The sequence below is a fragment of the Vidua chalybeata genome, chromosome 27 (genome assembly GCF_026979565.1).
Source record: "Vidua chalybeata isolate OUT-0048 chromosome 27, bVidCha1 merged haplotype, whole genome shotgun sequence".
Taxonomy (NCBI): domain Eukaryota; kingdom Metazoa; phylum Chordata; class Aves; order Passeriformes; family Viduidae; genus Vidua; species Vidua chalybeata.
In genome coordinates this window covers 430,460-555,900 of record NC_071556.1, presented here as the reverse complement: position 1 = coordinate 555,900, position 125,441 = coordinate 430,460, and the positions used below count along the sequence as shown (strand labels likewise).

General features: G+C 43.2%; 4 protein-coding genes across 12 annotated transcripts; 2 read left to right on the top strand and 2 right to left on the bottom strand.

Annotated features, from left to right (window-relative positions):
• The first annotated feature begins 15,870 nt into the window (after nucleotides 1-15,870).
• On the top strand, nucleotides 15,871-57,742 carry CERS4 (ceramide synthase 4). 5 transcript variants are annotated; one of them, XM_053966010.1, is made up of 12 exons: nucleotides 15,871-15,943; nucleotides 16,265-16,600; nucleotides 32,773-32,946; nucleotides 41,444-41,561; nucleotides 43,970-44,088; nucleotides 46,026-46,083; nucleotides 48,514-48,564; nucleotides 52,212-52,304; nucleotides 52,930-53,058; nucleotides 53,313-53,419; nucleotides 53,788-53,944; nucleotides 56,616-57,742. In XM_053966010.1, exons 3-12 carry the CDS (start codon nucleotides 32,774-32,776, stop codon nucleotides 56,805-56,807), a joined length of 1,197 nt encoding a protein of 398 aa, XP_053821985.1. In that variant the 5' UTR covers nucleotides 15,871-15,943; nucleotides 16,265-16,600; nucleotide 32,773; the 3' UTR covers nucleotides 56,808-57,742. The 5 variants fall into 5 exon arrangements, with proteins under 5 accessions (XP_053821985.1, XP_053821982.1, XP_053821983.1 ...); XM_053966007.1 differs by lacking the exon at nucleotides 16,265-16,600 and having other exon boundaries at nucleotides 15,902-15,943; XM_053966008.1 differs by lacking the exon at nucleotides 15,871-15,943 and having other exon boundaries at nucleotides 16,258-16,600.
• Nucleotides 57,743-76,582: 18,840 nt separating this feature from the next.
• LOC128800778 (kelch-like protein 24) lies at nucleotides 76,583-80,669 on the bottom strand. Its single transcript, XM_053966218.1, has 3 exons — nucleotides 79,748-80,669; nucleotides 78,597-79,008; nucleotides 76,583-78,374 (listed from the first exon to the last, which is right to left on the bottom strand). Exons 1-3 carry the CDS (start codon nucleotides 80,667-80,669, stop codon nucleotides 78,062-78,064), a joined length of 1,647 nt encoding a protein of 548 aa, XP_053822193.1. The 3' UTR covers nucleotides 76,583-78,061.
• A 1,846-nt stretch (nucleotides 80,670-82,515) lies between these two features.
• On the bottom strand, nucleotides 82,516-88,354 carry LSM7 (LSM7 homolog, U6 small nuclear RNA and mRNA degradation associated). Its single transcript, XM_053966232.1, has 4 exons — nucleotides 88,239-88,354; nucleotides 88,002-88,092; nucleotides 86,607-86,678; nucleotides 82,516-83,566 (listed from the first exon to the last, which is right to left on the bottom strand). Exons 1-4 carry the CDS (start codon nucleotides 88,278-88,280, stop codon nucleotides 83,424-83,426), a joined length of 348 nt encoding a protein of 115 aa, XP_053822207.1. The 5' UTR covers nucleotides 88,281-88,354; the 3' UTR covers nucleotides 82,516-83,423.
• Nucleotides 88,355-88,368: 14 nt separating this feature from the next.
• Nucleotides 88,369-120,719, top strand: SPPL2B (signal peptide peptidase like 2B). Of its 5 annotated transcripts, none has more exons than XM_053966227.1 (15): nucleotides 88,369-88,498; nucleotides 97,438-97,557; nucleotides 99,605-99,787; nucleotides 100,486-100,575; nucleotides 100,931-101,070; nucleotides 101,880-102,022; nucleotides 102,849-102,945; nucleotides 103,102-103,218; nucleotides 104,703-104,784; nucleotides 105,609-105,683; nucleotides 105,818-105,880; nucleotides 107,243-107,342; nucleotides 108,296-108,373; nucleotides 110,598-110,758; nucleotides 111,746-120,719. In XM_053966227.1, the coding sequence occupies exons 1-15, from the start codon at nucleotides 88,442-88,444 to the stop codon at nucleotides 112,031-112,033; spliced, it is 1,794 nt and encodes a 597-aa protein (XP_053822202.1). In that variant the 5' UTR covers nucleotides 88,369-88,441; the 3' UTR covers nucleotides 112,034-120,719. The 5 variants fall into 5 exon arrangements, with proteins under 5 accessions (XP_053822202.1, XP_053822201.1, XP_053822206.1 ...); XM_053966226.1 differs by having other exon boundaries at nucleotides 107,222-107,342; XM_053966231.1 differs by having other exon boundaries at nucleotides 110,598-110,826; nucleotides 111,746-111,834.
• The last annotated feature ends 4,722 nt before the right edge of the window (nucleotides 120,720-125,441 follow it).

Below are 125,441 nucleotides of genomic sequence, written 5' to 3'. Positions count from 1 at the left end.
GGCAGTGCTGTGCTTCAGCATCACACCAGACCCAGAAGTGGCATTTTAGCAGCTCTAGACACCCAAGAGCAAGGTCTGCAAGGAGAAATTGTACCAGAAGCACAGAGGGGACACTGTAAAAGAAATGATGAGTGCTCACAGTGGGTGACTCTGTTAAGGGACCATGAGGCCTTCAGCAGAGAGCCGTGTGAGGTAACCTACCTTCTGGCAGCTGAGGTTTGAGATATTGTTGAGAGGGTGCTTCAACCACTCAAGAGCACAGACTGCTCTCCACTGCTGCTCTTCCATGTGGCACAAATGACACAGAGCCAGAACCTCAGCAAAATCAAGAAAGATTACAAAGCCCTGGGGGTCCAAGTGAAAAATATTGGTGCCCAAGTAATCTTTTCCTTCATTTTACCTATAAGAGGAAAGGGCATAGGCAGAAATAGATGTATAATGCAAATAAATTTCTGGCTTTTTGGCTGGCGCCGTCATGGAGGTTTGACTTTTATGATAACAGGAATGTTCTTCAATGACTACAACCTGTTAGGGAGGGATGGGATCCACATGTCAAGAAGAGGCCAGGGAACTTGACAGCAGGCTGGACACATTGGACAGCAGGGCTTTAAACTAACCACTTGCGGGCGCTTCCACCATCATGTCAAGGAATAAGCTAGGACCCCCAGAGCAGTGGCAAATGTTCCTTTGTGGCCTCCCAAGATAAGTGCAGAAGGCCATCCATCTCAGGGGTGTATATGGCTGTTGTGTATCCTCTTGGACCTCTCCTGGGAAGGTTGCCTGCTCCATTACCTCTGAACTGCCTGCAGACCAAGCACACAGCATGGGGGAAAAATGGGAAGGATTAGACAGCTGCGTGTGGTGACAGGGCCGTGGTCCCATTGCAATTACAGAGGTGTGGTGGGATAGTTGGCATGAGGGGAATGCCGGTGTGGACAGCTACACACTAAGAAAGACAGGTCAGCAAGGTGAGGGGCTGGAGCTGCTCTTTACATGAGAGAGCAACTAGAATGGATCAAGCTGTGCCCAGGGATGGATGAAGACCAAGACAAGAGTTCATGAGTAAGCATTTAGGGACTGGCTATCATGGCCAGCAGGACTCAGGCAGTGACTGTCTCCCTGTGCTGGGCACTGCTGAGGCCTCACTTCAAATCCTGGAGTCAGTTTTGGGCCTCTCATGACAAGAAGGACATTGAGAGGCTGGAGCATTCCAGAGCTCTGGAAGGGTCTGGAGCACAAGTCTGATGAGAAGCAGCTGAGGAATCTCGAAGGATTCAGCCTGGAGAAAGGAGTCTTACAAAGGACCTTTGTGTTCTATGAAGGGTGGTTCACCTCATTGCAGCCTCACTTTTTGCAGCACCAGGAGACCCTAGATGAGAGGGTGAGAAAGAAGGGAAACATAGAGAAATACCCCAATGCTCCTGCCAGTGAAGGCAGGTCAGGGAAGATATATGGGCACAAGGAAGTATCTCCTCATCAGAGGTTGGGCTGCTGAGGAGGTACCTCATCCTTGTACCAATGGCCTTAACAGCAGCGACTTTAGTGGGTGGGAGAACAGACCAGGGGCTTAGAAGCAAAGAATTGCTTAAATTAGGAAGTACCTTTAAGATCACCAAGGCCACAAGTCCAGCTGTTAACCCAGCACTGTCCAGACCACCACTAAACTACATCCCCAAGTGGCATTTCGACACGTCTTTTAAATCCGTCCAGGGATGGTGATTTTGCCACTGCGCTGTGGAATCCTCTGAATCTTCCCCCCTCAGGGAAATTCTCAGAACATTGCCTTGGAGAGACTTACCATAGAGTTTACCCCACCTGGGCAGACAGAAAGGACTTCCTCATGGACTCTTGCTGACCCATCCTAGTTCCTTCCCCCATATGTCCCAACTTCCCCTGGTTTCTCCTTTCCCTGTTAGTTGTGGTACCCCTGGTGGCCAGCCCCATCTTCCCTGAAAGCCAATGCCCTCTGCCCTGCCCCTGTGCTCTCCCCTGCTTAAACCTTGTGCAGTCCACATGGTCTCGTCTTTTGTCCCTGTTTTCCCTTTGGCATGCTGAAATAAACCTCACTGGAACTGACCATACAAAAGGCCCTTCTGCCTCTCTTCGCTGAGCTGGCCGTAGTGAGTGTGGTGTGTGTGGACTTGACTGCTTTGCCTGAATGCTTACCCAGGCGGCTTTTCCACAGGAGATGCTTATTGGGGAGTAGGTATAGGTAGCAGCAACCACCATCTAAACCCCACGCTGCTACACTGCGCCAGTGCTCAATGCCTTTCAATTCTTTAGGCAAAGAAAAATTACTGTAGGACATGAGGCTTGCCCTGAGAATACCCCCTGCCTGGTCATGGTGTCTCTCCTGTCAGGTAACCTTGCTCTGGCTAAGGCATCTGCACTGCAGGGGATGGCAGGGAAGAGCCTGAATTGCCTCTCCCAACATGTTTTGGGTGGTACTTTCCTCTCCCTTCCTGCCCATGTCTCTGCTGCTTGGAGATGTCTCTGCCAGGAGCTGTTTCTGGTTCCTAGGACTCCTCCCTGTCCATGTTCACAGGCCCCTTCCCACCTGCTGAGTGCTCAGCGCTGCCGTGCAAAGACCTGCTGGCAGCAGCACACTGCCCAGGAACAGAGGTGTGTGCAGGGCCTGAGGAGCAGTGCAGCCAAGTCCTAATGAGAGTTGAGGTCTCGGTGCCTTCTCCAAATTGCAGTCTGCTGACTCAGGGAACCAAGAGGAGAAAACACAACACAACAGACTCCTTCCCTTTCATTCAACCCCTGCTTTGATATTCTTCTTCAAAACTGTCATCAGAAATGTCCTGAGGATGATGTGGAGCTGTGAACAGCCCTGGCCCATGTAGCACCCTCTCAACTGAAACAGGACTCTGCCCTTCCCAGCGCGGTTCCTTCCACCCCCAGCTTCTCCCCAGAACGCTCTGGGAAGCTCCCTGGCCTGGCTGAGCGCTGACCCTGGCATGCAGCAGAGTTCCTGCCCTGGCACACAGACCCTGCTCAGAAGGACAGCCCTGGGCACCCCTGGGTACACACCTAGATTCACACCCTGCCAGCCCAAGGTGCCACATTCTCCATCCCTTTTGGCCTCCCTGGCGATGTCCCGGGGCTCCAGGTCTGACAGCTCCTGAAGGGCAGCAGAGCCACCCTCAATAAATCGTCTTTTAGCTGACTGAAATAATCACCAATCATCTAAAGAGGAGAGAGAGACTGATTCTTGTCACCCTGATTTTTTAAGATTTTCTAAAACCTTCTGAGTTTACATTCTTGTAGAAAACTTTCTCACACAATTTTCTGTAAACAACCTATTTTGCATTCCTTCATAGAGGTGGAGAAATTTGATGTACTGGTAGTTTGTCCAGTGTCGTTGGAGAGGTGGCACATTCACCCTCCAATCCACTGGTGCCTTTTGAAAACTATAAATGTTGGAGTCAGAGGAAATAGTCTCTTCATCGTGACTATAGCTGTGGTGTGTCGTTTTTCCTTGTGTCCTCTGGTGACAGATTCTGAAAGCAGGTTTGTCCTACCAGAGATGGATGTCTGCAAAAGGTGTAAATATTTCCCTCTGGGTCTCTGGTATCCTTGACCCATAATAAAACAAGGACACACAGGCAGTGACAGGGATGTGGTGGTTGAATCCCGTGCAGGGCAGGGACTCAGCTGAAGCAGTGTGGGCATCTCATCCCCAGCTGGTAGCCTGGGGGATTAAGCAGGATTCAGTTTCCCCCATGCAACCCAGAGACCTGGAATGTGGATGGATGTCAAGACAAGTCACAACTTCCAGCCACTCCAGCCCAGGACCTCTCCTGCTGTGCTGCTGTAGTTCAGTACAGCACAGATCTGCCTGGCTGCTGGAACCCAGACTGGTGCCTTGTCCTGGACTGGCAGAGAGAGGAGGCCACTGGTGTAGGTACATATGTGACACTCTTCAGTCACAAGCACACATGTGTATGGATTCCCTGAATACTGACACAATTTGCTCTCTGGTATCCCTGCCCAGAATACATCTTGTCCTTTCCATTCACATATACATAGGACAGGGAGGTGACACAGATCATTAAGAAAACATTTAGCAGGAAGATGTAATACTGGACATCCTCTGCATCCTCTAATCATTGGCCTCTGGAGAGTCCATCAGTTGGTCTCCATCAGATGTGGTGCCATCAGGATGTCCATCACTCCAACTTCTTCAACAAGATTGAACAGGACAAATCCTCATCATGCAGTTCTCCCACATACTGATCATCTTCATCCATGTCTCCAAAGATGTAAACATATTGTCCAGAAATGAGAAGAAGCTCTCAAGAAGTTCAGGCAACTCATTGGGACCATCAAGAGGATCATAGCTGTATTGAGCTACAAATGCCCAAAGCTCTGCTGGTTACTTTCTCACAGCCTCCAGGAGAATAGGTTAGCCTGCTACAACCTGGAAGTGACAGAGTTGGATCTTTCTCTTTCCAGCCGTTCCAATTCCTGAAACAGTTGCTGACTGCTTTCATTTAGCTTCTCATACTGATCATTCAGTTTCAACCAGCCAGGCTTGAATCAACTGCAGGGTTGCAGTGGAGCAGCAGTGCTGCTCTAGGGTCCAGGACCACTCTTCCTCCAACTCAACCCGTAGTGCTTCCAGCTCCCACCTCCTCACCTCCTTCTCCACAAGGCTGCCCAGGGCTTGCTCCAGGCCCCAGCAGGACAAAGGGTGATTGCATGCAAGAGGCCCCCAGCCCCCCGAAACACCATATCGTGGTGTCAGCCACCAAGCTGGTGCCAAGGCCACCAACGATTGTGTTCTCTGGCTCTATGAGGGGTGCAGCCACTGCCACCCTTCCCCAGTGTGCACTGTGGCCTGTGGTGGGAGAATGTGGCTTTCTAGAAATGTTCTGGCCACAAGCTCTTAATGGACAGGTGGGGCAGTATGGCCTGAGATGGAATGTTCTGGCATTTAGCTCATAATGGAAGGGTCTTAGATGGTTTGTTGTGGCCCCTCTGCACACCAAAGAAGGGTACAGCATTTGACATGATAGTGTCAAAGAGAGATTGCTTCCAAGACATGCTCAAGACAACTCGGCCAACTGACCTCTTCTGTGCAAGTGAGTTTGCTGCTGGAAGAAACGAGACCCAAGTGCATGAAAGCATCAAATTTGCAACAAAATTGTGAAAACTCAGCTCATAACTATATCATTAAGGGGGTAGTAAATAACTTCACCTGCGCTATCTTTGATACAGGCCAGGTACCGTTGGCCTTCTTGGCCATCTGAGCACACCCCAGTTCATGTTTAGTTGCTGTCAACCAGCACCCTCAGGTCCAGAGGAAGCATTAAGTACTTCAGCCTCTTCCTCATCTTTTGTGGCAATTTTTTCTCACAACATGAAGGGATGGAGATTCTCCTTGGCCCTTGTCCTAGACTGCAAAGCAAGATGTATTCAATTGCCATCTGTTAGAGGTGTGGCAGTTATCTTCTCGTAATTGGGCAGTTTTTCTTTATCTCTTCCACAAACCAATCCTCCCTCCGTGGAGACACCTGCTGCTAATGGGCTATTGAATGTCCCTGCGTGACTGATGAAAGTTATTACAGCATCCCATTGTGAGATGCTCCGCCCAGAGGGAGGAGCCAAGCATTCCTACCTGGATATAATCTTGAGTTTCTGGAACACCAGCACGGCTTTTCCTGCACTGGATTTCCTAGAGGAACAGCTGCCTCTTCCACTGCAAGAAGACTACACCCTTTTCTACAGGATCACTGCTCCAACAGAACCACACCTGACGCTCCAGGAGGACTGCAGCCACAATTCCAACTGCACTGCTACCAACACCCTGACCCACAGGGTGTCAGGTTGTGTTCTGACTCTGTCCGTGTTGTTTTGGTTCACTGCATTGTTTATTTTATCTTTTTATTTTCTTCCCTAATAAAGAACTGTTATTCCTGCTCCCATATTTTTACCTTAGAGTCCCCCTTAATTTCAAATTTATAACAATTTGGAAGGAGGGGGTATGCATTTTTTTTTTTTTTTCTATTTCAGAGGAGGCTCCTGCCTTCCTTAGTGGACACCTGTCTTTCCAAACCAAGACACCCTCCTGATGTATCTATAGAAACACAGAAAACTATCCATTTATCTCTTACAACATGGGATAGATTAATTTCTAGCAATGCTTTGGCCCTTCTAACTTTCTCCCTGATTAACCTCCCAACATCCTCATAGTCCTCCTGAGTTCCCTACTCCTTTTTCCAGACAAAATGCTCTTTTCCTCCCTGAGTTCCAGCCAAATTTCTCTGTTTAGCCAGGCCAGTCTCCTCCTCACCAGCTCATCTTTCAGCACATGGGGACAGCCTGTTCTTGTGCCTTCCTGGACCCCTTCGCCTCTCAGGGCTGCTTCCCAAGGGACTCTCAATCAGTCTCCTAAACAGACCCAAGTCTGTTCTCCAGAAGTCCACAGTGGCAGTTCTGCTGTCCTCCTTCCTTATTTCTCCAGTATCAAAAACTCTGTCACTTCATCATCGCTGTGTCCAGAAGGCCTCAGCTGTCACATCCCCCACCAGTCCATCTCTGCTCACAAACAGCAAGTCCAGCAGGGCAGCTTCCCTGGTTGTCTCACTTTCCAGCTGTGTCAGGCAGTTCTCTTCCACACACTCCAGGAACCTCATAGACTGTTTTCTCTCCACTGTATTGTATTTCCAGCAGACATCTGGTAAATTGAAGTCCCACACAAGAACAAGGACCAGTGATTGTGGGGATTTTTCCAGCTGCTTATAGAATGTTTTGTCTACCTCTTCTTCCTGGCTGGTCAGCCTATGATGGTCAATGTTCCTCCCCCAGTTCTCAGCCATAAACCTATGCATTTAACCTTATCATTGGCATCATAAAGCTCAAGGCAGTCAAAACACTCACTCACACATAGGGTTACCCTAGAAGCTTGGTTTCTTCCTTGCCTGTCCCTTCTGAATCTGCAGCCACTCATTGCAGCACTCCAGTCATGTGAGTTATCCCACCGTGTATCTGTGATTGCAATGATGTCGTAGTTTTCTGTAGGATACAGAGCAATAATCATTAGAGTGGTTAATGTTATGAATAAGAAATTGTTTATTTCTTAAAGGTTATAGAGTGTTACCTAATGGCCTATTGTTGATCAATTGCCTGCTGTTCATCCCCTGTTAACTATCTGTTGTTCCTTCCCTGTTAATTACCTGTTGTTCATCCCGTTTGAAATCCCTCCCTGTCGGGTTGGGTCTCACCCCTGCTGCTTCCTAGAAAATGGCACCCGGGACTGTGAGGAGGAAGTGACATCAGAGGCAATATGCAAATGAAGAAACACACCAAATCCAGCACCGAAAAACCCCTAAAACAGCGAGCTACAATGGAATTGAAGGACCCAAACAACTGCAAAGGGTGAGCAACTAATTCTAGTGTCCGCGGGAACCTTTTTTAATCTCTCACTCCAACCTGCAGAGATGTTGGCTAGAATGAGGACCCAAAGCCACAACTCCAATTTCGTAATCCCACTGCTCCCATGAGGAAGGACTCCCCGGCTCTACCTGCATGTAAAGCGGACAAAACTGCATTCCTCCTCCTCCATGCCACTCCAGGAAGCAGCGGCGGCGTGCGTGTGACCCGTCGGGCCCCCACCCAACCTGGCATTTTAAAGGAGCACGATCTCCTGCCTGATCTCCTGCCCGTTCCTCTCAGTTAAGGCTTATGCTCACCAGAAGGCCCCATGGGAAAGGCACAGCCGCAGACTGGACGGGTGGGAGGCAGCTGGGAGTGAGAAGAGACTCAGCTGGAAGTGAGGTTGTGATTGGGACACATGGACACTGCATGAGCAGGAAGCTGATTGGCTGGAGGAAGCATGGACAGCGTATGAGCAGGAAGCTGATTGGATGGTAGGAGGCGTGGACAGCAGCATGGCAGCTGAGCCAGCCAATGGGTGCCTTTTTTCTGTTAAGTTCTGCTAAGTCTCAGTTTGGTTTCAATTATGTCAGGTTAAAACTAAAGGTATAAAAAGGGGCTGATTTCTACAATAAAGCAATCTCCTTTGGATGCATAAGGGGGTCTGTGTTGCTTTGTTCCCCACTGCTACAGTTTTCCAGCTGCACAATGGCTCCCAGAGTTAATTTTGTTCCCAGTGGCTGGTACATTGTTGTGGTTTTCTGATTCATGAAGAGAATAATGTTGATCACACACTGATTTCGTTGTTTCTCAGTTGTGCTCATCCCAAGTCAAGGACTTTTCAGTCTCTCATGCTCTGCCAGTGAGGAGCTGCACAAGAAGCTGGGGGGGAGCAGGGCTGGGAAAGCTGACCCAAACTGGCCAGCAGGATATTCCACACCACAGAACGTCCTGCCCAGTGTGTAAACAGGGGGCAGCTGCCCAGGAGAGGCTGATTGCTGCTCAAGAATGAGCTGGGCATTGGTCAGTGGATGGTGAGTGTTATGGACAAATTCAATTGGGGAGGCTAATTATAGATAAATCAATTAACAAGAATTTATTAAGCAAGCGGTATTAAGCAAAAAAACAGCGCTGGGCGGCCGGGGAGTCTCCACTCTGCCACGGTGCACCTTCCCCCTTTGACCTTTTTGTTTTTATAGTCCCCCCTTTTTTTTTTCGGTTGACGTATTTTCTCTCGATGTACTCTGCGCCGGTGCAATTGGTTGCTAGGGGGTCCTTTTTCTCTCTGCCCTTGGTGGTCATAGGGATGAAGGCTCCTTATCTTCTTTGCCGGTTGTCCTTGGCCTAAAAGTTAGCTTGTATATAGTTAGTTACACAGTCTTCTGTGCTTGCTGCATTTGCACAATTCTTAAGCAGAATACTTGTTGTTTATCAAACCACCCCCCCCTTTTTTTTTTCTCCTCTTTCTCTTCTCACAGTCTGAAATTCTCTATTCAGTTTAAATTCTTATTTTCTTTCAATGTTCGTTTTAATGAACAAAGACCTTTTTATTACAGTGAGCAACTGTATTTGGCTTCACTTTTTCCTCTTGCTTTTTATCCCTGTCTCCTTTTCACAACAATTATTAGTATTGGGTTTATTATTATTGGTGGGGTTCTTTTGTGGGTTTTTTTTATTGTTAAACTGTTCTTCTCTCAGCCCATGAGCTTTAACTTTTCTTTCTGATTCTTCCCACCAGAGGCAGGATGGAGGTGGGTGAGGAGCAGCTGTGTGGTATTTAGTTGCCAGCTGGAATTTAGCCATGACACATGCTCAGGGTCACAAAACAGATCCTTCCATATGTCCAAACATGGGTCTGATAGATTAGCAGGCATCAACAGGTCTGTGAGAGTGAGGCTAGAAACTGTGATGATTTGGCACAGCCTAGTTTTTAGTATTGGAGAAGAGCCACAAAAGTAGCTTCTCTGAGAAGCTGTTAGAAGCTTCACCATGTCCGACAGAGCCAGTCTCTGATGACTCTGAAGATGGACATGCTGCTGGCCCAACTCAAGAGGTTGGTAATGCTCTGTGGTGACATATTTGAGAAGGAAATCAAAATTATGCATGGGAAGCTTTTTCTGAGGGGTGGCAAGGCGCCGCTGCCAAGGGCGATCCTGGCACCGGGTGTGGCCATACAGCTACCACAGCCACCACAATTTTGGCACAGCCTGCTGCAAGCCTTGCCCGCCTGGCCACTCCTAGCCAGCTGTGCCATGGGCAGAAGGGCAGGGGTGGCGGCAGTTTCTCCTTCCCGGTGCCCTGTGCAAGGAGAGGCAGTGAATGGTGCCATTGCCACGGCAGCCACCACTGCCAGACAGTGGCAGGGCCGCATGGCTGGCAGCAGAAGCATGACAAGTGATTCCCCAATGTGGAACCTAGATGAGATCAACTTCTCAGCCCTGCAGGATCCTGCAGGAATCTTTGAATTCGTGGGATTTGTTGGCAGTGGTACTTATGAGCAGCAGGTTTTTATCTTCTAGTCAGAGAAAGAGGAAGAAGTGAAGACATGTGGAAAAAGACAACATGGTGGCACCAAGGTCAGTGGAAAGAAAAAAGGGGAGGAAGTGCTCCTAGTGTCGGAATCGAGATTTCTCTGCAAGCTGTCGTGAGAGAGGACTGTGGTGAAACAAACTGTTCCCTTGTAATGCATGAAATCCACAGCGGATGAGGAGATCTACTTGCAACCCATGAGAAAAGGTGCTCATGCTGGAGCTGGTGGATGCTAAAACAGCTGTGGTCTAGTGGGAGACCTGAACAAAGAGAGACGGCCCATGCTTCCAAACTAGAGAAGCCTAGCCTTAAAAGACTACATCCCATGGACTAGTGCATGACATGCAGTTTTGGGAAGACTCTTTTGCCTGTGGGAGGGGCTTATGTTACAGCAAGTTGGGCAGGACTGCTACTTGTGAAATTAGAACCACACTGAACCACATTCACTGAGACCTGTCTCCCACAGGAAAGACCCGCCAGTATAGCAGAAGAAAAAGACTCCTCTCCGTAAGCAAACTGTAGAAAGATCTCAAGTATGAACTGAAAAGCTTCTTTTACTCCTCATTATCCTCCTCTGACTTTGTTAATATTAAATTTACTTTATACCTTTAAGTTTGAGCCTGTTTTGCCCTTAGAGTGTTTTCTTCCAATTCTTAGCTCATGAGCCCTTCATTATGATTTTCATGCGTGCCTGATGTCTTAAGCAGTGTCAAACCACAATAGAGGTAAAGTCCTTTTTCTTGAGTGCCCCCAGTCTATAACAGCAAGGATTGCAAATGACACAGGATTTATGAGCTGAAACCTATGCTTTGAATTACATTTGAAAACAAGTTGGTAACCAGTACATTTTAAGACCATCTTCTCTCCTCTTCAAAGGGCCACACACTGCAACTGAATGTTGGCATAGCACATCCTGAAACAATTTACTATAGCTGTAGTAACTGCATTCCTGTTCCCATAAATTGGGCCACACAATTTAAAAAGTATGTGAAGGTTCTCGAATGAGTCCACAGGAGGGGAACCAAGCTGGTTGGGCTGGATGGCATGCCCTTGAGGAGCAGTTATGGGCTCTGGTCTTGTCTCCTTTGGGGCTGAGGGATGACACTGTTGCTCTCTGCAGCTTCCTGAGGAGGGGATATGGAGAGGGAAGTGCTGAGCTGGGATCCAGGCACAGCACTCCTGATAATGGTTCAAAGCCATTCCAGGGAAGGTTCAGACTGGACATGAGGGAGCATTTCCTTATGAAAAGGGTGGTCAAACCCTGGAATAGGCTTCCTTGAGAGGCAGTCAATGCCCCCAGCTTATTGAAGAGGCACTGGGACAATGGCCTTAAGAACAAACTTTAGCTTTTGGACAACCCTGAAGGGAGCAGGCAGGTGGATGAGATGGTTGTTGTAGGTCTCCTCCAACTGAAATATTCTAGTCTGTTCAGTTCCTAGGGCTGGCTGCAGGGGTGCAGGGTCCTATCTGTGCCATGGCAAGGTTTGGTGAAGCCCTGGCACTCTCTGGAGCAAGAGCCTCGGGGTGGGTATGAAAAAATGCAAACTGCAACACTTGGCCACCAACTCCTGAAGAGATGAGAGATGTGATGAGGACTCAGCAGCCAGTGTTCTGTTTGTGGTGTTACCTCAAGTAACACCACTTGCACACATTCATTTCAGTACTTCTGTATGAGTGTCAGAGAACCCGTGAATGAAATTCAAAAGCAAATGAATGGAAATTAAGTCAGTTTTGTTTCTAATAAAATCACCTATTCAGTATATCATCCTGAGTTTTGCTGCACTGGCTGTGCAAGGGAAGGGGAGGATGTTCTGACACTCCAGCAGGCTTGCTTGGGACACTTCACCCTCTTCAACAAAAATATCAGCAAGGGATCCTTAAGTGTCCAGTGACATGAGTCCTGAGGTCCTGACATTCACCCTGAAAATGGTGCTACAGGATGAAATCACAGCAGGTATGGGCAGAGCCAAGCAGCACAGAAAGGGCACTGGATTGCTTGCTGAAGTCACAGAGTCTAATATTAGCCACAGGTCAGATACTTTAGAAAGCCTTTCAAGAAGGACAGAGATTGTGGGACAGCTTTCCTGCCTGTAATCCCCTGGAGCAGCACACTGAATAGCAGGTCTTTGAGGCTTGTAACCCAAATCCTGCCAGGCTGCACAGAGAGTACAAATGGCTCTTGGATACTTCGGTCTGTACCTAAAATAGGAACAAAGCTGCTCCCATGTGCCTCCCCACAAAGCTGGGGGAGGGGCTCACACGGTATCTGAGAGTACCCATGGTGTCTGCATCTCTCCTATTTCTACTACACTCACAAAATTGTACCTTTCTCTCAAGATACTGAACTTTGGCACCTTCTAAGCCACCTTCTCTGCGCACCCAATGTTGTAAGGATATCCAAGGACAACCAATTCAGGCTGATAGATGGCAGGAAAAATGTGCAAGTAAGACAGTGCAGCAGCTGCCAGCAGCAGGAGCGGGTAAGTGAACTGCAATAAGCAGCGATGGGTATGGGATGTGGGACGTGCTGTCTCTGCACAGAGAATCTGAGGTCCCTCTGTGACCCTAAACATTAGGGTTCAGAAACCAAATGGCACAGTAAGAGCAGACACCAGTGTCAGAATATTGGGGTGGGGGTGCCAGCGGGAAAGACAGTAAGTGGAGCTGTGTCAATGGGCATCACCTGTCACTGCAGGATTTAGGACAGAGTCCAGGTAGCAAACAGCTGCTGAGAGACAGATAAGGGGACCTGATTTAGCCCAAACAAAAAATTCTGCATCAGGCTTGAACAAATGAAGAAACTAAATGGCACAGAATTCAGGATTATCTAAGTGGGAAAAAGGAAAGTACATACATGAAAATATCCATACAATTGTGTTAACAGTAAGCTGCATGTTATCTTCCTAGGGAATAGTATGATCAGCAGTAAAGGAATGTCTTGAGATGGTGAGATGGTGTTGACCCTCAAAGAGGAGCTGTTATTCCAGAAAATTCATAGAAGACATTGCTTTTACAGGACTAGCCATTGGTAAATGGAAAGAGACATAAAAGATTTTAGATTTTCCTAATAAAGAACGTTCTTTAAATCCCACCATCTTTGCATTTCAGGGTAACTAAGATGGCAGAGACCTGTTCAAAGCACTCCAAGCACACTCTCAAGGAGAGTACATAATTTATAAAGGTCCTGTGAGTAAAACTAAGCTCTTGCTGCTGTAATGTGCAGGCTTTGATGGCATTCACAGATTCAGGCTCTGCACCACTGGCTCATACATTCCATTATTGTTGTACAGTTTTTTTAATTGCTAGACTCCTTCTGCTTTAGTCATGTAAAACCCAATACCCCATTGGCCACAGCCAGTGCCAAAATGATGCCACATCTGGTGCCATGAGCAAGCAGATGTGGAGGCACCCAGGTGGAACTGGAATTTATAGCCTCTACAGAAAGAATCCACAGCAGACTTGGAACAGAGATACCTGCTTTCTGTGAGGACAGCGGGGATTTATTTTAATGACCTGGCTTAGCTGATGATATGAAGACTTTAAGACTACTCAGACTGTTAGTGTTGGGAGTGCTGGCATGAGAAATGTCACCAATTCAGAACATGAGTATTTCTAGAGAGGAGGTTTAGTGCAGTTAATCATGGTTAGGCTCCTCTTGAGAAGCATCAGTGATGTGTCAGCCATAGTATCTACTCCCTGACACTCTCATTGCCTGACCACAAACATATGCCTCTCCATGATCTACAGGAAAGTCAATTTCTGAGTTTGTCTGCTAGTGATAATTTCTTCAAAACTCCCAGCTTACCCTGCTCTGACAAAAAAAAAAAAAAAAAAGCTATAAAGTGATAATAGAAAGACATGTTCAAAAGGATAGTCCTGTTAGCAACAGCATCTTATCAAATTTCAGGTGTAAATAATAGCACGTTCTTCCATGAACTACCTGCGCAGTTCCAGTTAGACACTGTACCACAGCATCCTCTCTCCAGACCTGAGGAATTGTCCTGAAGACAAGCCTCCTCCTTTCTTCATAAACAGGATGTATTTCAAGAGTAGTTGAACAATTTCCATGAAAATGCTATGTCCTGATCTTGAGTTATAGTGGCTTTGGGATCCATCCTAGGATGGAGAGGTGCATGAATAAGACAGTAGGATTAAGTGTCATGAGAGTCACAACTCAGAAGTGACTTAAATGCAAGAATCCACACAAGGTGAGATTTGTTGATGGGCAGATGGACCAGTAAGGCTGCAGTGGCCAGCAGCTCTGCCCAGATCATGTGCCACAGCAGGCACAAGCATTCACTCACCATTGCCAGACCTAGGCACTCACTCTGGGAGTACCAGTGCTCAATTGCATTTGGAGTTTCATAGAATTACAGAATGGCTTGGGTTGGAAAGGACCTTTAAGTCCATCTCATTCCCACCCCTGCCATGGGCAGGGACACCTTCCATTATCCCAGGTAGCTCCAAGTCCCATCCAGGCTGGCCTTGAACACTTCCAGGGATGGGACAGCTACAGCTTTCCTGGGCAAAGTGTGCCAGACCTCACCATCCTCACAGGGAAGAATTTTTTTCCCAGTATCCCATCTAACCCTGCCCTCTGGCAGTGGGAAGCCATTCCCACTTGTCCAGTTCCTCCAGGCCCTTGCCCAAAGTCCCTCCCAAGCTCCCTTGGAGCCCCTTAAGGGACTAAAAGGGGCTCTGAGGTGTACCTGGAGCCTTCTCCAGCCTGAACTAATTTTGCTTACCTCAGGTCCTGCTGACTAGGAGGAACTTCATTTTCCCACTCGAGGGTGCTGTTCCCATTGGCAAAGGGAACACCCATCTGCTTTTCCAGTGCCCAGCATCACATCCCAGAGCTCACAGACAAAATGGCCATCAGGCTTGCTCAGAGCTTCATCTGGACTCACTGAACACGATTTCAGAGGGTAACATTCTCGTGTACTGTAACTAGAGGACTTGTTTGACCTCTGAACACATTTTCATCCTGTTCACAGTGGGCATCTGCTGGATAAATGATTACATTTTTATAAATCTGTGTATACTCATAAATATATTGTCATATAAATACTAACCCAGCAGGGGTTCAGCAGTCCATATTCTGAAATGGTAAGTGATTTTTAAGTACCTCATATCCTAATTGTTTCATGGAGTATTGAACAAACCTGATAGGTAAGAGACTGTGTGCCCATCTTTGTCCTTCAGACCCCTTTGGACGTCTCAAGGTACAGATCCCAAAAAAACTGGTATCTTTCATGGCTTGAAGGCAGCACTCTGCAGAGGGATTGAGTAGCAGTATTCAGCACTTGTAATTCTACACTCACCATGATTTATGATTATGGACTGCTGAGGCATGCAGGGTTAGCACTTCTGACCAAGGCTCTGCTCTGAGCTGTGCTCTGCTCACAGCTTTGCTGTGTGGAGGGTTGTGGTGCTGCTGTGGCTCTGTGTGCTGGGCACCCTCTGGTGAGGACACAGATGGGTCCTCCTGAGTGGGAGGACTTGGGTCACACCTCTGTAACTAAAAGAGTCACAGTGAACGCAAGGAAAATAAAAGGCAAACAACACATGAACACCTTCCTTTGCTCCAAGGGTCTTAGATGGTTTTGTTCCACCTATTGCACACACTGAAACAAGCAGACTTTTGCTTGTGGAGGGCCCAATCCCAATCTTTTGGAAGTCAGTGGGAGTTTTCATTCACATCAGTGGTCTTCGGATCAGCCCCAGAAAAACTGGCTTTATAAATATAGGCATTGCAGATCAAGCACTGTTTTAAGTTGGTTTCAGTGATACCACACGATGAGCCACTGGACGACCACCTGCTTGTAGGTGTACAGGGGTCCCCTGGGGCTCTGACATGGCCAGAATTTCCTGGCAGGATTGTAACTCCAGGGCCCCAGTACTTTGTGCAACTATGTCCTCTGATACGTGTGGCAACGTGGCTACTGTAACAGAGACTGCTTACAAGCCATCCCTTTGCCAGCTGCTGGATTGCACACTGCCTAGTGAGAATGGAGCAGGTGGACTCAAATGGGTAAGCAAGAAAACTATCAGCAAGTCTCTGTGTTTGTTTTAAAATTGTTCACATTTCTGTCTGCAAAGGTATTTATAACCATGTTCTTCATAACCGGGCTGACTACAGCTTTAGAAAAGTCTGGCAAGAAAGAGCTGATGGACAGCATTTCAGTGAGACAAGGGAAGAGCCTTAAGTGCTCCAAGAATGCATTATAGCACAGGAACAGCTAACAGGAGCTGTACTCCCAAGGCTTGAGAGCAAGAATGACGGAGTCGAATTTTTTTTGGCCTGCGTAACACGGGACAGAATAGATCATCTTAAGGGTGTTTTTTTTTCCAGCCTTGAAATCTACACAGCTGTACTGCGCTGATTCCAAAGCTGTGGCCCACAGAAGGAGCACTTTCTCCCTGTTTCGACTGAAATACTATGTATTACTTCAACCACTGTTTTCCGTGTAAAGAGCAGCTGCAGTTTCGCTGAAGGAGCCCCGGGTCCCCCGCGCCGAGATCTCCCCGCGAGGCCGCCCTGAACCGGGGCCCGTGCGGGCAGGGCAGGGCCGGGAGCGGAGCGGGGCAGTGCCGAGCCCGCCGCCGGCTGCTCCGCCCGGGCGCGCAGGGGCCGCTCGTGGGGCGCGGCGGAGCCCGGGCCGGCGCCGCCCGGCGCGGGAGGCCGGAGGTGAGCGGGCGGCTGGCGAGGGCCGGGGGAGCCGCGGGCCGGGCTGGGGGAGCCGCGGGGCTGGCGGGGCCGTGAGCGCGGCCGCGGGGCGCAGGCTCCGCTCAGCCTGCGGCGAGCACGGGAGCGTCGCTTTCGCCCCGTGGCACGAAAAACGATGGAACTGAGGGAAGATTTTCTTGCTGGCAATGAAAACTGTTTGCAGAGATAAGGACGGCAAAGCTGGGCAAGAAGCTGAGGTATTTGGTTTCTGATTTGAATTGTTTTTAGAAAGATTTATGTAATGATCAAAATTCAAGTAGGATAACGACAAAAAGCCAACCTAGCAAACCAACCAACCCTAATTTTAGACTGGAGTTGCCAAAAACTTCAAATCAGATACTTGACGGCAAATTCCACTTCTGGAATCGTTTCAAGCCAGACCAGCTGGTAGGTTTTAGGAGGTAATGGCAATGGGATAAGAATAAAGTTAGGTGTCAGGGTATGAAGTGTTTTTGGAGCAGACCAGTGTTAATTTGCAGTCTGACAGCTGAATTTTAGCTCACCAGATTGGAAAATGCATCTTTATCTATATAATTTTATCATAATTTAAAGGTAATTCCTTCTTTTGAAAGTGTAATATGGAACTCTGTGAGATAAGTTTTGTCAAAGTCAGACGGAAGGTGTGTGTGAGAGGACGCACGTGGTGAAGTTTGTCCTCAGAAGGAACCTACTTCTCCATCAGCCAACAGTGAGAACTGGGGTGAGGTGTGAAACTCAGCTGATGACTGATGAATCTACAAGCTCAGGTTATCAAGATAGCCATGAGGCTTGAAAATGCAGAGGAATTTTTTCTGTATTTCTGTTAAAAAAAAAAAAAAAGGCCAAAGCTTTTTTTTTTTTTTACCTGGGGGTTGTACACTGAAAGATAAGACTTTGTGAGATACTTGTGTTCAGAGCAGCAAAGAAGCTGCCAAAATGGAAAAGTGCATCTTATATTCAACCAAAAGAGCTTTTTACTGAGAATCAAATCTGCTGAGGCTTATTAGCTGTTAAAATCTATTGAAATTTGCATATAATTTTCTTAATCTAATTCCCATCTAATGTTAGAGTTAAGGAGACAGAGACTTCACAGCTTGACAACTGCTTCCAGACAGGAAGGAGAGTAAACACCTGAAATGAAAAATTACTATTGTCCTTTTCTTCTGTTATAGTCTACCAAAATCCACAGAAATTGGTTTATTTCTGCTGTCTCTCACACCACTAACTACAAGAGACTTGGCTCCTCTGTTCACATGTGGCAAAGATTAGATTCATGCTGCCAACCTTTCATGTTTGGCTTAAGGATTTCAGCTCTAATAAAAATAAAAAAAACTTCTCTGAGTTGGTGTCCTTTTTCCATGTTGTTGGACAGTGTCTGGGGAGACCCTGCATTGCCAAATGAGAGACAAGTGGTGCTTGAGGATGTCTCAGCTATCTGCTCTTGCTTCCCAAGTCTGTTTGGGGACACCAACCTGTCTGAACTCCAAAGGCCCACGGTTGTGTACTCGTGCAGGCATCCTCACAGGCTTCAAAGTTCAGTTTCCTGGTATATGCCTTTTTGTCAAAATAGAGTTGAAGAAAGCTTCTTTTTAAAGCTTCTCCTCGTGACGGAGCTTTTTTTCTTCACTTCCTGAGGTCACCAGATTGATGGAGCACATTTTCATTGTTTTTTTAACACCACTTACAGTTTCTGACGTCCTTTTGAATGCAGAACTTAAATGATGTCTGATCTGAAGGACAGCATGAGCTCTGGAGAGTCAACATCTTGACAACAGCCAATCTTTTATAAACCTGACAGTGTCCAATAAACACAAAAATAACTAAATTAGGCATTCCTGCAATTCATATTTTTTTCTGACAGGCAGCTAATGAGAATCCTTGATCATATTCATGAGCCCAAGAAGGCTCAAGAAGCAAAAAGGTGTCAGGAAAGTCCAATTGCTTTCTGTTCTTTGAGATACATAACAAGAAAAATGATACTGTTTTTCTAAATTTTTATTCTTTATTTTAGCTCTAGCTTTTATAATACTCTAGACTCTTCCCTGCAGAGCTTTTGGGGGAAATTGCTTTCAGGCTCAGAGAGTTATCCAAATTTTTCTTTTCTGACATGTTTATGGCAGAGAACAATACTTCACAGGGCAGGGAAGGAAGTGAAAGCCTCTGTAGATCACTTATTTTAGCATTATTCTAGGAAGTGGCTTATGTGGGCTCAATACACAAAAGTCAAACTGCAAAGCTGCTAATTCTGCTTGTGAAAAGTGATTATGGTAAAGGAGTGTTTAGTCAATACAGCTTCAGGTGACAAGGCTCCAGCCATCTGGGTGCACGCCTGAGCATGGTCTCATTTTGTTCCAAGGCAGTTCCAAGGTAGAAGTCCAGGGGACTTCTCTTTTTGGAGAGCACTGTGCACAGAACTACTACGTGAGTTGGGCTTGTGACCTGTGCTTGCAGCAGATCGAGGGACCTCACAGCTGAGCTGTAGCAGCTGGGTTGCCACCCGCCAAAGCCATGATGATTTGTCCAGACTTTGGAAGCAGTTGTTGTAAATGAAAGATCCCTCAGGGAATCTTTGGATCCTAATGCATAGCAAATTTCTCTGCAAGAGGGTAAAATGCAGCTAGAATGTTATTTTACACTACTTTTTCAGGTCTAAGATGAATAGGGGATAGTTCTATAAGTTTGCTACTCACTCCTGAGAGAAATAGGAGAAAAATGCAGGCATGGTGTTTGGTGTGATATGATGCAGAGGGTCCCTGCAGTTGTGTATGTACACCCAGAAATTGCTTGGGGCTGAATCTATCACATATTTAGGCTTAATTTTCTGGTTGGCTTTTGTTTTGTTTGTTTTGTTTTTTGTTTTATATGGTTTTTTTTTGTTTTTATAGGTTCCTTTTGCAGAGGCCAGTAAGGATTTGATGATATGAATTCAGATATTTCCAGCTATGATGTAGCAGATAGGCATTTGGAGCTCAGTAGAGGTACAGTTTCATTAGCTTGACCTGCATTTCTGTAGAGAGAGGTGCCACCTTTGCCGGGTCTGGGCCACTTGTCATTTCCCCTTACACCTTGCATTGAGCCTGCACATATGATTTTGAAGCCAGGAAGTGAATTGCACTGAGGAACTGGCATGGGGTAAAATCACCCCCAAGTAAAAACAAAAAAAGTTTGGTTTAAACCTGAATCTTTTTCTCAAGCTGGTTCTCTGTGAAGCCTCACAAATTCCTGGGTTGTGGCAGTGATGTGGGAGGGCTGGCCAGGAGCGGGTGGAGGCCAGGGTCCAGTCTTTGATGGCTCTGTTGGTTTACACTGGCTCTCAGTTGTAAGGAGCCTCTCTCAGCAGGGGAATCTTCATGCTGGAAAGAGCAGCAGTTTCATTTTAAGGACTGTAGCGGATCTCTCCACCCACTGATACAATCTTAAAAGTAGTACATCTGTTTCTTTTACCACTGTGGTCCTCCAGTCTTAGGCTTTGTTCAGGCGAAAGTAAACTTAGAAGAAAGAAGATTATGGAACATGAAAGAACTGACATGCACAAGTTAGAACAAAGTCCATCGTGATTTTCTGTACTGTAGGGTGTAAGTAACATGTACTTGTTCTTTGAAATGCTGAAAACTGAGTCATTATATCACAGCATTTTCTGAAAAATCACAAATTTGTTTAACAAATTTAGACTCATTGGATGTATCCAAATTTTACTATGACATAACAAGTCCACACTAAAATCCAGTGGGGGTGCAGCTGAACTGAGGGGCGTGCAGTTTTGAACTGACTCCACTTTAGCTGTGAATTTAGAGCCTGTTGATAAGAACAAAAATGTCATGAGATTTCTGGAGTCAGAATTGTTTATTATGCTCTGTGTTTTATATCCTGCTTGTATTTCTAATGTCTGTTCCAGATTTCTTCCCTGTAGGAAAAAAGCCATGCTTTCATGTAAAGGAAAAGCAGAAGTCAAAAGGCTTACTTAAAAATAGATTGCTCTTTCGGAGGCCAAAATCTTGTAATTATTTCTTACTAGTAAAATTAATTATCTTCATTTTAGTTAATATTAATTGAGTAATTGAACACTTCAGTGGAGTCTGTTGCAGGTGTGGAGTTTACACATTTCCAACACCTGCAGGTTCTGTTATAAAAGCTGCAGCTCATGGAGTCCCTAGACCTGGAGTACACCTGAGAGGCTGTAGGGGAACCTCTGCCAGGAGCTGGGGCAGGAGCTCCAGCCTCCTGCCCAGGAGCGTGGGCAGCCCTGGAATGCCCAGTGCAGGCTCTGGTTCTGGATGAGTTCCAGGAGCTGTTACTCAGCCCAGGCTGGGCCTGCTGTGAAGGGCTGAGGATGCAAAGCCTTGCTCTCCACTGGATGCATCCTGGCCACCTCAGCTGTTGGCAGAGCTTCTGTCCTTGTGCCTGCTCGTGGTGTGACTCAGTGCTCCTGGTCTCACATACTGACATGGCTGTGGGGTGTTTTCCACCTTATCTAGGTGTCTGCAAGTCTGTTCTATGCCCTTGGCCACCCTCCTCATTCAAATAAAGCTTTGCATTTTATTGTGGGTCTCTGCTATTTGCATGTATTCACCTTTAGTATATTTGTATTGAAGGTTTCATATTTAATTCTACTGGCACTCTATAGCAGGTTCCTCTTAAGTAAAAATAAAAAATGTCATCATTTTCCCAGTTTTGAAATTCCACTTAAGGCTGTTCTGTTGGGGGTTGTTTTTATAGCGTTGTCATCTTTGCTGATGAGTACGCCTCAGCAGGTTTGTCCAGAATTAAATAACAATGTCAATAACCCAGTGCATGTTCCCCACTCCTTTTCCAATATGCTTTAGTTTTAATTAATCCAGGAGTTGTATTTGGAAAAATAGGAAATACGTTCAAAGAGGACTGCAGTAATTCCATAAACTTTGAAACTGATTCACCTTTTACTGAAACTGGTTTCAATCAGAACTAGTGTCTTTGTTTTAAAAATAAAGAAAATTCTTCAAATATTTTTCTTTGTGAGTTTGCTGCACTGGTAGTCACAGGTTATGGCATATGCCTTCCAACACAACAAATGCCAAGGCTTTGAATCAAAACAGATTCAAAACAGGAAAAATAAAATGTGAAAGAGGTAAACTACAGGCTGTGTTCACATTTGTAATGAGCAGTGTTACTTTTATCCCTGAGGTACTATAAGAGCTTTTGGGACAACGGCTTCCCTGTTGTTCATCTGCCTGTCTTCATACATATTTGAAAGATCCTTCTGCAGGGTTTGAAAGATGAATTGTCAGAGTTTGTGTTTAATGTTTTCAAAGAAAAGATCAGAGGAATTTTTCTGTTTAGAGAGGATATTGAATTAAAAGCATGAAAGCAGAATTCCCCAAATAATAATTTCTGTGTGACTTTCCTTGTAAAGTTATTTGTGGTGAATTGAAGCAAGGAGAAAGTGACCCTCAGTATCGGTATTTTAAAAATAAACCCTGAGCTCAGCCAGCGTGAGTCAGGGCCGTGCCGCAGGAGCTGGAGGTGCTGATGGTGTGCTGGGGGATCCAGCTGGCCCAGGCCGGCACTGCCGCCTGCTCAGGGCTGGTCTTCACCCTCTGCGGCTGCTGCAGCCACGATGGCGTTGGCTCGGGCAGGGCAAAACAGCCGGCTGCAGTGAGGTAAATTAATGTCTCTTCTGCAGAGGAGTTGGCCCAGGGAGCAATAAATGGTGTGTCAGAGTTCTCTCTCAGATCCTTCAGCAAACACAGCAGAGCAGGAGGAGTCCAGCTTGAGGAGTGACTGTGCTCATCAGAAGGCCAAGAGGACCCCCAGGGCTGAGCAATCCCAATGAGCCCTGTCTGTGTCCAGCGGGATCACTCATTGAAAGGGTCCCACTGCACATGTAGTTAAGCCATCCCATAATGCCAGAATTGCTTGATAAATAGCACAGTGTGGTTGCAGCCTTCAAATCTTGACAAGGAACACACCATCCTATAGTGATTTGTTTATGTAATAGGTAAAGCTCCACTGGAGGCAGGTTCTCTTCATGTTAGGCACTTTCCAGCAGAGAAAATAGCACATTGCCTATGGAAATAACCATTCTGCTTTTTAGGCTGCTCCTATCACAGAGATTTTAAGTTGTCTGTGCTAAGGAAGAATAATTCATATTCATATTTGTTTTTCAATGAACATCATCATGTGACAGATTGCATTACTCATTAAGTAATAATGCTTGTGAAAAGTGACTCTCAATGCTTTTAATCTTGGAGAGAGGGAAATCTTTCTATCAGTTGCTATCTCAATGTTTTTGACATATTCTGCTTTTGCAGTAATGTTGGGAATGTAGATGTTCTCAGATAAGGTTTTAAGTTTTGCGTTTTGAAATGAAAAATCATGAAAGCATGTACTAGTTTTACAGGTAGGAGTATAATTTAAAAGAATCTTAATTTCAGCGTAATTATTTTTTTTCCCTAAGCTTTGGTACAGGTTGGGAAATTTGCAGGAATAAATACCTGGGAAACTGATGGAATTGTTGATACTGAAATTTAAAGCCAACTCATAGAAAGTAATTAAAGCCTGTGTGTTCCCTGCATAAGTGAGGAGTTGTGTGAAGTCATTCACTATGTGTGTAGGTGTACTACATTGTAATATGGGATGCCTCCCTCAGCTTCATGCAACAGATTAATCCCAAGTGATAGGTAAGCACGTTTCAAATCTATGTGGGCATTCAAGATGATCCAATTCCACTTTTCTGTTTGATCTTTGCAAGGTCTGTGGCAGAGCTTGCACAGATTGGTCCCTTAGGCCTCCTATTTAACACAGCAGGTTCTCTTGTTTTGACCCAACATCAGCTGTTCAGGAGTTCAGTGCTTCGCTGAGGGGGATGCTCAGAGGTGCTGGTGTGATGAATCAGAAAACTTGTCTGGGGAAATGACCTGGCTGGAGGAGAAAGAGGGATAAGAGTGTTTGATTCACTGTAGGAACTGACTGTATGAGTTAGGAGCAATGGTGATGCTTTGGGCTGCAGGGAAGTAGGAATTGTAGGTGAAACTATGGATGAAGAGCTTCTGAGGGCTGCACAGACTGTGGAACCCGGAGTGTGGCTGAAGGCAGAAGGACAGAAGAGGAGGAGCTGTCTTGAAAGGGACCAGAAGGGGTTGCCAAGGGTGATTCTTAGAGGATAGGTGAGGAGAGGGCCATCAGACCACAACAGTATAATTATTTAGGAATGTTTATGCTTCAAAAGGGCTGGAAAGTGAGGTAATGCACTGGAGAAGCATTGCACTGACCCATGAGCTCATAAGAAAGAGGCTTTATTGAGAGCTGTGTTGGTATTTTAATGTGACTCGAGTATGACTTGGAAGCTTGAACCTCCCACCTGCTTTTTGTTATTCTCAATTTTTAAGTTAGAATTAAACTTTTTGAGTCTTGGTATGTGTTTGTTGAGTAACAGGATTAGTGATAATCAGTTGAGTGATTTCAGTTGGTAGTAGAAAAAGTGTCAGAGGTATGTATTGTCATGAATTATCTGGACAAGTATTTTTTGCTTCTCCAGCACCTGAACATCCATGCCCATAAACTGGGTTGAAAGGCCAGAACTTGCCTTTGGAAGAGTTTCTCACAAGGTTTTTGCTGCCCAGGCTCAAAGTCTTGAGCCTTATTCAGTGTGTATTCTCACAGTGTGATTCCTTTTTGTGCCTTTCTTTTCCAAAATCTGTCAAAAGGCTTCTATTGGTGTATGAACTGCTTGTTGGTACAATCTTTGTGGATAAAAAGCATTTCTGATTAGAGGCTTTTTGGCAGTTTTTACTGTCTCTTAACTCAGATTGAAGGACATGATCTCATTAAGATTGCCTGACTCTTTCTTTGATACTGATAAATTTAGAGAAAGAACAGGTGAGCAGTTCTAGAAGTAATCTCCCTCTTGATTCTTTGAGTGATCTTCCAACCTGTCTTCTTAGCTCACTGTGGCCTGAGGCCAATAACTTGAATTTCTTCCTCAATTCTATCAAGTGATGTCAGACAGTGATGGCTGTTTCTACAGTGAGACTGGAGGAAATAGTAGATGTCAGGAGAAAGAATGAAGGAAAAAAATGCAAAGAAATTGATAAGTAGTTCATTTGGGGTTTATAGGTACCTCCTTCTTATATTTTCCATTTGCACTCTTGAGAAACACACATAGGTCTGGGACTGTGTGTTTTGTGGAGATGTTGTAGCTGGTGCTTTGAGTGCCTCAGTTGCTTTACTTGGATGTCAGTGGTGTCTGATGTTCTTGCTAAGCCTTAACATGGTCTGTAGCTTTCTGCACAGTGATGTGGCCAAACAATCAGCATGCAGTGTCCTGTGGTTTTTCAATTATTTTTTTTGTTTGTTTGTTTGTATAGTTAATGTTCAGTAGCAGAACATTGTTCCCAAGTGTCAGGACAACAAGGTTTATATTACCTCACTCTGCCCTTGGAAGGTATGTTACTTCATGTTGGCATGTAACAGGAATGTTATTTCTTTTAATAATTCAGCCATAGACCAGGTACCAGCCAAACAGCAAAGGTCTTCAGCTTTTGTCTCTGTTGCTTTTACCCTGATAATTTAATACAGTACTTTGTTTTTCAGACTAGTTTGATGAGTGCTGCAGTTCAGCCCAGGTTTTTTGCAGCATTAGTAGGGAAGTATCTCCAGGTTCTTGGAGGAAAAATATGGCACAAACAGCTGTGGTATTTCAAAATTTGAATCTACCTTCTTGGGTTTTTCTTAAGTTTCAGGAGAGGAGATTTGCGCTTCTTCAGGGATCTACTTGGCAGGAGTTCATGGGAGACTCTCCTGGCAGGTAAAGGTGCTGATCTTCCAGAACAGCCAGATCCAAGCACGTGTAGTCCATCACAACATGCAAGAAGGCAAATAAACATGGTCGGAGGCAAAGGAGCACGAGCATGGAAATATTGTTTGAGCTTAAACACAAGCAGGAAGCATCAGGAAGGTGGGAGTGGTATGAATGGCCACAAGCAATACAGAAATGTTGCCTGGGGAAAGAAGGATGCAGGTAGGAAAGCTAAAGCTCAGCTGGAGTGAGGGACGTGAAGAGCACCCACAGCAGCTTCTGAAAGTGCATTGGTAGCAAGAGGGAGGCTAAGAAAAATTTGGGCACAGTGCTTTTATCAACTACTGACCAAAGACATGGTGAAGCCAGAGGTATTGGGGGGCTTTTCCGGCCTTGTTTTTAGCTGAATAAACTAATGCTTGTTTTTCACTGGGCACAACCAGGAAGTTGTACTCATTCCCCTCAGTGAGGGATGATTGAATGAGAAGAGCTGTCTGATTTGCATTCTGACGTGGTGAGTGACATCAGCTGAAACCTGTGCTGTGGGTCATACCTGCAGTCCGCTCAGAGCCCGGCACTTGCAGGCAGAGCAGCCCAGCAAGGAAGGAGCTGGCAAGTGGAGCATAAGGTATGGGAGGTTAGTATGTAATTTATGCTGGGTAAGGAAGATGTTCTCTGCAGATCTAGGTAAAAAAGTTTGTCTATTTTGGAACTTTTATTTTCAGTTTCAAATGTTTGATTGGGCATTTTAGGGTTTTTCTGGAACAGAGGTCTCCCAAAAGATGGTGTACATGAAAATTTTTGCCTTTGAACAGAACAGCACATGACTTGGAAAATGAATTTATTCTTGTGTAAACAGCAGACATGAAATAATTTGGTAGGAAATGTCAGCTGGTAGATCTAAGTGAGGGGAACATCTGAAAGCTAGGGTGTTGAGGGTAACTGGACATTGGTGTAGAAACAAGGCTGCACAAATAATTTCAAATTTTCAATTATCTTCCAAAGAAGAGGATATGGAGAATGGAGTCTGGGTGAGGAGGGTCAGCCTGGAAAACATAGTGTTGCTGATTTTGAAGGTAAGGAAGTTGTGGTTTCATTTCTCTTGCTACTGGTGAGAGTTGAAACATCTTATTTCATGCAAAAAGAAATGGAGGTTCTGTCAGAAACTCTAATTTTAGGGAAAGGAGTGTGTAGAGTCACAAGAGAAAGAGATGAGAAGGCTGGGGAACTAGAGAAATAAGGCAGAATTAGTTGCAGGTAAAAAGAGATTGATACCAAAACCTGTGCATGTGATTGGAGATTCTGCATCAGTTATGGTCAGAGATACCAGGCTTGTAAAAATCTGCAAAAAAAGTTCAAAGAAATGGAAGTGTAGAGGGTGATGGGTTCTGTAGGAATGTTACTTTGACACGGTGAGGAAGCATGCTAGGAGAGCTAAGGTCAGTCAGTAGTTCATGGACTGGTACTATATGGAAAGGTTTAAATATTTTTTCATTACCATGGGAGGACCTTCTTAGGCATTTTTCTTAATTGATAAATTTTAGCTGAGTCCCTTGGACACATTGTCCATCAATGATTAAATTTGCATTATAAGAAAAACCTTAAAATGGTGAAGAACCAAGAGAAACATAGTTTAAAAGGGGATCTTAGTCAAGGGAAATGTTGTTTTGAATAAGGTGGTATCTGAAAGCAGGTATGACTCCAGGATGGGTAACAGAGATGAGGAAATGGAAATCAAAATCAAAACTGAAGTGAAATTTGAAAAGCTTAATGTATTCCCTTCAGGCAGGAGACTCTAGATAACTAATCTCTGTCTCAGTATGCTACATGTAATTAAGAATTTTGGAGCAAAAATTTTTTATCCATAAATTTTACCAAATCTTTAGTGATTTTTTTATCTATAAATTTTACCAAGTCTTTATATATATTACAAGAAATGCATAAAAGATTTTACAAAGAAAACAAACAAAAACCCCCAAACAAACAAACAAAAATACAAAAAAAAAAATTATCCTAGAACGATAATACTATAATACCAGCATTGTGATCATTAGTGTGAACGTTTAAAAAAAGAAAAATCCTTGGAGATGGACATTAAGATATTAAATATAATATGAGTGTTCAAAAGATAGCCTGTGCTATGTTAGTCAGAGCTTTATTTGTTATTTATTTCTGCCCAAAAGAGATGCAGTAATTGTCATGTCTAAACTAGTAACTTCTCTTTGGTAGCTCTAAAAAGTAGTTTTAGTTGAAGACATCAAGATTATGGGAAGTACCAAACAAGAAACTGCCTAGAAAAGCTATCAGGAGAGAATTTATTCATTGAGTTCTTGGCTAATTGATTTCTTAGTAAAATGAGTTAGAGGTTCAAATGCGTAACAGGCAATGGAAACTCAAATTTAGGCAATATGGACCAGAGTAGGGCAGGAACATAATGGCTCTTCCAGGTTGAAATAACAGGAACCTTTAGAACTATATGAAGGACTTTGTTTCTTGACCCCAGTTTCTCGGGAAGATAGGACAAGCCTCTCCATTTTGGTCTCCAGCATATCAAGACTGAAGAGACTGTTTTGTTTTCTTTAGCATTAACCCCATGGAAAAATAAAGCAACTTGACTCCAGAAGCAGCATAACTGCATCCTTGTGGTGGTGTGCTTCCACATCAACCAGTGATTTCCCCTGTGGCAGTGCTGTGCTGCAGGGGATAATTGCATCCTGGGAAAACTGGCCCTACCAGGAAGGCTGCTGCAGGAATCCCTGCACTGCTCTGGCAGCCAGGCCATTAACATGATGCTGCACTTAAACTAATAAGACTTGGCTGACCTAAATGGCTTGGCCCAGAGCCACTGCAGGGATGTTTGTACCTTTGGCATGGTTCACCCACAAACCTGTATAATCCACCAGCAGACAATGGACCATGTCTGCTACAAATGAACACTCAAAGGCCTCTGTAGCCAGTTCTTTCCAAGATGTGTAAGCTGTTTGTTTCATCTCCACCCTTATCTGCTATATTCACACATGTAAATTTACATGAATAGTTGTGTACCAATACAGTAATATTTTGCTTGGGAATGGAGTCTGTAAGTGAAGCAAGAGAGAGTAACTCTGAAGATGTAAGGAACAGTTAACATTGCCTGTGTAAATCTGCTTAGCCATTTTACCTGTGAGACAGGCAGTAACCTCTTTAGCTGGGTGCCCTGCTTCTTCTCAAACAGTTCTGCTTCCAAAGCGAAACCAAGCACAAACCTGGCCCTGCAGGGTTAAGTGCAGTGGTGTTCTGTGGCTCGGGGTGGGGAGCCCTGCTGTGCTGCTCTGCTGCAGGCACTGCGGATGCAGCAATTCCTGCTCTCCTTGGAGCAGCTCAGCAAGCCCAACAGCAGAAACCTTTGTAATGCTGAGGATTCAGATGAAACCACTATGTTCACAAAAACCAAAAAAAAAAAAAAAGCAAGACCAGGAAAGACAAGATTCAACAAAGTAAATACAGTGGATGGGGCCACTGGGCTGCAGAGTCCAGTTGCTTCAAGACCTGTGTCACCCCAAAGGAGCTCAGTGAACTCCACTTGGCTAGTCTCCTCTTGGTGCACTATGGGCTCAGGAAGTGCCGAAGCCTTGTCCCCCCTTACCCCATGGTTTAGCTGTGATACTTCTCTGGTTTTGATTTCATCCTTACATGTACCTTTCTACAACCAACCTAAAGCTGTTCTTTCAGCATTTACTATTTTGTTGGCTGTTTGTGAAGTCCTTATGTTGATCTGTCCAGTGTTTCCCACTGTTGTTTGTTATCTCTTTTCTTGCTGAGCTCTGTGTGAGGGGGTGTCTTCTCTGTTAGACCTTTGTTCAGAGCTGAAGGGCTTGGTTCTGCATGTTACAAAGCTACAGTGCAGAATAGATGCTGTGTGAGGTGTAAAGAACTTCTGAGAAAGAATTGGGCCCACTTACACTTTTCTGTGAGTGCTCAAAGGGCCTTTTAGACACACCATTGTCTTCAGCTTTCCAGCGGCCTTGACTTGAGAACTTGACCTGTATAAATTGCAAAAGATATATGTGTTGCTTCATGTAGTACCCTGTTCTGTATTTTTGCAATGTGTGAAGACTGCTGCAAAGATGAAGAAATATTCCATGAGGGTGATCCTGACTATCTGTATTTTGCACATGAGAGTCAATTATTACTGCCTATTTGCTTCCTTAGCACACTGAATCTATATATCCCCCTAAGCAAATTGGACATCTATTTTGTATTCTCCCGCAGAGTCCCCAGTGGAGTTCAGCTGCTGTTCTCTACCAAGTGTGGTTTTGTGTTGTTGCCAGATATATACAATTCTGGAGGGAGAATGTGGGATTGTGTAACTGCAAAGCTGGCTGTGATGTCAGCTTTCCCCAGCATGCCTTCTGTCTGCACAGTGGGAAAACCTACTGAAGAAATGTTTTTTGAAGAGCTGAGCCAAGGAGGAAGTCTAATTTCTCCCTGGAGTTCTCCTAGGTATTCCTAATGCTTTTCCCAACTAGAGCTGAGATTTTTAACTGCTGAGAAAGTTTACCAACATTTTGAGGTTGGTATGTTCAATGCCTGTAAAGTTCTTTGCAATTCAGGTAATTTTACCCTTTACTTGGGTTATCAGGCTGGTATCCTGTACTGTCTGAAGTGCACAAGATGTTTTGGTGTAGTGTCACCATGCTTCATGGTGACAGGATGTTGAATTCATCGTAGGCTAAGCACATATACAGTTTGCTTCTACATAAACATATTCTTCTTTAAAAATGTAGACTTTTATGGAGAAACCTGGGCTCACACAGTCTATAGGAAGTTTGGGGACATCCTGAAAAAATGGTTCACAGAGGCTTGCGGATTCAGCACAGCCATCCTGTCCCATGGGCACAGGGCTGTGTCACCCAAGTGGAGCTGTACTGGTGAGTAGCATGTTTACTGAGTAGTCTGAAAAGATTTTTCACCTTTCTGAAAAGCAGCTGTGTATGTGTGCTTCAGCTAGCTCTGTCACCAGTGAGCTGTCACCAACATCCATGGTCCTGGCTTGAGGTGTTTTTGCTGGAGCACTAAAGGCAAAGGAAGGGAACTGTCCTAAAGGATCCTACAGCCCTGCCAGTGGAACAGTGGTTGGTAGCAAATGTTCCCACCTCCAAACAGCCTTGTTGGGGACAGTTAGGTTATACTCTAGGCCCCTGAGAGCTGTAGAGACTTGAGATTTGGCAGGCAGTTCAAAAACTCTTGCATCCTGTAGTCAGGCTCTTAAAACAGGATTTGAAGAATCTATAAACCCTGGTTGTCTCCATTTTGTGTGCCAGTGTTTTTTTTCTCCTGGCATTGTCTGGAAGAAGAACTAGAAGAAGCAATGGAGAGCAGCCTTGAAGTGGCATCAAAACTGCAGTTTCCAGAGACCCAGAAGCTACACCAGAAAGAAAATACTGTTTATTATTGTCAACCTGAACTCTAGTAAAAGACCTGGATGTTCTTTTCAGTGCTAGTGAAGCCATACTTCCATTTCTTTTGGTTGCAGTTCTTCAGTATGTCAGGTTCTTGATTTTTAGGAGGATTTTTATGCTGTGGGTTTTACTATGAAAAGCTGAAATCAGGCAGTGCATGGTGGAGGAGAAGAATGCATTTCATAAGATGGTTTTTCTTTCTCTTTGGGGAAAAAGGGAAATGTTTTCCTGCTTTCTAGATATGATATATAAATGCTATATATGATATATGCTTTTCTACAAGTGATTAGAAAATTTGCATCCACTTTGCAATATGTCAATTGCCCATATATTTTTAATCATCTTTGACCTCAAACTGAATTGGATGTGCACATGCCAGGAGAAATTAGTCAAATTTGAAGAAATAGCATCCTGGTTTTCCCTGTTGTAGTCAGATCAAAAGACACATTGAGGGGAATAGTAAAGTCCAAATCAAGAAAAGATGTTACATTTCCTTCCAGTGCCTGAAGGGAGCCTGCAAGAGAGATGGAGAGATACTTTTTACAAGGGCTTGGAGGGACAGGACATGGAGGAATGCCTTCAAACTGAGAGACAGTAGATTTAGATTAGATATTAGGAAGAAATTCTTCCCCATGAGGGTGGTGAGGCCCTGGCACAGGGTGCTCAGAGCAGCTGTGGCTGCCCCTGGATCCCTAGAAATGTCCAAGGTGATGCTGGACAGGGCTTGGAGCAGCCCTGGACAGTGGAAGGTGTCCCTGCCCATGGCAGGGCATGGAGTGAGATTGAAGGTCCTGTCTAACCCAGCCCATTCTATGACTCCATGGCTGTGATTCAGAAAATATCCCTCAGACACCAAAATTGTAGAATGAGTTTAACAGAGAAATTGCATCAGAATTACAGATATCTTCAAAATAAAATGACTGATTAATTTTTGATTTGATAAGCAGTTCTTGCAGAAAACAGACCAGGCCTTGGGACTGTGCTTGAAGAGAAGCTTTATAATACTTGGGCCAGATTCTTAAATTGTATGCTTTTCCCCTAGTTTCCTCAGATGGCATCTCCTGTGCACTGTTCTGATTCTCTCAATGGGCATTTCATTCCCATTTCCTTCTTCTGTGCCTGCACAGAGTCTGTTTGACTTCAGAGCTTGTGTTTGGGATGTTGGTTGTTACCAGCTAAGAATGAGCAACGTGTATTGGAGGGCGGTGCAGCTCATATTTCTGTATGAGGTAGAGTTATCTAGAAACAGTACTTGTGTGTTGAATTGTCATATCAACATTCTGCTGTACATTTTGCTGCTAAATTCACTGATCATATATGTAGATTCCACAGTCAAGCATAGTCTTTAACATTACATTAAGAACCCAGCAAAAAATCTACCTAGCACAAAAATTCTTACCTGAAGTACCTTCCTTAATAATTCAAAGCAAAAAGCTGATTTTTTTTTTCTTTTATAAGGTGAAATCTCAGAATAATAAGTATAGTGCATACACACACACACAGAGAGAGAAAGAGAGAGATAGTGGAATTACAATCTGTAAATAGAAACAAATAAATACAAAAGATCAAAAACTGAAAACTAAGGATGTATATATAAAAAGTAGAGCAGACTTACCGCATCCCCACAATACCAAGCTATAGAGAGGAATCTGTGAACCTGAGAAGTTTGGCACTAATACCCTGTTGAATTTTGAGGCACTTTTCTCCATTTTACCCCTGTTTTGGTTGGGTGCCAGGAAGTCAGCATTTACCAAGCACACGATAAGGATGTGTGAACAGGTTATCAGTTCCTTGGGCAGTGCTGCATCCCACAGCTGCTCTGCTTCCAGAGCCAGGTGCCACCTCAGCAAGGGTGTAATCCTTCCTTGGCTGCACCAGCTTGTGCTGACAGGTTTTCTTGTGTTCAGGGCTCACTTTATTCTGGTCTCTCCTCCTTCCAGGATGGCTCGCTCTCTGTATGAGTGGCTGTGGCAGCACGAGTTCTGGCTGCCCCCAGGAATCACCTGGGAGGACATGCAAGAATCTGAAGACACTCATTACCCTCAACCTCGTGATCTCCTGCTCAGTATCCCTTTTGCTTTAATCTTGGTAGTCATTCGATGTGCCTTTGAAAGGTAAGTTATTTAATACTGTTTGTGGTTTCTTAGGTACAATGGGAGCAGTTTGGGTCCAAAAGCTGGCTTTATTTTCTGTGCCAATGCATGACTGAAGAGGTCCACAGAGACTCCATGTCACAAAGTCTGCTGACATAGATACATTTTTCAGCTCCTTCTTTTCAGCCCTGTGTACTGGCTACAGATGTGTGTTGAATGTAGAGCACAAACCTTATCCTTAGGGTCTATTGGCAAGCATTGTGACTTTGTACACATAAAACAGATCAGTGTAGGTGAGGTTTATGTGTGTGTTTTGCTGGTTTGTGTATGTTGCATGTTCTTTGCTGTTTCTAGATTGAGTGTGGCAGAAGTCATGTTAAGACTCAATCATACAGCTAAATCTCCTTTATCTTGAGTCCTGGGGATCTGGAGTATTGCATCTGATAGATAAACCTGAACAAGATGTATCAGATTGGGCTGAGCCCTGTGCCTCAGCATCAGCACTGCCTAGCACAGGGGGGTGTGTGGTACTGACCCCCAGGCGGGCTGGCAGTGCCACTGCTCTCCTCTGCTGGGGACAGACATTTGTAGCTGCTTCCTCTGACTTGAAGTTGCTACAGACCCCTCAGTGCTGGGCTGCCAGGATTTCTGCTCCTCTCATTCTGCTACCAGATTTGCTTTTGGGGCTGCTTTTTGCAAACTCTGTGATATCTTACTCCAGTGCTGGCACAAGAAGTTACTCTGACTCAAGGATCTTTCTGGCCAGAACCATTTGAATGTTCCACACATTACACTTCAGGACAGAAAATTTGGGCATTATGGCAAAAGTATAGTAAGAAATCAAGAAATCCTGCAGGTGTCACTAACTCTGAGTTTAATCATTAAAGTCCTGAACTGGTGCCACTGCTTTATGCAGTTTGGTCAGTAGTTAATGTGGTTGGTGACGCATAATTTGCTGGTGGAAAACTGAGATTTACTACAGCATTAACAGTTGTTAAGACTGCAGAGCAAGTCCCCTTCGTGATTTTGAATACACTTTAAAGTGTTTTTCAGTATATTCAAAACCCAGTATTCTTAGTAGCTCTCTGAAGAGGTAATCATTTGAAATCTTCGGTGGTTTAAAGCTTAGAAATAGGGGGGAAATGACATTTTAAAAAACATTTTATCTTTTTTTTTTTGAAAAGTGGCTGCGCAACAAAATGGAAATGGACTTTTCTGTAGACTAGAAAGATGTTTCTTCTGCAGATTCTCTGTGACACAAGGGTAGCTTGGAAAAACATATAGAAGTTGAAATTATTCAGAGCTCTCCTATAAGAATGTTTTTATCTAAAAATACTGGCTGTAAGTTGGGGTATTTTATTAAAACCAAATGTGTGAATAATTATTGAAATAATAATTTTAGGATGATACAAAATTGGAATTAAAATCTCCTCTTTGTAAACAATATGCTCAGTGTGCATTCCATAATTTCCATGTTTTTTTCCTGCACTTTCCTGGGGACATGGCCATCTTGGTTAGCTCTATTCATGTGGAAACTAAGGTGCTCTAGGCAGCCATTAAAACACAAGTGACTCACATTTCTTCCCTGCTGGTGCACGAGGCCTGGCTGGATTCCCCTCAGGTGGGCCCTGCTGGTCAGTGACACAGATGTGCTTCTGGTGTGGCATTGGAAATTGGGCCCTTCTGCCACTGACTGGCACTTGGCCAATTTATGGCTCCCCCATGCAAGACATGGCCAGGAAGGAGGAGCCAAACTCTTCCCTGTGGTGGCTCATGACAGGACACGAAGCAGTAGGCACAAACAGAAATGCATGATGCTTCATCTGCACTTACAAAAACTGTCTTCTTACTGTGATGGTGGTCAAACATTGGAAGAGTTTCCCCAGAGAAGGAAGGAGTCTGCATGGGCAGAGATACACGAAACCCAGCTGGACACAGCCCAGGCAGCCAGCTGGAGCAGCAGGGTTGGGCTGGGTGATCTCCAGAAGCCCCTTTCAGCATCTCTGATTCCGTGCTTCTGTGACTCTGTCCCTTTATTTGCCTACCTCCTGCCACACCACTCCCAGTCAATCTAAATATCTTTTTCATCTGCTTTTAGATGCTGATGGCCAAGTAAAAAGATTTTTTCTTTCCCATGCAAGCGCTGCTTCAGCTGGGAGCGTTTCCACAGGCCTGGTCCTACTCATTAATTTTAAAGCTGTTTTGATTCACAAACTTCATTAAATAAAAGCTGCACGTCACACCCTTAAAAAAGATAACATCACAAGCCCATTTTACAGGTCCAGGAAGCCTATAATCATAGCACTATTTTACCTATGCAAATTACAAGCCGGTGTTCTGAGCTGTATTCTTGTTTGTCCTAACTCTGCAGTAATTTATTTCAGCATGACTTTTTCTCATTCTGAATCATTACTGTTTCACATCCAGTTCATCCTGGAGAAGAAAGCTTCCTCTGGGAAGGTGAGGTGTGAATCCAGCCCTCAGTTTCTCCATTGCCTTATCTGTATCTTTAAACAGTGGCACTGGCCCAGTTTAAAATAATTTACACCAAGTTTGTGAATTGCAAAAGGAAATGCGTGTTTATTTCTCATTTTCTGTGTAGATAACCCTGACTGTATATCTTTGGACACCTGGTCTGCAGATTGAAATGAGTGGCTGTAACTAGTAGACAGATTTGGGTTTGGTGGCTGTAGCTTGCCCTCTGGCAATTTATTCGGCCCTCAGCCACCACCAGCTATTACTTGCAACTCTGCATTGGGTGCCAAGTTTTTCTCTCTCTAGATAGTTCCTGGTGGTGCCTGCTTTGGGATTTCAGAGATGTCATAATGTGTTCATATGATCAGAACTCCAGGTAAATAATAAGAGGCAGGGGAAGTCTGGAGGATTTTCTGCAATGTCTGCATCAGCTGCTGTGCTGGGACCAATTGTTTCATCCTTTTTTTAGGCATTAAACTTGTGAAAGGAAGGATTTTTCCTCTCCTTTGCACCAGCTGGCTGAACTGGGGAAAACTGAGACAGCAACATTCTTCTAAGAGCCAGCGATGTTGGGGATGAGGTGCTGGCTGTGGGAAGAGGACCTGCGGTGTCTGGGTGTGGCCTGGGAGAGCTGAGGAGGTTGTGGGTGCAGCCCTGGGGGAGAAGAAACAGCTCACAGGTTGTGAAGCAACTCCCCTGTGAGCTGGCTTGTGCTGAGGAAGGTGGGGAAAAGTGGATTCAGTGCTGGAGAGTAAAGAGCCCATTTCTGCTGCAGTGCTGGGCTATGCCACAGTAGTGAGGCAGGAACTGGGGGAAGCAATTAATGATGTCCTAAGAAAAGAGAGGACCTAGAACTTGGGAACCTCCCCTGTTCCTTTAATGTTTCCAGATTGCACTTGTGAGTAGGAGATATGTCCTGCAACCATAACTTGGAGCTTGATTTTACTTAGCAGGACTTTTCCCTGGACATAGTCCTGTAAGGATGTTGGCTTCTCTTCTAGTTATGTAATGTTTAAGACCATTTCTGTAAAAATCAAGTTCTTGGAAAGCTGTTATTCTGAAGGAATATTGCAAAGTGTTTCTTGCCTGTATGGTTAGTAAAATGTGGCAACTAAAGTCCTTTGAGAAACAGTAAAGCCATTGAAAATCATTCTTTATATATAATTTTTGATTTGTCTGATTTTGGACTTGTCCAGGGATTTTTGGGTGTTGATCAATTGAAAGGAATTGTCAGTGAATTTGAATCCACACAGCTCCCAGATTTCACTAGAAGAGGATTTTAGTCAGAAATACTGGGTCTCTTTGTGGGAGAGTGGTGCCAGGATGTTGAAGCGATACGCGGAATAAATAAATAGACTCCATAACCTGGGGTAGTTATGAAGTGGGTATGTATGTCAGCACCCAGCACAAGTGAGATAGCTCTCCAAAACTTGTGCCCCGAGCCTCAGTCTGACCCACACCTTTATTCCCAAAGCTGTTCCATATGCAATACATTGTACAACTTTACCATGCATATTCAATCCCTGGCCCCGCCTGTCCTCGCGTCTCATGCTAAGTAAGTCCACGCCCTTCTGGGCATGCGTGGTTTGCTGTGGTGGTCGCACAGGGGTCTCTTGGTGGGCCTGAGGCTGAAGGTTGTGGTCTTCCTCATGATTGAACTTTTGAACTTTTCCTCTCTGCGCTTGCGCTTTTGGTCCTTTGGTGCTTATCCGAGTACCTCTATCAGTCTTGATAAGCTTGGAGACAGAGGAGCTTCTTTATCTGGGTTCTTTGCCTCTTCTGGTATTGTTCTTTATGCAAGAAGCTTCAGAAATTTGCATTTTCCTATGCCCTTTGTACCAGGCAGAGGTTTCTTAAGTAAAAGGTTAAAATTCAATACATAACTCTACAAGCTAAATTATAAATGCTTAATTCATTTTGTTAACTTAACTCCAAAAATCTCTGTTTCAATGTGACTCATATGTTGTACATTTAAAGAAATGGACACTCTTGATCAGCCAGGAACGGATACTTGAACTCAAAACCAGAAGAATGAAAGGACACCAATTCTGAGTATTTTATTTAGAAATGTATATTTCTAAAGTTTATTTTGCATAGAGACTTTTGTTGTTGATAAATAATCAGGAAGGATCTGGAAACAGTTTCCTGTTAAGGTCTTACAGGCAGGGCTTGGTGCAAAGATGAGGGACACGTTGCAGCATTTAACTGAAAACAGACCTGACTCAGTTTGGACAGCAGCACTGCAGTGAATCCAGGCCTTGAATCAAATGGCACAGTCAGTTTAACTGGTGTGAAACATCTCCTGCAAGCAGGGGAAGGCAGAAACTATGCCAGGAGCAGTGATAGCCCTCTGCCAAAGAAAAGCAGGAGGCCAAAAGAGACTGTGCAGTTCAAAGAACAGAAGTTCAGATTGCTGCTGTCACTGGTTCTGCATTGCTTAGTACTTGAAGGTATTTGCAAGTGTCACCCTTTTAAATATTTTTTCTAAGAAATCCACCCCCAAAGTTATTTTTTTTCACCTCAGACTAGCTCTGAAAGCCTCTCCAGAAGGAGTGTAGCCCACTTTTGAAAGGTGTGAGCAGTTTAACCCCATTTATGATAAATCCACTTAGTTTCAACTTCAGGAGGTTTTGCACAAGACAGCTTGTTCTGTGATTACTCAATAAAGTGCCTTGGTGAGACCTCTGCCATGTAAAACATGGAGTGAGAGGTGCTCTCTGATGGAGGAGTAAGCTGGTGATGAGAATCATCTCCCTGACTGTGTCTGACTCTGAAAGGGGCACAGTTTAGTCCTCAGATTTACTCTTTTGTCGTGCAGAGAGCTGATAAAGTGCCATGATGAGGCTGTCCCTGCCACTGAGATGACATATCTGTGATGTTGAAATCAGTACAAGCATCATCCTTTTAGGGCTGTGCTTGGAACAGGACTTAACTGAGAACTGAGTCAGAGCATACAGCCAACATGTGCAAATGTCCCTTAGGAAGAATTTCAGGCCTTAGTTTCCCAATGATGTTCATAAAAGTAGGATTGGTTCCATAAATCATGGGTAAACTGAAAACCAACAACAAAGTAATTGTAACTGGTTACACCCTGTCTTCATCCACTGCAGCTGGCTTGTTTCTGTTACAGTGAGATTTTATGCCATGACCATAAGAAATCAGCAGGAAATATAGACAAGTCAGGGATTAAACAAAATTAAGAATTTTTTCAGGACACTTTTCCGTAAAATAAATTTGTTGGCAAGCTGCATTGACACCTGACATTGTCTTTGTTTAATGTATCTGGAAAATGTCATACATTTTAGTTCCCAATATGGCCTGATAAGAAGTGGCAATAAGATTGTTTTCAACAATAGAATTGATTGCATCTTCCTCTTCTACTCATGCCTGTTCTTTGAAAGACAAAGATCAGGCCCATTGTTTAATATAAGAACCAAGATCTAATGCAGAGCTTAAAGTAGATGTTTTCCCAACTTCAGTAGAGTTATGGATACTACTGCAATACTGTGTTACTGTTCTTAGCACAGGACCCGCTGGCCCAGTATCCCTCTTCTTAAAGCATTCACTCCATATAGAAAAAAGTCATTAGATGCACTTAAAACATTTCTTGAGAGCAGTCAGAGCCAAACCCCAGAATTCACAGTGATGGCTATATTCCTTTGCCACCCAGCAGCAGTGCCAGAGTGCTGCTAAATTTCACTGAAACTATCAATGCTTACCCGTGTTTTTGTGATCACTATGTGTCTTGTTGCCAGTGTTATAAATGAAAAATGATCCAGCCAAATTAAAAAAAAAATAAAAAGAATTTATTTTAGCAATAGAGATCTAACTTAGCCAGCCACAAGGAAAAAGACAGTGCCGAGCCCGGGATCGGCGCTGGGTGCAAGACACAGAGATCAGCCTCAGCAGAGGTTTCACTCTATGCTCCCACACCACCATCCTGGTACAAGCGATTTTTATAGGGAAAATTTTGCCTGAAGCCAGGATTTCGGCATTCAGTCCTTTGTTTCATTCAGAGTCCCATAAGTTGATGAGATTTCCTTCTCGGTGACAAGGCAGAACAATTCAAAGTCCGGTGTCGTTGAAACTCTTGATGAAATTTACGGGAGCACGGTATTCACATGTATCGGCCCGGGGGATGTTCCTGATGCCCATCTCGGGTCGTTCACGCGACGATCAGCGCCTGGGTGTCTCCTTATCGCCTCAGATAAGGCCCATGTCCTGGCGAGCCACATCCTTTTGCTTGTAAATCGGGTTGCAACACACACCTGGTTTTGCCTGAGAAGGGGGGCTTCCTAATGACAAAGGGTACATTCTAACAACTATTTAATATTATATACATATCATGACAAAAATGGCGCGAATTATACCTGTTACATATAACACCAGCAAGCACACTTAGCCCTGGCCCTTCTTTTATGGTAGAAATATGTAATTTTTGTTGGTCTTGGTACATCTTTGAATGTTCCTCTAGCCAGTGATGCCAAAGGAATTTCCCAGAGATAATGACAAAGAACAGTTGATACATAGGCAGGTGGGTTGGCTGTTCAAAAGAAAAGTGAGAGCTGTTATATGAGTGAGCAAAATGTGTACCCATTCTGTGGTTTAACAGAAGTTACAGCATTCCTTAGGTAGGGGGTCTTTTAATAAATTTTTTTTAATACTTGTTAATTAAATTAAGATATGAGTTATTGAAAAGAAAACTTCTAAAAGACCCATCTGGAGGATTCTGGACCTGAAATAGTCCCTAAAGAAATGCATATGGAGTATAAGCTCTATGACTAGCCAAAACCACAGGTAACCACACCAGATAATCACAGCCATAAATATATCCCATACCCTCTTGAAGTAGAACACCTTTAAACACCTACACAGTGAAATAGCTTTTGCAGCTTTTTTAAGCAAAGCGAAAGAAAAAAAAAATCTTCTTCTGTGTCCAAATCATTAGGGAGAACAGATCAGAGGACTTACCTGGACATCAGGAGTGACCAGGCAGAGCAGGTGTGGGGCTCAGCACTTGCTGCCTCTGCTTGGTGCTGTCAGCTCAAAGCAGCTTCAGCACCAGTTTGCAGTAACACAGAGACACTTCCCCAGTGGCACTATGTAAAAGGGAGTAATTAATAAGAAGAGCTAGTTCTCGAGAAATTAAAGGAAAATTCAGATGATTTGGATATTTTAAAAAAATTTTTTGACAGGTTTCCTCTTTGTGCTGTATTTATGCAAGATCTCACTTCACACCTTCGAAGAGGATGTTTCCTACTGCTGAGGTAGAGAAGAGAGCTGGTAGTAGAGGAGTTGACTTGTTGAGCACAGGAATTCTCTGAGCAGTTTTCCTTGGATAACATTTTTCTATTTATGTAGGGTTTTTTTTTGTTTGGTTTTTTTGTTTGTTTGTTTGTTTTGGTTTGTTTTGTTTTTGCTTTGTTTCATTGTGAAAGACTGAAGATGCACAGCTAGTGCAAACATCCATTCCTTGTGACAAGGTTTCTAGTTGCCACGTCCTTATTTCCTTATTTTGCAACTGTGTTTGATTTATATTAGGAAACATGGAGGTAAGTTACTCAGGAAAGACCAAATGGCTTCCTGATTCAGCAGGACATTTCTTCTGCATTAATAATACACCTCTGGCAGAGCCTCCCTCTTGATCCTGAGCCAAGGCCTTAGTTCAGGTGGATGCCATGTATGTTCCATGTTCTAGATGGAGCAGGGAACAATATTTAGGCCTTATCACCAATGTGGTGCTCCCCATCAGCTGCAAGGACGCCAGAGACACGTGACTAGTGATTCAGAAGCTGACAAAGGAGGATATCACATTTGCCAACCTCATGTAATTTTGAATATCACAGCACAGAGCTCAGAGCAGTAGGGTGCATGTCCAGCAGTTTCCATTGTACGTTTGTGATTTTACCTGCTCAACATGATACTCATGTTTAGATTCACATGAGGGAAGCAGCTGTTATGTACTGCATCATGTTTTAACAGTGCTGCAAAATCAGAAATCACTGTTCTATTTTTGGTTGACCCTTTATGTTCTCTTTTGCAGAGCCATAGCCCTGCCCCTCAGTACCAAACTGGGTGTGAGAGACAAACAGAGACCAAAAGCTCAGCCCAACCCCATGCTGGAAACATTCTATAGTACATGCTGCAAGAACCCTAAAGAGGTGAGTCCCTTCCTTCTTTGCTTTCCTGTAGATTTTGTGTCTTTAGCCAAAGAAAATCCCATTTGGAATCCTGAAGTTTAGCAATGCCATTAATATCTGGAAGCTCAAGAAAGGAAACACTGGTTACCTGAGAGCAGCGTGTCAGGAGGGTTCTCCTGCAATGCCATCAGCTCTGAGTTCTGCTTCTGAACACCTGGGAGGAAACTGCTCCCGAAAGGAACAGTGACAGCTCCTGACCCTGCTTACCCTGTACACAGCACAAGCTGCAGCACAGGGGGCTCTGCCTGAACATCAGTGACACCTTCTTACTGTGAGGGTGCCTAGGGAGGTTGGGAATTTATATCCTTAGGAAGACTCAAAGCTCTCTGGACATGGTTCTTGACACCTGTCTCTAGGAGGCTCTATTTGAGCAGAGCCCATTGGATGAGGTGATCTCCATAGTCCCTTCCAACTCCAGTCATTCTGTGATGGCTTCTTTTCATATACTGGCAAATCCTCTAAAAAATCAGCTGCCTTGAGCTCCCACATTGCTAGTCCTGCAGCTCAGCCAATGTGTCTTGCTTGGTCTCATAGGCCTAGACTGGGTCATTCTGTTGCCATGCAATCCATGAGTTTGAGATTGGCCTTGCAAGAAGCCAGAGTCTTGGCCATCATCACAGAGACTGTGAGGGGCTTCAGAAACCTGCAAACACAACTGGTGGGTAGGTTTCCCCTGAGGGATAAGAAAAGTGTTCTTCAAGAAATTGGCAAGATGACCCAGAGTTATAATGGCTGCTGCTGATGGGAAAAACCACTAGCAGGATTATGAATTGTCACGCAATATTAGAATTTAACCTGGTCAGTGAAGTCCCTGAGTGTGAACTCTGTGGTAGGAAAAGCAATCTGATTTTATTTCAGCTTGTTTTTGTAGACTTTCTCTTGGCCTCAAAGCAATAGCTGTAAACTCTTACAGAGGATGGGTGAGTAGGGTGCTCACCATGTGTTCCAGTTCCAAGGAACAATCCTACTCCAAACACATTGCTTCACCAAGGCTGTTGCAGCATAGTTTTGCTGCAGTGGGGCATGAGGAGCTACCTGATTCACTACCAGGTTAGAAATAAAGGAGAAGCTAAAATGAAAATGCAAGCATTGTTCTGGGTACTGCAGCCAGCCCATCTCTGCAGCAGTGGGAAGGAGTGTGCTGAGGGACACTTGTCAGTGTGGTTGACCTTCCTCTTGCCTTTCTGTCCCCAAAATCCAAACATTTCTCAGTATAACCGCTTCTACAGCAGAGATCTAACTCAAGACCTGGCTTTGCTAGCAGGTTTTTCCCACACCTGCACCCCTGTTGCACTGAAGTGGTACTTTTCTCCCAGCAGATCTGGAGTACTGGAACAGATCCTTACCATGAGACAGCAGTATAAAATAAAACAGGAACTGCTGCCTGGCTTTCTCCATTCACTGGGTACACCTCAGCCAGTCTACTGGCTCCATCCCCTCCCATGAGCTCTCAAACCACTGTTAGAGGCAGTTTTTACTTGTCCAGTACAATATGAGATTTTACAGTTCTTGGCAGCCATTTCCTGGGAGGAATTCCAAATGATGAAGCAACTGGAGAATGTAAATTAGCATCTCCATTTGTCTCCACCTCCAGAACAGGGCTCAAAAAACAGCGTATCTGAAATCAGCATATCTGAAAATTGGTAATCAATTTATTTTTGTACAGCACGCTCAAAGTATGTCAGCCACTCTCACATGATTATACCAATTCAGGTAAATGCATTCCATGAGAAACTATTGCTTTACTTAAAAAACAAGGTTACTCATGATGACACTTCCAAGTAGGAATATAAAACATGACAGACTCTTAACAGCCTAAGGACAAGAAGGAAGGTAATTGCAGGATTTCTGTGAGTTATATATTGAAGAATTACCCCTAACAGGTTTACCACAAGAGGAGAATATCCAGTAGGAAAATGTTGCCTCTGCTCATGACATCCACTGTGATACTGCGTCAGAATTGCTGAGAGGTGTGACAAGATTCATAAAATATTATTTAAGCTGCAATGATCTTTATTGGAGTGACAGATTGGAAGGATTTGGTCCTTGAGGACAGGGTAAGGCAGTGATTAGGCAGCAAACTCATGCGAGGAGACAAGACCAGTTTGAAACTGGGGAAGTTAACATAAAAAAAAATGAGAAGTTTCAACATTAGTATTTATAACCAATTGATTAGAGGTGAATGGAAAAATTTTCTGCTATCCAAGATCTTTACACTAGGAGTGGACAGCTTTCAGAAAGATGCCTTAGCCTGAACAGACTTAGGCTGGCCCGGGGCTCCAGCTGGGCTCTGTGGTGGGTCAGATGAGATACTGCCCTGTCTGACCTTTGAATCTGGATCTTAGCTTGCTGCCTCACCTGTTTTCCAGGGTGATCTGCTCAGTTTAGCCAAGCAATGTGACCTGCCAGTGAGGAAGGTGGAGAAGTGGTTCCGGCACCGGAGGAACATGGACCGGCCCAGCCTGTCCAAGAAGTTCAGCGAGGCCTGGTGAGCAGGAGCACAAGCCATGAACTCAGGTTTTCACCGGACCTGAGCTCCATCCCTACACAGAGATCTCAGCTCCCTGTTTGCCCTCCATCCCTATGCAGAGAGTATCTTGGTTCTTCCCTGACCCACTTGGCTCTGCTATAACTCTCTGCTGTTTCTCTGTTACAGAAACATTTATTTCTTTTCCCCCTTATTTTCAATCCCAAGTCTCCTTTTACTGCTGTACCTTTATTCCTTACTGGGCCCTTGTTTCTGACTTTTCCTGACTTTGTCACACTGGCATCCTGCTTTGACACACATTTGAACCTGAAAAACTCTCTACTCTCTACATCTTAGTGCTTTGCTGCTGCTTCAGTACCTACTAAAAAGGCATCCTTTCTGTTGCCTTTCCCATAGTTTCCCTTTCTGCATAGATTCCTTCTGCTGCACCTTTTCTGCAACTATTTTGCACACTGTTGCTTTCAAAAGCTACAGGCAGCAGGTTGGATTGGATTCTGCTGCCATTTGTCTTCAGCATCCTGAAAGTCATAAACCGGCACCCTTCCATGAGGGTGAGCATGGAAGTTTGTGAGCAAAGAGCAAAAAGTGCCTAGGAAACAGCTGTGTGGAAATCCTCCTTGTTATGTGGAGGCACAAAAATCTCAGGACAGACAGATCTGAATGTCAGTCCTGGCTCAGCTTTCCACAGAAAAGGAGAATTCTCCACAGGTTTGTTGGAACGCCTTATTTACAAGGGGCTGCTCTGCTATTTGTGTAAGGAATTGGGTTCCCCCAGGAAAGTCACATAAGCAAAAGAAATCATTAAATACCTGGAGTACTATTCATCTATCTAAAAGTGTGTATCTGTATCCATAAGATAGGCATCAACTTTGGGCTCATCAGCACGTGCTCCATTTAACACTCCACCTGTAATTCAAAACCCTTGCCTAAAAACCCTAATTCAAAAAGAAGAAAAGGATGTGTATTCTTTATTTATAATATTCCATATAGTTAAAAATATTTACAAAAACAGTGAATAAGGAGTTGTAAAGCAACAATTTTTATTCTGCCTCCATCTGGATGAAATATCAGCTCTCCCTGCACTCTGATAACTTGTAGTAAATAGTAATAGTAAGTAGGAAACAGTAAATCCTTTTCTGCCTCAGCCCCCTGAGGATAGTGTCCTTCCCCCTCTGTGGCCATGTGCAGTCTGTAGACAGAACATCTCTCTGATGGGATGTAGCAGCTTTACAGAGTTTATTTTTGTCTTGGAAGTCCTGGGGCTTTCATTGACAGGTTGAGTGTCTCAAAATGCAGTTATGTCTGAATTGTTATGGAGATTTTAGGAAATTAAAGGACTAGTTTAGACAGTTTTACTCCTTTTAATATTTCCTGTGGTTTGTTTATTAATAACTTGTTTATTCTGTTGGGCTGAAATTCCCCCCATTCCTTACTATGTGCGTGAATATTCAGGTGACCTGCCTCTGCCCACTGAACTGGGCAAAAAGTTTGTATGTACCTCTGTGTGGGTTTAATGTTGGAAAATAATTTCTGACTCCTCACTGCATCAAACATGACAGTAATTAGTTACTGTACATGATAACAAATATAGCAGGCTGGATCTCCCAAGGACTAGGAGAGAGATTGGCACTGTTTCACTTTTATAAATGCATCTGCTACTGCTGGGAAGCTTTGGGATTATTCTACTCAGGATTTTAGTCAGCAAGATTCTTGTGTCCTCTGCCATCTCTACAGCAAAGGAATTGCTCTTTGTGAAGCCTGTGAAATATGCTGATAAAATGCAAAGAGCTGATCCTGTTTTGGTCAAACCTTGAACATAGTAACATGTGTCTTTGCCGTAAAAGTGTTATTCTTTTAATTAGTGTGAGGATACACAGACTTGCAGCTCAGGCGTTAATGAATGGAATTCTCATGTCCTTTGTTTTGTTTGTTTGTAGCTGGAGATTTACATTTTACATCACTTCTTTCTTCACTGGACTCGCTGTCCTGTACGATGTGAGTACACACAGTCACCTGCTGTTCTACCCAGACAATGCCTGCAAGAATGGCAGAGTTGGTTGTCAAACATGCCTTTTCAGATCTTCTTCTAGAAGTTTTCCATGCAGGTTGGTGTGTATCCCCTGCATAGCACACTTAGGAGACCACAGACATACTGGACCATGCTTATTTTAAGGACTCCAGAACCAAGATGTTTCCTATTCCTCTGGCAAAGCAGAAGGCAGCTGGGATTGTATAAAAGTAAATTTCTGCAGGGTAGGAGATAGAACACTTACCTAAGCTGGAAGCTGCACTGCCTGTTTGTGTATTGTATCCAATATTTCTTTAAGGTAAATAAATTTGGCTTCCTTTGGAGCATGGATTGCAATTTAATAATTTTATCTGATAATTTTCTTTTCCTTACCCAGGGTGTGACTGGTTCAGGCTCATGCCTCAGCCTTTTCTCCAATTTGATAGTGAGTTCTCTTGATACAATTTGTACTGCCTCACCAGGCAGAAGTGGTAACAGGAGCCATGGGTATGCTCTTGTCCCTGAGCTGTGGTCACTGAGCTGGGACTAGGGCACTGGCCATCTGCTGCGTCTGTTTTCAAGGTTCCCCTGACTCTTTTGCTGTGTCTGGTTCCCTAGGTGAGCTTTGCAAAAGTCTTCTGGTAGGGTCTGATGAGTTAAGTGATGTAAAATGTGCACATCCCAAGGCAGCAGGCACAAACTCTCCTTGTAACCTCTCACTGTAACATGTGAAGGACTTCTAACTTACACAGACTTTCAAGTCAGATTTTAAGGTACTCAGAGTATGAGGATTAGATGATGAGGTAGCTGAGGAGTGAAGCTGTCTGAACCTGAGCTGCAGTGTTCTGTGGATCTGTACATCAAAACAGAAGACTGTTCTTTGAGACCAGCTATTGAAATTTGGTCTGGATGACCTGCTTAGCATTGTACAAGAGCCCTGTGGCAACAAAATCATATTCATCAGCATGCTGTCTGTCCATTATATGGATGAAATACCATTTTCACTTTTTGTGACCCATGTCTTTATTCAACACACATCTTACAATTTTCACAAAAAAAGGGGAGACAGCCATCCTACATCCTACATCCATCTAGAGAGCGCCTCTAGATCCTGTAGCAAATATGCTATTCTGTTACCTAAACTGTACTAAAATGACTACTTTAAAAAGAAGGACAAAGAACCAACATGACAGGCATATATACCTGTGAGATTTCCTGACTTTCACATGTTTACTTTGTAACCTGAGTAGCTTTTAAACATGGATTTGTTTTTGTGAAACCACCTTCTTTCTTTAGGAAAAAAGCAAATGTTTAAATTCTGCATTAGTAGTTTTGGACTGATAGCAAAAATCTCTGCCCGTAAAACAGCCTGTAACAAAGGAAAGTTATCTTCCAGTAGGCCGCCAGAAATCAGCTATATTTGCTGAGAACAGAGGAATGATGAAATTCAGGGATCTGGAGTTCCTTTCTAGTTTAGGTAAAGAGTATGCCATAGTTGTTTCATAGTTTTTGCTTTGTGCTTTCTGGTTCTATATCACACATCTCTCCTGGTTCTACACAAGTATTTGCTGTAAATTCTATTCCCAACCTCACTCCCAGTCAGCAGGGACTGTGTCTGTTCCAAATTACCACTGCACCTAAAACTACTGCCTCCTGCTTTGCCTCTGCATCGCCCACACACCAGCGGTGCTCAGTGGGAAGAAGAAATGCTGCCTTCTTGCCTCAGCTCTGATATCTGGAGCCCTGTAGAACCTAAAGAAAACTAGGTGCAAGGCATTGCTGTGTTCTGTGAGCTCTGACCCAGCCTGGGCACAGCTCCAGACAGAGCATGCTCAATGCAGGGAGGACCCTTGGGGACCTTAGTTGCCATGTTTCTATGAAGGTTTCAACACTGCCAAGTTCTAAACTAACAATTTTCTATTGAACAGAGTAGGATATTTTCAGAGGTTCATTACTTAACAAACTGCAGCATAACATTCACTGTTAAAGGAAAAACCACATACCTGACACACCAGTTTTCAGCCTTCTATCCACATTTAAGTGTCATTGTCTAAATCACAGATATTTCTATTTAAATACTTGTAAGATTATTTTTAAATGCTCAAAACATCACCACCACCTCAAGCTTGTAGAAGATGGCAAAAAGTTGGGAGAGGTCTTCTCTGAGCTATTTTATTTGGAACGGCTAAATAGTGTGTGAGATTCCAGGCAAATAGCCACAATTTGGAAATGTCACAAGCAGATGCAAGTCCTTGTAGTGGAAATGTCTTGGCAATTGGATTCTAGACAGTGAGACCAACTCTGCCTGTAATAAAATACAACAAAGTCTACAGTAGTAACAAACTAAAGGAATTAGACAACTGATAAGAAAAGAACTCCTCTGATATTCTCACGTACATGTTACATTTTTGTTGCAGAAGCCTTGGCTTTGGGACCACAGAGAGTGCTGGACAGGATATCCACAACAGGTGAGTCATACAAGAAAGAAAATTGCTGTTAGAAAATTGCTCTCATCTGGAGAGAACATCTTTGTACCTGGTATCATCTAATGCAAGAGAAGATGAATTGGCAGAGCACTTTGTCACTACCAAGAGAAAATGAAGACTTATGTTCCAGGGATTTTGTTTGACAGTCAAAGCTAGAGCAAGACCCCTTGACTGTGTGTGGAGGTTGCAAACCCATAAAGGGAAAAGTAATGCCCAATTCTAACAGTGTGAGGCAGAGGAAATGTAACGGGACAAATGACTGAAGAGTGAGGCAGTGCCTTAGAGGATGAGTCTCTGAACAATATTGCAAGAAGGCAAAAATTTTAGGGGCAAATCTGTAGTTCTTTGTAAAAATTAAACCATACAAACAAGTGGGGCTTGAATAGGAATGTAAGACTGCAAGGGTCACTCAGCTCCCTCTGTCTCCTGCTCTGTACACCTGTGGTACATGTCTTGTCAAAAACAGTGGGAGCCTCCATAATGGCACACTGTGATGGACTGACCCTGGCTGGCCACAGTGTGCCCACCAAGCCCATTTTTCTCTCCCCTCCTCAAATGGAAAGTGGGGAGAAAATATAGCAAAAGGCTCATGGGTTGAGATAAGGACAGGGAGAGAGCATCCCTGGTTACCATCACAGGTAAAACAGGCTTGACTTGGGGAAAAATTATTTTAATTTACTGTTAATCAAATAAGAGTTAGTTTAAGAAGAAATAAGCCCAAATCTTAAAAACACCTTCCCTTCCCTTCTTCCTGGGCTTAACCTCACCCCCACATTCTCCACCTCCTCCCCTGCAGTGGTGCAGCGAGATGTGGAATGGGGGTTGTGGTCAGTCCATTGCACCTTGTCTCTGCTGCTCCTTCTTCCTGCTCTGGTAGCAGGGTTCTCCGGTGGGAGACAGCTCTCCATGAACCTCTCCACTGTGGATCCTTTGCACAGGATGCAGTCTGTTAGGAATGGACTGCTCCATCGTGGGTCCACCACAGGTCCACAGGTGCTGCCAGGAGCTTGCCCCAGCACAGAGTCTCCACAGGCTCAGAGTTTCCTTAGGCCACATCCCCCCGCTCTAGTCAGGGGTCCTTCATGGACTGCAGGTGGATTTCTGCTCCCCGTGGACCTCTGTGGGCTGCAGGGGCACAGCCTGTATGACCATGACCTGCTGGGAATCTCTGCTCCAGCACCAGGAGCTCCTCCTCCTGTTGCACTGACCTGAGGGTCTACAGAGCCGTATCTCATAGTCTCACGCCTCTCTCCACACTCTTTCCCAGCAGTTTTTTCCATTCTTAAATACATTTCCTCAAGCCAATGCCACTATCATTCATGGAGCCAGCAGCAGATCCATCTTGGAGGTGTCTGGAGCTGGCTCTGTTGGACAGGGAGCAGCTTCTGGCATCTCACAGCAGCCGCCCCTGCCCCCACCCCGCTACCAAAACCCTTCCATGTAAATCCAACACACACCAATTTTCCAACATTTGTAACAACCAGAAAAGACCAAAACCAGGGCTGGTCATGTCCCACTGGCAAAGAGCAAGTCAAGGACAAACCTGTGTATTAGCAGGAACAACAAATGTATTAATTTACAATTTCTACTAAACAGACCATGTCCTGTGCTACAGACAATGACAAAAGAAACACCAGTTCTTCCAAATAGTCTGATCTTTGGGGGAAAAGAAATAGCTTCTGATCCAGACCTCCTGCTAGGATAACCTGGAGTGTGACCAGCACATACCAGCTAGGGAGATGTTCATATCCTCCCTGGAAGCCCCAGGGCATCCAGCTGTTCTTCCTCTTGTGGCCAGTTTCTGGTGCTACAAAGGAAAACAAAGTAAAATTTATGAAGGCCATAAATAACGAGTTGGTATTAGGGAGGACAATACTTCATGTTCCTTTGAAAATGGTTGCAAAGCCCCTTTAGTGATAGTAATTATTTATCAAATAGATTCAGGTTTAAGGAGGTCATGTAATGCAACAACAGCAAAAATTGCATGTTAAGTAACAAGATCTTGCTGAGTGGGTCTAAGCTTTCCGTTTCCCAGCTGTAAAAGCCCAGATAATTTACCCAAAAGAATGTGAATTACATTTCCTGCTGGGGTTGGATTTTTCCCCCCATTAGTTTGATTAAACTGGAAAATTTGTGACAGAGTGCAGAGTATCTGATGCGTCTTCAAGCCTAAAAAGGGAATGATTTATTCAGCTACTCCTTTTCCACCAAAATGAATTTGTTTATGTAGTTTTTAAAACTCTGTACTGTCTGCTCAGGAATCTGAATAATGCTGAAGAAATCCTAAAAATATTCATGATCTTCATGGTGGTTCCCTAAATGTTTGACTTGGTAAAGTTGAATTTCCCCTGCTGTTTGATTTAATCTTGGCACAGATGACATTTAGTAAGTGAGTGTGTTGTTCAGTTGAACTATTTCCCCCTGTAGCTGCAGGAGCTAGCTTTGTTGATTAGGTTGTAGTATTGGGTTTTCACTGCCTGTTTTTGGTAGCAGGAGGCTACAGAGGTGGCTTCTGTAGGAAGTTGCCAGAACCCTCCTCCATGTCCAGCAGAGGCAATCCCTGGTGGCTCCAAGTTGAACATGCCACTGGCCAAGGCTGGGCCAATTAGAAATAGCGGTAACACCTCTGTGATAACAGATTTAAAAAGAAAGAAAAAAAAAAAGTTATTGCACAGTTGTATTTGCAGCCAGAGAAGAGCAGGCTGAGAACATGGGAGAGGAACAACTCTGCAGACACCAAGGGCAGTGGAGAAGGAGGGGCAGGAGGTGCTCCAGGTGCAGGAGCTGAGGTTCCTGTGCAGGCTGTGCAGGGTGAAGCAGCTGTGCCCCTGCAGCCCATGTGGATCCACAGGGGATGCAGAGACCCACCTGCAACCCATGGAGGAGGAGCCCACACCAGAGTAGGGGGATGCCTGAGAGGAGGCTGTGGCCTTGTGGGAGACCCATGGAGAGAGGAGCCCTGCTCCCATGCTGGAGCAGCCTGTCCTTGAAGGAGTCACCCCATGAAAGAGTGACCCTCACTGCAGCAGTTTGGGAAGGACTGTTTTCCATGGGATGAACTTATGTTGTGCCAGTTCGCAGAGAGCTGTTTCCTGTGGGATAGACTCACACTGGAGAAATTCATGAAGAACTGTTTCCCATGGGAGGGAACCCCACAGTGCAGCAGGGGAACCATTCCTCTCCCTGAGCAGCAGGAGAAGCCATGGGTGCTGAACTGACCATAACCCCCATTCCCATCTCCTTGCATCACTGGGGTATGAGGTAGAGCTGGGAAGGAGGGAGGAGCAGGGGGAAAGGTGTTTCTAAGGGTTTATTTCACTTCTCACGATCGTGCTCTGATTTTGTTAGCAATTAACTTAATTCATATCTGTAATTAGAGTCTGTTTTGCCCAGGACTATATTTGATGAGTAATCTGTCCTGGTCCTTATCTCAGCTCATGAACCCTTTGTTATATTTTCTCCCCTCTGTCCAGCTGTGCATGGGAGTGACAGAGTGGCTTTGGTGGCTGCCTGGCATCCAGTCAGCATCAACCCACCATAGTTGTCTTTTGCCTTGGAAGGAATTTTCACTTGCAGCCCTTGCATTAATGTATCTGGTGGGTGTTTCCCTGTGTCTCCCTCTCCCACAGCCTCTCCAGCCCTCCCTGTTCTGGTACTACATGCTGGAGCTCTCCTTCTACTGGTCACTGGTCTTCACCTTGCCTTTTGACGTGAAGAGGAAGGTGAGTGGCAGTCTCAGGGGAGAATCAAGTACAAACAGGACACAAGCTGAACACTTAGGAGAGTGATCTCTAAGAGCATGTGTACAGTGCTAGTCAAGGTTTTGTGGCACTCTCTCCTTGCTCATTCACAGGAATTTTCATTCCCAGTCATTGGCTTTCTCTACTCTGGGAAGTGGAGAACACCACCCCTGATATAGAAAGGTACAAAGTACTGCAGAGTTCTCAATCCAAACTTAAAATCCAAATATAAAAATTGCTCTTCTGTCATTCTTCTAGGCTGCACTGATCATAGAGACAGGAAAAGAGGTGGTTCTCTGCCAGTAAAGATGCTTGTGTTCCTGGTGCCAGTGTCCCAACAGACATCAGGCCATGACTGGTGGGAGGAAAGAATGTTCTTTGTTGTGAGATCCTCAGTTTACACCACGAGCTCTTCATTCCTGGGTCTCTTGGTTGCCTACATTTCTAGAATGCATTTGGAAAAATTATTACATGGGCAAGACTTGGTAGTGGGAGGTTTCTTAAGCACTAGGTAGAGAGATATCATTGCTACCTGCAGGAGCCATGCTTGGACTGAGGCAGGAGGTGCATTATGTATTTTATGCTCTGCTGTTCCTCTTCTCATCAGGATTTCAAGGAGCAGATAGTCCATCATGCTGCAACCATCTTCCTGATCAGTTTTTCATACTGTGCCAACTACATCCGCATTGGGACACTGGTGATGGTGATTCATGATGCTTCTGATTGCTTCCTAGAGGTGAGCCAGGCAGAGCCTAATCAGCAGTGGTGCTCTTCAGTCACAGAATGTCCTTCTATCTAACACAGGCCAAACACTGGGGTATTCCACAGATCCTTCTGCTGCTCTGCTGACCCAGCAAAGGGTGCCCAGCTGAGAGCTGGGCAGAGCTGTGGTTACCTGCATGCAGGTTGTGTCATACCTGTCTCATTAACCCCCTGGAATGCGTGCAGATGCTGTCTTGGCTGCTGTATAATTGTTATTTCTCCTTCCAGCCAACTAAGATATTCAATTACATGAAGTGGAAAAAAACTTGTGACAGCCTCTTTATGATCTTCTCAGCTGTTTTCCTGATCAGCCGCCTGGTCATTTACCCCTACACGTGAGTCTGCTGCAGTGAGGGACATAGAAAAGCTGCTTTCTGAGAGACAGGACAATCACCTGGGTGCTGCAGCCTTTGTTTTTTGTCCTGGAGCATGTGTTCCTCCCCTTTGCACATGGGTGCCACATGGCTGTTGCACTTGCCTTGGGGGTAAACAAGGCTGCTCTTTGGGTTCATGGAGCAGTCCTGGAGCCCTGGGCCAGTGGCTCCATCCCGTGTACACTATCAGTGTACACCTGATAGCTGGGATAGGTAAAGATGGAAGCGGCTGATCTGAAACGTCCTCTGTGACTACAAATTTCTGGGGCTTAATTGTGGCCCTGTTAACAACAAGCTTTCTCTGCACTGCAATCCCCTCTCTTTTCCAGAGTGCTTTATAACACCTACTATTACTCCATGGAGATATTCCAGCCCTTCTTTGGATATTACTTTGTGAATGTTCTCCTGATAATTCTGCAGCTGCTCCATGTCTTCTGGTCCTGCCTAATTATTCACATGGTCTGCAAGTTCATCCTCCAGGGCACGGTATGCATCAGTTTGTGCTATCCTTTACATCACATGGGGAGGGAGGGTCCACCTAGACTGCTTGAGAATACAGGGGTCCATCTGGCATGGATTCCTTATTGTTCTATTGAAATTATACATGTATGTTTCCAACAGTGAGATGGAAGGAAATGCAGTTATATTAGGGAAAGTTGACCAAAAAATTTTTATTAATCACTACAATATTGGGTCCACTTCTGATGCTTGTATTCAACAAAAGTATGGATTGGACTCCAGGAGAGATGTCTGTGAACAAAACCAGTGACATCTGAGTAAAAATCCCAACACTTTGTGCAGTGTGATTTGCATTTGTAACAAGACTAAGAAATCAAGGAAGAGGAAATTGTCATGATTGGTGAGATCAGTGCAGAAGTGTTTCCCTTACTGTAGAGAATTTTTTATTACAATTGTGTTACGGTGCTGTAGATTCCACACAGTAGGTATTTCTGTCTCAAGCAGCTGCCTGGGCTCTTCCTCCAGCAGTGGAGGGCAACAGGCGTGCCCAAATTATGATCCATTCCATACTTCACCTGGCAGTGCTGCTCAACAGGCACAGAGCAACCAGAGATGAGTATCTGAGCTCCAGCTGTATAAACTGAAATGGAATGCATCCCACATCCCACTCTTTCTGGCCTGTAGTATTTGCTGCAAGACCAAAGTGCTGCTCAGCATGAAATTCTTCCCAAAATCAAAGCCATGACTGGCCACATGCCAAGGATGCAGTCCAAAGGTGACCAGTCAGTGCCTAGTGGGAACTGACCTCAGAGCCCAGGCTGATTTGTTTTATTAGTATCCAACTGAGGAATTTTGTCTTACAGGAACTGAGAGCAAGCATTAAAGGCTCCTCTTTATCCTGATTGTTCCCATTTTCTTTATCTGCCTTCCCTTAAGGTAGTACAGAGCAAATTACTTGCAGATCAGGAAACAGGGCTGGAAATGAGGACACAACTGAAGACAGCCTTTTACTGTTTTCCTAGTTTTTGTGAGGGCTGAATTAACCACTGCAGTTACTGTAGTGTAAAATGATGAGGTAATAAATAGTCTTATTAGAAAGTAAAAACCATCAGGGAGGAAAATCCTGAAGCATATCCAGATTTTTTCCTATTTTATCTAAAATGGATACGCCAGATTTGTTATAAAAATATATTTGAAAACTTTCTATACTGAGCAGTAAAAAGCAAAAAAGAATTGTTCTAGACAGATCTGTTTCAATGACAATATTTAGTAGCCCAAAGCAGTATCAGCAAGAATACAGGACCAGGAAATTCTCTCTTTGAGAGCCACGAAACTTTTGCTGCAATCAGTTAATGTTCTTCTTGCAGGCCTTTCTGGTCTCCACAGTTTTCCTCTCTGGCTACAGGATAATCTTTACCACCTTTTCACATGATGTTTCCTAATCCCAAGTAATTAGAACTCAGCCTAGATCCTGAAGTACAAGTTTCATTCCCTCATAGAGGGAGCAGCTTTATAGTTCCTTTGGGAATCTTGCCAGATTTAAGGCCTCAGCCACATTCTCTGGCTATAAATGGATATATTTAGAAATATTGACTACTATTTGTCCTTATGCTGCAGGTCCAGACTCCTGTATATTTCCTGATCTGTCAGTTCCAGAGTGATCCAAGGTGCAGGTTGTCCACAGCAGATACTATCTCCCACCCGTATTGTCCTTGGAGGCAGATTGAATTCAGTGCAAATTTAGATTTTTACAAATCCTGTCTGCATCTGGTTGTAGTGATCTCTGGAAAGAGCATGAGCTGAAATAGAGTTCTCAATATGCTCTGGGAGATCTCAAGAAGAATGGACAGCCATAAATGGAGACTAAATTTCTGGACAGCACCTGATTTTCCCCTGAGCAGTTTCTAAAGCTGATATCACAGAAGGGGTTTGCAGATTTCCCTCTGTCCAACAAGGAGTGTGACACTGAATTTGTCCCCAGTATTGGCATCTTATATGGCAGAGTAGAGACAGCCTGAGTAGCCTGGAAGTGCTGAGCTGCTTTTTTCTAAGCTGTCGTTTTATCCCATTATTTATTTTTTGCCTTCCTTTTAAGGCAGTTAATTAAATACTTACAGAAGTGGATTACAGGTCTCTCAGTCAATAAACAGCAAGAGGAAAAGCCTGACCATAAAACTGAATGTAGTCAGAGTGGAGTGGCTTTGTGTTGAGCCTTTGGGAAGCATATGTTTCCAGCCTGTCCCAAGCAGTGTTGTCAGCCTGTAGCCACCCAGGCCATGTAGGCAGAAGTTAGCTCCTTGTCCCTTTTGGAAAGTGTAAAATAACTTGATTAGCTGCCTCCCCCATCCTTCTCTCTCATGCTGATGACCACAGCAGTGTGCATCTCCTCAGGCTCACACAGTTGTCCTCAGTCCTGAGCATTTGTGGTTTTGTTCTGCTTCACAGCCTGTAATTCCTAATTTCAGGAATTATGTGTATCAGGAAGATGTATCAGGATCACAGATGAGATTCCAGTGAGACTGAAAGCAAAGAGGCAGGGAGAATCTCTTCCCAAGGGTAATGGAAAAGCTGAAGGGACAGAGCAGGACTGTGCTGAGTGGCTGACGCAGCAGGTGCATGGTCAGCCTGTGGCTCAGCCATCGCTGCTGCTTGTGCAATTGCTGTGTTTATCTGGCTTCTCACTCACCTGCCTTTGTAGATGGAAAAGGACATGAGAAGTGACACAGAAGAAAGTGACAAGGATGAAGAAAGAGATAAAATTAGAGAAAAGGAGAAAAATGGGATCACATGTTTCAGCAACGTCACAAGCAATGGTTACATCCAGAGGAATGGATCTGAGCCCCTGGACAAGAGAGCCCACCGTGCCAATGGCCATGCCAAGGAAAGATAGCTGCTGTCCTGTGCTGCTGGCTTGGCCTCCAGCGACCCCAGGCCACCATCTGTAGAAAGAGTTTTGCTCACTGTGTAGATTAACTGGAGTGCAATTGCAGTATTGTAGCCGAATTCCTGCTTCTCATAAACCAAAATGTTTATTGTCAGTGGATATTTGAAGAAATTTTTTTGTCTTCCTTCAGTAAAAGCTTACTATAGGTTGTAGCCTCAAAACAGATAGCAAGGGATCAAAGTGGTTTGACTTGTATTGAGACTGTACCATAATTGTTGTCAATTGTGTTAATCTTGAAAAATACTTTAAAATAAGAAGGTGGATAAACTCTGGCAGTGTCAAGTTTTACCCACCTAATATTTGATAGGAATCAGTTTAGCCTGGATCAGCCTCTGGAGGCCCTGGCCTATTGCCAGTGATTATTATGGCTGACAAGTGACAAATCTTACCACTGGGATACCTCTTCTGAGAAAACAGGTGCCCTGTATACATTTACAAAATTAAAACTGAGCATAGTGAAATGAAAGCTTTTGGAAAGGCATAAAATAAAACATACTCTTCTCAAAGGAAGTACTCTTTGTGCCAGTGACCAGTTTTTTGTAATGGCATGGATCTCAGTCCCTGCTTATTGCCCCTAAGGAGGGAGCTCCAAAGCCCAGGCTGGAGGAGTACTCACACAAATCACATTGGAAGAGCTGGGAAATCCAGACAGATGTTTTTCAACACTTAGGAGTTGGACTTGATTATCCTTGTGGGTCCGTTCCAACACATAATATTCTGTAATTCTGTGATAATTGGTAGTTGGAAGCACGTGTTCTGTATGCTGTGATCTGAGGTCTCACCTCTCTGTAGGTGCTGTGCTCAGGAGGGATATTGAAATGATACATCATTTTGTACTACTGAATGTAAATGTTCTTTATAAATTACTTTAAAAGGTTTGATCATCTGGTCTCTTTTCTACTTCTTTAACCACCAGGAGGTAAACCTGGCTGGCTGCACCTTACAGGTGGATGTGTGATGAGGGAGACCCATGTGGGTGCCATTGCCAAGGGGAAGATGTTGCCTGCACAGGACACACAGCCACACTGAGCCATGCCAGTAAAGACCTGCAGCTGCCAGGTTTGTGTCCTGCTCAGTAAGACTGTGTTTGGCCCTGGAACAAGGAACAATTTGGGACACCCCTACACTAGATCTAGGGGCAGGCCAGGTTACTTGGTACTGCCAGGACAATGGCAAGTCCAAGATGGCAACACTGGGGAGGTGCTTTGGCCTTGCAAGGGTAGGAGGAGATAAATTAATATCTATTCTTCTTCTTTTGTGAGGTTTTAGGAGGTTTGGGAAGATCCCTGTTGTAAAATCACATCACCTCTCCTCCGAGGAACAGAATGCTTCCCAGAGGCTGCATAATGCTCAGTGGAGCCAGTGTATGTTAATGCCTGCTGGATTTGGTTCTCAGGGCTTTGTTGTGTCCCTGAAGATTGAGATAAGCTTGTTAGGAGGCAAATCTGGTTCTTATGAAAGATACATCAAGTATGCGGGAGAGCTGTTGGATTTGAAAATTACTGAGTGCTGCCTTTAGCTGAGCATAACAGTGATGAGTCATGAGATATATCAGCTGCTGAATTTGTTTTCTTGCCATCAAATTGCTAAGTCTTGAAGAAGCATTCAGCTTCCTCCCTGCACTGCTCCATCTTCTCTCTTTATGTTTGCTCCAGGGCTGGGAAGCTTCAGAGTAGTGTGATAGTTTAAGAATTTACTGTATCTATCTCCTGCTCTCTTCACACATGGGGCATCACAGCTCCACCCACAGGACAGCTGTTGTAGAAAACTTGCAGCAAGTCTGCCACTTGTGTGCTGAGAAACCCAGCAGAGCATATCATGGAACCACCAAATCCATTAGATTGGGGAAGGCCTCTGAGATCATCAAGTACAGCCTGTGACCAGTCACCACTTTTTCAGTCAGAGGAGAGTCCAGTCACTTCTTAACTACCTCCAGGGATGGTGATTCCACCACCTCCCTGGGCAACCCATTCCAATGTTTAACAATCCCTTCCATGAAAAAATTCTTCTTGATGTCCAACCCAAACGTCCCCTGGCATGGCTTGAGTTCATTTCCTCTGTTCCTGTCACTTGTTACCTGGGAGCAGAGCCCAACTCCCACCTGGCTGCACCCTCCTGTTCGGGAGTTGTAGAGAGTGAGATCACCCTGTGCCTCCTTTTCTCCAGGCTGAGTCGTCCCCCAGCTCCCTCAGCTTCTCCTCATAGGACTTACTCTCTAATGGAGAGTTCTGTCTCCAGATGGAGCACCGGGCACCGCAGCAGGGCCTGACTCTCTTTTCCCCATACTTTTATCCCCCCATATGCACAGACGAGATGTGCATCACACAGTGTGTGCCCACATAATGTTAGTGAGCAACTGTGGGAGATGAGGCATGCAGCTCCAGGTGAGCCATGAGAAAAAGAGCATATATAAATGCTTCCAGGTTGCTGTGAGGTGGGTGAGTCAAGGCTGGCACAGTGTGGCCTCCAGCCTGCCCTAGCCCAAAATTATGGCTGACATGAATCTGCTGACTCCAGTAGATGTGGACATCTGGTGCTGTTTTGGATCTTGTTTTAAGAATAATTTGGCACTGTTGTTTCCTTCTTCCTGCACAGAGTAAATTTCAAAGATCTCCATTATCACATTGTTTCACCTTATTTAACATTATTTTATTCAGAAATGTATGCCCAAGGGAACCTCTTCTTGGATGCCTGTACTTGGAACAACATTGCTTTTCTCATTCTTACAGGTACAGCAGACACAGTGCCTGCAAATAAAGGCAAGGCCTTGTTCAAAAAGCTGAAGTCACGTCTAAACAAGGGAAGGGACCTATAACTTTGTCAGATGAATGTAAGCATGAGATAAAGCAGGCCAAGAAATATCCCGAGAAACAACTTGAAAGGCAATACCAGTCTCTGAAACATTGGCAAGATGGCTGGATTCAGAAACTATGGTGACAGACAGCAGGAACACTGGGATAGGTCAGGCTAGAGCCAAGAAATGCAGTGAGCTGCCCTGTGTGGCTCCCCAGCTGAGGGAGAGAGGGTCCAATGCCCGACATTTCACTGAGAGCATATTCCAAGAGGATCTACTTCAAACCAATATGTGAGAAAATGTTACCTAGCACACAGATTAACTGAGTAACAGCAAACCTTCAAACCCACTGGCAGGAGGTAATTTGTTCTTAGAGGAGTTCACCTACCAACTGTGGAATGCCATTCTTTGTTTCAAATCATCTTGTTATCAGAAAAATTTAAGGTTCCAAGTGGGAATGTAAGAAACTACAGCCTTTTGTAGTCTGACATGCAGACTGGTCAGAGCAGTAGAAAGTATTATATGTGATAGAAATTTTGGAAACAGATATGAACATAATAGGAAAGAGTTGCCATGTGGGGCATCTGTGGGGAAGTTGTCTCACTCTGCTGGAGTTACTCTAAAGAATTGGTGAGCACATGTAGTGGAGAGAACCTGCACCCTGTTCAGCTTTGCAAAGGCATTCAGAAAGGTCCCTCAGCAGCCTGAGGAAACCCACCTGAGCTGACTATGAGAGACCAACACTGATTGTTTGCAGCTTGTTGCAGGTGCCCCCAAAAAGGAGGAGGGAAAGGCAGAGAGCAAAATCATCTGATAATGAAGGTTCTTCATGATGGTGTTGCAGGTTGTCTGCTGCAGTTCACAGCACGGAGGGACTGACAGAACACAGGTGAAGCTGAGTGGAGCAGAGGAAGGTGGTGCAGGAGAGAGTGTCCTGAAGTGCTGGTCTGTGTGTGAGCACTCCAGAACCGCTCTGGGGAGCAGTGCCTCAGCTTTGTGCTCAGTACATGATGATTCAAAATGCAAACAGGATATGGGATATCGCTAGCCAAGATGAAGGAACCAAAACTAGGACTGCTGGGGCCTTGAAGATGCCAGAAGATTTTAATGGATGTAGACGGTCTCCCCTGGGACCTCCATCCACACCCTCTGCCGGGTGTCAGAGCTGATTCAGAGATAAGGGCTGTGCAGCCTGAGAAGGAAAAGCCTGATGGAAAGCGGGTGCAAGAGAGATGACCCTGCTGATAGTGTCTCCGGGTACATGTCATCTGTGAAACAGTGTGAAATTGAAATCAGCCACCTCCTTGACACTCTCTAAATTACTCTCGTGTACTAGGACATTCTTACCCCACCTCCAAGCTCACAGGCAGGTCAAAACAAGTGATGATATTTCAACTAGTCTGACATACTCATGGGATTGAACAAGAGGTGAGGACAGTGAGTGATGAGCTGTTGAATTGGGAATCCTGATTTAGCAGTGAGATTTATGCCTTACTAATACCTGCTTGCTGCTGGCAGCCTCTGGTTTCTTTGCCACCGTCTTGACTAGAATGGGAGTGTCAGAGAGATTCTGGCACCATGAATACTGGCTGCCACCTGGAACTATTTGGGAAGACTTGAAGGAGACTGCAGACATAGAGTACCCACAGCCTCAGCACCTCCTGCTCTGCATCCCTGGTGCCCCTGTTATTGATCTTTGTCCGATGCATCTTTGGAAGGTGAGTGCAGCACCTCTGGTTTCTCCTGTGCTGGTTGCCACCAGTGTTTTGTAGGGCTGCTCCAGCATAATCCTTACCTGCCTCCTGACCACTACAAAGTGTACATGGGATTGTCCCCAAGAATAATGAATCTCTCTGCTTTTCATACCACATGGTATTTGTATGGTATGGCAGCTCTTTCCCCTGCCCTCCCTCTCTCCTGTACCTGTAGGTGTGAAAAGTCCTACCTTAGCTGTGGGTGGGTCCCTCTGGAGACAGTCCAAGACAGATAAGGCAGCTTGCAGCACAGATAAGGGATTTACTAGGTATGTCAGTGCTGGGAGCCCCTAGCTGACCCAGGGTTCAGCCTGATCCTAGAGGATGCTCCTGAAGGTGCTATCTGAGGTCCCTACCCCAGAGCTCCTAGAGCTGCTGTGGGACCTCTTTTTGCCCAGCTCTGCCTCACTTTCTCCTCCTGACACCAGAGGACCCCAGTTCTGTCAGGGGTGATGATACACTCCAATGTCCCAGCTGCAGCATGGCACCCGCAGGGAGCCTGAGGACTGGCTAGCATCTCCCCAGAACTTGTGTGTGTAAATGAGGCAGATACACATTGCTCATCCCATGAGATGGATTCAGAAAGGGCTTTGAGCCCCTTTTCCAGGAACAAGGACTGACACATGGGGAGGTGTAGATCAGCCCTCGCGCTCGGAAAATTGGAAACTGGTCAGTTAAAGTAGGGCTGTGTGCAGAATTGCCAGCATGCTTTCCACCAGGCAGAGCGGGATTCCAGAAGGGAAAAGGGGAGGACATGAAGTATCAAAACTGTGGTCAGCAAACCTGCCCTAAGCTGGGACAGAGGGTCTCTCCTGGAGGAGCCAGGGGAGCATTGGCCCATCTGCCCTGAGTGCTGGCTCCTGCCTGCAGTGCACAGCCATGTAATAAGATGTGGCAGATGAGGGCTGTAGGAAGAGCCAGAGTTAATTCCAGGGTCATCAGGTCTTCCCTCAAAGAAGGAAAGGCAAGTTGTACCTGCCTGTCTTCCTAGAAACAACATGATTTAGGACACAATGCCTCCCACTAGAGCTTTGCTGGGGTTTCCTGCAGGAAACAGCATATTCCCATGTGTTCTGTCCTTGGCTCCTGCTGCAGACAATGATCAGGTACCCTGGACACAGAGCCATGGGACACTCAGACACTTGCAGACTGGTTTTGTGGCATCCTTTGTGTCGGAGTCCAGGACATCCCTCTGGCTGCCCTGGCTGTCTCGAGACCCTGGCAGGGGGCTCGGGGACCTTGGCAAGAAGTCAAAAACACCTATGGCTTCAATTTTAGCCTGTGGAAAAAGCTGTCAATTTTGTATGAGGAATTACAAGCCACAAGGGTTTGAGTAGTGTGATATTTGAATTAACACAGGATGGAAAAGTAGAAATTTGGGATTTTTAGAATGGGGTTCAAGGGGGTACAAGATGGAGGAATTTGGGTGTGTCCTGACCTTCTTCTCATCCTCCATGTCTTGGTGTGATGGACACTTTTCTATTGGTTTAAGGCAGAAATTCACAGTCTAACATAGATTATGGGAATTGGTGATAAATTGTAAACATACACACGTAGTTTTGAGTATATAAGGTGGGAGCTGCTCGAGGGCAGAGTGCCATGGCCTCCTTGCTAGACAGAGCTCGGCAGGTCAGAGAAAGAATGTTATAGATAAGGAAAAATAAACAACCTTGAAAACACAATCGGACACGTTCCAGGCTCCTTCTTTGGCTGCACGGGCTAAGGGAAGCAAAGACTCTTTACAATCTCGGGGTCACCCTGACCTTCAGAACCCTGAGGAATTGACACCTCTGGACTGCTCAGGAGCACAGTAAGGAGGATCAGCATACATTCCAACACAGAGGCATGCTCTGTGTCCTGTTGCCTCAGCAAAATTAATTATTGCTTATTTAGCCATCATTACTGTTGTCTCCACCCCATCTTTGCTTTGGTGCCATTGTGTTTGTGAAGAAAGAGCACTGACCCAGCAGAGGCACCAAGCCTTGAGTGTGCGCTGGAGCAGCACTGGGAGCCTTGGGCTGTGACCTGGGCCAGATGTGGAAGCACTCTGCCGGTGCAGGGGCTCTACATCCAGCACAGAAGACGGCGGTGGCAGCATCTTCCTGTTGGCTGACCCTGGCTGTCAGTGTGGGCACACACGTCCTCTCCTGCCAGAGCTCCTTCCTCTTACAGAGCCCTGGCTCTGCCCTTGGGCAGGGCACTGGGAGTGAGCAACAAGCAAAGGCCCAAAGTTCAGACCAGCACCACACTAGAAGGCTTCTACATTCTGCTGGGCAGAACCCCAAAGAAGGTGAGTGTCCCCTGTGTCCCATTGTCCCAAAAGCCCAGGCGCAACACCTTCTCTCTGTCCCCAGGCCAGGCCAACCAATTACTACTGTTTGCTACCCTTCCACGGAAGAGATGTATAAGCAGATATTGCAGCAACTTCCAACATGTTCAACAGCTGCAATCCCAGCACCTCCTGACCTGCTGCATGTCAAACACAGCAGCTGCTGTGAGAGCTGCTGGCTCTGGCAGGAAGGCAGCCACCACCCCTTTGGGTAGAGTCTATTAAGGCTGCTTATTTTTGGCAGAACTCCAAGTCCTTCAGAATCACAGAATCATTTAAGTTGGAAAAACTCTCTGAGATCATGAAGTCCAACCATTCTCCCAGCACTGCCAAGACCACAGCATGTCCCCATGCACCACATCTACACATCTTTTAAACCTCTTCAAGAATGAGGACTCTACCACTCTCCTGGGCAGCCTGTGCCAGGGCTTGAAGTTTTTCCAATCTAAACCTCCCCGTGCACAACTAGAGGCCATTTCATCTTGTTCTACTTCTGCCAGTGAGTTGTAGAGAGCAAGAAGGTCACCCCTGAGCCTCCTTTTCTCCAGGCTGAGCCGCTGCCAGCTCCCTCAGCTGTTCCTCATCAAATTTGTGCTCCAGATCCTTCCCCAGCTCTGTTCCCTTCTCTGGATAGGCTCCAGCCCTTCCGTGACTTTCTTGTCATGAGGGGCCTAAAACTGAACCCAGGATTTGAAATGCCTCAGCGATGCCCAGCACAGGGGACAGTCACTGCCCCGGTCCTGCTGGCCATGCTGTGACTTGTACAGGCCAGATGCCATTGGCCTTCTTGGCCACCTGGGCACACCTGGGCTCATGTTCAGCCACTGTTGACCAGCACCCCCAGGCCCTTCACCGCTGGCAGCTTTCCAGCCACTCTGCTCCAAACCTGGATTGTCCCATGGGGTTCTTGTGATCCAAGGGCAGGGCCCGGCCCTTTGCCTTGTTGGCCTTGGCCCACTGATCCAACCTGTCAAATTGCCTCTGCAGAGCATTCCTGCCCTCCAGCAAATCAACATCCCACCCAGCTTGGTGTCCTCTGTGAAATGACTGAGGGTGTCCTTGATCCCCTCGTCCAGATCATTGATGAAAATACTAAACGTGACTGGCCCCAAAACTGAGCCCTGGGGGAAATTATTGGTCACCAGTCTCCAGCTGGATTTAGCTCCATCCACCACCAGTCTCTGGGCCTGGATCATAACTCACACTGATGCATGGATTTTAAAAAATAACTTACTTTAATCACTATGAAGCTTTGTCAGATTAATTATAAAATGCTCATGAGCTCATCTTTACATTAATTTTAATCACAGTTTATAAACCTTAACTCTTGTCATGTTATTTGGAATTCATGCAGAAAATGAGAATAATGGAATTGATGCCTTCGAGCCTGTGACTGACACTTCAACAGCTGAATGGTTTACTGACATTATGGAGTGAACCATGTGTCTGTTTCTTTATCTTTACAAGTTGAAACTTCTTTCATCTGCAGGTTTTCCATCGGTAGCTGATAATTATAAGCCAAAACTGTATCAGAGATTAAAAAGAATATATTTAGACTTTTACGGCCAGACATTACATCCCATTGTGTACAGTAGGCAAAACTTAACCAGGGAGAGGCTGTGCTTACTTCTGAACCTGCGTTTAGATATGTCTGAATTGGAGTTTTAAAATGGCCAAAACAATCTGGGAGTTCACAAATGCAAAGAGAGTTGATACAATTTTTTTTTTCAAAGACAGGTGTACTTTGGGCAAAGGTAGACAGGCAGAAGTGTGCCCTGGGACCAGAGCTCCTCCTCCCTCACAGGGAATGACAACCTCCAAAAGGCTCAGTCCTTCCTCCCTGCTCTGTTTTCCAGAAGGAGCTGGTTGCATTAGCCAAGCAAAGTGACCTGCCTATCAGAAAGGTGGAGACCTGGTTCAGGCACCGGCGAGCCCAGGACCACCCCAGGCTGATGAAGAAGTTCTCCGAGGCCCAGCAGTTGGGTTAGCTTTTGGTGATGGAGACCTCCAACAAGTCTGCACATTATCAATACTCTCTGCCATGTCCTTACCCCAAACACACTCCCAGGGAGCTGCTGTGGCTGCAAGCAGAGCCTCTGTCCCACGAGGCAAGGTCCCCTTACTGCACACAGAGCCACGCTGCAGCACTGCCAGCTCCCTCCCTCTCTCCCTCTCTCCCTTCCCATTTTTACCTTTGAAAAGTTAAATTTGCCTCAACAGAGTCTACTGGCTGTGATGGGGAATAGGTTTACATCTCAGATGCTCAGAGGGATTTTGAATACCAAAGCCACTTAAAATGCATTAAATTTATTTTCAAAGATGATCTTGATACAAAATTGAAATTTTAAGATAGTGTCAGCATGGATGGTTGGGCAGAAAATGAATCCATGAAGTGGAGTTAGGAGGCAGTGCAAGCCATGAAAGTGGGAGATTTAAACCGAACAACAAAAGAAAGCACCAAAATCTTCACAGCTTTCCTTTTCCCTAAGTTGTTTGCTCTCTTATATTAAATCTCCTGCACATCTTAGTAATACATGGAGTCAGGGTGGAGAGAGGAGTCACCAAGTGTCTTGATCAAGAGAATCAAGTTATCTCTGGTTCTCACCTTGAGGTTTAATGCTATATGTACATAAAGACACCCATCAGGTAAGAGATCTACTCCTCTTCCCCCTCTGAAAAAGAAACTATTCAATGCTTGAATGTAATTATGTTTTTAAAAAATATATTCTCCACCTGAAAGCTTGTGCAGTGCTTCCTGTAATGAACAAAGTTCCTGATACTCCCAGGCAGGGCCTTCCTAGTTCCCATGGCAACACTGGAACAACTACTAACTCTAGCTGAGTACCGATATTGAAATGTTAATTAGCTAATTGCTCTGTTTGTTTTCTCTAAACTACCTGGAGATAACCAGCCTCCCACCCCCCATGCTGCCATTCTGGGACTAAAATGCAAATTAAAAAAACCCTTGGGATCATGGGAGTATTTTTAGGGGATAAAGACACCTCTAAATAAAGAACTAAACACAATAGAGCGGGCTAGACAAATGCCCTAGCTGAGGAAGAGGGAAAACATCCCTTGATCGACTTTTGCCCATCACCATCACCTACAAAAAAACTAGACTAGAGTAGGCTGGGGGAAGCAGGAGACAGAAAGATGGAGAGCCCTGGTGCTGCCACCAGGGAAGGAGCAGGGACAGCTGTTGTTCTGGACTTCAGCAACAGACTCTGCACGCCACGCCTCCTTACCCTCTGGCCACTGATGTGCCACAAGGAAAGCAGGGACAGTTGCTGCTCTGGACTTCAGTGACAGACTCTGCATGCCTCCTTCCTTTGGGCCACCTGGGAAAAGTACAACCGTGGGGATGAGCTCTGTTTGGGTCCCCTGGCCAGCTGATCTTTTTAATAAAGAGTTGAACATTAATAAAGGCATTAGCCCTGTTCATTTCACTTCCTACTGCAGCACTTCTGAAGAAATAATAAGTCCCCCAGTATTCTTGTGCCATCACTGAGAAAAATTGGGTGCCTTCCACTGTCTGGGGTGTATAAGCATTTGATAGGTGATCTACAAATATCCATACAACAAAAGGAGACGGGGAGAGGGATCTTGGCAGTCTTACTGTTGTGTTTGGTCATAGTGTCGTGCTTTGACATGGAAGTGAATTTTTTTGGGAAGTTGGGTCAAACCAATCAGTGGTCAGGTTTGGATATTGGCACCTGGAGTGACCACTGAAGGCATGGACACGCCTCTAAGCACACAGGGGGTTAAAAGCAAGAACTCCCAGGGGAGCTCTCTCGTTGGTTCTGGTCAGAGTGCAGTGCAGACTCTCCCCTGCCCGACCTCAGGCTGGGTGCAGGAGGGGAAGCCATGCGGCCTTCTCCAGGTAGGACCAGGGGGCTGAAGGGACTGGAACCAGGCGGGCCCCCTGCAGACAGAAGGGTGGAGAGAAACGGAGATGCCTTTGTTCCCCCCGCCAGAGGGAAAAAGACAGAGAGCCTGATGGCACCTGGAAATTTGCCGGCAGAGGAGAAGGAGAAAGGGGGGGGATGATGCCCAGTGTGGGAGTCCAGAGTGCTGGGCAGAGATTTCAGCCATCCAGGGAGTCTGAACTTTTAACCCTTTCCTGGGAAATGAGGGCTTTGTAAAATATTACTCCTCCTTGATTTATAGTGGAAGAGAGACAGTCCGGGACCTGAGATGTTAGAAGAAGAAATATTTAGGTGGGAGGAGATGATGAAGTAGCTTTTAGCTGGACTTTTCTTGTTAGCCATAGACTGAACCAAATTCTCCTGCAATAGAGACTGCATTTTAAGGGGATGCAGTGGTGACCCAAGGAGACTTGCTTCGGCAACCACCAGCACAGGAATGTAATCTTGTATTTTTCCCCATTTTGCCTGCAGGTATTTAATTTGGATGGGTTATAACAGTGGCTGTTGACATGGGTGTGTGTAACAAAAAGGAAGTTTGGTTGTTTTTTTTTTTTCTATGTAAAAGACAACAAATGAGAGACAGAAACGGGAATAACAGAGGTCTGCTATGGCTTATACCCCCACCTTCCCTGCCTATGGAGTTGCTTCCCATAGCAGGTATGTGTGATCTTCTCAGTGGCGAGTACAGTGGTCAATCCAGGCTTGCCCTCTGTTTCCCTTGTCACTCCTTTTTACTAATAATTTTTTTTTTGGCAAGTCCTTTTTGACACTCCTTAACTGTGGTTTCCCACCGCTCGTCAGGTTTCTCTCAGTCAACAGACACGGATAATTCCCATACACAAATCAAAGTTGTTTTTTTTTTTTTACTTCAGTTGTTTTGAGTTCTATCTGTATAGGGGATAGATTCAGTACTCGATACCTCTTGCAACGAGAACATAGATTTTGTGAGCTCTAATACCAATTATTCCCATAATTTGAACATTTACTTATAACCCAGTTAGCGTGTCCAGTATTGGGATGAATCAAATAAAGTATGCAATATAGTACTAATTGCAATTTCCCTTCTTCCTTGTACAAGTCCCAGGCTAAGGCCGGAATATAAGAACTCTTTGATTAAAATAGTCCTGATTTTCCTGTTTGAAGTGGCAGTATTCCTCTCCCAAGGAGGTGTCGGAGACGTCTCAGGGCTTATTCAGGCAGTTCTTAAAACTAGTGATGTAAGCTTTGCCTTATTTCTCAGTTAGGTGTTATTCTTTGTACCTTCTTTGGATCATTTGGGTCTTCCCAAACTGTTACCACCCAGTCCCAGTTGAAAGTCAATTTGGTATCACCAGGTTTAGATGTGATAGTCCATTCTTCAAGTTTCTTCACAAGTTCTTTGATTTTGCTGGCATGAATTCACCCTCTTTCTGTGATTTGGATTACTGATTTAGTAGTACCTGGAAAGGACTTCTTAATAACACAATGTTAAAAGAAAGACAGTACTGCATTAACTATTACCATTAGTTTTCTTCAAAACTTCTTGGGTTTAACTAAAACTGTTTTTCTACAGCTGCTTCTTGTATCCAGCTGTGTTAATAGCTGCAGAGGCCAATTAAACACTAGGCCAATTCTAACACGAGATGTATCACATCTCTTGCTTTTTACTTTTTGGGTGACATTTAACTGTTTTAGCCTTACAGACCCATTCTTTAGAACAAAAGCCTCCTCTTCTTAACAACAACAAAAACCTAGAAAAAAATCTTGTCAAAAAAAAACCCTACTTTGTGAGGTTTTGGAGTGCCAACTATTTTTGCTTTAATCCTTATCTCTTCTTTTTCACAGCTTTGCGTTTAACTGTGTTCTTGGCCTCTCCCCTTACCTTGTTGTCACTCTGTCTAGCGGGGGAGAACTTAAAGACAGCCACGGGCATGGTGACTTTGGGGGCTTATTTCACTATCTCTTTCTCTCCCTTTCTCTCCCTTTCTCTCCCTTTCTCTCTCTTTCTTGACTTACATGCTGGGGCAGAGGCTGCTATCTTGGACTCGGGACCCTGGCAGGCTGGGAGCTGCCCCTGGCAGCTCCGCCACTGAGCCAGCCCGCTCCTGGGCAGCAAACCCGCACAACCCACGCCCAGCCCCGCTACTGGGCCGGCGAGCGCCTCTGGCAGCTCCTCACTTCTCTGGGACCTTGGCACAACCCAGCCAGCCCTAAACCCCAGTGGCACCTCGTGCTGTGCCACTTCTACCAGGTGGGCTAAACACTGGGAATTGCTGCGCTATTCCCATGTTTCAGCTCCTGCCGCAGCCCCTGAGAGCAGCCAAACACTTCTTTTAGCACTAAGACATCATCACTCTACATTCTAACATCTCGGAGAGGTGAGTCTGCCAATCACCCCTCCCCCTTTTTCAACTTCTTCTGCAAGCATGCAATTCACAGCACCCTCCACCAAGGCTACTAGCCACTCACAGCTGACACAGTGCCAAAACTAAAGACTTGCTTTGCTATCACCATAATTTTTATTCACAAGCTTGAAACGGTGGCAGGAACAAGGTAAACTACAACTTACTTCCAAAGTGACCTTGCCTGCACCAAAAAATTTGAGGCAATGTTAGTTAGTGCAATGCAATTCACAACCAGAGTTTTTCTATTCACAGATTTCTAGCCACAGCTCTCAAGAAATACCTCACTACCTCCATTTTACTGAAACAGAGGAATTTAAGGAACTCTGTCACTAAAAGGCAAAAGAAATGGTCAAACATCAGAACAAGCACTTCTTCCATCACCAATTGCTCAGGACACTATGAACTCACCCCTGGGCAGAAACATTAGTTCTGATGACACCCTTGTATTAACATCCTAGGTCCTCTGAGGTAAAAAAGGTATTGTGGCACCAAATTCAATGGATTGAAAACATCCCTCCATAAGGCATAGAGTGGAGTAATAAAGCTAAGGTTTGATTTGGGAAGGGCATCTGAGGACACAGAGCATGAGTTTTACAAATCCATATTTTGAAGAGGGAATGGACAAAATATGAGTACAGTGGGGGGACAGCAAGTAAGGAATTTGTCTCTGCAGTACCCTCCCTTTGACTGCTAGGAAACACTGTCCAAAGAGGCTTCTGTGGTACAAACAATAACTGGATGGGAAGAGGCATTCTTGAATTTCATAATAGGAAACAGCACCTGAGCACTGCAGTGGTGAAGCACCTTGCCTGCAAACTCACCAGAGGCAAGCGACTGCTGCCACGCTGCAGGGCTACCTGCAGCACAGAGGGAATTATGGCCAAGCCCTCCTTGTAGACCTGGATAAACCACACAAGGAACCCACAACTACTTCACAGCTCTCTAACTCACTTAAGAAATAAAACTACAGCAAGCAGAGATCTCTCCCCACTATTTTTTTGTTATGTGTGTGTCACACACCTACAGTAATGTTGAAAGTAACAAATTAACAGGTTACATTAGAAGATACTGAAACCTTTTCTTCGTCTAGCTTTGTAGTTCCCTTTTATACATGTAGTCACCTCCAATTCTGGGAAAAAAATGAGCCTTATTTTTCAGAAGGGCTATGCATGCACAACTCTAGCCGCTGTTCCAGGTGCACTGCAAGTAATTAGTACTTCTAGAAAAACTAACAAACAAACAAAACAAAAACTAAAAAAGCAAAAACACCTTTGGGTACCTGAAAAAGGATGGCTGGAAGGAAAAATGTTTCTCATTGACCTACTAATCAGCTGGTGTTACTGTTAGTTCAACTTTACACATTGAGAACCACTTGATTGAATAACCTGGCCTCGACTTAAAATAAATTAAGACTAGGTTTTGCTATGTCACAGCTGTAAACTAGTTTTTCAGTCTTAGAGTACAGCAAGTTACGTATTTGAAGATGAAAAATCACAATGCAAATTGGAATAAATAGTTTAAACTACTTGTATACAGCAAAGGGAAAAGAATTAGCTGAATCAACAGCTCCATGAAGACATCTGCTCCATATGAAGCATCCTCCCCTATTTCTTTCTCCAGCCCAAACTTCCTTGTTAATTTTTCTTTATCTTCTTGACTTAATTTTAAAACTCTGGCTGTCATCTTCTCATCTTTTGGGATAACCCTTATTCTTAATTTCACTTGTAAATCTCATCTTAATAAGTTGCTACCCTCCCCTGGGACTAATAAGACATCCCTTAATTCTTAACAAAGCTTTTTCCACATCAGTTTTAGGATCTATTCCGGAATATTGTTTTATATTTCTCCTAAGTCTGTCTAACCATTTGGTTGGGGTCTCTTCTTTCTCTTGCTGTGCCTCAAAAGCCTTTTTCCTCGAGGTGCTGCCCCTTCGGGCCGGTCGGGCAGCCGCGAGCAGCGAAGTCACGCCTGGGACAGAAACTGGGGCTTGAACATGCGGCAAGCCAGGACCTGGGGTAGGCGCTGGGACCGGGACAGGCACCGACACCGGGGCCGGCAGAGCTGAAGGGTGCAGCTCGCTGGGACTTGAAACCGGCGCTGGGGCCGCAGGTGGTGCAGGCGGGAATGGGAAGGGAGGGGGTAGAACTTGTAAAGTTCCTCTTTTTTCCTCTTGCTCCCCTCCCTTCTCCTCCCCTTTTTTCTTTTCTTGTTTTGTTTCTGGGATTTCTGACACCTTAAAGATTTTTTATTTTCCTAAAATCCCCTGTCCAACATGTGGCATACTCTCTTTCTTCTGGATTAGATGGCTCCTTTGAGTTTACAAATACATTTAGAGCCTGACAAATCCATCTTTCAAAAGAACCATATCTAGGGCAATAAACGTGGTCCGATCTTATTTCCTTTGTTGGCCATTCGAGCGTACAAAATTGTATCATCTTTACTTTGTCCTTTTTTCTTGTACAAGGGTTATTCTCCCAGTTGGCTAACATAACTCCCAGGGGACTATCTTGGGGTATCTCGGTTGATAACTTCTTACTCCTGGATTTCTTTCCTGTATTCTCTTTACTGGATTTCTGTCCCATCTTTCAAGTTTTTATCTATTCACCCCCCGCCTCTGTTTTTCACTTTCCTCCGAGGAACTATAATAAAGCTTAACATGAACAATCTACATTACATATACTTTCATTTGTCCACATTTGCTCAACATTATTTGTCGCTTACTCTCATACACCACAAAACAACCACGACAACAAGGTCACTGGGCAGTCCCGGTGTTCTTGGATACCCCTCAATCCAGCTGTGTTGTAAAACAACCACAACAACAAGGTACCTTTACACCTTTCTCTGGCCAGTCCCGGTGTTCTTGGATACCCTTCAATCTAGCTGTGTTGTTCCCAACCCCAGATCCTCTCAGGCTTATACTCAATTCTGGGTGCTTTTGAACATTAATATCTCAACCCAGCAACCTTAATTCTGGGTGCTCTCGAATATTAATATCTCAACCCAGTAAGCTTGAGTCTGGGTGCTAACAAAACAACTATGACAACAAGGTACCTTTACACCTTTAGGTGTCCCTGGCCAGTCCTGGTGTTCTTGGATACCCCTCAATCTAGCTGTGTTGTTCCCAACCCCAGATACTCTCAGGCTTATCCTCAAACCGGCAAAATTTTTGTCTTCCACTCATTTCAATTTACTCACCTTTATTTTCCACTCACTCTCACACACACATTCACACTTCTACATTTTCCTTTATTTTATTGCACAGAGGAAGGAAACGTCAGCAAACCTCTTATACTTACACAAAGGGATTTCTGTTACCCGAGAATCGCGGATCGTGTAAGCCCCACCCTGACCCCTTCCACCTCCCCGAGGTTTGGCTACCCCTCTTCCCTAGAGATAGCCTCAGAGTCAGGGGTTCAGACCTCCGCACCTTGCCCGATCTGGACTCCCCACCCCCCTCCCCCGGGGGAATGGGTTACACGACTACTTTACACAGCCGCGGTGCTAAAAGGTCCTAGGATACTGAGCCATCCTTGCTTTGGGGGCAGCCTCTCTGGGCTTCAGTACCGCCAGGCCTCTGGGAAGTGCCCTGAATTTAGTTGCCTCTGGTGTCAATTCACCTTTGAGGCTGGCTGCATGCGACTCACACCTGGTGCGAGTCACAGCTTCCCCCTCACGCCGTTTGCGGTGTTTTGCCTAAGCTCCCACCCGCGGGGACTTGTTGGTGCGGGACCCACCCTCACGTACACAACAAGACAAAAAGGTACCTTTCTCTGGCCAATCCCAGAGCTCTTGGATATCCCTCAATCCAGCTGTTTTCCAACGCCAGATCCTCTTGGGCTTATCCTCAAACCGGCAAAATTTTTATTCCATCCTGAGTACTCTGGAATTTTCCCCAATACCTTTTATTTTTCCCCAATAGATTATGCCAAGAAAACCCTCTTTAAACCTTTTATTAATTAAATTTTTTTTCCCAATTAATTACCTTTTTTATTTTCCTCCCCCACCAAGGGGTCCCATTCTTTCCCTGAGACCAGTCCCAATTTCCCGTGGGGGTTTCTCTCACTCTTTACCACTCGCTTCGTCTCTTTACTGGCCGCTTTTCTCGCGAAAAAGACGGAAACGCAGCATGGGAGACTGCCGCTCTCGCTTAGCAGGTCTGGGGTAACCAGCCCACCTCTCATTCACACACAATCATCCCCACTTTATCCACCCCCGTCCCAACAAATACTTACTTATCCTTTGTCCCTGGTCTTTGTTCTTCGTGTACACTTTAGTCTTAGGGGCTAATTACCGCGATTTTTTGGGAATCTCTTCCCTTTTCTTTGTTTTATTATCTTCTTTTGTCCATCGGATCGGAACCTGTGTCTGTCGGTCACACCAGGGGAGAACAGTGAGGCTGCTTAACAGGGCAGGACGCGTCTCCCTCACTCTGACTCTCCTAAGGCACTGGCAGAGAGGTGTTAAGAACCATCCTCTGCTACCATAATTGTGAAAAATGCCAATCACTTGGTTTTTACAAGTTTTAAAGTTTAATAATAATAAAATTGTTATAAAAATAGTAATACAATTAGAGTAATAAAAATTTAGAGTTAGGACAATTACAAGACAATAAAAAGCAAAGAGTTATGGACGTCCGGATGCTCTCAGGCACTTAAGCCACGACAAGCATGCCTTGTGAACAAAGGAATCACCTTAAAAGCAACAGCCTGTTGCATATACAAAACACTTCATGATTATGCATATATTTTATTTAAAACAAGAACTTTGTCTGGTACTTGTCAAAAAGTTTCTGTTAATTCCCAGGCACCTTTGAGTCTAAGTCAGGCTTGAAGAAGTTCGTTTCTGTTGATAAGGAAAGCCATAAATTCCTCTCCTCTGGAAGATTTAGGGGTTTCTGTAATTGTTATCCTTGTGCGAAGAATTCCTTGATTATCTCATCTCTTTCTTGAGCTACTTACAAAGCATCTTACATAGTATAGTTTCTATTTTAACATTGTGTTATAACCTAAAAATACATTCAACACACTACTTGAGAGAATTAATACAGCATAACTTTCCAACATTACACATATAATATTCATTGTAACTATTGCGTAAAGCCAATCATAAAATATGCATTTTTCACAATTTTAAATGCTTAATTAATTTTGTTAACTTAACCCTAAAAATCTCTGTTTCAGAGATGAGGTGTCTAAACCTCTGAAGAGGGGAGACTCCAGCTGCTCCCAGTTCTGTTTCAGACAGACCAGGGCTAGTCCTGGCTTTGGACTGACCTTGTCAGTATGTAATGAACAAAGTTCCCTGGGACGCAGATACTCCAGGCGGGCAGGGCCTTCCTAGTTCCCATGGCAACACTGGAACGGCTGCTGGCTCTAGCTGAGCAGTGATATTGAAATGTTAATTAGCTAATGGCTCTGTTTGTTTTCTCTAAACTACCTGGAGATAACCTGCCCCCCCCCCCCCCCCCCCCCTCCGACATTCTGTTTTCGGAGAGCTATCTCACTTGTGCCGGGCGCTGACATACATACCCACTTCATAACTACCCCAGGTTGTGGAATCTATTTATTTATTCCACGTATCGCTTCAGTCATAATTCAAAAGACCCATACAGTCTCCAGGGCACAACTGGCCTCTGGGCCCAGAGAACAGGCCCAGCCTTGGCTGCTGCAGCCCCATCATGGGACCCCCAGCTCTTGGCAGGGAGCTGGCAAGGAGAGGAAGCCAAACCAGACCTAGAGGGCTCCATGTCTGCAGGCCTGCTGTCCTGACAGAGCTGTCACAGTGGCAGTGAAACATAAACTTTAAGGGATTTAGAGATTTTAGAGGAGCTAAGATTTTAGTTAGAGATAAGCCTTACTAGAGTTAATTAAAATAAATTAGTAGGCCTTGATGAACTTAAGAGTTAGTAGTTAACTAATAACTGATTGCTTGTCAGCACAATGTTTAGTTAGCTGGGTTTGTAATGAAGAATATAGAAACTGACAAATAGCTTTTAGGAACATAAGACAATTGTGGGCCTCCTCTGTTCTGAAACCAACCAACCAAGACAAGGAATGGGAGTTCTACCAAGGTTCATTTGTCATATTTGCATTGAAAAGGTAGAAAGGTCAGAATGAGGAAGACTTCATTTACTTCCTCATTTTGGGACCCCTCCCCATGAAAGGGACTACTGACCCATTTCAAGGAACAAACTACGCATGCTTAATAGCTTTTGGAATGATTAGTGTGATAAGTTAGAGAAGACTCTTTGTTCATCAAGACAGAAAGGAGAAGCCTTGTGTAGATAACAGAAAATCAAAGGAGAAGCCTTGTGTAGATAACAGAAAACTGCCAGACAAACTAGCTAATATGTTGATTACTTAAGCTAGTTGTGTAATTAGAACTTAGGTGGAAAAGACCATTACAGGGCCGTGGACTTTCACCAAGGAAGAAGAGAGAAGCCTTCGTCAAACGACCACCAGAGAGTAGAAGACGACCCCCTAGCAACAGAGGGCGCAAGCGCAGAGTACACCCAGCGATACCGCGGACACGGAAGAAAGAGAGTATAAAAAGACTGCGGGAAGGGGGAAACGGGGTGAGCTGTAGGCGGAGCGGGGACTCCCCGGCTGCACCCAGCGCTGTTTGCTTGCCATCGCTTGCTGTAATCAATAAATTTCTGATTGACTCTTGAAAGGCTGAACAAATTATTCGCCTCTATTTATAACAATCAGCATACGAAGCGAGGAATGGGATGTACCAAAATGATGAATATGTATTTGTATTTTGGGTATTCAATTCTTGTGTGGATTAAAGGACTCTCTAATCATTTGAAAGGCGCGGTGTGTATTTGGAAGCTATCCCACACGCTGCCTGGCATCGCAATGAACATACACTTTCTAACTTTAAACTGTTAGAGAGTTTTTGTCCGTCACAGCTGGATATCGGTACTAGATCAATATCCATATTTCTTTAATAAATCAGCAGGGCTGCTTTTCACCAACATCTCTCAGTTTTTAAGGCCTCTCCCCTTCTCTGGAGAGATTAATCATTCAATTCAGGAGCTCTCTTGTTGTGTCACATCAAAGAACAGACTCTGACAGCACAGGAAGACAGCAGTGCTTGCAGTGCAGCCTCCCAGCTCGCTTCTGTTGCACCAGTGGGACAGTCACTCTCTCTCTCCACATTTGGGAGGCCTGAGTGCCCTTGGAGATCAATCCCTACCGCCCTAAGGCCATAGTTCTGCCCAGGAAATGCTCTTTCTCATACATAGTCTTTAATTACAGCTATGTGCAGGACCCTGCTCCTTGCACCCTCATTTTAGTGCTTTGGGATGGGCATTTTTATTCTGAGTCTCTGCAGCTGTGAACCCAAAGAGGACAAAGGAAACTGAAGCCAGATTCTTAAGACTCAGTGTGCAAATGTTTGTCATCACATACCTGAATCCATAAATCCAGAACAGTCTCCCTCCTTCTGTGGTGCTCTTCAGCCTTGAATAAAGGTAATTTTAGCCATAATTAACCTGTGAAACTTGCTTTTTTCAGGCTAAAATGGTACTGATATTAAGTATGGCTTGACAGCAATTGCTGTTTGGGTTGTTTTTTTTTTTTTCCTTTTTTTGCTCTGTCCTACAGCACTATGGGCTTATAATCCTGCTGAAGATTCCCTTGACACCCATTTGGTTATTCAAATCCTATGATATTTTCTAACAACGAGGCAGTGATTTTCCAGTTGTTCAAAGGACAGAGAGACACAAAGGTTAAAGGTCAGAACAGCCCATTATTGAGCATCAACCCTAAGGAGTTTATATACCATAACAATACCAATCACCAGGTCAATACCATCATCAGGTAATTTTCAATAATGACCTGTAACCTTTGTGTAGACAAAGATTGCACTGGCTTTTGCTTCAAGTTCATTTGTCAAGTAGGAAAAAAAAGGTAAAATTACAAAGGAACAAAATTTTAAAATGTCACAGGCCAAAGTTGATGCAATCTAACTCCCTTCAGCTGTAAAGCACACGATCTTCCACTCTTATGCCCACGTATCAAATCTTCGCACAGAGACACAGCCATGAATAGGAAGGGGGCAAGGGAGTTTGTTATCTATGACCTGGCACACATCAGTGTAGGGATCAAAGAGGACTACAATGGGGAGGGTGCTGTTTCCCTTCCTCTGTCCAAGGAGATAAATTTGTCCATTCACAGTGCTGCATCCCATGAAGAACTTCTGGGTCAAGCATTCCTCATTCACCTGGGTCCATTCATCTGTCTCCACATCAAATCGAAAAGCTTCCCCTCCTACAGTGTACAGAGCCCCATTCAGGGATGTGATGCAGAGGTCATACCTGAGAGAGAAGAAACCCTTGATCAGAATCAACAGAAAGATTTGGCCCCTGAAATATTCAGGATGACCTTGGTCCTCAAATCAGTAGTCCTGTTTAATCAGAGCATCACAGAAGTGTTGCAGGGACAGGACTTAGGGATTTCTACACTATAACCTCTTCTTGGAGCAGGACCAACACTAGAATCCTTCATCTTCTGCCAGGTCCCAGAATATTACTTCTTACCTTGGAAGAGGTGAGAACGAGATGACATCCCAGCTGTCTGTCTCCGTGTTCAGCCTTTGCACTCCATCATATACATGTCCATTCTCATCCAGGCCACAGACCACATAGATGCTGGTTCCCACACTGGCCGCGTCACCTCTCTCCACAGGCTGAACCATAGGACTCATGCTTTCCCACTCTGACTCCATCAAAGCCATGCGCTCCACTGCTGGGATTATCCCTTCATCTGTGCTCCCTCCGAGAACATACAAGTAGAGCCCTACTCCTACTGCACAGTGGCTATTGCGGGACTTCTTCATGGCTGGCCCTTCCAGCCAGCAATTCTCCAAGCAGTTGTAGATGAGCACCCAATCCACACTGTACCACACAAACTCATCCCGGAAATATCCTCCTGTCACAAAAAGGAAGCTCCCTGGAAACACAGCAAAGAAAATACTAGTCACATGAAGGCTAAAAATTGCTCCTGACATCTGGGGTTCTCATTTCACCCTGGGCTGTACTGATAAGGTGCAAGATGAGAGAAAATCAGTTTGCAGTATTTAATTTCTCATCTACACAGATAGATTGGGCCTACAGTATGCAGCCAGTCTTTCTAAGCCTGCTCCAATTTTTTAATAGAATCATGGAAACACTGGTTGGAAAGAACCTCAGAGATCTCACTTCCAAACTCCTTCCAGAAATGGGACTATTACCAACACTAATACAGGAAGCCATAGTATTGAGCTGGTTTGAAAGTCTCCAAGCATGAAGATTTCCCAACATCTATGGAGAGTTTAATGTAATGGCAACTATAAATCAGAAGTCGCCTGTCATAGGTCTAAATCACTACAAAAGAGAGGCCAAAAAATACACTGCTTAAAGCCAAGTCCTTAGATGGATTCCAAATAAAGCCAAGGTAAGGAGCTTGGTAGACTGCATAGTTTCTGCCATATGAGAATAGCATTGTCTAGCATTCTCCCAGGACTAAGGAAGACAAAACCGTTCTTTGAACAAATATGAACACCAATATTAATGAGGTTTTAGCAGTGCTGAGCACAACAGTTTTACAGCAACAGTTGGACTCCCTGCATATGCATATATGGACAACTGCATATGGCATTCAGTCTCAACTTCTGTTTGCATCTGCTCAGTCTCCCTTCTCTGTAAATTACCTACTGCTGCCACTGCATACTGGGTGAGGTTCCTGCGCTGCAGTGGAGAACAAGCCTGCCAGTTCCCTGTTTTAGGTTGAAAGAGAAATAATTCTTGCTGTTCTTTGTCATGCTTTCCTCCCAGGACATATAAGGTGTCATAGCTCCGGCCAGCATAAGGACACAGTTTCGGATTTTGCCAGCTGGGTGGGGGACAGCTGTCTAACTTCTTTATTAGTCTGGAAAAGATATCTGTCTCTCCAGCACGCTTGCTGCGTTTCACCAAGATATCAAGGAAGGACAAACTCAGAAAAGTGACCCTGACTTCGCCCATCAAATCCAGAAATTCGTCCTCTCTTGTTGCTGGGTCCTCCATTATCCAAATCATAATACTGTCAAAAACCACATCCTCTCTTGAAATGAAGAGGTCATCACTCTTCAGGAGCTGCACCAGCATTTCTTTGGGTAATGCCTTAAATTCTTCCTGGCATATCACATCCCCCCAGTGAGTGAGAGCCACATTCATAGCAGACACATACAACTCTGTAAAGGCAAATTGCTGTGAGTAGGTCATCAGGCCAAGGCAGTTTGAAACATGCAGTTCTCTCTCCAGAAATTTCTCACACAACAGTTTCACCCTGTCAAACTGAAAAAAATCAGCCGTTTCCAGTAAGCTGGTCACATTTTCTTGACCTATGAGCACTTGGGCTGTGCGAGTGAACTCAAGTAGTGCCTGAAATGGCACTGCATCAACCCCTTTGATCACTATGTGCTGTTCAGAGCTCTCTCTTGCTCCTCCAAAAAACATGGCTTCAAAGTATCGACTGTGTACTGAAAGCACCCTACGGCTGACCTGGAAAAGTCTCTCTCCAACCTCAAGAATTGTGTCCGCAATCATTTCTGTCTGAGGTCCCAGCTCCTGTGGCTCTTGTGCAGGCTCCATGCTTGTAGACTGCCAGGCAGTTAATTTTAACTCAGTCTTATGCAGCCCTTTCCATCTCTGGAAACACTATCCCCCTAGCTAGGGGAAGTATGAGATAAGCCAATCTTGTCCTAAAAATAGAATGTTTTCTACTCTCCTGCTTTCCTCTTCTGTCTTTTCTGCTGCTTTCTGAACAGCAATAGCAGAACAGCAGTATAACCTAAAAAATACAGATTTGACTGGCATCTACTTTTACCAGGTAAGGCCACAGCAAATAAGGGGAGCCAAGCAAAGAGCCTGGGCTAAAAAGAAAAAGCAGGAGAAACAACCAAAAGATTCCTAAGCACTGAGTAAATACAAAGAAGTTGTAGAAAATACTGAACCTATTTGGAAAAAAGCAACCATCACATCACTTTTTATTACATATCTAACTTTATACTTTAGTAAGAGAGAAGAGGAAGGAGTGAGCCCCCATTCAAACCCAGATGGCTTCACATGTTCAGTCATCCTCAATCTGAAAGCACTAAATAAACACAGATGTGGGACAAAGAACAGCTAATGCCACAGTGATTTTTTCCAAAGCTGTTACGTGAAGAGACTTGCATAGGGACCTTGAAGTAGAGTCCCTTACCCAAAGAGCCCATACCAGCAAGACTCGCTCCCAGTTCTTGGCAGAGCTCAGCAAACAGAAGCTGTGCCAGTGTCTCACCATGCCACCATAAAAGCTTTCTTCCTTATTTCTAGTCTGCATCACCCTTCTTTTAGCTTAAATCATCACCCCTTGTCCTATCACAACAGACCCTGCTAAAATGTCTGTCCTGCATCATTTTCATATTCTTCTTTTCAGGTACTTAACTCCCAAGTATAACCGCAAAGTCTGTGCTGCAGAAAAGGAGAGCCATGCAGCGCACAATGAAGACCAAGCAACCGACCAACCCCCTGAGCAGGAAATATTGGGAACGTGCCCCTCTCCAGAGTTTACACACTTGAGCCATGGCTTCAGGCAGATCTCCCAGCGCTTAAGAGCTCAGAATCCACCCCAGAGAACCCCAGCAGGTCTGTTTCTGATGCTATACTTAAAGAGTGCAAAAATAGTGCAGCACATTACCGGTATCAACAACAGCAATCTTTCTCCCACCTAAAGGACAGTTCAAGACTATACTCAGGCTGATGGCAAACAAATTCTATTCCTCACACTCTAAATAAAGATTCTCTTTTGAATTGTGCAGGTTCACAAGCAAGTTTTGTAGCATTAGAAAGAAACTAGGTTGTGAGGAGCACAACTTTATAGACAGGTCTGCGAGCCCCCAGATTAAAATCCAGACGCACCCAAGTTCACACAGGCAATACATTACACAAAACACCTGGTCCCTAGTTTTAGAGCCTCCTGGAAGTCAGATTCACTAAAATGAAATTTACTCTAAGCTCCCACCCATTTTGGAGCTGACACAGGAAAGGTTATGCATGCGAGAATGATGCTGTGGCCAAAATAACCAATACAACCTGTACCTGCCATGGGTTCTTGACAACCTTCAGAACAAAACTGCTGCTGCTAGCAGAACAATTCACTCTGCCACAATCTCCACATAAAGGGTCCTCTATAAAGGCAAGAGCAGGTGGAAGAAGCAGGTTACAGGCTCCAGGCACATACTTCAACCAGGCAGTCTTTAAAACGCCTCAGAAGGAGGACGAGATGCTCTCAGGCCTTTCCCATCAATTCCCTGTTTGAAGTACGGTTTTTGCTCTGGTCCTTCCTGATCCTGTAGTGCTTATGCACCTCCTGAACTAATTTAATTTAGATTTATGGCTAGAGAACTGTAATGTCAGTTGTAGTGCACTTTTACAGACTGAAAACCAGACATTTAGAAACAGATTAATTTGTCTTTATTCACTCAGAACTCCTCAAATCTTGCATTTTCTGCAGTATAAAAGAAATAAAAATGTTTACTTACAAATCAAGTTATAACAAGCAAAACCACAAGTGGATAGCTACAATATAAAAATATGCAGCGCTTCCAGACACTACCTACAGTTGAACAAATGTTAGGATATTAATTATTCTTCCCCTAAAATTCCAAATAACAAATAGCTACCTCCATAAGGTTTAGATCACTCAACCAAGAATTATCCCACAAGTTAGATCAGTCCTCTGTAGAAATGTGTGAGCCTGCTGATACACAGATCACAGCCCACAAGTTCTGGAACAAGTGCTGAAAAAACCTTCTTGGCTACATCCCTTGTAAAGGTGATGACACTATACAAGAAGTAATTCTCCTGCACAAAAGAGACTGAATTCAGCAGAAGACTACAACATAATGCTTACCCAGCTGAGTACTGATATCTAAGAGGAAGAAAAACATGTTCTACTGTGTTTAGGCTTTTAATTTAGATTAAAGGCATTTTAATGTATTTAAAAATGGAAAGAATATAACCAATATTCAGGGCATTCATAACTAATTTTATGGGGTTGTTTCAAAACACACAAGATCAAGAAGGTCTCAGACAATTCATAACAATATGTTCTCTTCTGTCATCTCTAAACAACATAGTTACAGACTTATTTGGGGCTGGGAGGAAAACAAGAACATGCTTCTTACATTCAACATCCTCTCATCATTTGTAAAAGCCACAAAAATAAAAGTTGACTTTTTTCACACTAACAAAAATACATTCAAACTTCCCCCCCCGTCAAAAAACAGGAAGCTTCTCACACATGGATAGTTTTCTCCAATGACTTGCACCCCTGAAGTTTTCAGAGACAATCCAAAGAAAGCATTAGCCATCTTGCTGCTGAATGAAAGGGTTTGGAATAGCTTCCATTCCATCCTGTGGACAAATCAGAACCACAGAAGTCCCTCTGCAAACCACAAGTCCCAGCTGACGTGTGTCTTCTGTTAATTTAAATTGATCATCTGGATCTAAAAAGCAGAGATCCATGGTTAGAACAGGAAAATAAGAAAAAGAAACCAAATTCCATCAACTTCAAAAGACACAGACATGCATGTTTTTTCCTGGCATAACTGCTTTGTTTTATTGAACACATGGGCCATACAGGTGATGCAGCAGTGACATATGATGTTTTCAAGACCTTACTTACAGTGAGCAATAAGGAAATCTGCTTTGTATGCAACAAAAAGCAGAACACATTTATTAAAGAATTCAAAGGCCTTTTCATGCATCTAACTAATAGTATACATGCAAGTGATTAAAAAAAAGCTCTTGATCCCATTTCAAATGCCATTATAGACAAACACTTGGTGATTAATGCAAATCAGAAAAAGACCCTGACTTCTAATGCACTACGGAAGAAAGCACCAGCCCATTCTCAGACCAGGCCAAACAGGGCTGGATGGGGACAAACAAACACAAACCAAACATTTCTATCTTCCATATAGAGATATCTCTATATTCAATAGAAATGAACAACACATTTCAAAACTCTCTTTTAAAGATGAAATTCGAAGCTTCAGGTGTTCCATTTTATACAGGCGTGAGAATACTTTTTAAAAACACTGTCTTATCAAATGATAGGTTTTGTATCAGAGAGGAGAAAAGAGACACTGCTTTATTCTTTAGAGGACAAGGGCTGCCAATGAGATAACTATAGAGGAGCTCAAGTAAGGACTACCAGGGATGTTCTATCACAGGGAATGTGCTTAACCCAACTTCTGCTGTAGAATCACCTTTAAAGGTCATCTAGTAGAGCCCCCCTGTAACAAGCAGGGACATCTTTAACTAGACCCAGTTGCTTGGAGTCCCATCTTTGAATGCTCCCAAGGACAGGGTACCTACTACCTCTCCAAGTAACCTGTCCCAGTGCTTTTATCACACTCATGATTAAAAAAACCCTCTTCCTTATATCTACATTGTCACACTACAACACAAAATAACTCACACATGGACGCTAAATGCAAAAGGGAAAAGAAAAGAACCCAAAGAGCAAATTTTATTTTCTGACTCCACTATATAAGTGGAGTAAAAGTGACAGTGGATTGGAGGGTGAAACTGCCACCTCTCCAACCACACTGATCAAACTACCAGTCCATCAATTCTCTCCATCCACAACGAAGAATGCAAAACAATTACTGTTTATATGAACAGTGTGAGAAAAATCAGTAGAAATATGTAAACATCAGAAGGCCTAAGAAACTTTTAGAAGAACTTTAAAACTCTCAAAAGAACAGAGCGACACTACATCTTCCTTATAGCTGTATCTTCTGTTTTATCTACATTTACCCTCCTTTAGTTTAAACCCATTATCTCTTTCCCTGCCACAACAGGGCCTGCTGAAGCATCCCCCCCCCCCGGCATCTCCTTTTATATCCCTTTAAAACTGGAAGGCCACAATACCATTTCCTCTCTTCTTCAGGTAAACACCCCAGCTCTCCCAGCCTGGCTCCAGAGCAGAGGGGCCCCAGCCCTTGCAGCATCTCTGGGGCCTCCTCTGGCCTGGCTCCAGCAGCTCCACGTCCTCCTGCTGCTGTTCCCCAGGGCTGGGGCAGCTCTGCACGTGGGGTCTCACCTGAGTGGCTAGAGGAGCAGAATCCCCCATCCCTGGTAGGGATGCAGCCCAGGATACAGCTGGCTTTGTGAGCTGCAAGCACATACTGTCCAGCCTCTCATCCACCAGCATGTCTAAGTCACTCTCAGCAGTGCTGCTCTCAGTCTATTCATCCCCCAGCCTGAGTCTTGCTGAACCTCATGAAGTTCCTGTGGGCCCTCTTCAAAAACTTGTCCAGGTCCCCCTGCATGGCCTTTGTCCTTCAGGTGTGTCACCTGCAGACTGAGGGTGAACTTGATCCCACTGCCTATGTCACTGATGGACACTAACCAGTCCTGGTCCCCACAGAGACCCCTGAGGGTCACTGATGTTCACGAGGACATTAAGCTATTGACTACTACCCTCTGGATATGACCATCCAACCGATTCCACATTCACCAAACAGTCCACCCATCAAATCCATTTCCTTCAATTTAGGGAGAAGGATGTTGTGGGGTGTGGCAGCAGCTCTCTGGCCACAGAGAGCAACAGACAACTTTCCCAGGCCTTTCTGGGAAAAGGCTGTGATAAGATCAAAGAAAAGAATGAGAAACAACTCTTATCTTGGCCTGCTGCACCTGTTATTGTGAACATGTGGAATGTGTTATGGAGATGTGTTTACCAAAGGGTGGTTTCTTAATTAGCCAATGGTGATGGTGTTTGGATTGGAGGACCAATTAGGCCTCGGCGTATCATAACTGTCTATAAAAGCAATGGGTTTCTTAATAATTATATATATAAAGAGATTGATCAGCCTTCTGAATCAGGGAGTCAATGCTAATTATTACCTGGCTGGGGGCCCGCTGCTGGGACAGTGGGGGACTGTGTTAAAGGCTTTACAGAAGTACAGATAAAAGACATCTGCAAGCCCTTCCCTTGGCCACTGATGGAGTCACTCCATCACAGAAGGCCACTGGGTTGTTCAGGCAGGATTTTCCCTTGGTAAAGCCATGGTGGATGTCTAAAATCACCTTCCTGTCCTCCAAATATCTTAGCAGAGCTCCAAGGAGGATCTGTTCCATGATCGTCCCAGGCACAAGAGGTCAGGCTGACAGAACAGTAGTTCCCAGGTTCCATTCTACCCTTTTGAAAAATGGGTTCAATGTTTCCCTTTTTCCCATCACCTGACTGCCACCACTTTTTAGATGTTTTATACTAGCTTGGGAACTGGAACAGCCAATTCCCTCAGGAACATGTTTTCAGGTCCCACAGACCTGTCCATGCACCACAGTGCATGTAATCAGGTCCCATAGACCCGTCACCTTACGTCTTCCTTTACAAGACATCTATCCCAAGCATGCTGCAGTTTGGGTGATGTTAATCTGCAGTTTCTGCTTATTCACTCACAGAGCTGTAAGATTTCTGTCAAGAAAAACACTCAGGGAAGGGAAGCTTTCCAAAGATTGCATATTACTTACCTCGCATATACTCAATGGTACCATCCAGCACAAGGTTCAGAAGAGGGTCAAACCCTTTCAAGACACCACTTGCTATTGAAGACCACACAGAAAACAATGATTAGGACCAAAACAAAGTATACCGCAACACAAGACTTCATGAAAGGTACATTGAGCTCTCCAGCCCTGCTCCCTCTTTCAGGCAAGACCAAACAAATGAGGTCAGAGGTATTAAACAGTGTCCTCTTTATCAATGGCAAGTACACAAAAGCTGCTCTGCATTGCACCAATTAAAACTTACAGACTTTTCAATCCATTCTTCCACATGTTCTTCAAGACACTAACATTTTTGCTTTCAGCCAATTTCAAGGGCATTTTAAGGATACTGTATAACAAATCAGTACAAGTCACACAAAGAAAAAAAAGACAACTCCAAAACAAAATAAATATCTTTAATGAAAGGTTATGGTTAGAAATGAAATAAGACTATATTTTAAGTTCTTTCCTCAGAAACGTCCTCTCCTGGCACAGGCACATCATGTCTTTAGCATAAGCACTGCCTCACAGGAAGGCACTGCAGATAGACCACACTTTGTCCTAATGGAGAACATGATTTCACAAGACTAGTCACTAAATATATCACAAAATTACACAGAGCAACTTCTCAGTTTGACAAATACACTTCGCAGTAAGGAGTTCAAGTACCTTCCAAACCCTTATAAGCATAAGGTCCCAGTGGAGTTTTAAAATGCAGCACATGGTACACTCAAACAAACAAGTGCCTGCGGGTGGCACCAACATCCCCAACTGCACTGGGATGTACCTGCCCAGCTGGGAAGGGACGGGAACGCAAAGGCACGGTGGCATATATTGAACCACGAACTCCGGGCATGCTTACCATGTCAAGAGATAAAAGGCACGACAGTTGTATTAATTGTTACATCCATAAATGCTTCTTTGTTCCTTTAAGTGCATCCTTGCAATGCAAAAAAAAAAAAAAAAAAACCACAAAAAAAAACCCCAAAAAAACAACAACAAAAAAAACCCCACCCAACAAAAAAACAAACAAACAAACAAAAAAAAAACCAAAAACAAACAAACAAAAAAAACCACCAAAAAAACAACAACAACAAAAAAAACCCAGCCAAAACAAGGCTGTTCAAAACAACCAATAAAAGAGAAGATGCACAGATGAGCTATAAAGATAAAAGTGCACCCAGGAGATGAGTGGAATAGTTAATGAGAGAAGCTTCACACCGGTAACCGCAAACACTAATAAGTAAAAGCACCCGCTACTCCTCCGCTTCCCTTGATGGGAAAGCAGCGCAAGCAGAAGAGCAGAGCCGACAGGCATCGGCTGAGGGAAAACGCCAAAAGGCGAAAGAGCTTCGTGCTGCAGCCACGCGCCGGGCTCACCTTCCCGCCCGCCCTGGAACTTCACCCGGATGGTCTTGTCGATGTACTTGGAGAGATCCAAGATGCTCTCCTTCTTCTTCTTCTCCTTATCCTACGGCAGAGCATAGGCAGTCCAATTAAAACGCGCCATTCGCGGAGACACAGACCCGGAACGCTGCCGCGGGATCCCGCGGCGGCGGGACGGGGACGCGAGTAAACCGCCGCCGGCACCGCCGCCGAGCCCACTCCGCTCCTCACCGCCATCTTCCCCGCGCCGCCACCGCCGCCGCCACTCGCCATTTCATTCGGCACCGCCAGAAGTGACGTCGCGCCCCGCCGGAGCCCGTTGGCGGCTCGGGGCGCTGGGGCGGGACGTCCGGGGCGGGCTCTGGGTGCCCGGTGCGGAAGGGTCCGGCCCGGCGCAGGTCGGAACAAAGCGGCGGCGGCGCGGCAGGCCCGGCATGGCGGCGCAGCCGGCCCGGCTCCGCCTGTGGCTGCTCCTGCAACTGCTGCCGCAGGTCAGTGGCTGTGCCGGGCTCTGCCGGGCTGTGCGCTCCCCGAGCCACGCGCGGGCAGCCGGCTGAGGGCGGGGAGCGGCCCCGGGTGCGGCCGGGCCCGAGCGGGCTGTGCGGTGTGTCCGCGCCCGGAGTCGCCTGCCGTGGGCTCTCAGAGGTGCCGCAGCCGCCCCGCAGCGGGCCGGGGCCGAGCCGTGGCCGCAGGAAGGCAGCGGAGCGCATGGGGCTGCGGCCCTGCCCTCTGCGATTTGGCAGTATTGATATATCTGTGGGTCTGGGCTTCTCTGAGACTTTTTTATTCTTTCCGTATTAACTAGCGTTTTCCTCGTAGTTCCCAAAACTTCGGGGCCCCCGTGGGCAAAGCCCAGCATCCTCGCCAAGCAGCCCCAGGGAGGGGAGCGCAGCCGAGCCCCTGGGCCGGATCCTCGCAGTGACGACTCTGGGTTTATCCTGACTGACAGACTCCCTGTGAGGAAGCTTTCAGCAGAAAAGAAGGGATTTCTGCTGACCCTGACTTTGTAGTCTCTCTTGAGTCTTGTATTGTCATTACTAAAATATTAATTAGTATTGTGGATACATTTCTAAGGGTGTGAGAACTAGACATGTAATCCTGATACAGGAGAGAGTGGATTTGTAGCAATTGCATTGCATGGTACAGAGCTTTTGCCTTTTAAGTTTGGTGATTTGTGTTCTGAAAATTTTGAAATGTCATTTAAACTTTTTGACTGTTTATTAGGTAATTTGGAGCATACTATGGCTTCTTGAATATTATTGGTGTAACATTGTAACATGAAACTCTATTTTTTTCTTCTTCTCCCTCTGTCTCCTTACTGTTTCCTTACCAATAATCTTTAGTTACAGAGTGGTCTGCTTGTCTGCTAACTTCTTTATTTCTGTATCGTGCCCTTTTTTCATCCATTATGTTTATCTTCATTATGTGTTCATTATGCTCTTGCATGCCCCATACTTTTTGTCATCTCCACTGATGCTTCGCAGGGATTAGTAGTGGCAGTGTGTTATGGTAACTGCTCAGAGAAAATCTGCTAGTATGACACTTTTTTTTTTTTATGTTACAGTGTTCTTACTACTATGTATGGACAGACTGTTTATAGGGCTTTTTTAAGGATGCTTTGTTACGGACTAAAAGAGATAACAGTTCAGTTTCTCATCTTGCGACTACAGTCCCCCCTGTTTTCCCTTGGGGCTGAGGGTTTAAGAACAGAGATAATTTTCTTCTTGAAGACAGAGGGCATTACCATTCCCTCCTCAGTTTTTTTTTTGTTCTTTCTATTTTTGTATGTTCAAAAGTTCTTGCTTTTAATCCTCTGTGTTCTCAGAGGCGTGTCTATACTTTCAGTGGTTACTTAGGCCCGACAAATTAATAAGATTTAATTAGCAAGATTAATTTAATTAATGAATTAACAAGAACGAGTCAAAGACTGGCATGGAGTCAGTTTGATCCATCAGTTTGGGGAAGGTGAGCATATAGCAGTGCAGAAGGACAGTGGTGAGATAGTCCACCGGTCGGTACTTGAAGGTCTTGCATTCAGCTCCATGCATTGCAGCACGTTCCTGTCTGCAAACATTTGGTATATTTGTGCAGTGGACGTGTTAATGTACTTGAATAAGCTCGGGCAGACTGGCCAGGGTGCTGAAACAGTCCTGCTGCTGCAGTGAGAAGTGGATGTACTGTGTGCTGCCAATATGTTTCTGTTAGCCAAGCTAGTGTTTTAAAAATTTGCTTGAATACCTCGTATTGGGCATAACTTCTGCATCTCTTGTGCTTGCACTTGTTGGAATGGTTTGAGTGGTACATCCTCCTTAGTGTGAGGCAGAGAAGAGTGCTCTGCTGCACTAGTCCTGGTTTGGTACTCCTGTGACTGATGGCTGAAGTTATTCTGGGGGACAGAGCTGACGGCTGTTGTCAGGAGCTGTTGTGTGCATTTGCTGTGTACCAGCTGTACTCATTCTCAGTGCCTTACTCTTGCCTTAGTGAGCATATACCTTTGTCTCCCTCCTTGAAACAGGATAATAGAAATGTTTTGTTTATTTGTTTTCCCTGGGGCAAGAGGAGGTAATGTCCACATTTGCTTCTATCTTCTTCTATTGGGAGAAGGATCAGCTTGGCTACTGAAGCATGGCTCTTCCAAATCTGGGTCCTCATCTGGGAACACTTTAAGAGTGGTGTAATCTTATAGATCCAAGTACAGTCTACACTTAGATCTTGCTTTGGTATTTGTGTTCTCACATTTCATTTAAGTTCCCATTCTTTCCAGGCATTGTTACCCCTCAGTTTCCTGTAACAACAGCAGATATGTGAGCCTTTGGCTAGTGATGAACACAGTAACATGATCTGCAGCAAGTGTGTTGGATCTAGCTGGCCTTCACTATAGCAGCTTTCAGCAGAATATGTTGAATTGAGGTGATGGGTTTGTATTTTAAATTAGGGCACTCTGATATGGGTCCAGAGAATTTGAAAGTCTGTCTGAAATTCTGCATTAAGGTGGTGGCTGATAATTTAGTCTCCTGGTATTAGTGAATTATGAATATGTAGCTCTCTGCACTGTACAGTGTTTGTTGAAGGAGTGTTCTATTTGTGTGCAGCTTTGCTGCCTGCTGTTGCTGGTCTCCAGATGGATCAGTGCAGTTAATGGGACAGAATGACTCCAGCTCCTGGGAACTCTGACATGGTATCTACTGTAAGAGTAGGATAGCTCATTCATTCCTTCTTCAAGGAACACAGCTCCCAGTGTCTGAGATATGAGTGGCCAGGTCAGTTAATAGAGCTACTGAAGGCAGAAAAGGTGTACAGGGCATCCAGGTGAGTGTGGGGCCAGAGGCAGGGAGGAACAAACAAGACAGATACTGGGTTGGCTCAGTCACTCACACTGAAGTTTCTTGAAATACTGGTGAGCTGAATTCTTCCTCTCTGCCTTCTTCTATCATTTAGCTTGCAAGTCCAGTGCTTGCCTCTGAACTGCATTAATTCACCTAAAAAAACTTGCACAGCAAAAAAACTGGGGAGCATTCTTCTCTTTTATGCATTGATCTGTGGAAGGCCCTGATGAGATTTAGAGCTAACAAGTATGCCCTTCTATTACCACAAACATTAGATTAGCTCATTTGTCTGTTAAATTCTGCCCTCAGATTTTACATTTCTGCTGCGTGAAACCCTTTTCCAGTTTTGCAGCTTTATAGAAAAGACTTCCTTTTGTGTTAATTATACACTATTGTGTGCTTTTTAAGCCACAGGATCAATAAGATGCAAGAATTATAATATACCTTATTGTCACAGCAGCTGTTGTTTTTCTGTATTTGAAAAGGCTGGACTTGATATCCAAACACTTGGAAGAGAGCCTTTGGTCTTGTAGGCATATTGTATAGGATCTGCACAGGAGCTGACATTTTCTCCTGGGTTAATTTAGGATACAAAGTGGTCTCTAGGAATAAGGAATCATCATAAATGTTGTCACTATGCCAGTGCAACAGCAGCACTGCTTGAACTTTTGTTGTGTTATACCTGCTGACATGAATAAAAACAAAACTGGATGTATCAAAGTGGATAAGAACAAACTTCAGAATATGCTTTGCTTGTAAGTGATAATAGCTTTGTAAAGATGTCTTTTAATCCACATTATCCACAGATTGTGTTCTCCGCAGAGTTTCTAAAGCTCTGTGTTCTCCCTTCTGCTTTTAGCCCTGCTCATATTGCCTTTAATTCCTCTCATGCTTGACTTTCATTTAGCTTTGGCACACAAATCCAAATAGCTTCTAAAATGTTTTGAGCCCTTCACATTAGGAACCTTTTACTCCCTTAATATTTCTTTGAAGAACATCCATTAAATAGCTCAGAAAACAGAACTGTGTATAACTGTCTCCTGGGTGCCTTTTAGGAATTATTCCTGAGTTCCAGTAATGGTTATCTCCACAGAAATGTAGCAACACACCCTATACTTACTCTCATTTTAAAGATGTGTGCCATATATCTCATAGATGTAAAACTTTTAACTGTACAGGTTGATTGTTTCCATATGGATAAAGCTGTTCAATTACAGATGTTAGCTCCTGCAAAACTGCCTGAAGATTTTGGAGAGAGTTGTACATGTAATATTCAAAACTAAAATACTCCATGTTTCGTTTGTTTATCTATGCCCAGTTAGACCATGTACAATAAGCAGGGAACATTCTTTTGTTCTTGTCTTTTGTGTGTGACTGTATTTGCACCTCTGTTGCTTGTTACTCTTTAAAATCAAATTCAAGATAATAAGTACAGGTTACTTTTCTAAATTACTTGTTTCTGTTGAAAGTAGTTTAGGTGCTATGGTTGGATACCTCAGACGTGACTTAACAAGTCTGCTATAGCAGGGAGTTGGAGTTCTTGTTTCCTCACAGCACATGCACAGTAGTCTCTCTCTTTCTCCACAGATATCTTGGAAACTTGCACTGTGCTCAAGTGGCTTTAATCTGCACTGAACCTATCAGTGTGACCTCCCATATCAGCATGCTTCAGGACAAATGTCATTGGTTCTAAAGGACTTAGTTAACACTAATGTTATAAAAGAGGAAAAAGTTGCTGCATGTGTTAACAAAGACCATTTATATGCAGAAGAGCTAAATATAAAAATCTCTACCTCCTGTATATTTTTACAATGACATTTCTTTACTGCTTTGCTGACATCTTGCAGCAGAATGCCATCATTGCCTCTGGGCACACTGTTTGTGTTAAAGAGTGATTTTACAATGCAGGTGGTAAAACACTGGTGCAGGGTAAAACACTGGTAAAACACAGAATTCACTGTGTCCAGAGAGGAGGTGGGTGCCCCATCCCTGAAAATGTTCAAGGGCAGGTTGAACAGGGTTTGGTATACTTGAAGATTTCCCAGCCTATTTCCAGGGGTTTGGACAAGGTACCTTTAAAGGTCCCTTCCAACATAAACCAGTCTGTGATTCTCAGAAGTTTTTCTAAAAACATCTTTTACCCTGAGTGTCTCCTAGGGGTGCATGGTAACTTCTGTGTAGTAGGGTTTGAAATAAAGAGGGAGAAAGAAGTGTGATTAATTATTTTAATGGATTTTTGAACAAGCATAAGATATAACATTGTTGCTGACTCCAGTCATCTTTAGCATCTTGTTCCTTAGCTGCTGCATGAAGAAACAGATGTATACGGTGTATTTATGAGAGTGTAACTGCATAATTATCAAATCATTGGTGTGTTCAGGTTATGAATATTAAACTAGATGTTGACAAATTAGTCTGTCACAACGTTCTAATTAGTAGCAGCAGTGGTTAGGGATATGATGTTATATTTCTCTCCAGAACAAAGCTTAATCAGTTCTGGTAGGCACAAAGTAATTTCCTTGGGGAAAGCTAAAGCAGAGCAGTAGACCAGTTAAACGTCTCTTCAGTCAATGACTTCAGTTTTGCTTGAGTGCTGGACAAGAGAAAGAGAGAAGGAAGGAGTTGGATGTGTGGGTAGAGAGGAGTATGACACAAAGGGGGATGGCAGAAAGGTAAGATGGTTGCAAGGGGAGGGGGCTTGTTTGTTTGGTGTGAGGTGATTTTGGTTGGTTGGTTGGTGGGGTTTGGTTTTTTTGCAACTTCCAAGTGCTAGTAAGGATTAGCAAATGTCCTCAATAAAATGGAGAAACTTCCCATTACAATAGGAAACAAATGCTCTGGGAAAAAATGATAATAGGAAGAATCCAGTCACATTAACAGTGTTTGGTATTCCCAAGGACTGTATTTCCAATTCAGTGGGGTGAAATAGTATTTTGAGACTGCTACATTTAATATGCGGTCAACTTTTTCCTGACTATCTAATAGCTTGTATGAAGCTAAAATACAGATATGATTTGCATTTGATGTCAGCATCATCCTTTTATAATCTATTACCAGACAGCACTACTTGAACATTGAAATTGCTCTGTAAGAGCATTGTGAGGCTCTAAAGCAGCAACTGAAGATCAGCAAGACTCTCTTCAAAAAGAAGCATTGATCTGGATTTGTATAATTGAATTACATTTTAAAAGTTAGATTTTGTCCTGCTTTCTGAGCACTACATTTCTATCTTAATATATTTTTATGTGAAGCATTAAAATCTTTTTGCAGCAGCTGGTCAGATCTTAGTCTGGAATTGAATTATTAATGTGTTGATGTTCAAACCTGACCAGATGGTCACAGAATGTATATGAATAAACTTCACGCTGAGGAGCTGATGTTCAATATTTTGTATAAAGGAAAGACTTCTTAACTTACACTTTTTCAGTGAGTGGAGATGGTGCCTGACAGTCCTCCCAAGACAGAGCCTGCAATCCCTGTGTTGCTGCCCTGAGGAGCAAGTGTCCTGTAGAATTTGATGGCTGATTGTTAAAGTGATGATGCTCAGATGCCTTCTTGTTCAAGCAAGGACAAGAGCCTCCTGTCAGAGAGAGAAGCATTGCAAGGGACCTCTTTGCCATTTAGAAATGGCCAGGAGGATTATTTCAGTGTCCTTAGAACAGTACAAACAGACCTCATTATATACTTTGTGTTTCTTCAACCATTTCCAAGATCAGGGAGGATTTACAATTATTTTGACTCAGTTAATATGAGAATGAAGTCGCCACTAATTAAAAGAAATCACCACTAGTGATAGGGGAGTTGTATGTACTTCCACTGTTGTTTTGTTTGTCTTCCTACTGTCTGATTCCCTGGGTAAATATCTACTAGGACTTGGGGTACAAACAGACAACTGCATCAACTCCACAGAAGTACTTTATTTTGCAGGTTATGTATATACATACATATGTGTGTGTGTGTGTATATATATACTCTTGTAGGTGATTTTGGTTTTGGGTGGAAGATGAGGAATATACCTAGTACTCACAAAATTGTGTCACTATACACAGGGAAGGGAGAGATAGGAGTAGATGTTTAAAAGAGCAGACCTCATCATGAGGAATAAGATTTGTGAAAATGTCTGTGTTAAGGAAGTGTTTGCCAGTACCTACTTGTGATCTTCCAGTTTTGATGGAAAATGACCTGGTACAATCTGACCTAACCAAAATAATGAGGAAATTACTGTGTTTGCTGTGTTTTGGTTTTTTTTTTTTTTTTTTTTTTTTTTTTTTTTTTTTTTTTTTTTTTTTTTTTTTTTTTTTTTTTTTTTGGTGTTTTGTTTTTTGTTGTTGTTGTTTGTTTTGTTTTTGTTTGGTTGTTTTTTTTCTTTTTTGTTTGTTTTTTTTTTCAGGGATGGGAAGCTGAAAATATTTGTGCTAAAATCACCACATCTTGCAGTTAGATGTAGTGTGAGCAGTTCTCTGAATAAGCAAGTTACATTCTGTGTATCACAACTGAGACGTCTAAAACTGGTAGATTTGCTGCATATTACTATTTTTATTTTTTGCTGTAGTTCTTGTTCTCTTTCTCTGTGTTACTAAGGGATCTGGGTTCTGTTATCGCAGTTTCCATGAGTTCTTCGGGAGAATTCTAACATGTACATGATGCAAAAGATAGCTAACCTTATAAAAATGAACGTGATGCGCTACGGGTATGTAATATCTCTTTGTTGAATCATCTGCCTGGTTGTGACCCCTTCCAAACCTCTTGGGCATTTATTCATGGGGTGAACAGGATGAGAAACAGAGAACACCTTGACATTCTGCGCACTGTTCAGAAATAGCTAAAACATTAGTTTGTTATCAGCATTGTTTTGGGCACAAAACTAAACCACTGCACCATCAGCTGCTATAAAGAAAACTAACTCCATCCCATCCAGACCCAGGACAGGCCTTTAATTATAAATATTAGATATGTAATCTTCACTACTTACATTGTTGCGGATGTTCTTGGAGTTTTGACAACAGTGACAACTGGTCATTTAAGCAGTGATAGGTAAATGCAGTAGGTAGACTTGAGAGTCTACATGTTCTACCTAGGACAGAAAAAGAGCTGCTACTGCATTGGGGTCTTGCCACATCTTCGGCCAAGGTGTCCAAGGTTGAGCTTTGGAGTGAATGCAAATCTAGGATTGATCATTATTTCAGGCTGCACTTTCAGGAGTTGGTGTCTTATTCATAAAATCATGAAATGGTTTGACTGGAAGGGACCTTAGAGGTCATCTAGTCCAGGCCCCTGACACGGGGTGGGCTAGGCCAGGCTGTTCAAAGCCACATCCAGCCTGGCCTTGAACACTTCCAGAGATGGGGCAAGCCACTGGTCTGGGCACCATGTGCAAGGACCTCCCCACCCTCCCAGGGAACAATTCCTGCCCAATATCCCATCCAGCCCTGCCCTCTGGCAGTGGGAGCCATTCCCTGGGTCAGGGAATGTCCCTGTCCCTCCAGGCCTTGTCCCCAGTCCCTCTCCAGCTCTCCTGGAGCCCCTTTAGGCCCTGCCAGGGGCTCTGAGTTCTCCCTGGAGCCTTCTCCTCTCCAGGTGAGCACCCCCAGCTCTCCCAGCCTGGCTCCAGAGGAGAGGGGCTCCAGCCCTTGCAGCATCTCTGTGGCTCCTCTGGCCTGGCTCCAGCAGCTGCATGTCCTCCTGATGTTGGGAACCCCAGAGCTGAAAAGAGTACTCCAAGTCTCAAATGTGTTCTGCATTCGTGCAGCTTCTTTCCCTTGCTGTGGTTATACACATATGTGTACCAGTGTTGTTTGAGGTTGGCTTTTTGGTTTGTTGGGTTTGGTCTTTTTTCTTTAAACACACCAATATTGTTTCATTTGATTCTTTGGCCAATTGCTGTGTAGGAGAGAATCTGCCTAATGTATCTGAAGTCGTTCTTTGAAGCATGATGGAAAAAATAACAAATTCCACTGTACTTCCAGCACAGATATGGAAATTTTGTAAACTCTTTTGGTTTTCTTTAAAAATACAAAGCAGGCCAGTCAAGAGCAAGTTAATCCCTTCACTTCTGATATTTTATGTAACCTAAAATTCTTGTGAAATTTTTGTTACATTTTCAGGTGTACTGTGAGTATGGGATGGTACATGTCCTTTCAGAGAAGGGGAGCAGCAAAGGAAAAGACTACTGTATTCTCTTCAACTCTCAGTGGGCCCATTTGCCACATGATCTGGGTAAAGCTGTAAGTACCTAGCTAACTGGTGACAAAAAATGTATAAAAATGCCTTTGTTACAAGGAAAATTCTGATCTCTTAGTTGGATTAGTAGAATTTGAAGCAACTGCTTTGTTTGCTCTGCTTAGAAAATATTTTATCTCTTAAGATCACTAGGCGGTGCTAGGATCGCAATGTTAATTTCCAGGCATTGTGCAGAGATAATGACTATTGCTGTTCAAAACAAAAATACTCCTTTTCAATGGTGTGATCAATGAAATTAAAATGGCACATACCTGGGCTTGCAAAGGAGTTTTTGTACATCAGCATGGTACAAGAAGATACCACGTGGCTTTTCTTATATAGTAAACTGTGGCCTTTAGTGCTTTCTCAGTGTCAAGTGTAAGATTAGGTAGTCAAAAACTGTGTCAAGCTTTTGCTGCATTATCCAAATCTGTATGAGCTGAAAATGGAGTAAATTTTTCAGTCTTTTCTGTGAGAGAAAGTTACTGGTACTGAATGATGAAATCAGCAAATGCATTTTGAATGAGCCCCACAGAATTATTAGAGTTCCTTACCAATGTATAGGTAAGTCTCAGTTACTTCTGATGGGTTTATTGCACCTGCAGATTAGTCCCTAGGTGCATCAATATTTGTCTTTGCCTTGTATAGACTCAGCTGATAAACTCTTGCACTTGCCCTGACTGTGTAATGTGAATCAGCACATGCATGACTGACTGGTACTTGTGAGAGTTGAGGACTGTACCGTAGATACCTTGTTTAAATCAGTCTCATAAAAATTCACTAAAGTAATATCTCAGTAGCTCTGCAGGAGCCAATACAGTCCAGAATAGCTTGCACAGGCACTTGGGTAGTGTATGCTATATCCCTTGCCGGTCCCTGTCTCTTTCCTTGGTTCTTTCCTGCTTTTCCCTTCTTTCACATTCTTGCTCCTCCTCCTTCAGTACTCCAGCAGTACAGTTCATTAACTGAGGTGATGCAGTGCACCACCCTGAGCTCACTCTGCATTTGTGTTGTACTGTGAAACTTGGACAACCAAGAAGTGTGGGTTGGAGCATTTCACTGTCTCTAGAGGTCAGGCTGGAGACAGCAGTTTTCTGAATAAGGTGGAAGCTACTGACCACCTGACACTTCCCTTTCCCTCCTAAAACCGTAGAGTCCATTACACAGGTATTGTATGTTGTGTACCTGTGGCTTTCTAATACAAACTTCCATTTTTTCAGGTTAAAATTTTACCTTGACTCTTCTCAAATCTGACAGCTCACTTCAGCAAGGGCTGAGACCCGCTTCTCTTAGCACAGCTTGGTTGTTTGGTAGATAATTACAGTTTTCAGGTAACTCACAAATAGAATTGGGCAAAGATGCTGGTGGTTGTTTAGATTTTGCAAGGAACAATTCCTGCCAGTGTTATTTCTAAAACCTTGAAGTGTCTTCAGGGTGTTCTTGTTGAAACACACCAGACTAGATGCCTTTGGGTCTGAGGAGGGCCAAAACTAAGGAATTGGGACAGACTTGCAATGTCTCTGGAGCACAAGTGGTGAGAGAAGTAGCTTAGAATCCAGTATTCAAGTACTTGGGATGCAAAAATCTCAGGTCACTGAATACAGTAGGTTTCAAGATAGAAGTTTATTGCCTATGCTTCTGTACTTTTCTCCAGCCTGTGTTTTGGTTTCTAGCTGTTCATACCCTCCATCATCCCAGCCTGCCACTCTGCTACCCCAGCAAAGATAAAACCTTGCTGTCTCCTCCCACATCCTGGCTGTGTGCATCAGAACAGCAACAATGTTGAAGAAAATAAATGCAAGTGAAGGTGTATATATATATGTATCCCAAATTTTATTACCAGCTGAATTCTGTACAATAAAGGTGAAACAAGGCAGGTCCCTACATAATAGAGAAGGCAGCACTGTTTCAGCTTTCATTTTGCTCTGAGAATAGTCTACCACGCCATTACTGAAAGGTTTTAAATTACTCCTTAGAAGCTGTGGCTTCTGCTCTTGACTTCTTATATTATTTTATGCTATATATATGTATTTAACTAATTTCTTTTTTCAGTCACTCCTACAACTGCAGGATCAGACAGCATCTGTTTTGTGTTCTCCTTCGGATGTACCTCATGGGGGATTTAATAATCAAATCCCCATGGTGATGCGAGGAAATTGCACCTTCTATGAGAAAGTGAGGCTTGCTCAGATAAATGGGGCCCGTGGGCTGCTGATTGTTAGTAGAGAGAGACTGGTAAGTTGCTTTTTATCTTCCTATGCTGCTGATACTCCTCTGGTACTAGATATTGTCTTGTCTTCAGTGCACATTGCTGGTATTTGATGTTCCTCTTTAAAGTAAATAATGCATGTGTGTTCCTGCATGTACATACTTTGCATAGTTATGTGTGGAAACCATACATGTGACAGAAGAATGAATTAAACAAGAGGCCCTCATTTCAGTAGGAAGGGTCAGCACAGAGTTCATTTGAAATTCAGGTCAAGGGCTCAGGATTAACCTTGTTCCAAATGAAATACTGGAGCCAAAGGATATGGTTGGTTTGTGTCTCCATCATGCTACCACACTGCATCTAGTGCTTTAGATACAGCTGGAGCAGCAACAGCATGTATTTTGTAAAAATAGTAGTTTTAAAAATAAAATTAGTAGGCTTGAGTCCTGGTCAATACTAGAGGCACACATCAGTTATAAACCCATGACCCTGATGTGCAAAAGATACTGCTTGAAATTTGGTTGCTTCATTTTGCTGTTACAGTCTTATATTACTTCTGTTTTACTGGGAACAGGCATATATTTTTACTTTTGAGTATTTGCTTTCATTTAAGTTCCCTTCTAGAATATTTTTCAAATTAGCCGGAACAGAATTTGCACCTTTAACCCTTTTGAAGTATTTGCAAAAATAAACATATTCTTACCTGGTCTGAAATGTCTTTCAGGTTCCTCCTGGAGGTAATAGGAGTCAGTATGAAGAGATTGATATTCCTGTGGCTCTGCTTAGCTATACTGATATGTTAGATATTGGCAAGGTAAACTCGATACTAAAAGCTCTCATTTATATTATCTCATGTAAATGAGTCACTGCTCAACAGTATTAAGTCTACCTTAAGAGCTTTGAATATGTAGAGAGTGTATTCACAAAGATTGCATTATTGTGTTTTGGAAAAAAAAGTCTCTTGGGAGGTTATTTCTCATCTTTGGAATAAAATCAAAATATACAGCCTGGTGCTGGAAATAAATATCACTAATAGAAGAGCCAATAGATAGCTCTTATGTGTTTATAATAAAGCCTGATTCTGAGGTTACGTAGCGAAAATTAAGTAAGTGAATCTTTGCTAAGGTGGCTTTTTGGATGTCTTTCCTAACTTGTATTTACCTCCACAGAGTTTTGGCAGCTCAGTGAAAGGAGCAATGTACGCACCAAATGAACCTGTGCTGGACTACAACATGGTGATTATCTTTGTCATGGCTGTGGGGACTGTTGCAATTGGAGGCTACTGGGCAGGAAGCAGAGATGTGAAAAAGTGAGTCACTAAATGCAGTATACCAGTTTTCCTGTATTTTTCACAGAACAAAAAATAGATGGTGTTTATGTAAAGCATCACCTGGCAGCTCTGCTAGTGACATTAGGAGACTCTAGGGAAAATGCTGATGTGATGTTTGAAAGGCCCTGAGCCTTGCATTGGTTTAGTCAATGTAGGAAATCATTAGAGTATAAATTGCATGTAGATTTTTTTAGGATTTTGCCATGTTAAAGGGCCAAACATTTGAAAAGCTCAGATAGAAAATTATTAAGTAATAGACATCCCTTTTGCAAAAAATCACCAGAAAAATACTCTGTAAAAAAAAAAAAAAAAATTTGCTTTTACTGGTATAGGGCAAACCAAATTGATTAGATGGTTAACATATGCTATGTTTGTTACCAATTTTTAAATGAAATTTTATGGTTACTTTTTGCTAGCAGGAGGGATTGGGAGAAGGAGGTCATTGTGCCACACTAATTTCTAACATTTTTTTTGTATACACAACCTGATTCGAGGATTTCTTCTGAAGTTAACAAATTATTCTGTGTTAGTTTTCAGGATTCATTCGAGTTCTTACCAAATGAAATAGTCCTCTAGATAAGTTAACACAGCAGTTACAGATTTATGCATTGCGTTACAACTGATGTTCATACCTCCATGGAAAAATGGTGTCCCACTGACTTGAGTGGGAATCAAAGCAGGCATTGGTGTTGTTTCAAGCCCTTGTGGTTTTTTTGCTGAAGATTCAGCATCCTTGTGTATTTTGTTGCAGAAGGAATGAACTGATGGTAGCCATGTTACTCTTTCAGGAGGTACATGAAGCACAAGCGTGATGATGGGGCGGAGAAACATGATGATGAAACAGTGGATGTGACTCCCATAATGATCTGTGTGTTTGTAGTGATGTGCTGCTCAATGCTCATCCTCCTTTATTTCTTCTATGACCACTTAGGTACTCTTAAGGTTGTATTTGTATTGATACATCTTTAATATCACAAGGCTGACATTGTTCAAAGAACACTTAATTGTGAAAATAATAATGAAACATCTCTCGTCTGTCATGTGTCTTCATCCCAATATGTTTTAAAATACTGCAAGAAAACTCACTGAGTAGATTTCTAATCCTTCTTTTTGTGAGGTTCATCATGAAGTTTCTTTCAAACATTAAAGCCTATTAAGTAGATACAGATTTAGTATTTTCCAACTTTTGTTTTTGTTAAAGGTGTTCTCAGACCTGTTCTTTCTCTCTATTATTCTTCAATTTGAAGTCAAGATCAAGGATAATTTTTTATCTTTATAAAGAATATAATTTTCTACTGATTACTCATCAGATTGACAAAACATGAGAGCCTAATGCTTCTTTGTATTTTTGAGGAGGTAGTGAAACATGCTTTGCATCTGTATTGATTCATTTTGCTACTTAGTGACTTTAATAGTCCCTTATAATGCTCCTGTATACTCATAAAGAGAAGATAAATGCTTCACCATAGGTTGCCTTTGAGGCTTATGACTTACTTTAAGAAGATTAGGATAGAGGTTTTGATTTGTTTAAGTAGGTATTGTCTAAAGTACATTTGAGTAAAAGAGCTAGAATTAGATACTTAAAGAGCACAAGTCTAATCAATCATTTGAAGTCTCTGAATTTACCTTTCACTGTTGAAATGCAAACCTTATTTCTCATTTAGTCTTACTGACTGTCTGTTCTTTATTCAGCCAGGATATGAAAAAAGCATTTCTTGCCTTATCCTACTTGGACTTAATACTGTTTTCCCCCTCAGTCTATGTTATAATAGGAATATTCTGCCTGGCTGCCTCCATTGGTCTTTACAGCTGTCTGTCTCCCTTTGTAAGAAGATTCCCCTTGGGAAAGTGTAGGTATGTGGCAACTTTCAAAATTTTAATAGGGAAACTTAGTTTTTTATACTGTTGGGTAGGTGTGGGGTTTAAAAGGTGGTTTCATGCTTCAAAATGTTGATAAAGGAAGAGGCTATATACATAGACAACTGTAGCTTTGGTGTGATTCTTTTTCAGAATCCCAGACAACAACTTGCCGTATTTTCACAAGCGTCCCCAGGTCCGGATGTTGCTCTTGGCAGTATTTTGTATCTCTGTCAGCGTAGTCTGGGGAATCTTCAGAAATGAAGATCAGTAAGTGATCTGTGCTCAAAATTTTTCTGTGTTAAAAATTGTATATATGCTTTATCATGTAAGTAACTGACATCCACAGAAGTCTAGATGTATCCAGAAATTAGGAATGACAGGAAAAAAAAATAGAGACGTGCAGAAATTCTTAGTTGTTCCTTATGTACTTTGTCTTTTTCTTGTTCATTTAAATTACAGAAAACTGTCTCTTGTTAAGCTTGAATTTCTCTGAGTCCCAGTCAGTATTCTGATCTCTTTAAGACAGCTTTTCAGAAGTGATACGGAGAGTTGGACGCAAGTTGTCTAACTCATTTTTTCATGAGAATAACAACTGGTAAGATTGTCAGATCTTTAGTTTCTCTCAGCTTTCTTGTACATGTCAGTAATTCTCTACATCCAGTGTTGCTGTAGTGCCTAATTGTAGCAGGTTCTTGCCACTTCTGTTAGAGGTGGATCTTTTACAGAGTGTTGTGTTTTCATTTTTCTTTGGGATTTTTTACCTCTTACCTCACTCTCAGATATTTTAGTTTTCCCCTGTGTACAGGTTGTGTTCATCTTCTTGGTTCCTCTATTGAGGGTTCAGTATTGGAACTGAAATGCTGGGTTGTGTTTCTTCTGATGATATCAAAGATGTCTGACTTGTGCTTTGAATGCATGTCAGTGCTTTTGTGGGATCTGTGATCTGTGTGGATCATTCAGTGACAGAACTCAAATCCAGGAATCATCAACTCTGAAAGACCCTTTAGAGAGATAAATGTCAGACTGAGGAGTGCAGCAGTACTATAGAGATGTTCCAAAATATTTAGGACTAGGAAATCCATTTTCTGCCTCAGAGCTGAAGTGAACCTGAGTGTCTCCTGCACAGAGCTCCATCAGCAAGTACACGTGTATTGATCCAACAGCACTGTCTCTCATTGTACCTAGACCATAGCAATTTTTGGGAAACTTAGTGTTGTTTCTCTCAGATCCTACTTCTCTTTGACCCTAGCAGCTGAGAGTAAAGCAAAGAACACTTCTATACTCAACTTGCAAAACACAATTGAAAAACAGGCCCAGCTGTAAATTTGCCTCAGCACACAAGGATTCACCCCTATACACAGGACAAAGGACCCCAGGACTTCCCATTTTGGTATCCACTGACCTCATTCAGCTAGTTTTCAGTCTACCTCACTGCTCATTCAGCTTGTACTTCATCAGTGTCTCTGTGAGGATTTTAGGGAAGGTTGTCAGTGGAAAGCCTTACTGAAGTCTAGATAGACAGTATCACCAAGTCTTCTCTCATCTCCCAGGCACTTCTTTGTGAAAGGTTATCAGGTTGATGAAAAGCAGCTTGCCATTTGCAAACTCCTGCTGACAACAATGTCAATTTCAAGCAAGTACTTTGAATAAAAGGGTTTTTTTATTTGACCCAAGCAAGTCCTTAGTGAGGACATGGCTTGATCTGTTTTTCCTGCTGTTTCCTGCAAAAATATTACTTTCCTGTTTTTAAGGTGGGCCTGGGTTCTGCAAGATGCTTTAGGAATTGCTTTCTGTCTTTACATGTTGAAAACGATACGCCTGCCTACATTTAAGGTATGAAAGTTAAACAGAAGTTATCGATTTTCAGAAGAAAGTTAAAGAGAAGTTTGCATGAATGTGTTTGAACAGAGGAGTCACTTATAATGGAGTATATTGTCTTGGAAATGTACTTCCATTCATATGTAGTGTGGAAAAAAGGGATGCAATGAGTGTAATGAAGACCCAGAAGTGACATGTGATTGTTCTGTAGATTCTGTAGAGTGTTGACGAGTAAATCACACACCACCCCTTTATTTATGTATTTGGTATTTGAGTATTTTGTTGTTGGGAGGAGTTTTATTTGTTTTGTTTTGATTGTTTCGATTTTGTTTTTCAGATTGACATAGAACTAATGCATCAGTCTAGTGTTTTTTTCAAATCTTTCTGACCTTAGTCAGTATCCTAAGACAAAAATCATTATTAGTTATTTAGTTGCCCCTTAAGGAGCTCTTCAAACTCTTGTTTCAAATTACCTTCACCTATAAGTTTGTATAGACTGACAGTAAATGGGTGTACAGTATTTCAAGCTGTGCCTGGCATCTTCCAGTGCAGAGCTTCTTCATACTTCCCAGCAAACTGAAGTAGCACCATTTCCAGATTTTACATGATAAAGAATTTTGGGTAATAACATGTAATTTTGTGTTTAAGAATTACTTTATTTCATATGAAGCATGCAAGACCCTTCCTCTATCTAAAATATTTAGGAATTAAGAAAAATACATGAATGACTTGTTTTAGTCTTTGCAGACTTTTTCTTTGAATAGTCTTCTAATTATTAATTCTTTGCTGTTTGCTAATGCATTGTGTGTAAATACCAAATATCTTGTCTCTTCCTTCAGGGTTGTACCTTACTCCTCCTGGTTCTTTTTGTGTATGATATATTCTTTGTATTTATCACACCTTTTATAACAAAGGTAAGTAAGGTGCTTCTCTATTCCCTGCTGCCCACAGAGCAAAGTGTAATGACTTGCTTCTCTGTATATTCCTAAATCATCCCAGAGCTGCTGAGGGAAATGCTGATTTACAATTTTCCCATTTTTTTCTTTAGACTGGGGAGAGTATAATGGTGGAGGTGGCTGCAGGCCCATCTGATTCTGCCACTCATGAAAAGGTACTGCATGTTGTCTGAAAATCCGGCACTAGCTGTCAACTATTACACTTTTAACTTCTCTAAAATTGAAAACCACAAAGCTGAAAGGAAGATGCCGTTCTGAAAAGAACGTAATGTGGGAATAAATGCTCCTGAATGTTTATTCTGGAGGGGCAAAGCAGACTTGTAGTGGTTCATCACACCAGCTTTGGTTTTCCTTTATCTTTTTCTGACAGGGTTTCAATATAAGAAAGCTGGTTAGCTCAGCTTCACAAAAACATGACCACATCTGTAAATATTAACTTGCTGCTAATTAAGCATGAGCATCTTTTCCTAAAGAGGTAAAACATATAATCAAGTCTGTCTCTTCCCCCTCCTTGCCTTTTTTGACATTTGCTTTATGAAAAGCTGAGGCTATAGGGAAAGGAGAGAAACACAAATTGGAGACGGAAGAAAACAGAAGTCAGTGTTCAGTGGGTTTTCACCGTTGGACAGCAGCCAATTGCATGAACACCTTACAAGATGTGGGTGACTCAGGGAGGAAAGTATGTGAGACGTAGGAGACAGTGAGATATAGTGAACAAAACAAAAAAACTAATCTTCAGGAAAACCTGGGTATGTTAGTTTAAGGATTAATTTGATCTATTTCAGCAGTGAATGTAATAGTGTCATGTGGGAAAATAGCAAAGAAAGTAGTTGTTTGCAGGATGTGGATCAATCCATACAGTCAATACTAATTTCTTTGACTTCTTTTGTTCTTCTCTCCTGTACCCCTTTATTACCCCTTTGAATTCAACTTTATGCACAGAATTAATTGTATAAAACAGTAATGAAAGTATAAGTATATAAAATTATTTTAGCACTAATATAAGAAAAGAAATAAGAAAATAAAGTTTCTTTAATGTACTATAATAAAGAAAATACAGGTTTGCAATGGACTGTGGCATGCTGTGCCTCACACTGCAATTTATGTAATAAATAGGAACACAGGGGGCAGGGAAGAGTCTCTAAAGTGATTTGAAAAATGACTTTTTAAAATTATTCATGTCTTGGTCTTTTGAGACTTTTATTGGTGAATGAATTGTATAAATTGTTATTTCTTATGCATGTAGCAGCTTACCTAAATTTTGTACATACCTGCAGCTAAAGCAGAATTGATACCCAATTGTATGTGAAGACTTTGAAGTTAATATAGTATTTAGAAAGTATTTTATCACTCCCATCTTAAATGCATTTTGTTAGTTGTCAGTAATATTGTATGTAATGAATGTATACAAAGATACATTTGATGTATTTGAAACTTGCACTTCGAGTACAACAGGAACAAGTTCTGGTAGGTAGTGTCACTATGCTTTTCATCAGACATGTGTCTCTCATTCCAAGCTCCCAATGGTCCTGAAGGTCCCACGACTGAATTCCTCACCATTGGCTCTATGTGACAGGCCTTTTTCTCTTCTAGGATTTGGAGACATTTTAGTTCCAGGTATTGTTTAGCATGTTAAGAATTTTACATGTTGCATTGTCGTATTAGTTTACTCCTCTTGTACTCCTGCTTCAAGTGAGTTGACTACTATAAACCTGATAAATTTTCAAGTATAGTTTTTTTTTGTGCACTATTCACCTTTTCAACAAGAAAAATGCACATTAATCTTATGGTTCAGTTTCACATGTAGTGATGTCATGAAATGTGGAGAAATTGCAGGAGTAGATTTAGCAACTGATTCTATACTAACAAAGCATCTTTGGTAGTGTGGTGATAGAGGAAATTATTTGTCTGTTTGCACGTGGTTTAAGTACAGATGCCTGACCACTCAAAACTTCCTAACTGTTAGTCACACTACATCCGGTATTTCTGCCACACTTTCTCTCAAGTATGATTTTAGATAGTATGTAGAACTATCCCTGGCATCACTGCAGGTGAAAAAATTACTCACCTTCTGGCTTTCAGATTTCTTCTGCAAAATCATTTGTTTAATTTCTTGTATTTTGGGAAATATGAACTCTGTCATCCCCATTAGTCTCCCCTCCTCCCCCCCAACCTGAAACAGGCATAGTCATTAGCCATAAAATTCTACTGTCTTCAGTACCATCTCGAAGGGCTGAACTTATTCTTGCTCTTATTGTGAGCACTGTATTTTTACAAATGTTTAGTTAGTAGGGATAGGATGACATTTTTATCTATGATCTGCATGTTTGTAGCTGTGTATTTTACTTTTGGAGTGCTTCCAATACATGGGGCTTATACCATCAGATAACTGGTTTGTAAATTGTGCAGCCTCCTGGATATGTTGTCATAGTGCTTAAACACAGGGTGCTAAGGAAATTTTTGGGGAAAAAAAATTCTTGCAAGTTTGTAGCTGTTTTGATGGTTTTGTTTTTATCATGAAGTGTGTGACTAGATTGAAAGCATATTATAACTGTTCTTTCTTTTCCTAGGCTTACTGGTAGCCTATTGCCATAGATTTGATATTCAGGTGCAGTCATCCAGAGTCTATTTTGTAGCCTGCACAATAGGTATGTACCACAGTGTCACCTGAACACAAGACCTACAGGAGTGGCTCCCTCTAAAAGCATGTCGTCAGTCTTGCATGGCATAGTTTGGGGGTTTTATCCTGTTCTTCCCTTTATTATTAAACAGAAATATTTACCAAAGTGCTTTCAAGGCTAGATCTTCCATCACCAAACTAGTTGATGTTGCTTTTCTGAGCTGTTTTGCCTGCTTTACGTAAGGGGAGCTCTTGTTACCATGGCTGCCAAGGGTCTCAGTCAACCCCTTGTAATTACACTATCTTTACATATGCTCAGCTACTCATTGTAGTTTCTTGATTCATGAATCTTTGAGTTGATTGTGCATGAGAATTCAGGTTCAGGGATATCATCCTTTGACTTTGTTCTTAATTTCTTGTGTATTCTAAAAATCCATAACCTGTGATGCAGGGAATTTTATTATGATGACTATAACATCTCTAGGTAAGTTTTTTTCTTTAGTTTGTAAAATCTACAGAGTTATGTGCCATGAACTTAAATACTACTGATGAATAGGATCTGACAGATTCCTGTTGTCTTTTTCTTTCAATGTACTTCTAGTAAAGAATTCTAATGCTTGCAGTGAATTTCATGAGAAATTGTCATTAATAACTTCTTTTGAAAAAATACCTAGGTTCATTTACACTTCTGGCAGGGGTAGAGAGATGCTTTTATTGATGTTCCAAATAATTGTCTCTCATATATAGTAAAACAAAATTGTTGTCTTATCTGGTACTTTAAAAATGTGTTTGCAGAAATAGGAAAATGTTGCATTGCTAAAGAGTCAGCAGTGTGCTATTGCAGCACTGAGAATGAGCCATATACAGGGCTGAGTTAGCAAGATGGAGTCAGCAGTTACGAGAGGAGCGATTATTCCTCTCAATTTGTCACTTAGGACTGAGTTAACCAGGATCCCTGGTGCCAGACAGACATTGACATATTGGAGTAAATCCAGTGGAGACTGTCAGGATGGACAAAGACCGGAGCACAGGGTTGTAAAAAGAAGAGAAGGCAAAGAGGAGATTCTGTTGCTGCCCACAGCTACCTAATGGGAGACTGCAGAGAGGACAGAGAGACTTTTCTTACAGGTGTGCACATAAGATGTGAGGCAATGGACTTAAATCGTAATAAGAAACATTTTAGCTAGGTATAAAGATCTCTCAATAATAACAGAATATGCCCCTGCCCAAAAAGCATTTTCAGGAGTTGTAAGGAGTTATTGATTATTCTAATCACAGCCGTCTGAGATCATCAAGTCCAGCCAGTCTCCAGAACTGCCAAGCCCACTTCTAACCGTATCCCCAGATGCCAAATCCATACATAGTTTAAATCCCTGCAGAGATAGGTACTCCATCTCTGCTCTGGGCAGCTGTGCCAGGACTGGAAAAACTTTCTGGGGAGGAAGCTCTGCCTAATATCCAATCTAAACCTCCCCTGGCAGAACTTGAAACCATTTCCTCTCATCCTGTCCCTTGTTCCCTGGGAGCCCACCTGGCTGTACCCTCCTGTCAGGGAGTTGTGGAGAGTGGGGAGGTCCCCCCTGAGCCTCTTTTCTCCAGGCTGAGCTCCTTTCCCAGCTCTGTTCCCTTCTCTGGACAGCCCCTCAATGTCTTTCTTGACCTTCTGAAGAAAAATATGGAATCTGGATCAGAAGAAAAAGTTGAATTAACTTCATTGTCTTGAAAATATAATTGAAAATAATTACATTATAAGATCCAAGCTACTTGTGTTCTACTAAATAAATTTTGCCACATTTATGCAGAAATTAAATAGAAAGTAATAAAAACATATAACCTAGAGCAAGCTGGCTTTTTTTTTAGCTGTGTGGCAGGATAGGAAGAAACAGCTAAAGCCAACCCAAACAAGAAGCACATTATAATGGTCCAAATATTTGTCTGTATCTGCTGAGTTCATAAATATAAATATGATGCACAATATTTCATGTATTTATTTTGCTTAAGGTAATTATTTAATTGCACAGTATGGACTAGGCCAATCACACTACTTTCACATGTTATCAATAACAAAACTGTAGTATTCCATGTTTACATGGTGTAAATAATGCTAAAGAGGCCTGAAAAACTTCTGTAGATGTTTTACATATTGCTTGAGAAAAGTTCCAGTGAGAATGCTCTTTTAGCCAATTATTTAGTTGTGCTTTAGCAAAGCTTTATCTGAATAACTGTGTTTTGCTGGGTTTGTTTTCTTCCAGCATACGGCATAGGCCTTCTTGTGACCTTTGTTGCCTTGGCACTGATGCAGATGGGCCAGCCTGCTCTCCTCTACCTGGTGCCCTGTACTCTCCTCACCAGCTTCGTGGTGGCCCTTTGGAGAAGGGAGCTTGCCATGTTCTGGACGGGCAGCGGCTTTGCGGTGAATACCAGTTTGATATGAGTGTCTTCAGGAAATACTAATATTATAAAAACCTAACTAGAATTAAAGTTGAGTAAAACATTGCAGTATTATCACACAAACACAAAGATTTTGGTTTTGCTTGATTGTTTGCTTTTTTACGTACTTTTTTTGCCTCAGTAAGGTTTTCTGGTTTTTGCAATGTGTATGGCCACTTAAATCAGAGTAGTGAAAAGTAAAGTAGACCTTTTCTATCCTAGATTCTGCCAAAATGTTAGTTGTTTGATCTCTCTTGAAAATATCAGTAAGTACTAAAAGGTTACAATATTATATAAAATGTGGGGTTTAGTACTATATAAAATATACCCTTAAAATACTTTCTTCATACTTTTTCATAGTATATTGTTTATGAAGGTGGAAATGTAGTTCAGTATTGTAAATTACCACTTTTTCACTGTGCTGCAAGTGAAATTAACTTGATTCAAAAATTAATAATTTCTATCATGCATGATTTTAGTTTTTGAATACTTACTAGAAGGCCAAATCTATGAAGCTGAAGGTTCCCCCAGTGAGGTTTATTTTATTATTCAACTATTTGTGGTAACTTGGACAAGCTTCCACTCGAGAAATGAATTTAATTGTTAGAGAAATATTTGAGGTCATCTGAAATGTTATGTAAAAGTTACCAGTTCTTGTACAGTGATAGTAAAGGTGGGCAGAACTGGACAGTGGCCAAGGACCAAGTGCCTGTTGCTGCCTTATCAGCGGAGCACTTCTGAAACTGGTGAGGAACAATCACTCAAAAGCAAGCACTTTTCTGGAAGGAAAAATTCCCCTGGTGTCCTATAAAACACAAAGAAAGGATACCTGTATGCATCTGTCCACTGCTGGAGAATGATAACAGAGTTGATGGACCTTTAATCTTCATGTTGTATGACCACTACCTTGGACAACTGGACACAATAGTTCTTGTTTTCCATAATTTTGACTGTGATCTTCCATTTACAGAAAGACCTACCTCAGCCTCCTGTGGTGATAGCTCCTGTCAACTGCCCTCAGCCTCCCAAAGACAGCAGTGTGCCAGCCTCTCAAGAAGATGCAGAGCAAATGACCAACCCCACCCTCCACGTGAAGGATCTGCACGGCTCCGCCTCAGCTGAAGAAGAGTTGGCTGATACCAGCACAAAGACAGACCAGTCAGAAATCTCTATGGTCCACAGTGAGGAACCAACTGCTCAGAATAAGGATGACCTTGAAAGCAAATGCCTAAATGCAGAACAAAACCAGCTGGAATAAGTGATGTGATATGAACTCCTTTCTTTCCCTCACAAACATACATAAAACCAGTATGTATGTAGGACTGGTTTAGTAGGGTTTGCATTCATTGAGGAACCTCACTAGGAGTCTGATCATCAAATCCAGCAAGGAATGTTCTGTCTCCAGCTTCGGTACAGCTATATACTTAAAACATCTTCCTGAAATATGGTGCTCTCCAGGAGTTCTGATGTGTGGGTTTCAATGATCACTGTTAGTGAATGCCTTTGACCATTTGTTCCATTTGCATTATAGCAGGGTAGCATCAAAAGTCTTTATTTACTCAGTATTCTGTGCTTGTGTGGCTGTTTCACTGCTTTACCATGATGTAGGTTAACATGGAGGAAAAGCTTTGAATGAGTCTGCTACAATGCTTACTTGAGAGAAACATGGTCTCTTTTTTTTGGTACTTTCCGTGTTGTCACCATTTACTTTACTTCTATTGACTTGTCAAACCCATTGATATAAGGGAATACATTGTTACAAGCTGACATTCAGGAAATTAAGAGAGTGGTTAAATTACCATTACTCCAGAAGGCTTTATGCTACCATGGTGCATTGCATGCATCTCCTAACTTTTTTGTCTTTGTTTTTACTTCTAGGTACCTGAGCTACTAGTCTAGTTTAAAAGGCAGGGTGAGTAGAGCGCTGGGAAGCTTTCTAGGCATTCATGTGAACTCTAAGTGCTCTGATAATAAACAGGGTTGGTCACAGAATAATCCGTGGAAGCAAATGCATATTAGGAATGTTTAAAAATAAAGTATAAGCCAAATAGGTGAAAAAATTAGGTAGTAGCACTATACTAAGCTTAACAGGCAGTATTTTCATTGGAAAAATGTTAACGTGCAAATGTTCTTATGTTTGGGGCTTTGAGCTTCTATTTGTTCTTCATTCAAGGAATATAATTGTGATTTCTAATTCTGAAGAAAATAGTCTGATTTTTCATTCCCAACGGAGCACGTATGGTGCTAGAGACAATTGTGATTTAAAAGCTACTTGCTGCTCAGTAACTTACCAACTGCCTGTCATGCTTTGTCTTTGTCCCAAGAGTAGCCAAAGCATAGTCTGTCAGGTTCAAGAATGAACCTGGAGCTCACTTACTATTTTGTATCTCTTGCCACATTGTGAAGGAATTTATGAATTTAAAAATTTTGGAGTGCAGCTGGTCTTACTTCATATTCATGAAATTGTTTTCCTGTATAACATGATTGAGTCTTTTATGCATCAGCTTTTATATGTAGAAAGACAATAGGATTTGGGTATTACTTGTTCCATCTAAGAACATTTGTCTTTATCAGAGGAGTCTGTTCTGCACTTACGTTGCAATTCCAGAAAGCCTCAAACACTTTACACAAAAACTGAAATAGAAAATTGAAGTATTATAGGATCCTTGGATATGATTCCAGATTGCATGGAAGAAATACTCTCGAGTATTTGGGAGCCCAAAATGTCATTTACAAAAGTATTGTCACAGTGATGCAGTCAGAGGCACTGCTGTTAAATTGAGAGTCTCCAGTTGGCATGTTGAAGTGGAGTTGAAGGGCTCTCTTTTCAAGAATGTCAGTTAAATATCAGCCATTGTCTTTTTGGCTAGATCTTCCAAAATTTTGCACTGTGCTTTTTGGACAAAAGCTTTTGTGGGCAATGGTAGCATTCTTTCTCTAGAATGTGAGCTGCTTTCTCTAAAACCACGTTCTGGCTTCAGAGTTTTACCAGCTTCTGCTTAAAGCCTTGAACCTTGTCTGATAGGATGATTTATGAAGTTTTTTGGAAGGCTCCCTGGGTCCAATGGCCAACACTACATGTAATTTACAAATTGCCCTAATGGAAGATAGTACTAAAGCAATCTGGTTTTCAGTCTTCTCTTTAATGGACTGTTACTTTGGCCAGCAGTAACCTGAACCAATTATTACTAATAAAAAGCAACAGAAACATTTTACTGAAAACTTCAATTAGCTGGATTATGCCTTAATTTAAGTCATTGTGTAAGTATGGCTATTAAATTAAGAAAGCAATCTTGTGTTTAAATAGCAAGGTAAGTTGGAGACTGACTCAAAGTTCTATTGGTTTTTGCCTTGATCATCTCTTAGTCAGAATGTTGTTTGGAGTAGCTTTCTACATATTTAAAAACCAATAGCTTTCTGATGATGAAGTATTAGGTATTATCATCTACTTGAAAGTGTACTTTTGCATTTGTTCTCCTGTGTGGTTAGGAAACAGTTTATTTCAGATTGTTCATAGCTCAATTAAAACAGAAGAATTGGTTACACTGAATTAGGCATTTCATAGTTGCATTCTGGTCATTTTGCTTCAGGTTTTGGGGAATTTCCATCTATTTTTACATGTAATTTTTTCTCCCCTGAACAACAAAGAATGCAGGAAAAAAAATCCTGATTGCTTCTCAGTGCAGTACCTCCAGTTAAAGCATGTGAAGTGGCAACAATTTACAGATTTTGGCTATCTCAGTACTGTGCAAATCAGGTGATCATGGTGCTCCAGTTTGGCTGTGACTGTTCAGACCCTGATCCTGGGCAGATCAATCCCTTCCATCAAACACCAAGGCTGTATTTTTTTATCTTTAAAAAAAACTTCCTGATCAGCTTAATTTAAAACTTAATGTTGTATAGGAAAATATGCCTATCAGTTCAATGTGACTGACTCTGATTTTATTTGATGATTTCAGATACACATTCCACACCATTACTTTAAATATTAAAACTTGAGTTTTAATATTTAAAGTAATGAAAGTAACATTAATGTTAAAAATAATGTTGATAGGCTTCTTGTTTATGTCTTTCACATGCTAAGCCTTATCTGTCTAGAAATTCAGCAAGGGTTCTGTTCCTGAGAACTTGTATGTGTTCAAGGGAAGCATTTCTTTTAGTCAAAAAAAACCCCAAACAAACACAAAAACCGCCACAACAACCAACACCACTAAAACAAAAATCCATTTGAGAAAATCTGACTCCTTGCATCACAATAATGAGGGTCAGATTCCTTCCTCAAGTGTTTGCTTTGGTCTGTCCCCTACTGAAGGATTGCCCAAATGCAGCTGAAGGTAGAATGGAATATAAAGGACTTTACTGAGGGTGAAGAGAAAAGTATCCCAAACCCTCTTTAAATTTTGTGGATTTTATTTTTCTTGTCAGAAATGAAGAGCATTTTAAATTGAATATATAAAAAAGAAACACAAAAGAATAGATTTGAAAATATATTCTGTGTTTACCCGTGGCACTAATAAAAGTGCATCCACATGTGTAAGAATTACACTTGCAAAAATATTAAATGTTTTCTCTAAACTTGGACAGATACCAGACAATAGAAAATCTGCAGCATAGCCTATTTTCCAAAAGGTTTATTAACATGTTTCATAGAAAACTTCATTTAGAAAACTGTTTGTTTCCATATTTCTTGAACATTTTCCATGGTCTTGGATAATTGGTCAAGCTTTTCCTTCAGAGTATGATGCTCTTTCCTTACAGTACCCCTCGGTATGGCTGTTGTTAAGAATGTCTTGAGAGTATTTTTCAGCCATGTACATTTCTGTGTTTCAGCTTTGGTTTTTGCATTCCTGCTGCATTGTTCCAACTGGGAACAGATCATGACTACCATGGTAGTGCCTGTTGACTTCTGCATATGCTGGAAACTGGTGCTGACTGTGGCTGTAGTCATTAATGAATTAATTGCCTCGGGGAGATGCTGTGAATTTACCTGCAGCTCTTTAAAAAAGCCAGTATTGGATGTTTGAGAACAGTGTTGCCTTGAAGTTGAAGCTCGCATGCGCTGTTTTAGTGCAAGATCCAGTGGTTTTGTTCTGGTCTTTGGCCCCATGGCTGTGTATGTGTTTCTGGTTTGTTGCACTACACAGGCTGTATAGGATGTAAAGCCCATGATACTCCTTTTTAACAGCAGCTTCATTGACTGTCCGTGAACAAACCAGAGTATTTTGTACATGCTTTTATCATTTGGTGTGTTATTTGTATTGTACTGAAAGCTGAATATGCTGGCCAAGCAGCAGTGTATACAACTAATGATTATCAATGTGCACATAGCACATTGACACAAATGTGAAATACAGACATACCAGTTGATCCAAATACTCATCCAAAGCCTGCAGAGATAATGCTTTTTTCCATGACAAGTATGATCTCTGATATTTTAAGAAGAATGTAGGGCTGTGTCTTCAGGTGAATGAGGACAGGAACTATTTTCAGAGGTGCAGAAAACATCATCAACAAGGAACAATTAATCTTTAGGTATTTTAATCTTGCATGTGGTTTCCTAGTGGGGGTGGGACATGAAGAACAGAGCTGCACTAACAGCTTTTCAGTTTAGGTTTTTGCCAGTGGTGCTGGGTAGGGTGGAGGGAGGGAAGATTTAAAAAAAAACTGAAGATGACTCAGAAAGCGTGAGGAGACACTGAGCAAGAAAGGCAGTGGAAGAGTTTACTCTGGAGAGAAGATCTAAGGGCATGATAAATATCCAAAAATCTGAAATGCTGCTGCAAATTGGGAAAAAATTTGTCATTTTCAAGTAGGGATGACATTAGACTTAATAGATTCAATAAGGAAATTTTGGCACTGGTGGTAGGAAAAATCTAGGAGTGGCTGACAGGTGAAGGGCTCAGTGGGACAGGGCAGTGCCTCGTGCATGAGCTCCTTTGGTTCTGTGAGGAAAGAACCACACCAACCAGAGTAATTTCATGCCACTGGCAGTTGGGGCCAGCCAGCCAGCCCTGGCCTGCCTGTCCAGATAAAGTCTGAGGGTTAGGATTCCTGGGTTTAATGATGTTATAGCATGAACTTCATCCCAGAGTACTCAGTTTCTATATCATGAATGCTGTCAGGGTGTTCTGTAACAACTGTGATGGAAAGTTCAGCTCTTGTGAGACAAAGACTGTGTTTTCTGCTACTTAAAAGTGATAAATCTTCTGGAAAGAAACCACATCAATTTTAGTCTTTTTTTGTCTATTTTTAATTTGTTGAATTGCTTCTGGCAGCCTGGAACATTTTCAGAACAAGATAGCTTTGTGTTCTACCTTTGCTTCCTTTGGCCAGTGGCATAAAAAAACTTTCTTTTCACTGATCCTCTCTATCATCTTTATTTATCAATTATGTGTTCTTCTGTGAGGGTTCCACCTTTTCCAGTTTTGCAGTTAAATATTCAGATTATGTGGAGTAAAGATGTCATTTTGCCACCTGTAGATTAGTGATAGGTGATGAATAATGTGTTTAAATTGGATTTTCTTGAATTGGGAACTAGTGTACTGTACACAATAATCTAAAAGTTCAGGAACTAGCAGAGGACTTAACTTCATGTGATGCAGGGGCTCAGGCTTGGTTCTGTTTCCCAGAAGCTGTTGGTGAGTCCAGCAGCCAGGTGTTACGGGTGCACAGGCTGCTATGATTATTTGGAGCTACCTTCCGTAGGTGGAGGTTGCGTTACAGTTTTCTCATAATAATTTTCTGCATGTCAGCATGCAAGTTTAGCTCCAGATGGCAAACTTCATCCAGGTGTTTGAGAAATTCTGAGATGATATGCTAGCTAGATTTTTTTTGCTTGAGAACTGCTTCCTGCTGACAGACATGCACTGTATGTTGTGAACTGACTTTGAGTGTTTCATGTAAATATTGGTCAGCTGAAAATATGCAGAGACATGGTTTCAAAGTAAACCAGCTCATCACCAGCTCATGCCCCATCCCTGAAAGTTCAAGGCTAAGCTGGATGTAGCCCTGAGCAACCTGAATCTAGTGGATGGCATCCCTGCCCATGACAGGGGCTGGAATGAGATGATCTTAAAGGTCCCTTCCAACACAAACCATTTTGTGATTCTAAGATTCTGTCATCACTCCTAAAAAAATCAGTGGCTTGGGCTGGTAGGAGGCCTGCAGTAGCAGACAGCCAACGCCTCATAGCAAGTGCTGCTGGAATATCTCGAGCCCTGAGAATGTGGCACTTGGCATGAGCAGCAACACCCTTTCAGTCGGTGCAGCGAGGTTTCCCAGAGCCCAACCCTGGGGTAGAGTTGCACACATGAGTCCTATCTGATGTTTCCAACACACTAACTTCTTCCTTGAGCCAGAGGTTTGGAATGGATAGAAATAGCTCTTTTCTTCTGAAATATATGTCTATAGTCAGGAAATTGCCACAAACCTGTCACTTCTCCACTGTGGATCCAAGCCTTGAACACTGGGATGGTGGGAAGCTGGTACTGTTTGAGGAGGAGCACAGTCCTTCACGTACGTTCCCCATCAAGGAACCAGCAGAGAATTTTATTGTTCTGCTCAGACTGAAGTTGTTCTGATTGATGTTGAACAAAAACTTCAAAATAGTGGTTAAGGTTTAGTTTGACAAAAAAAAAATACAACCCACAGTGGCATAGTTTAATTTGGTTTGGGTCATAATCTACTTTTTTCATAATCAGTAGTGGAGACTGCAAAAAATGTGTATCAGAGATGTTACAGCAGACCCTAAGATGGCAGCAAGCCCTTGTGGGAATCAGGCTGACTGCTCTGATGGCCATTTAGTGCCATGCTCTGTCTGTGCTGGGGTGAGCATGTCACCAGTTTGTCTTCAACTCAGACTTTGCTACTTGTCTCTTCCAGCGACCTTTTGACTGTCAAACTCTCGTAGAGAGTCCCACAGCCAGCACTGGTTGTGGGAGAGCAAGAAGGAATCTCTGTGTCACAGAGCACTCCTGGTGCTGTATGAAAGGCATGAAAGGGAATTTACCACTGTTCTTAGCCTGGGGCCTGGGCCACATGCTGCATTCCTCACGGGGCTGAACACATGAAACCTAAATGGTTTCATGGATCCTAAAGCCACTGACAGGAGCTGTGAACTCTGGTACTTTCAGCCTAGCAACACAGGAAAGCAAAACCTAAAATAAATCTGAATTTACAACCCTGCCCATGGATGTTCTGTTCACTGCTGACCATATTCCTTCAAGGCTGGAGGAGCTGGGGTCTAATAGCCTGCCAGCAAGCCACGAGCGCCCTGTGACCCCTGCTAGTGTTACTTTACTAAAACTGAATCAGAAATGCTTTGGGTGTGGATTGTTGGAAGCAAAAATTTCAAGCAGTATAAAGATGATTTACAAACTAAGACCTGTTTGGATGCTTGACAGTAGCTGCTTTTAGAGAGGAAGATGATTCTTGGAGATAAAATGATCAGTCTTAAATGTCTGGTGTCTTTGTGGAAGGACTTTGTAATGATGTTCAAATAGTAGTATGTAGGTTAGTATATGAAGAGTGCAACCTAAAAGATTGTTAATTTTAGCAGTTTTGCAAAAATTTGCAAATGCATCAGTTTACCTCTATATACGTACGCATGAAGAATAAACCTTAAGCTCATTTCAGGTACTGAAGGAAAGGTTTTCTCTTGATCCAATGTGTTACATGTTTTTGCTGTTGTAAGATCTTCTATGCAGCTTGGCCCCTTAATAAATTTTTTTGTAAAATCAGAAAAAAAACCCACACTAAAAAAAAAAACCTCCCCCCATAAAAAGAATGGCTAAGAAAGTTGGCCAATATAGGAGATTGGTATGAAAACTTACTTGGAATATTTTTCCTGCAAGAAAGATTTCAAACAAGTGAGCTATGGAAATGAAGTGCAGATGGGACATAAAGAATGAGGAATTTAGTTCTCTGTAAGGATGTAGTCAGTGATGCTGATACAATGAATGTCCTTCCCCAAGTCCCTGGTTCCTATCTTGTATTTCCTTTACCTCAACAGTCAGTCTGTCAATGGCATACACCACGTGGATCAGTCCCACAGTTGTAGCTGATTGTGGGGTTGTTGATTCCCCATGGGAAGAGGGTCCCTCTCCCCTCACTCAGGCTACTACTTGATGACTTGCAAAATTGTGCATATTGCATGATATCTGCAAGGAGAGATAAAGCAGTAATTCTGTGTCTTTTGTCTATGATACAAGTATCTTCTATCTGTGGTACAAAATATTTTTTTCTGGTGTTATTGTTTGCAAGTAGTATGAAGTACTGACTGTCACGTTATGGATCCCTTCCTGTGCTGACACTAGGAGAGAGCCATCGTGAAAACCAAGGGACAAAGCAAGTTTGTTCCTGAGTAGTAAAAAACATTTTTAGCAAACATTTCTGGTTTTCCAAAACTGTAGGTCTTACCATAGTACATGCATCAGATTTTCAGTTCAGTCTGGGTGGCCTTTTCCCACCCTATGTCTGTGTGGATCTTTATGGTTTTGATACCAACCCTCCCTCTGGCTGAATTACAGCCTTCTATCCAATTTCACATCATATCTTTATATATATTTTTTTTTTAATATGTAAATACATTGTAATACATAGGATTTCCAGTGACCAGATGTAGATTAGCTTTCGTTCTGTGATGTAACACAGATGGGGAAAAAACCTATTTCAAAATTAACGGGGATGGCAGAATCTTAAGACAGAGAGATGAGAAATATCCCAGAGTGAATTTTCTATGGAATAAGGAAGGTTGTTTCAGGCATATACAGATACAATGAAAGAAAGCAAACTTGAAATTGACTGATCGGCTAATCAAATTGCAGGCGTTTAGTTTTTTCCTTCTGTTTTGCTTTTAAAAAACACTGGAGTTTCCTTTAGTCTGTTTTAGTTTAAAACTGTAAAAAATTTCTAAAAGTGTCAAATAAAGTTATCTAATTTTTGAACTGAGTTTTGCTATTTTATATAATCCTTAAGTTTGAAACAGCTTTGTTTGTTTGTTTGTTCTGGGATGTGATAAAATGTGGTTTGGAATTTAAAGTTCACTGTGTACAGCTCCCGCCATGGGCTGGATTCCATGCAAAATTCTTAAAACTTGCTTAATACCAGAAACAGTATTTGACATCCCCACACAGTCCACACAACTAATCTCTTTCCCAGGCTTTTGAAACCCTGACAGAATTCCAGAACAGTTTGGGTTGGAAGGTCCTTAAAGCCCATCCCATCCCATCCCATCCCATCCCATCCCACCCCACCCCCTGCCATGGCAGGGACACCTTCCACTGCCCCAGGCTGCTCCAAGCCCTGTCCAGCCTGGCCTTGGGCACTGCCAGGGATCCAGGGGCAGCCACAGCTGCTCTGGGCACCCTGTGCCAGGGCCTCTCCAGCCATTTAAAGTTGTGTGATCACTTGTACCAATTAATTTGGTTTGTTTTAACTACTCTGTTGCATGTTGAAGTGCTATTGCTTGGGAAGGGAGGTGTTTACTAACAGTCCCTTTATCTAAAAAAACGTTGAATATCTACTGAATTACAAGGCAAGTCACGGGTGTATCCAGGAATGGTACAAACTGACACCAGGTACGATTCCACCCTGTGTTTCTGCTTAGTATGTCCTGCATTTCACTTTTAAATACACAATACACCTGAGAAGAGGGAAATTGAGAAATTTCTTGTGATATCTGACTCTAAAAAACAACAACAAAATCAAACAAATAAAAAGAAAACTACACACACCCAAAAAAATCCAATCCACTGAAAAAAAACCAGCTGCAGCAAGACAGCCTTTTTATCTGGACTGTCACTGGGAACCAAGAGAGAGCTGCTTCCATTCAGAAAAGGCAGGTTCAAAACCAGAAAGACTGGGTTAATTTTAAATAGAAGGTAGTAAATATTAAGATACAATCTGGCCACAAAGCTCATCCTAAAGTATTGTCAACCTCAACTGATATTATCTGAAACAGTGCGTGGTGTTTTAGATTTAGATGTACATCTGTGAAATTGTGCGACCCTTATATTCTTGTACTTGGTTATTCCTGTATCTGTTGAATAGAATAGACAAGGACAAGGACAGAGCATTTGTTGTTTGGGCTTTTGTGGGTTTGGGTTGGTTTGGGGAGCAGGTTTTTGCTTCTTTTCTATTTTTTTTTTTTTTTTTTTTTTTTTTTCCCCAGGGGGTTATTTGGTTTGGTTTTTTTTTTTTTTAACCCATATTATAGGTCTCGATACAAAGTAATGGAGAATGGCACCAATCCAACAGGAGCTGTTGACTGAACTGCTGGTTTGCTGAACACTTGTGGTGGAGCCCACAGTTCTCACCAAAGTGCCACAAGTGCAGATCCATCACTAGTGAAGATCTTGACATTCTGAGCCCCTCCTGACTGTGCATTTGCTAAAGATCTGTCCTACGTGACCATTTCTGTGTCTGCAGGGACAGTTTGTGTGGACTATTCATAGGCATCTTATCTCTATACACCTTGCTCAGTTTTGCAGCAAAACCCCCTCAGGCATCTCTGGAAGGAGGGGCTGAATTCTCCACATTCTCCACCCAGGATGATGGCTCAGTTAAGTACAGGGATTGCTCCATGCACAGGGGCTGCCTGAAAGTCGGTTTCAGGGCACACTGAAATTCCCACCTGGAGAGCTCCTGTGCCAACTGCTGAAATACATTTTTGCGAATGTATTCAGTCAATTACCAAATTTCAAATTAGTTCATTGCCTCACTTCTGCAGGCAATGATTAACTGGGGAGTTCTTGGACCACCTGGGACCCTAGGACTTGGCTAAATCTGTCCTATTTTTCTTCTTGTGGGAGCTTTAATGAGGCATATACAGTATTGTGATCTCCGTTTTTTCTGTTTGAGTACAATTCCCATGTTCACAGTTTCTCAGTCTCACCTCCAAGATAGATTTGACTCTCTAGATCACCTCTGCATACTGCTCTCTGTTAGAAGAGTTCCTTGGATCCTTGGAAAGAGATGCAGCTTTCAGAAGAGTGTTCTATATGTCTCCAGTGGTTCCTAGGAGTCACCCTGTTCCCAACAGATGCTCCTGAGCAGGTTATGTTATAGTCAGGTATGTCTGCATCCTCTGCAATGCACAGCCATCTAGCCCAGCCATTCAAATGTTTCATGTTTTCCTCTGTGTGGGGCAGGGAAAGTTCTCTTTTATGTGGAAGACTACAAGGAAACACTACCTGAGCAGCAAGAGTTGGCCTGCTGCCCCTTCCTAGATCAGTCTGCTCCGCAGCACGGGGTTGCACTAAAATAGACAGAGAATATTAAGGGCTTCATGGACTCTGTGGCATGGGGATTCCAGGGGAGGAATCTTTCAGTCTTGTTGAACTTGAGGAGGTTTCTTTTGCCCTGTCTGCTGTACTCTGTTACATTGCTACAGTCTTGTCAGCTACAGTCAGGAGCTTTTTAAAGCTGGCAAAAAATATCCACAACACCTACTATACAGTGATGAGGGCAATAGTCCTATTCACAGAATCCCATATTTGTTTGGGTTGGGAGGAACCTTAAAGCCAGCCCCTGCCATAGAGGGGGACACATTTCACTATCCCAGGCTGCTCCAAGCCCTGTCCAGCCTGGCCTTGGGCACTTCCAGGGATCCAGGGGCAGCCACAGCTGCTCTGGGCACCCTGGGCCAGGGCCTGCCCACCCTCAAAGGGAACAATTCCTGCCCAATATCCCATCCATCCCTGTCCTCTGGCAGTGGGAGCCATTCCCTGTGTCCTGTCCCTCCAGGCCTTGTCCCCAGTCCCTCTCCAGCTCTCCTGGAGCCTCTTTAGGCCCTGCCAGGGGCTCTGAGCTCTCCCTGGAGCCTTCTCCTCTCCAGGGGAGCACCCCCAGCTCTCCCAGCCTGGCTCCAGAGCAGAGGGGCTCCAGCCCTGGGAGCATCTCCTCTGAACAGATCTATGTCCTTTCTAATGCTGAGGACCCCACAGGTAGGTGTGCTCCAGTTGAGGTATTTCAAGTGAGAAATTAATTCCAAATGACCTGCAAAAGTCCAAATGAATAGTGTATTTATTCTGTGTCTTTTTACCCCCTGGATGGGGATAGAGAAATGGCACAATTCTGTGGTCATCACAGAGCTGCTCAATGGTCTCCAAACAATTCCATCAAAATTCAAACAACTGTCATTAATAAGAAGTTAGTGAGTCACTCAATATTTCTGTGATATTTCCATAGGGGAAAAAAAGAAAGGGGGAAACTCTAGCAGAAGAAAGCCACATAACCATCAGTTTTGTCTATTTATTAAAATTAAAAGTGCAGAATTATATGAAAAAAAATTCTCAAATGTCTCCTTACTGTGTTTTTTGCATCTAGAAATTTTCTTGACCATGGAAATAATTCCATATCTTATGCACAGCATTTTCCAGCATTCCAACATGAAATGTACCAAAACAGCTAAATATATTAAAGACATTTAAATCCTTCTAGTGTACCACAATGTTTTCCTGATTGTTCTATTAAATTTTGAGTATTATATTGCTTTAGTGCAGTGTTCATTTTATCTGCACACTGTGACCATTTGTGCAACAAACATAAGAGACAAGGGTGGTCCCAACTGCCCCTGTGGAGTTTGGTTGCCAGAGATCACATCCATAATGTCTTGTCTTTGCACTTAACTTTGATGTGTTTGTTCCCAGCTCCTTCAGCAGGAGTGCAGAAACTGCTGCTCCTAATTTCTTACTTATTTAACCACTGATAGACTTTGTTGGTTTCTTCTTTTATTGCAGTCCTACTGCAGTCCTCCTCCCCTTACTACTTCTGGGCTTTGATTGTGCAGTTTTTCGTCTCCATGCACACAAAGATACGTGCAGATCCTTTTTATCTGGTGAACTATTAGAAGGATGCCAATCCCTCACCCAGCTCTTTCATAGGGATGTACAATCTGTCTGAAAGGACAAGAACTGCTTGTGGTGTTCACAGGCTCATAGACAAACACGTTCAGATTCAGAGATTGCAGCTTTTTCTGGTTATTGGCTTGGTGCTAATAAGACCAAGGTTCTGGGTTTGATCCTCATATGGGCCATTCACTTAAGACCTGGAGTCGAGTATTCTTCTGCATCCCTTTCAGCACAGACCAGTCTGTAATTCTGTAACCAGCCAAGTCTTCATTATTGATGCTCCGCAGGAAACCTAAAACAGATTTCAGTCATTGTTGCTCAGTCTGGAGAGATCCATGGGACAGCAGATGTTAGGAATGAAAGGATACACTCTAACCAAAATCAACTTTAGAGAAATCTTTATGATAATTTTATCATTTTAGGATCCTATGTTATTTCATTGCTTTGCCATCAAACACATGAACTGCTCAAGTCTGCTGTTAATGTTGAAAATACTTAGGGACAGAATTGGCAATTGGATGAGAGATGACTGTGTCAAGCAGCAGGCCAAAACTCAGACTAAAGCAAAACAAGTTCTCAGTTTTTCATCTATTTTTTGTCTTTTCAAGATGGCAGAAGGGTCACTTGTAGGCTTAAATAAACTTCAGCACAAGGAACTCTGTCCAGTTTTGGCCTCTGCTGTGTATGTGTGTGATGTTGGATAATCTCTGCCCATTCCTATGCAGCAGTTAGGCTGTTCTAACACATAAATGATGATATATAGGATGATAAGGATGATAAATACAGTATGAACTGGAAGGGCTATGGATGTCTGAC

What these genes read in the sequence shown, in the direction of transcription:
- CERS4 (XM_053966006.1), top strand. Translation starts at nt 30,219, where the DNA reads ATGGTTCACAGAGGCTTGCGGATTCAGCACAGCCATCCTGTCCCATGG. An exon ending in GACTCGCTGTCCTGTACGAT is followed by an intron (nt 46,084 to 48,513) that starts GTGAGTACACAC and finishes TTTTTGTTGCAG; the next exon opens with AAGCCTTGGCTTTGGGACCA. An exon ending in CTTTTGACGTGAAGAGGAAG is followed by an intron (nt 52,305 to 52,929) that starts GTGAGTGGCAGT and finishes TCTTCTCATCAG; the next exon opens with GATTTCAAGGAGCAGATAGT.
- LOC128800778 (XM_053966218.1), bottom strand. Translation starts at nt 80,669, where the DNA reads ATGGAGCCTGCACAAGAGCCACAGGAGCTGGGACCTCAGACAGAAATG. An exon ending in GTATGCAGTGGCAGCAGTAG is followed by an intron (nt 79,009 to 79,747) that starts GTAATTTACAGA and finishes CTGTGTTTCCAG; the next exon opens with GGAGCTTCCTTTTTGTGACA. An exon ending in TCGTTCTCACCTCTTCCAAG is followed by an intron (nt 78,375 to 78,596) that starts GTAAGAAGTAAT and finishes CTTCTCTCTCAG; the next exon opens with GTATGACCTCTGCATCACAT.
- LSM7 (XM_053966232.1), bottom strand. Translation starts at nt 88,280, where the DNA reads ATGGCGAGTGGCGGCGGCGGTGGCGGCGCGGGGAAGATGGCG. An exon ending in GCGGCGCGGGGAAGATGGCG is followed by an intron (nt 88,093 to 88,238) that starts GTGAGGAGCGGA and finishes GCTCTGCCGTAG; the next exon opens with GATAAGGAGAAGAAGAAGAA. An exon ending in TACCATTGAGTATATGCGAG is followed by an intron (nt 83,567 to 86,606) that starts GTAAGTAATATG and finishes TCTGCTTTTTAG; the next exon opens with ATCCAGATGATCAATTTAAA.
- SPPL2B (XM_053966226.1), top strand. Translation starts at nt 88,442, where the DNA reads ATGGCGGCGCAGCCGGCCCGGCTCCGCCTGTGGCTGCTCCTGCAACTG. An exon ending in TCACACCTTTTATAACAAAG is followed by an intron (nt 105,684 to 105,817) that starts GTAAGTAAGGTG and finishes TTTTTTCTTTAG; the next exon opens with ACTGGGGAGAGTATAATGGT. An exon ending in ATTCTGCCACTCATGAAAAG is followed by an intron (nt 105,881 to 107,221) that starts GTACTGCATGTT and finishes GCTTTTCATCAG; the next exon opens with ACATGTGTCTCTCATTCCAA.